Genomic DNA, 122,762 nt, shown 5'->3' with positions numbered 1-122,762 from the left:
TCCGCAGCGGAATTTAAGTGAAATTCCGCCACGTGTGAACCCAGCCTTTCCCCGAAAGTAAGACAGTGTCTTACTTTCTTTTTATCCCCAAAAGCCCCACTATGTCTTACTTTCGGGGTATGTCTTATATTGGAAAAAAATTGTCTATTTTTTTTTTTTTTTTTTTTCACAAACTTTATTTAACTGTTTTACATTTTTTTTTTTAGTCCCACCAGGGGACTTCACTATGCGATGTGCCGATCGCATATATAATGCTTTTATATACTTAGTATACCGAAGCATTATTGCCTGTCAGTGTAAAACTGACAGGCAACCTATTAGGTCATGCCTCCGGCATCGCCTAACAGGCAGATGCTGAAGGCAGACCTGGGGGTCTTTGTTAGACCCCCGGCTGTCATGGAAACCCGACGGCGACCCGCGATTTGTTTGCGGGGGCGCCGATCGGGTGACAGAGGGAGCTCCCCCCTCTGTCAAACACATTAAATGCCGCTGTCACTATTGACAGCGGCATTTAATGGGTTAAACTGCCGGAATCGGCGCACGCTTCGATTCCGGCAGTTGCAGCAGGAGCCAGGCTGTGTATAACAGCCGTGCTCCTGCCGCTGATCGCGTGGGTACAGTCTCAGTACCCGCGCCATCACAGGACGGATATATCCGTCCTCCTGCGCGAACTAGCAGCTGCTGAGGACGGATATATCCGTCCTTCGGCGTTAAGGCGGCATTGACAAGTGCAGGGGACGGCGCGGTGACGTATGGAGAGGGGGGCGGCGCGGAAGTGGGCAGGAGGCGGCAATACCCCCGTGTTTCCCCGAAAGTAAGACATATGTCTTACTTTCGGGGTACGGCTTATATTAGCCGACCCCCCTGAAACCCCCGATACGTCTTACAATCGGGGGTGTCTTACTATCGGGGAAACACGGTAGAATATATTTTAGGCAGCATGCCAGGTTTGAAGAGGTGTTGAGGTGCCAAAACAGTAGAAATCCCCAAAAAGTGACCCCATTTCGGAAACTACACCCCTCAAGGAATTAATTTATGGTTGTTTTTACCATTTTGACCTCATAGTTTTTACACAGCACGTATTTGAATTGGGCTGTGAAATTAAAAAAATTAAATTTTTGCCAATAAGATGCCATTTTTCATCAAAATGTCTTATTTTCACAGGGAACAACATACCCCATTTTGTTGCCCAATTTCTCCTGAGTGCAGCAATACCCCATTTGTAGCGATAAACTGCAGTTTGGGCCTATGGGAGGGCTCAGAAAGAAAGGAGCGCTATTTGTTCTTTGGCGTCCAAATTTTGCTGGATTGGTTTTCGGGTGTCATGTCGCATTTGCAGAGCCCCAAAGGTATCAAAGCAATAGAAATCCACCAGAAGTGACTCCATTTTGGAAACTACACCCCTCAATGAATTGATTTATTGGTGTTGTGACCATTTTGACCCCATAGTTTCTTCACAGAACTTATTTGAATTGGGCTGGGAATTAAAAAAATAATAATTTTTTCCAATATGTAGTTTTGGCTGAAAATGTCTTATTTTCACAAGAAATAAAATACCCCATTTTGTTGCTTAATTTGTCCTTAGTGCGGCAATACCTCATTTGTGGTGATAAACTGCCGTTTGGGCCCATGGGAGGGCTCCGAAGGAAAGGACCACCATTTGGCCTACTGGGGATTTTCTGGTGCGAAGTCATGTATGCAGAAGCCCCTGAGGTACCAGTACAGTTGAAACCCCCAAGAAGTGACCCCATTTTAAAAAACTACACCCTTAAGGCATTCATCTAGAAGTGTAGTGAGCATTTTGACCGGGGCCATACACCCCATAAACTGTCATGTGTGTTCTCCTGGGTACGGCAATGCCCTCAATGTGGCTGTTATCAGCTGCCTGGGCACGCAGCAGGGCTCAGAAGGGAAAAACGAGGGGGGATAAGCTGTGCGGAGCGCATCAGGGTAAGTAAAACTGGGGTAGATTAAAAATCAAGGGATGTATGATAAATTTTAAAACACTCTTTCATACAGAGCCCTGGTTTTTCGGGACACGTGTCACATTGATATATTGTGTCCTCCCTTATCCCCCTCTTTTAGCAGACTTTGCACCTCTTTTGACTTTTTCCCTTCTTGCCAGTTTGGGGAACTTCTCCTGGAAAGTGTTGCCCTGGTACGATGTATGTGGCCTCGCTTCCTCACCTGGAGGAGCCCCTGACGTCACTGTCCATATATGCCACACAGCACCCCTCCTTGGTAGTGCCACACAGCCCTCCTCCCTATAGGTAGCAAATTTGGGGCTCCGTCTAGGAGTGGAATCCCCAGTCAGAGTGTTGCCGACGCTCTTGAAGGGGGTTTTCGATGTGTGGCAGCGGAATCCCTAACCGGAGCGTCAACAACACTCCTAGAGGGTGCCCCAAAGGCGCTACCTACAGGGAGGAGGGCTGTGTGGCACTACTAGGGAGGGGGGATTCTGCTCCTTTGGCAACGCTCTGGCCGGGGATTCCAGTTCTGGAGGAGCCATGATGGCAGCGTCATCAGCCAACGGCCGAGTGGGCCCCCCCCCCAAGGGTAGTGGGCCCTGGCACATGCCCGGGTTTGCCCTGTGCTGCCACCGGCCCCGCATGATGCAAGTGTCCAGGTGCTGCAGAACAAGATCAGCTGAGTAAATGACTTAAATCAGAGGCATCAGTGTTCTAATGAACTATAAGGAACCATATATCTACATGGATTTAATTATGGTTTGAATCAGTTAACACCTTCGCAACATTCACATGTACAGCGTATGTGCGCCGTCATAATATGGCACAGGCTCAGGAGCCAACACCGGAATACAAAGGCCAGGATCAGCGACCTGTAATCCTGGCTATTACAACCCCTCACATTCAGCAGTCAATAGAAAGCCTCTAGGTCTAGTACATAAGTATTGCATTGTATTGCATGAGCGATCTAACGATAATAAAATCTCCTAGACTAAGACAAAAAGAAAGGAAAGAATTATTAATTATAAAAAAAAGTAAAAGTTAACAGAATTATGGCCTGTCCCTCAAAGGTCGTCACCAAAGACCTTTGGGGGGCCTTTTTTTTATACCATGTTTTTCCACTTTGCACAGCAGCCCCAGTTACGGGGGAAATCAGCTGTCTTAGGCCTCGTTTACACAAGCGTGTGCGTTTTGCGCAGGCAAAAAACGCTGTGTTTTGCGTGCGCAAAAGGCACTTAACAGCTCCGTGTGTCATCACCATATGATGCGCGGCTGCGTGATTTTCGCGCAGCCGCCATCATTATGACACTCCGTTTGGATGTTTGTAAACAGAAAAGCACGTGGTGCTTTTCTGTTTTCATTCATCCTTTTCACTGCGGTTGCGCGAATCACGCTGTTCACACGGAAGTGCTTCCGTGTGAAATGCGTGGTTTTCACGCACTCATTGACTTCAATGGGTGCGTGATGCGCGAACAGCGCACAAATATAGAACATGTCGTGGGTTTTTTTTTTTGCAACGGACTCACGTTGCACAAAATTCACGGACTCAGACTATTATAGGTCCGTACGACACGCGTGAAAATCACGCGCGTCGCACGGACGAATAACACGCTTGTGTAAACAAGCCCTTAGGGCTTATTTACACGAACGTGTAATACGTCCGTGCAACGCGCGGGATTTTCACGCGTCTAATACGGACCTATGTTAGTCTATGGGGCCGTTCAGACAGTCCATGATTTTCACGCAGCATATGTCCGCTACGTGAAACGCACGACATGTCCTATATTTATGCGTTGTTCACGCATCACGCACCCATTGAAGAATGTGTACGTGAAAATCACGCGCAGTACACGGAAGCACTTCAGCAACAGCAGTCAAAACTATAAATGAAAACAGTTTACAAACATACAGTGTCATAATGATGGCGGCTGCGTGAAAATCACGCAGCCACGCATCATATGGTGATGACACACGGAGCTGTTAAGTACCTTTTGCTCGCGCAAAAAGCCGCGTTTTTTGTGCACGCAGTACGCACACGCTCGTGTAAATCCAGCCTTATAGTGACTATTGTCACTAATAGGGCTGTGCTGAGGCTTGTTATACCCAGCAACAGCCTGCCACAAACGGCATCACGGAGATCATGTGACCAGTCACATGATCACCGCGACCAATAGAGGCAGCGGCGCTATATGTGTCTATTCTATACACAGCTTATTGAACTATGTGTAGGAGCGATCAGAGAAGACAGAAGCAGCACAAGCTGCTTCTGCACTGCATGCTGCCAGCCCTGCTCATTTTCTCTCAGTGACGGCTGACAGCAGTCTCCTGATTGGCAGCTACTGAGACAAAAAGGTACCTTTAAAATGCACTCCCCTATATCGCTCTGTCAGGTCAGTGGTAAAGTATGGAGCGGGCTCACCCCGCTTGTTTAACCTCTTATGTGCCGTGGTCAATAGAAACCGCGGCATCTAAGCAGTTAAAACTGTTGGGTAGCCCTCTCTGACATCCCATCAACCCCCCCCCCCCCCCCAAGCGATGTGATAGCGGGGTGCTGATGATTGTCGTAGCAGCCTGGGGCCTAGGGAAGGTCCTCTGGCCTGTAATCTTTGTGCTCTTATTAAAAAAGGAGCCTATAAAAACTACGTTAGACTGCAATACATTAGTACTGCAGTATATCCTGCAAAAGTCCCCTGGGGGAATAAAAAAAGTAAACTACAGTTGAAGAATATATATATTGCACTATATATATATATATATATATATATATATATATATATATATATATATATATAGTTTTTCTTTAATTTATAGTCTATGTTGAATTAAGTTTTCAGTCACATTCAGAGCTCTAACTTTTTTTATTTGTCCGTCGACATAGCTGTATAAGGCTGCGTTCACATCTGCGTTGTGGTATCCGTTCTAGCGTATCCGTCAGAGGTCCACAAGAACGGAAGTTAACATTTCCGCCAAAACACCCATTGATTTCAACGGGTTTCATTTTTGCATCACTTGTGCTCAGTTAGGCTCCGTTCCATCAGGTTTCCGTTTTTTTGACAGAAGAAATACCGTAGTCTACTGCGCTATTGTTTCCGTAAAAAATAACAAAAACCTGATGGAAAGGTGCTTTCCAATTTTATTTTTTTTAACCCCTTCCCTCTTTGGCCACTTTTGACCTTCCTGACAGAGCCTCATTTTTCAAATCTGACATGTGTCACTTTATGTGGTAATAACTCCGGAATGCTTTTACATATCCAAGCGATTCTGAGATTGTTTTCTCGTGACACATTGGACTTTATGTTACTGGCAAAATTTGCCCGATACATACAGTATTTAATTGTGAAAAACACCAAAACTGAGCGAAAAATTGCAACAATTAGCATTTTTCTCAATTTAAATGTATCTGCTTGTAAGACAGGCAGTTATAACACACAAAAATGTTGCTAACTAACATCCCCCATATGTCTACTTTAGATTGGCATAGTTTTTTGAACATCATTTTATTTTTCTAGGACGTTACAAGGCTTAGAACTTTAGCAGCAATTTCTCACATTTTCAAGAAAATTTCAAAATGCTATTTTTACAGGGGCCAGTTCAGTTGTGAAGTGGCTTTGAGGTCCTTAGATATTAGAAACCCCCAATAAGTCACCCCATTTTTAAAACTGCACCCCTCAAAGTATTCAAAACAGCATTTAAAAAGTTTCTTAACTCTTTAGACATTGTGCAGGAATTAAGGCAAAGTAGAGGTGAAATTTACAAAGTTCATTATTTTTTTACAGAAATTCATTTTGAATCCATTTTTTCCTACCACAGAAGGTTTTACCCAAGAAATGCAACTCAATATTTATTGCCCAGGTTCTGCAGTTTTAGGAATTATCCCACATGTGGCCCTAGTGTGCTACTGGACTGAAGCACCGGCCTCAGAGCAAAGGAGCACCTGGTGGATTTTGGGCCTCCTTTTTATTAGAATATATTTTAGGCACCATGTCAGCATTGAACAGGTCTTGTGGAATTAGAACAGTAGCAACCCCCCAAAAGAGACCCCATTTGGGAAACTACACCCCTCGAGGAACTTATTTAGGGGTGTAGCAAGCATTTTGACCCCCCAGTTTTTTTGCAAAAATTTTTGAAACTAGGCCATGAAAATGAAAATCTAAATTTTTTCAAATAAAATGTAGGTTTAGCTAATTTTTTTTTCATTTCCACAAGGACTAAAGGAGAAAAAGCACCATAAAATTTGTAAAGCAATTTCTACCGAGTAAAACAATACCCCACATGTGGTAATAAACGGTTGTTTGGACACACGGCACGGCTTAGAATGGAAAGAGCGCCATTTGGCTCTTGGAGCTCAAATTTAGCAGGAATGGTTTGCGGAGGCCATGTCGCATTTGCAAAGCTCCTGAGGGGACAAAACAGTGGAAACCCCCAACAAGTGACCCCATTTTGGAAACTACACCCCATGAGGAAATTATCTAGGGGTATAGTGAGCAGTTTCACCCCACAGATGTTTTACAGAACTTATTGGAAGTAGGCCGTAAAAATGAAATTCTACATTTTTTCACAGGAAATTATAGGTATATGTATTTTTTTTTTTCATTTCAATAAGGACTGAAGGAGAAAAAGCACCATAACATTTGTAAAGCAACTTCTCCCGAGTAAAACAATACCCCACATGTGGTCACAAACATCTGTTTGGACACACGGTAGGGCTCAGAATGGAACTAGCACCATTTGGATTTTGGAATGGTTTCTGGGCGCCATGTCACATTTGCTGAGCCCCTGTAGTACTAGTACAGTGGAAACACCCCAAAAGTGACTCCATTTGGAAAACTTCAGCCCCTGAGGAATCATCTAGGGGTATAGTGAAAATTTTGATCCCAAAGGTTTTTTGCTGAATTAATTAGAATTAAGCCATGAAAATGAAAAATAATTATTTTTTTTCCAACAAGATGTAGTTTTAGATCAAGCGGTATTTATCTTTTGGAGCGTAGATTTTGCTGGAATGGTTTGCGGACGCCATGTTGCATTTGCAAAACCACTGATGTACCAAACAAAAGTGACCCCGTTTTAGAAACTACACCCCTAAAGGCATTTATCAAGGGGTGTAGTGAGAATTTAGACTCCACAGGTGTTTTTCAGAAATGAATACGCAGTGGATGGTGCAAAGTGAAAATTGCAATTTCTCCACTGATCTGCCCATTCACCGCACAATATGTTGTGCCCCTAGAGAATCTTACCCCATAAATTGTTAAGCGGGTTCTCCCGGGTATGGTAATGCCTTACTTGTGGACATAAATTGCTGTTTGGGCACACTGTAGGGCTAAGAAGGGAAAGACCGCCATTTTGAGCATGGATTTTGCTTGGTAATAGTTCTGTTTGGGGTTTTGCTGGTATTTCCGTTTATAATGTGGGGGCATATGTATCAGGGTATATGTAATCTGTGCGGAGTATATCAGGGTATATGTAATCTGTGCGGAGTATATCAGGGGTATATGTAATCTGTGCGGAGTATATCAGGGGTATATGTAATCTGTGCGGAGTACATCAGGGGTATATGTAATCTGTGCGGAGTATATCAGGGGTATATGTAATCTGTGCGGAGTATATCAGGGGTATATGTAATCTGTGCGGAGTATATCAGGGGTATATGTAATCTGTGCGGAGTATATCAGGGGTATATGTAATCTGTGCGGAGTATATCAGGGGTATATGTAATCTGTGCGGAGTATATCAGGGTATATGTAATCTGTGCGGAGTATATCAGGGTATATGTAATCTGTGCGGAGTACATCAGGGTATATGTAATCTGTGCGGAGTACATCAGGGCATAATAAGAGGGTATAATAATAGGGTAAATAATACAATTATCCATAGACGTGTGTTACGCTGTGAAGCGATCCGTTATGCACAGGCCGGTGTCGCACTGATAAACGGTTTTCTTTCTTATCCCCCTTTTGTAACGCTCTGCACCTTTTGGGGACTTTTTCTCCTTCGTAGTTTGGGAAATATTGCTGGGAAAGTGTTGCGCTGGTATAATACGGGCACCCTCGCTTCCAGCGGATGTGCTATGTCCATTCCCTTTCCTAGTTCCTAAATACTAGGGCCCTGAAACTGAAGGAATGTTCCCCTCCGGCCTGGGGATTGAGATGTTTTTTCATCACCGCATTACTAGTGCCATAACTTTTTTGTTTTTCAGTTGATTGAGCGGTGTGCGGGCTTGTGTTTTGCGAGACAGGCTGTAGATTTTATTGGTACCATTTTAGAACACATACGACTTTTTGATCACATTTTATTTCATTTTTTGGTAAAGGAAATTACCAAAAACAAGCAATTCTGGAATAGTTTTTTATTGGTTTTTTTTTCGGTATCCACAGTGCGCCCTAAATTACATGTTAGCTTTATTCTGCGGGTCAATACGATTACGGCGATACCAAATTTATATCGTTTTTTTTATGTATTGCAGCTTTTGCATAATAAAATCACTTTTTTTATAAAATCATTTGTTTTCTGTGTCGCCATATTCTAAGACCCATAACTTTTTTATTTTTGCGTGCACAAAGCGGTGTCAGGGATTATTTTTTTGCGGGACGGATTGCCGTTTTTATTAGTACTATTTTGGAGTAAATGTGACTTTTTGATCACTTTTTATAGCATTTTTTGGAAGATGTGACCTAAAAACAAAGATTCTGATGTTGTTTTTCATGTTTGTTTTTTTTACGACGTTCACCGTGCGGGATAAATTACATAATAGTTTTGCCGTTTGGGTCGTTACGGACGCGGCGATACCAATTATGTATAGTTTTTTTAATTTTTACGGTTTTTCCCTTAATAAAAGACTTACTATGGGAAAAAAGTCATCTTTATTTTTATTTGAAATGTGTGTGTTTTTATTGTTTTACATTTTTATTAACTTTTTTTACTTGTCCCACTAGGGGACATGAGGGCCTGATGCCCCAATCGCTACTCTAATACACTGCACTACATACGTAGTGCAGTGTATTAGCACTGTCAGTTATACACTGGCAGCAAGCCTATGAGGAGACGCCGCGATTGCGTTACTGGGTCTATTGATCTATTGAGCGCAGTATCTGAGGGGTTAATCTGCCGGATCGGAGAATAGCTCCGGGCCTGGCAGTTACAGGAGGGCGCCAGCTGTATAATACAGCTGTCACCCCGCGGTGATGCTGCCGGCTCTGCTCCTGAGCCCGCACCATCACTGCGCCGTAACTGTACTGCACTTTGCGGGAACACCTTCCCGGCAGTGCCGTATATATACGGCGGATGTCGGGAAGGGGTTAATATTGAAGTCAATGAACGACAGATATAACATGATATGCCAACCGTTTGTATCCGTTATGCATTACGTTAACGGATCAGTTTTTTTTTTTTTTTGTGCACATGAACAGACTAAAAATGAAAGCAAGAAAGATACAAAGATAAAAACAGTGTATGATGATCAGGCCTAATTCACACAAACGTGTCCGTTTTGCACGCGCAAGAAACGCGTTTTTCCTGCGTTGCAGTTCTATGTGACATCGGTGTATGGTGCGTGTCTGTTTTTTTTTATGCGCGTATGTCATCAGTATGTCACGCGTATCACGTCAGCAAAATAAGCTGAAGGTGTTTTTCTATTTTTCGTAATTTCTTTAGCATCTGTTGAGTGAATCACGCACAGCACACGGACGTGTGTCCGTGATTTTCAAGCACCCATTGACTTCAATGGGTGCGTGATGCGCGAAAAACGAACAAGTATAGGACATGCAGTAACTTTCGCGCAGCGGACAGTGTCCGCTGCATGAAAAACACTGTCTGAATGGCCCCATTGACTTGCATAGGTCCATGCAACGCGTGTCATTTTCACGCGCGTATCACGGACGTGAAATACGCTCGTGTAAATAAGGCCGAAATTGAAAGAAAAGTCAGGATTTTTTTTTACCTTCTGTTGCATTCAGTCTGTCCGTTTTTTTTTTTATTATTATTATTTCAACGTATCCGCTAAAACAGATGCCACAACGCAGATGTGAACGAAGTCTAAGGTTTTGTTTTTTGCAGGACAAGTTGTATTTGTTAATAGCACCATTTTGGGGTGCATAGTTTTATTGAATAACTTTTTATTTACTTTTTTGGTGGGGTAGTGTAAAAAAAAAAACCCGGAAATTTCAACAATCTTTTTTGCGTCTTAATTTTACGTAGTTTACCGTGTGGTATAAATAACATAACTTTATTCAGCGGGTCGTTACGACTGTGGCGACACTATATTTATATAGGTTTGTTTACGTTTTACTACTTTTACACAGTAAACACTTTTTTTTCTTCAAAATCATTTTTTTTGTGTCGCAATATTTTAGGAGTCATAACTTTATTTTTCTGCTGATGCAGCTGTGAGGGTTTTTTTTGCAGGACACCTTGTAGTTATTGGTACCATTTTGGAGTACATGCCACTTTTTGATCAATCTTTATCAAATTTTTTTGAAGGTAGGATGAACAGAACACAGCAATTCTGCCATTGTTTGTTATTTATTTTTGAATCGTTCACCGTGCCGGTTTAAATGTAATTGTTTTATAATTGGGGTTATTATGGACGCATCGATACCAAATACGTGTCACTTTTTACTTATTTTCACAATAAAGTATTTCGTAAGGGATGTAATATTACCACTTTACAAAGCATTAGTGAGGCCCCATCTAGAATATGCAGTTCAGTTCTGGGCTCCAGTTCATAGAAAGGATGCCCTAGAGTTGGAAAAAATACAAAGAAGAGCAACGAAGCTAATAAGGGGCATGAAGAATGTAAGTTATGAGGAAAGATTAAAAGAACTAAACCTATTTAGCCTTGAGAAAAGATGACTAAGGGGGGACATGATTAACTTATATAAGTATATTAATGGCACATACAAAAAATATGGTGAACTCCTGTTCCTTGTAAAAACCCCTCAAAAAACAAGGGGGCACTCCCTCCGTCTGGAGAAAAAAAGGTTCAATCTGCAGAGGCGACAAGGCTTCTTTACTGTGAGAACTGTGAATCTATGGAATAGCCTACCGCAGGAGCTGGTCACAGCAGGGACAGTAGATGGCTTTAATAAAGGGTTAGATAATTTCCTAGAACAAAAAAATATTAGCTCCTATGTGTAGAAATTTTTCCTTCCCTTTTCCCGTCCCTTGGTTGAACTTGATGGACATGTCTTTTTTCAGCCGTACTAACTATGTAAGGGGAAAAAGTGGGCTCTTAATATTTTTTTTTTGCTTGACACTATTAGTTCAAACTTGCTTTTCTTTTTTTAGTCCCACTAGGGGACTTTACTGTGTGATCTTTTGATCGCTTTTATAATGCACTGCAATACTCCTGTATTGCATTGTATTATTGCCTGTCAGTGTAAAACTGACAGGCATCTGTTAGGCAATTGCATCGTGGGATGCCAGTGGGGTGAGAGAGGGAGCCCCCAGCCTCTAAAACCACTCAGATGCAGCGCTTGTTATTGCGCGCCGCATCTGAGGGGGTTAAATATGATGGGAGACCACCGCCAGGGTTTCAGGAGCTCGCCGCCCGATGCGGGACTAATTCATCTGAAGTGTCAGCGCTTCAGAACTACCCCGAACGGCCGTTGTAAAAAGGCTATACGGCGGTCATTAAGGGGATAGATAGAGATAGATAGATAGATAGATATCTATGTAATTTGACTTTAACGGATAAGGTCAAAACCTTGATTCTTGCATGAAGATAGTTTTCACTAGTGCATAATAATGTAAAGGAGATGTTTGGTATTCGATAAAAGGGACTATGGTTTCCAGAAAGACCATGGGTTCTGACTGGTATTGTAGGTCTTGACTGCGTAATGTGAACATATAAGGCTTCATTCACATCTACGTCAAGGCTCTGTTCCGACTGAGCTTCCCGTCGAAAACGGAGACCTGACTGACACAAACTGAAACCAAAGGCTTCCGTTTCCATCACCATTGTTTTCAATGTTGACTGATCCAGTGCCAATGATTTCAGTTTGTCTCCATTGTGCAAGGGTTCCGTCATTCTGAAATCAATGGTGGCTGAAACAGAAGCCTTTGGTTTCAGTTTGTGTCAGTCAGGGCTCTGCTCCAGATGTGAACATAGCCTAAGAGATAACATACATAGATTTACATCAGTTAAATAAACAGCTGTATTAAAATTGTAAAAGTTAAGGGGGAAAAAAATGATCATAAAACAAGGAGTAGTTCTATCCACTATATTCTTATCAGAAGGAAATGCAGTTCAACAAGCATTATTTTCACAAGGCAGAGCATATTCATTCACCCATTTGGTTTCAACAAGCATAGACTGAGTTCACACAGAGATTTTTTGCAGGCAGATTTTGAGCTGCCTGCACGCCATTTGCCACATTTTTTGCTCGCGCCCATTGAGCGCCATGGGCAAAAATGCCGCAAAATACACTTTCTCTGCCTCCCTCTGTCAATGGGAGGTCAGGGGCGTAAACGCCCGAAGATGGGGATTGTCACTTTTTCCCATGAACGTTTTTACCGCTCGCGAGGGAAAAACGCATTAGCCTCCCATTGAAATCAATGGGAGACATTTTCGGCCATTTTTTGGCACGGTTGCCGCGTAAAAAAAAACCTCAGTGTGAACTGGGCCATACAGAGCGGATCTGCTGATAAATGTGTGACCTTATATAATTACAACCCACCCCCAATAAAATAATATTTTTGCAATATTTAAGCATTTTTCCATTTCAGATAAATAAATGAATTAATAAACAGCTACATTTTCTACAATGAAGTAGAAAGAGAATACATATCTTTGAACAAAAAACACAAAAAACAAATTAACTATGTTCTGTACAAGAGCATAAACTTATTTTCATTGCCCTATGTAAGTGTTTAAATGGATTGTATGAGAGGAAAAAATAAAAGTATGGTGTTTTTTTTCTTGTTTCTAATAGTGTCTCGTGTCCATAGAAGGTCTCTGGTACTGCAGCCTAACCCCACTCACCTAAATGGAGCTAAGCAGCAATATCAGACACAGCTTATGGCCCCATTTCAATAAATAACACAGATGTTACTCTGAAATCTTGTACATCCCCTTTAAAGAGACTGTCACCACATTATAAGTGCCCTATCTCCTATATAAGGAGATGGGCGCTGTAATGTAGGTGACAGTAATGCTTTTTATTTAGAAAAACGATCTATTTTAAACCACTTTATTAGCGATTTTTAGCTTTATGCTAATGAGTTTCTTAATGCCCAACTGGGCGTGTTTTTACTTTTGACCAAGTGGGCGTTGTACAGGGGAGTGCATGACGCTGACCAATCAGTGACCAATCAGCGTCCTACACTCCTCTCCATTAATTTACACAGCAGCATCGCGTTCTTACTAGAACACAATGTGCAGCCACATACACAGACATTAACGTTAATCAAGTGTCCTGATAATGAATATACATTACCTCCAGCCAGAACGTCATATGTATTCAGAATCCTGACACTTCTGAATCTTTTCTGTGAGATTCCAGCAAGCCACGCGTAATCTCGCGAGATTACGATGTAAACGAGATTTCGTTTCCCTTGCTGGAATCTCACAGAAAAGATTCAGAAGTGTCAGAATTCTGAATACATATGACGTTCTGGCTGGAGGTAATGTATATTCATTATCAGGACACTTGATTAACGTTAATGTCTGTGTATGTGGCTGCACATTGTGTTCTAGTAAGAACGCGATGCTGCTGTGTAAATTAATGGAGAGAAGTGTATGACACTGATTGGTCAGCGTCATACACTCCTCTGTACGACGCCCACTTGGTCGAACGTAAAAAACACGCCCACTTGGGCATTAAGAAACTCATTAGCATAAAGCTAAAAATCGCTAATAAAGTGGTTTAAAATAGATTGTTTTTCTAAATAAAAGCACTGCTGTCACCTACATTATAGCGCTGATCTTCTTATATAGGAGATAGGGCACTTATAATGTGGTGACAGAGCCTCTTTAAGCACGCAAGGATAAAAGAGGAGAACAGGGAATCAGGGCAAATTACACACCATAAAGTATCTAAGGACCCTTCACAGGGGTGGGTGTATGTATGAGAACTAAAACAAGACACAAGCTCTTATATTTTATTCAAATCAAACGGACATAAACATAAAACCTTTGGTGAGAGGCCAATAAGTGTCCGAGCTCACACGTTTGATTAGATCTACTATAAAAAGGAAACAAAAATATTTTAAATTTATGTTTAACGGCCAGTAGCAAACGGAAAGGCTTTTGGCTTTTGAAATCAATGCTCAGTTTGGTGGCACCAGTCTTTTAGACTTATAATGGAGTCCTTCCCTGTTCATAACTTGTACTGCCATTATTATTTGAAGCCACCAGTGTAGGCTGGGCTCTGAGCATACACATGCAGGACCTGCTGGGGGAGGGGAAAAAACACAGGTTCCAACCATAAAATGGGTACACTTTTTCTTCTGTAATTAAAGGGGTTTTCCAGGCCCAGAAAATTATACATAAATTATTTTTATTCAAAAGCTAAATAACTTTCTTACATAGATTTTGCTTCCCAATAAGATCATCTCTCACTCACCTGTTGCTGGAAGTTCCTTAGCTTGTGTTGATGTGTCGTCTTAGTCCCTCGGACTGAGCACTGCTCCTTCTGTGATGACAGGTCACTGGCTTCTCCCATCTCCGTCTCCCTGTGCAGCGGGGCGCTTGCAAAGGGAGCAGCAGATAGGACAAGCCCATGTGTACGTTGATGTGTCCTCACAGAAGAGAGAAGTAGCACTGCCCACAGTGCTGAGAGTCTAAGACAACACGTCAACACAAGTTGAGGAACTATCGAGGTTCCGGCAATGGGAATATAATATAATCTCACAAAAGTGCTGCATGGGAAGAAAGATGTATATTGGTAAATTATTCGTTTTTGGATGAAAAATTTATTTATGTATAATTTTCTGTGCCTGGAAAATGCCTTTAAAAGATTATTTTTTAAATCACACACTCAATCACACAATATGATGCAGAAGGGAAAAAAATGCGCCTCTGTTGAAAGAGGGCACTTTGCCAGAGCTCAAGCACACATGATTAAACTGGTCCAATAAAATGTTGATCCGTTTAGTTCTGGGATGAATACAATGGGATAAAGAGTCAGGAGTTTGATCATAGAGATGTAACAAGTCACATCCAGAGTACATTACACTCCATCACATCCTCTCTCCCTCCAACTGTTGTGCACAGTATGAAAAACCCTGGAAACAATTTAAAGAGTCTTTAAAGTTTTTTTGTTGTTGTTTCTCCTTGTTTCAATTGTAAGGATTCAAGAAAACTGTAATAAGAAAGGGGGGGGGGGTGTAGCTAGATGAAAGAGAAGGAGCTGTATCCCTGGATGTAGAGTCAGGATGATGAAGGTGGTTGTATGACTTATTATCCCACCACAGTCCACACCACAATGCTGGTGTCATCCAGGACAGACTGAAGCTCACTTTCAAATTTTCTGGATCTTCTCCCCGACCACAACAGGGTTTTCTTTCCTGATCTTCTCAGCTGCATCAGCTTTATAGTCATAGGAGCAACTGTGCATGTCGGAGTATCGATGTGTCCCACAGAATATATTCCCACATCGACAGTCAAAGCCTGGCAAAAAAAATGGACATATTAATAACTAGGAGTGTCACGATACCAGAATTTGTACGTCGATACTGATACTTCATTTAGTATTGCGATTTCGATACCAACTCGATACTTTGCCAACAGTAATAAAAAAAAAGTTCTTCCGTTTTCTGATGTGAGGCGCGTGGTGTGATGACTTTTTTTTTTTTTAAACTCAGTTTATTGAAGGAGACATATAAACACATTAACACAGTAAACTGCTGGACCCCCGCGCAGCGGACATGTCCAGAATATATGCATATAAAGAAACTGTTTAGTGTTACATTAAGTACATAACAAGATTCATAGCGAGGTGTGATGACTTTTGAATGTGCCTCACATTAATAGTAATTAATCCTATCATGTGTCTCAGTCATAATGGGTTAATGTGTGAGGTACCTAATGCGTACACATCATAAATGATGCAAAAAAATTGTTGTGCAGGTTATTACGGCCGCACCAATACTGAATGTGTATATTTTATGTATTGAGAATTATTTTAATGTTTACTGTAAAAAAAAAAGTTGTGTGTATTATTTTTAAATGTAACATTACTTTGTTTTTACTTAATTTTTAAACTTTAATGTATTGACATATATCTATATTACAGTACATTAGCCGGTGTACGGATAGTACACAGGCAGTTGTTAGGACATACCGAAATATGCCCTAACAACAATAAATATGGTAGGACAGCCCTGGGGTCCTTCAATGGACCCTGGGCTGTCTGTCCATATATGGTATGTCCCTCAATCGCGTCACAGGGATTCCTGTGACGCGATCCAAGGGGCATCCCCCCTTCTCACTTCCTCTTGAATGCTGCAGTCAGCTTTGATGGCAGCATTCAGGGGAATAGCGGCGGAGATGAGAGATTTCTCTGATCTCCGCCGTTATAGACCGGGGCTGCGGCTGTTCAAATACAGTCATTGCCCCGCTCCTGACAGGAAGTGCGCGCGCGGTCAGCCTGAGGTGACGCGGCCGGCGCTGCAGAAATGAGCGGCGGTTCAGGCACTGAAGACAGAACATGGGGGTGTTTTGTAGTGCGCCCGCTATGTTCTGTCATCAGTGCCGCCGCTCATTGGTGCAGCGCCGGCAGCATCGCATCATCCTGACCGCGCGCGCTTGTCAGGAGCGCGGCAATGACTGTATCACACAGCCGCAGCCTCGCTCTCATACATTCATGTGTTACTATACTTAGCTGTGCGGCTGCGCAGCCAAGTATCGAAATACAAGAAATAGCAGTATCGAACCGTTTGGGGATGCACAGTATCAAAGTTTCGATGCATCCCTATTAATAACAACTGACAATGACTTTATAACAATATACGTGATGAAAACCACTAATACAACCACAATTTTGCTTGTGTATGAAAGTGAAAAGCCTGGACAAGACCTGCAGTACTAGTTTGGAACTAAAATGTCTTCCAAGTACCTTTCCAAACTACTTATTCAGCTACACACCGAGAAGCCAAAAACTCCCGTTGTTACACATTCAGCCTGGGACAACAAGTTGACAGTGTTTAACCCCTTCCCTCTTTAGCCACTTTTGACCTTCCTGACAGAGCCTCATTTTTCAAATCTGACATGTGTCACTTTATGTGGTAATAACGTCGAAATGCTTTCACCTATCCAAGCGATTCTGAGATTGTTTTCTCGTGACACATTGGACTTTAAGATAGTGGTAAAATTTGGTCGATACATTCAGTATTTAATTGTGAAAAACACGAAAATATAGTGAAAAATTGCAAAAATTAGCATTTTTCTCAATTTAAATGTATCTGCTTGTAAGACAGGCAGTTATACCACACAAAATTGTTGCTAATTAACATCCCCCATATGTCTACTTTAGATTGGCATCGTTTTTTGAACATCCTTTTATTTTTCTATGACCTCACAAGGCTTAGAACTTTAGCAGCAATTTCTCACATTTTCAAGAAAATTTCAAAAGGCTATTTTTACAGGGGCCAGTTCAGTTGTGAAGTGGTTTTGAGGGCCTTATATATTAGAAACCCCCAAAAAGTCACCCCATTTTAAAAACTTCACCCCTCAAAGTATTCAAAACAGCATTTAGAAAATGTGTTAACCCTTTACACATTTCACAGGAATTAAAGCAAAGTAGAGGTGAAATTTACAAATTTCATATTTTTTTGCAGAAATAAATTTTTAATACAATTTTTTTTATAACACAGAAGGTTTTACCAGAGAAATGCAACTCAATATTTGTTGCCCAGTTTCTGCAGTTTTAGGAAATATCCCACATGTGGCCGTAGCGTGCTACTGGACTGAAGCACCGACCTCAGAAGCAAAGGAGCACCTAGAAGATTTTTGGGCCTTATTTTTGTTAGAATATATTTTAGGCACCATGTCAGGTTTGAAGGGCTCTTGCGGTGCCAAAACTGTGAAAATCCCCCAAAAGTGACCCCATCTGGGAAACTAGACACCTCAAGGAAATTATCTAGGGGTGTAGTGAGCATTTTGACCGCACAGGTTTTTTACAGAAATTATTGGAAGTAGGCCGTGAAAATTAAAATCAACATTTCTTCAAAGAAAATGTAGGTTTAGCGATTTTTTTTCTCATTTCCACAAGGACTAAAGGAGAAAAAGCACCGCAAAATTTGTAAAGCAATTTCTCCCAAGTAAAACAGTACCCGACATGTGGTAATAAATGGATATTTGGACACACGGCAGGGCTTAGAAGGGAAAGAGCGCCATTTGGCTTTTGGAGTCCACATTTAGCAGGAATGGTTTGCGGAGGCCATGTCACATTTACGAAGCCCCTGAGGGGACTAAACAGTGGAAACCCCCAACAAGTGACCCCATTTTGGAGACTACACCCATTGAGGAAATTATCTAGGGGTATAGTGAGCGATTTGACCCCACAGTTTTTTTGCAGAAATTATTGGAAGTAGGCCCTGAAAATAATAATCTACATTTTTTCAAAAAAAATCTAGGTTTAGCTAATTTTTTCTCATTTCCAGAAGGACTGAAGGAGAAAAAGCTCCACAACATTTGTAAAGCAATTTCTCCCGAGTAAAACAATACCCCACATGTGGTAATAAACGGCTGTTTGGAGACACGGCTTGGCTTAGAAGGGAAAGAGCACTATTTGGCTTTTTGAGATCACATTTAGCAGGAATGGTTTGCGGAGGCCAGGTCACATTTGCAAAGCCCCTGACGGGACAAAACAATGAAAACGCCCAAAAAGGGACTCCATTTAGGAAACTACACCTCTTGAGGAATTCATCTAGGGGTGTAGTAAGCATTTTGACCCCACAGATGTTTCATAGAATTTATTAGAATTAGGCAGTGAAAATAAAAACAGTCCTTTTTCTTCAATAAGACGTAGCTTTAGCGCAATTTTTTTCATTTTCTCAACAAATAAAGGAAAAAAAGAACCCAAAATTTGTAAAGCAATTTCTCCCGAGTACGGCAATACCCCACACGTGGTCATAAACTGCTGTTTGGGCAAACGGCAGGGCTCAGAAGGAAAGGACCGCCATTTGGAGTGCAGATGTTGCTGGATTGGTTTCTGGGCGCCTGTGGGCCCAAAACAGTGGAAACCCCCCAGAAGTGACCCCATTTTGGAAACGACACCCCTCAATGCATTTACCAAGGGGTGTAGTAAGCATTTTAACCCTGCAGGTGTTTTGTAGAAATTAGTGTTCACTCGATGTTGCAGAGTGAAAATGGGATTTTCTTCCATAGATATGCCAATATGTGGTGCCCGGCTTGTGCCACCATAACAAGACAGCCCTCTAATTATTATGCGGGGTTTCCCGGTTTTAGAAACACCCTACATGTGGCCCTAATCTTTTGCCTGGATATATGACAGGGCTCAGGAGTGAAGAGTACCATGCGGAGTGGAGGCCTAATTTGGCGATTTACAAAGTATTGGTTCACAACTGCAGAGGCTCAGATGTGAAATAATAAAAAGAAACCCCTGAGAAGTGACCCCATTATGGAAACTGCACCCCTCAAGGCATTTATTAAGAGGTGTAGTGAGCATTTTCACCCCACAGGTCTTTTCCATAAATGAATGCACTGCGGATGGTGCAAATTAAAAATGTATATTTTTCCCTAGATATGCCATTCAGTGGCAAATATGTCATGCCAAGCTTATGCCATTGGAGACACACACCCCAAAAATTGCTAAAAGGGTTCTCCCGGGTATGACGATGCCATATATGTTGAAGGAAACTGCTGTTTGGGCACGCTGTAGGGTTCAGAGCCGAGGGAGCACCATTTGGCTTTTGGAGAGCGGATTTTGCTTGGTACTAAATTTGTTTGAGTATTGCTGGTGTTTTATAATGTGGGGGTACATGTAAGTGGGGCGGAGTATATAAGGGGCATAGTCAGGTGGTATGAAAAAAATAAAATAATCCATAGATGTGTGTTACGCTGTGAAGCAATCCTTTCCGCACAGGCCAGTGTCGCACTGATAAATGGTGTCATTTCTTATCCCCCTTTTGGTCCACACTCTGCACCTTTGTAGTTTGAGGAATTTTGCTAGGAAGTGTTGTCCTGGTATAATACGGGCACCGTCGCTTCCAGCGGATATGTTTGGGCCCTCCCTTTCCTGGTTCCCTAATTTTAGGTCCTTGATAAATCGCCTCTTCAAACTGAAGAAATGTTCCCCTCGGGCACAACTGCATATTTTTTTATTTCCTGACTTATTGGAGCCATAACTAATTTTATTTTTCATAGACGTAGCGGTATGAGGGCTGGTTTGTTGCGGGATGAGCTGTAGTTATTATTGGTACCATTTTGGGGTACATGCGACTTTTTGATCACCTTTTATCCTATTTTTTGGGATGCCAGGTAAACAAAAAAATGCAATTCTGGCACAGCTTTTTTCGTTTTTTTTTATACAGCGTTCACCATGCGTTATAAATTACATGTTAACTTTATTCTGCGGGTCAGTACTATTCCGGCGATACCAAATTTATAGCACTTTTTTATGTTTTACAACTTTTTTCACAATAAAATTACTTTTGTAAAAAGAATGTATTTTTTCTGTCGCCATGTTGTGAGAACGATAACTTTTTAATTTTTTTGTCGACGGAGTTGTATGAGGGCTTGTTTTTTGCGGGACGAGCTATAGTTTTTATTGGTACCATTTTTGGATACGCGCGACTTTTTGATCACTTTTTATTCTAATATTTGTAGGGCAAAGTGACTAAAAAACAAACTCTGGTAACGTTTTTTACGGTTTTTTTTACGCTGTTCACCGCGTGCAATAAATAATACAATATTTTGATACCTCAGGTCGTTTACGGTCGTGGCGATACCAAATACATATGGTTTATTATTATTTTTCAATAATAAAGGACTTGATAAGAGTAAAAGGGGGATTGTGTTTTATTTGATTACTTGAAACTTTTATTGTTTTCAAACTTTTATTTTTTGCACTTTTTTTTGACACTTTTTTATACTTTTTTGACACTTTTCTTCAAGTCCCACTAGGGGACTTGAAGGTCCAACGGTCAGATTTTTTTTTTTCTAATACATTGCACTACCTATGTAGTGCAATGTATTAGATCTGTCAGTCATTCACTGACAGCAAGCCGATTAGACTTCGCCTCCCGGCGGGGCCTAAATCGGCTTCCGTAATGGCAGAGCAGGAGACCATTGTGTCTCCTGTTGCCATAACAGCAGTCGCCAGTCCCGATTGCCTGTCAGGGCTGGCGATCTGCTAGTAACCGCTACGATGCAGCAATCGCTTTCGATTGCTGCATCGAAGGGGTTAATGGCAGGGATCGGAGCTAGCTCCGGTTCCTGCCGTTACAGGTGGATGTCAGCTGTACAGTACAGCTGACTTCCACCGCTGATGACGCCGGATCAGCTCCTGACCCGGCGCCATCTTGCCGGCAGCTACGGAAGCCGATCAGGCTCCGCCGCCGGGCGGATCTTGACCGGCTTCGGTGCTAGGCAGACCGGGGGGCCAGTATTAGGCCTCCGGTTGCCATTGCAGCCACCGGAACCCCGGCAATTTCATTGCTGGGGCTCCGATGAGCTGCAAACACCTTAAGTGCAGCGATCGCGTTTGAGCGCTGCACTTAAGGGGTTAATGGCGGGGATCGAAGCTAATTTCGGTCCCCGCCGTTACTGTCGGATGTCAGCTGTAAGATACAGCTGAGATCCGGTGATGATGGCACCGACTCAGCTTTTGAGCCGGTGCCAAACATTTGACGTACATCTACGGCATTTTGCGGGAAGTCAATGCTTTCCATGACGTACATGTACGTCAAATGTCGGGAAGGGGTTAAAGGGAAACATAATTTGACGTTTCCCATCTGATCTGTTCCATTAAAGGAACATGTGACTGCTGCAACCAATCACTGGCCGCAGCAATGAAGTCAGCTGCGTCAACATGTCGCTGCTGCCGCAGCCTGTCGTTACTACTTGTTGTTATTTTATATCCTTGTAAGACATTTTTTTTAAATTAATGGGGTTAGACAACTCCTTGACTATAAATTATAACCGCTTTCTTCTTCTGGAATATCATACTTTTGCTGTCCAAATGGGGTCTGTCTATTTTGTACTATAAATATGGCTGGTGTAATTGTTGCTATGTTCACAATGACATTACATTTTGATGGTCAGAATTGGGTAGCCTGCTGCACTTTTCCGCCCACCTGATTGACCTATTATGCCAATGGGATCCACTAGGATTTGTTGCCAAATTAATCGATCATGGATCTCATGAAAAAGCAGAACCTCTGACAGTGTGAAAGAGCCTCTTCTCTGAAAACTTAATGTCAGTCAGCATATAGCTGAGCAACAACATTTCTGATCATACATAATATAGAGTTCAATATATATACAGACCTGTGAGTCCAACTTTTTTGCGGCACATGTGGCAACGGTTTGTCTTCTTGACTTTGGCCTCTTGGGGGGAGCGCTCTTGTTCTTCCGAAGAATTCTGTGCACTATCTGATGCTGCAGCTACGGAAAAAAATATTGTAATTACGCAATACGACTCCTTATCGGGTCTCTGCCCTGTACGAGGATAAAATCCCACCAAAGCAAATAATGACTTACCATTAGCACTGTCTAACTTCTGTTCTGTTTCATTATGCTTTCTCTTCCCCCTTCTCGAGCCTTCTTGCAACACACTCTGCTGAACTCCCCCCTTTTCTATGCTTGAAAAACTGAAACCCTTCTCTGAGAGTCTGCAATCTGGAATATCCAATAGCAACACCTTCCATAGCTCGTTTTAAGTAAATCCCCCAGTTTTCTATCAAACACTGTACCCAATTTTCATAGATCACACTTCTAAAAATCCTTTCTCCCTCAATACTGACTGACAAGTCAGATACGCCAAAAAATTTGTGTAACAAAATTAAACTGCTGTCTATTTAACATCATTGCACATATGCTTCAAAAGACCTCGGACTACCTTTAGGATTACCCTATTTTTGGAAACATGCAGTTGCAGTGTTAAATGCATTGATGAAGCTGAACATATATCAACATGAAAATAGTTTATTATTATCAGTAATATATTGCAGCTTTATCAGGGATAATGTTCAGGGGCATGAGTACAAACACTACAAGATAGCGATTTACTTAGGGCAATGTTAACTCCGTTGTTGCACACCATATATGCTGCACATACAAGGTCCCTAGTATTCATTGTGTGCCCACAGAGGACACAAAACATTCGCCACAGAAAAAAATACCAATACAGGACTAACCTTGTGCCTCTTTCGATTCAGCAGTTCTGTCATCTGTGGTTTCAACTTGCAAAGAGGAGTCTGACTCTGGTTGGGGAAGAGAACTGGTAGACAGAGAAAAGAATGATAAGAAGAAATGATTCAAAAAACAAAAAAACACAGGCGACCAACTGAGTATCTACAGATTCAAAGAACAAAGGAGGGTGACTGCAACCAGAGCTACAGTGTACCAATATATTCCATTTAAATGGTCATAGTTGGCAAAGATTTTTCGTTTATTAGTTACTTCTTTTCCTGGAATTAACAAGATCTTTACTCTAAAGTTATGAACTCAAAACCTGGACCTAGAGCCTGAGACATGAAATCTGGAACAATCCCAGGTGATCTACTTAAAAGGGGTCATCAAGTGATAAACAATTGATGGCCTATCCTTTGCGCTTGGATTTCATTCTATTCTCCTTTTCCTCTATCATAGTCTATATTTCACTAGCTGGCATTTCATTCCATCCACCCGCCCTCACCCCACACCCTGTCTCCCAATTTACACATTCTCTGCCTCTCATCAGTCACCGGCAATTTTCAGTCCGCCGGCCCCAGACTATATCCCGCTGCATGCAACAGCCCCGCAGTCACTTTGAACCCGCTTCCGCTGATGTTTCCCGTATTCAAGGGTTTCAGTGATAACATATTGCACCCGAATATCCTACACAATGGGGATACTCATTCATTCTGCTCTGGGCTCCGTGCGGGTACATTTCATTACTCATACATAGAATCAAACTAAATGTGCTTGCCCGTTTTTACATATTTTATCCTTGTATGCATTTATTTACATATTTGTATCACTGCATCTTGCATTCCAAATAGTTGTGTATCTATTTATTTATTTCATCACTGTCAACATGGAGGTTTGTTTACATCCTTGACCCATGTTACTTTGTGCCAATGTCTAGCCGCTGCCAGTGGCTCATTCTGCATTGGTTACAAGTACCGTCACTCAGACTTTCTCCGACCCCTATGACATTATTTTCAAGTGAATTTTGGCGGGTTTTTTCATCCTGTTCCTAATTGTTTGGTGCTATATTTAAGCTGCTGTTTTTTTTAACTGTATATTGGCCTGACGTAGGTGCCAGACTGGCATTGAAACGCGTTGCCATTGTTTTAAGAGGCTAATAAAATACCTCCCCTACCTACTGTGTATCACTGTTGATTTATGTATCAATGGTATGTCGGGAGCGCTGGTATTTCCTCTGTTTTTTTTTCCTTTCTACTGATATCCTCAGGTTAGGCCATCAAGATCTGAACAGTCGGGGTCCGACTGTGAAAACGGTGCTACAAGTGTGTCGGCGTTTCACAGAACAGAGCAGTGACAGGAATGAATGAAAAGTAGAGCGAGGTATGCGGCCCCTTCATAACAGCTGGTCGGCGGGAGTGCTGAGACTCGGACCCCCACCGATCAGATATGGATAGCCTTTTGAGAATAAGCCTCAATTTTTTAGCACTGGGAAACCCTTTTATTATCAAGTTCACAAGGATAAAAAGACAGAGCAAGAAACTGAAAGCAAGAGTTGATCTATAATTGGATGTCCGGTATCCTGTGTTTCACTGAGGACAGCCTATTTTAAAGGGGGAAGACACTGCTTGTGGATATATAGTTTGACAGCTGTCAATTGCTGTTATTTACAATTAAATATTTAATCATATCATGGAAAACTAGAAATCCTTTTCCGTCTCTATCCTACGTTGCTCTCAGAGTAGCATGGGAGACCTGAGAGCCGCTTTAAGGCACTTATACTAAACTTAAAGAAAATATCTACCTTTTAAATAAATTCTACAATAAAAGAAACGAAGTTGAGTAACAGAAAATAGTTTTGCTTTACTGTATTTGTATCAATTTTAAGCAGCTTCATGTTGTGTTCACCATTCATATACATAGCTTTTAACATGCGTTCAAACTTCTGCTGCTTTCCTTTCAGGTAACCAAACAGTTTAGTCATACTCCGCTCTCAGACTTAAAGCGTACCCATCGTTATCATTTTTTGCATAAATCAGTACTTTGTAATACAACTTGTTGGGGAAAGCGGCATCTTTCTCACCTTCCAGCAGCCTGTAGTTCCCCTTTCCCTGCCTGCAGGCTCTCTGTAAATGTTCAGAAACCTCCTCAGTCACCAAAAAAAAAAAATCGGTCTAGAATAATACAGTAAATAGAAGACATGGAGGAGGGGGATGCAGCTGCAGTACCACTCCCTCAGTGTGCGAGAAACTGCATGTTTTTAGAGGGGAGGGGGGAGCAAAAATAGTGAAGACATCTGATAGGCTCAGAGCACACAGCACAGCTATTATATCAAAACATGAAGAGCACGCCCAACCAGCAAGCATGGAGAGAGACAATATGCATTTACAGATACCAGCAGATGGAAGGAAACATACAGGTTATACACAACATTTCTGACTGCACTAATACACAGCTACCTAATGAGAGATTTGTGATTTATTTTTGTAACGATAGGTCCGCTTTAACTCCTAGGCTGTAGATACCATGCTTGGCATGATGTCTGAGCACCTTGCCCCCTTCTCCTCTAAGGAGAAATGCTCTTGCAGTGCTCTTCTGCGATTCCACCAGCTGTGCCAGTCAACATCTTTAGATACTGCCTCTTCTAAGAAGCATCAACCTGGAAAACCAGGAAAGTACAGTCACCTACCTGGGATACAGGTTTTTCACTCAGCACTAGTATCTGAGTAAATGGGGGCTTTGTTTGACTTTCAGACTTGGTCACAGTGTAGAACCGCACACAATCTATCCTGGAAATTTACTTACTTGGCTTGTGTCTGTGGATCCACAGATTCTGCTGGTTCATCCACCTTGGAATGGACTACATGTTGTGGAGTGGAAGCCTCCACCCCACTTCCCACTGACAACACTGCAGAAGAGAGAAATTATTTTTTTTACCGATAGTCCAATATACTATACAGGCAGAACAAGTTATTATAAGATTAGTTCACACAGTGTTACCTGGAGGACTATTCCTCCCAGTGCCGCTGTTGTTCTGTCGCTGTAGATATTCTTTATAGCAGACGGAGCAGAGTCCATTGGTACGTGGGTTACCATAGAAGCCACAACCATTAGAACAAAGTAGAGGCGCTTGGTTATGGTTTGTCTCTTGCGCCATGTTCATCTACCATGAAGCTGAAAAATTGAACAAAGGCTGCTGTTAGTATGCGGGAAATAGGCCTGAACCATGGTGATTTATGGAAGCAATAGCTTGCCAGACAGACCGCAACGTACATGTTCTGCTTTCCGTTTGGAAATAGGGCGAGAACTGGTTACTCACTTACTTAAAATTGCTGTGAAAGAGTATTTGTTTCCCTTAAATAGTCCATTTATTACTGCACAGAAGGCAGATATACACAACCTGCTTCTAAGTACTTTGCTATTAGTCCAAGCCATCATTAAAGAGGCTCTGTCACCACATTATAAGTGGCCTATCTTCTACATAATATGATCGGCGCTGTAATGTAGATTACAGCAGTGGTTTTTTTATTTAGAAAAACGATCATTTTTGACGGAGTTATGACCTATATTAGCTTTATGCTAATGAGTTTCTCAATGGATAACAGGGCGTGTTTTACTATATGGCCAAGTGGGCGTTGTACAGAGGAGTGTATGACGCTGACCAATCAGCGTCATACACTTCTCTCCATTGATTTATACAGCACATAGCGATATAGCTATATCACTATCTGCAGCCACATACACACACTATAACGTTACTGCAGTGTCCCGACTATGAATATACATTACCTCCAGCCAGGACGTCATGTGTATTCAGAATCCTGACACTTCGCTAACACAATCCCGACACAACAGCACAGCAAGCGTAATCTCGTTTGAAATTAGTTTACAGCGTAATCACGCGAGATTACGCTTGCTGTGCTGTAGTGTCGGGACTGTGTTAGCGAAGTGTCAGGATTCTGAATAGACATCACGTCCTGGCTGGAAGGAATGTCTATTCACTGTCAGAACACTGCAGTAACGTTATAGTGTGTTTATGTGGCTGCATGAAGCGATATAGCTATATCGCTATGTGCTGTGTAAATGAATGGAGAGAAGAGTATGACGCTGATTGGTCACTTATTGGTCAGCGTCATACACTCCTCTGTACAACGCCCACTTGGTCTAAAGTAAAACACGCCCAGTTGTCCATTAAGAAACTCATTAGCATAAAGCTAATATAGATCATAACTCAGTCAAAAATTATCGTTTTTCTAAATAAAAAAACACTGCTGTAATCTACATTACATCGCCAATCACATCATGTACAATTTAGGGCACTTATGTGGTGACAGAGCCTCTTTAAGAGTAAGACACTGCCAAAATATCTAAGTGACAAGTCACGGTGTATTATGGTAATTGATATTGCACTTAACATGACGTCTACATACTTAAGATGTTTTCATTGATTAACAGTTTAGGGAAGATTACCAGGGCACACTTATAGAGTCATGCATGAAAAAAAGTGCAAAGAATATACAGTGCCTCGACTAAAGGTCAATAGCTATCCTTCATGGGGGAAAAACATCCCGCAATTGCCAGGGAAGAGCCAGGTTAAGAAAACCTTGGCATGCCCTAGAAACCACATGGCTCTGTACCACATTATGTGGGATTACTTTAAATTCTACTTACTATACACTAAAGCCTCATGCACGCGACCGTAGCCATGTGCACAGCCGTGATTTTCGGGTTAGCCTAGGGCGGAGAGTCACACGCAAGACGCCCACAAATCGCGGGCCGTGCACATGGCCGCGGCCATAATTTGCCATCAGCAGGGACCGCAGAACAAGGCCGTAATAAGACTTGCCCATAGGAATGAATGGGGCCGCAATTCTCCCGTGGATTTCCGGGGGAATTGCGGCCGCAAAGGCACGTTCGTGTGCATGGGGCCTAAGGCTGCATTCACACGACAAGGAAAAAAAATGGCCATTTAAAAAGGGATCAACGGTCAGCATTTCATGGCCGTTTTGCATCAGTGTGTCTCCAAATCTTCATCTATTAACCAGTCCGTCTGTCCGTTTTTAATAGCCATTTGACATCTGTTTTGAATCAGTTTTTCATATCTGTTAAAAAAAAAAAAACTGATAAATTTCATGTCAGGCTTTTCTTGTCCCAGCCCCCTGAAAACACCCAAAGGAAGGTCACATGTAGACACTATTTTCTCTGGACCTATTTCTACAGACCCCCTGGAGAGGACGCCACGCAGACCCCCTGGAGAGGACGCCACACAGACCCCCTGGAGAGGACGCCACACAGGCCCGATGTACATGATGCCACACAGACCCCCCCCTTCAAGGAATTTTTAGGGACCGTCTCTGTAAATTCCGGACAGTCGCGGAAAATTCACTACAGTTGACCACTACGTACAATGCCCCCTGTACTAGTGCCACACTACTCTTGTAGTGAGCGCAGCAATACACTACATTTAACTTTCGGCTGCCCTTCATAGTCACTGATGCAGCGCAGTCTCTAGTCTTCTTCAGGTGTGGTCTCTCGTCTGCCATCGCGACGCCTTCGCAGAACCCGTGAAGACGAGAGACCACACCTGAAGACAGTGCTAAATCGGTGAGTATGCCGCCGATAGCCAGCAAGTAGTCGTTCCCTTGCCAATCCCCACGTCACAGATCTGTTTTTAACAGTTGTTACATGTATTGACAGCCGTTAAAAACTTATCAATTGACTTCTATGGGGGCCGTCTGGCCGTGAAAACGGCCAAAAATAGGACATGTCCCATTTTTTTGACGGCCAATATTGACGGGCCGTTAAACGGCTGTGTGAATACACCCATAGAACATTATTGCTCTGTAAACGGCAGCATAACAGCCGTCAAACGGCCGTTTTTAACTGTCGTGTGAATATAGCCTAAGTATTCTACAGATTACAGGAGTTTATGGACCCACATTAGACTTCCGCGTTACTCTGAATACAGAGGCACAGGTTTGTTTTTCTCACTGATTCATACGGAATTAGAGAGATAAAAAAAACTTTTTATCACATATCATATTACAGAAACATTGATTTTAGGGACAGCACAACATGGAGACACCATACGGACTCCACGTGCTGCCTTACAGACTTTACCGGGCAAATGAGACCTCAAGCCAGATTCACACCTCTGTAATTCCAGTCTGTGCCAGAGCAGTATATTTTGAATCAAATCCTTTCCAGTTTTCAGAACTCTTGCACCATCCCGGTTGTCAGTCTTTTCCCTTAGGTGTTAATCCACACAAACAAATGTAAGAAGACACAGGCTACATGTGAGCTCTAAGCCACACATCCTGCAATAAGGAGTTTCCATGGACACAGAAGCATCATAGAGATTCAAATGCAAAACAATAGAATCCTGGACAGGAGACGGAACCTGGGAAGCAACTTTATGGGGAAGGGGCTCAAACAAAACATACTTATTATACTGGAGGGAAAACAGGGCAGACGTCCTGAAACACTGGTGTATCTTATGCCAGTCTAAGTAAGGCCTTATTCACACAAACGTATTTTACGTCCGTGATACGAGCATGAAAATCACGCGTGTCGCACAGACCTATGTTAGTCAATGGGGCCGTTCAGACATTCCGTGATTTTTATGCGGCGTGTGTCCGCTGCGTAAAACTCACGACATGTCCTATACGTGGCCGTTTTTCGCACATCACGCACCCATTGAAGTCAATGGGTGCGTGATAATCGCGCACGGCACACGGAAGCACTTGTGTGTCGCGCGTGATTCGAGCAACAGTAGATAAAGAAATGAAGGAAAAAATAAAAGAACTTCCTTCATTTCTTTTTCTAAACTTCAAAACCGCGTGTTATAAGCATGGCATATGCGTGAAAATCACGCAGTCAACTCTGATGACGCACGGAAGTGCATCGGGCGCAAAACGCTGCGTTTTTTGCGCAGGCAAAACGCACACGCTCGTGTTAATCCGGCCTAAAGTTGATTATGGGAGTGATATGCGCCACACATTTTGAACTGTCTAATAGGAAAAAAAAAATCTGCACCTGCTACAAGTAGCTGTAGATTTGTGACTAAACTTGTGCCATTTCTTTTCTAATAGGGCCGATGCAGCGAGCGCCGATCAGAAAGACCGCAAGTTCATCGGCGCTCGTTTGCTCTGGTCGTTACTCTGATCGCTCGTCCCCATACATTATCATCATGTCGGCAGCGCGTCTCCCTGTTTACACAGAGATGTGCTGCCGACAACGATAATATTTTACTTTTTTAAAACCCCCTTTATTCAGATGCCCACACGCGGTCTGTGCTATACGGACCTTGTGTTGGCCTTATTTTCTGGGCCGACCACAGATCAGGGACCTGGGCTCCTAGCACCATAGTTCTCTATGCTGCTAGGACTCCCTACCTCTCCGCGGGAATACTGTCCCATACTGTAATCATGTTTTCAGTATCCCCGCGGCCTAAAACTGTCTTCTTGGGGACCACTCCCACTTTTCAAATTTAGCGAATGACGAGAAGTCACAAATTCTATGCAAATTCGTCACGTGTCCACTTGCAAATTTTTTTTCGCCATTTACAACTAAATCTGGCGCAAACTACATGATAAATATGGGCCAATATGTATATTATGATCCATTTATTTACCTCTACATTTTAAGCAAGCACAACAAAAAACAGCAATTCACAATCAGCAGGTTACACAACACTGGAAAAGACAGAGAACATTCCCTCTATTCCTATGAAAAGTCCCGATAATCACAAACCTCCCTACTCCAATATAGTAACACCATTAGATCTACTCCAATATAGTAACGCCATTAGATCTACTCCAATATAGTAACGCCATTAGATCTACTCCAATATAGTAACGCCATTAGATCTACTCCAATATAGTAACACCATTAGGCAGTATTCCTCAATCTTGCCGCTTATGACATACACAAGAGGAATCACTAAGTTCTTTATCATCGCCACTTATGATTCCTTAAAGGATATGTACACCTTTGTAAGAATATATTTTTATTAAATGAATGTATTTCGTGTTTTTATGCCACTTTTATGATCACTTCTTTTTACGATACAGCTTCTAGGTATCCTGTATACATAGAAGTTTTATCGTTCTGTCTGAGCCGTGTCCGTCCGTTCAGCTGAGAGCGGGTCAGGCTAAAAACGATCACATCTAAGTTCATACATTAGATGTGATCATTACTAGCGGGATCACGCGTCACCCGCTCTCAACTTTACTGACGGACACGGCTCAGATGGAATGATACAGTTTCTAAGTATACAGAATACATTGAAGCTGTATCTTAAAGTGTAGCTAAACGTTTGACAAACTTCTGAGTCATAGTGACATATCAGGAGTTTGGATTGGTGGGGATCCGAGCACGGAGACCCCCACCAATTGCTAGAACGAAGCAGCTGAAGAACTCGTGTGAGCGCTCAGCCGCTTCGTGTCTGTTCGGCTTTTTCCGGAAAGCCGATGTATCGGAGTACGGGCTCTTAGACTTTCTATTGAGTCCACACACACGATACATTTATTTCCGGAAAAAGCCAAACAGACACGAAGCAGTTGAGCACTCGCACGAGTGCTTCAGCTGCTTCGTTCTAGCAATTGGTGGGGGTCTCCGTGCTCGGTACCCCCACCAATACAAACTTCTGACATGTCACTGTGACATGTCAGAGGTTTGTCAAACGTTTAGCTACACTGCAAAAAGTTAAAAAAAAAAAAATGTTCATAAGTGATTTTAAAAGTTGAATACAACACTAAATACATTCATTTAATAAAAGCTGTACCTAGCCTTTAAACCTCTTATTGTATGTGCCAACCGGCAGCACAGATTTATACAGAAAGAGAAAATTCCTATAGAAAAGAGGGATGATCAGTAGAAACACAAATAAAATACTGCTGAGTTAGGTTAGAGAATGTTCAAAAAAAAATAAATAGTAAAACAAAGTGTTGTGGATTTTCAGGTTGTCATTAGAAAGCTTTTGTGACACTTTCAGGTTTAGATCAGACACGTGTCACCCATAAGTCACCTGTCAGTGTCTCTGCGGGGCGCAGGGATGACAGAGGCAGAGATTGTGTACACAGCTGTTTCTAGGCTTCTCACTGCTACAATTCATGTCCTCCAACTCAGCTAGAAAACCCAAAAGATTCAAATATAAAAACTGTTGCAAGGGGCAACGGCATAATTTTTTTTGCCATTATCTACTTTTTTTTTTATTCTGTCTTGCTATATTGTTCAAACTCTGTGATCCCTTTAAGATGGCCATAAAATGACCCATATAATAATAATGGTCAATGTGTGGTATGACTGGATGTGGCTGACTAAAATCCCTAGAAGGAGCCTTTAGTTTTTTTATTATCCCAAAAACTCAAAATAAAAATTGTCCTTACCTATACGGTGTTAACATTGCCGTATGTAAACATATGGGCTTCAGGGACGCTCTGCCCTAGTGATGTCACATCTAGGTGGCAATCCTGCATCTGCCCATGCCCGCTGCCGTACCAGGTTTCACGTGAACGTCACTAGGACGGATGTCACTGCATCCATATTGTTTACACAAGGCTAAGCCTTACGTGTGTAGAGAAAAGGTTAGAATTTCAATGCCATGTATATGGATTTATGTTTACGTCTCAAAAAATGGCAGACAAGGAAACCCCCTCTAAACTGTGACACATTTAATTCTTCATGTTTGTGGGAAGTGTCATAGTCCCTGTATCTGCGTACAGGGACCATGTTGTTATTGTTGTTGTTGTTACTACTAGTCCACCATAATTAGGGGGTGTATGAGACGTCCATACACAATAACATGGCCCTGCCACACCTAGGGGCACAATATAGGGCACAATGCTGGAAATAGGCAGTGGTCGTGCAGGCACTCACCTCACACACAGGCAGGGGTCAGGGTATGGGGGGAGACCCCTGGGTAAACAGTGCCCAGAGAAAGCCTTATCAATGTGACCGGAGTCGAACCCACTCGAGGCCTATAGCAGAGAACGACACGACCCCTGCGCCCCTGTATTCCCGCCTCCGTAGCTCCAGTTGCCGGCTCTTAATGTTTGTCGTCGGTTTGATTCCCGTTTGGTATGACAATTAACAAGACTAGGTTACGGTGAAAGCGCTACCGGTGTCAGTCACTTCCTTCTTTCACACTTCCGGTTTTCCTCCCACTTCCGGTGATGGTAAGTCGCTAGATCCTTCCCTCTGTGGGTGTTTCTCATTTTTGGATGGCCAATAGCTCGTGACGTCGTGTGACTGCATGACGTCATCAAGGTGTCGCATCGTTGTGTATGCTTTGCTTCCTTCAGGCTTGTACTGAAGTGTTCTGTAGTTCATAAGCTGTTTGTTAAACTACAACTCCCAGCATGCTCTGACAGACGAGGTCATGTAGTTACACAACAGCTGGAGAGCCGTAGCCTGTCACCCTTCCCCAGTCATATGCCTGGACACGATTGTTGATTATGGTCGTGAGCACATAGGGTCACCACCAGTCAGTGACCAGTTAGCAGAGACAACCTGGCAGCCGTGGGAGGAGCTCAATAAATAGGACAGAAACTTTTTTTTCCCTTTATGCCAAGATGGCGTCGATACAAGCCGCTAAGAGGGCGCTCAGGGCTCAGTTGAAGCAAAGAATAGCTGTCTTAAGCGACCTAGAGAAGCTTCAGCAGTCCCAGGCAGTGACTCAGAAGGTGTGTGCGCCAATCGTTGGGATGGTAGTCGTATCGGAGAGCATTTTGTTATGTGAGGGTTACACGTCTTATATGGAGGCAACAAGCGGGTTAAATGTGTTCTAATGGTCTTGTCAATAAAGTTTATTGAAGAAAGCACAGTATTAGAAGTAGCGCGAGGTGAAAGAGGAGTTGCCTGTAGCAGCCAATCAGATACCAGCTCTCATTTCTTAACCTAATTGGTTGCTATGGGAAACGTCTTCAATTTTACAATGCACTAGTTTTGCTAAATCTTCTCCATATATGGGCAAAATGTAAATATAATACATACTCATTGGATCTGTGTAGGGTGTTAGAAATTGGCACATGTAAAGTACATTACATGGGAGCAAATAGAATAGAATAACAAAGCAGAACTGCCAGCAAGCAAATGTTATAAAATAAAAACAAACAACACATTACTTGACTGTTGAATTCCCTACCACTCCAGTGTTGACGCTTCGGTAGTCCCCCACCGGTCTTCGTTCGCTTTCCGGGAGAGATGACATGCAGTACCAGCAGGTGACCACCGCAGCCAATCGCTGGCCTCGATGGTGATGCTAGTTAGTATGGCACATGACCACTGAGACCAATGATTGGCTGCAGAGGTCACGAGCTGGCGCGGCATGTCATTTCCATTGGAAACTAAACAGAGTGGTGGGTCATCTCTGGAGCATAAATGCAGAAACTAATGAGGATTTAGCAGGTAAATATTGTTGTTTTATTTGTTTGTTTTTTATAATATAACATTTGCTGCTGCCAGTTAAATTATTATATTTTTTTATTACTTTAAGAAATTATTCACACCTGATATATAGGAAGCACTGCGTGGCTGGCGCTGTTATGGGAGGCATTGTGGGTATGTGTGAGCTCTGTTTTATTAAAGGTACCACCAGGCAATGGTCTATTCACACGGTGCAGTCACTTTGATGTTTATTACTCTTAGGCAGGTAATTCTGCAGGTAAAATTCGCACTTAATAGTGCGTTTCTTAATGTGTTTTTGGGTGTGTATTTTACAATTTGGGTGAAACAGGTGTAGATTACATACTGCATATTTTGGTTTCTTAAATACACTTGTCAGATACAATTCTGAAATGGAAACGCTACATAAATTGACATGCTGCGGATCTAAAGATTTACGTGCAGAAAAATTCTTCAACGTGTAGATGAGATTACTTGGAATCTCATTTACTTTGCTGGTACTGTATTACGCTGCAGGTTTGCAGCAGGAAAATATGCGCATCAAAGCCACATGTAATACATGCATTGTTCATGTGGCCTTACTGTGTTACATAGTTGATGAGGTTGAAAGAAGTCACAGGTCCATCAAGTCCAGCCCATAATCCCACAGCGTCTGTTATGCCTAGTGCAGGCCTGATGTGGAGGTGCGTGACCGGTATTCTCTCTTTGTTCTTCTTTGTATCAGGCCCCCCATTAGGCATAACACAATGCATTAGCTTCAGCCACAGTGCTCCCTTTAAAAGGGGTATTTGCGTCTGAGACATTTATGGCATATCCAGAAGGTTCCATCTCTGAGACCCCCATTTATCTATAGAATGGGGTTTCCTTGAACCCCTGTTCAGCATTCCAGGGAGGAGGAGATGAGGCGGCTTCGCATGCATACACTCTCTCCATTGTAGTTTATGAGCATTGTGAAACGTCCAGCTGTTTCCATGTTTTTCCATGCAGTAGTACAGCGATTATATAGAGTACAGCGGGGCCGGTCACATGACGAAGAGTCGCGTCGTCATGAAGAAAGACTGTGCAACTAGAGTACCGGTCCCCCGCCAGTGCTATAAAAATCTATTAAAATCTCATAATCAGCGTGACGAGGGACCGGAATGCATATTAGCGAGTTTACTCACATACTGCAATGACTACACTGTTACTAATTTTCGGTCCCAACATAACCCCTTTAACTAACATACATTTGGTAGGAAAGCAAGAAGAAGGGGACACATGGATGAGACTATGACTGTTGAATGGAAACATATAGGACCCACAGGAAACCATAGGGATTTTTTTATGAAGACATTGTGACACAACAATATTTTCAATTGGAATCCTTAAAAAATAAAATGCTCTTGTGTCTATATATTACTGTTACATACTTGTTCTGATGCCCCCTGGTGTTCTTTTAATCCTCTCTCAGAACATAAAACCTTTTTAGCCATTTTTTTATTAATTGTATGTAATTGGTGATTATACATTTTTTTTCTTATTTACATTTATTAAACATCTTCCATCGTTTCTGAGATGCAACTTCTATGTATTTTCTATACTTAGAAGCTGCATCAAGCGCTGTCAGTCGAGCCGTCAGTTTAGATGTGATCAATATTATGGCGATCCTGTGTGTTAGAGACACACAGGACGTGTTCTCAGCCAAGCCTTCAGTTCACTTCACTGACGGATTCGGCTGCTAGCCAACGCTACAGCTTCTATGTATAGAGGATACATTGAAGCTGCATCCCAAAAACAATAGAACATTTTTTATAAATATAGTCTAGAAAATTGCTTACATTCGCCAATTACATACATTTAATAAAAAAAAGGCTACAAAGGTTTTCATATACTTTAATGCTACATTAGAGTTGGTCAATGGAGCTATTCAAATGGCTATTTTTTTTATTTGGCAATATTTCTGTATGACATTGCTCTGAAAGTTTTATTTTTTTTACATTTAGGACAAAAGTATTGTATAAAGATTGGAATATGGTATTAGGTTTTATACTTTTTACGAGTAAGGTGTAGGTACATAACTTCTCATGATGAAATATTCTTACAGTTACTCTCTCACCACCGATACCAAACAGCTCAGCGCATTGCTGTATTTCTGAATATGCCCGATGAGGTTCAGACTGGAGACATCATACGTGATATTTTCCATCAAGACAAATTGTGTTTCATTCCACGTTACCAGCCTCGCAGTTCACATATGGATATGGTGAGACTCAGTTCAATGGAGGAAATCAACCTGTTACCAGTAACCTCGTGGAATATACGCCAACCCGGAGAGAAAGACTGCAGAGAAGAGGCATTGGCTACTGGTGAGAAAGCCGCTGCATGGTTTTATTCTGTCAATCTTCTTCTTAGTTAACATTTGTTTCATAGTGATCCACTCTTTCATCATTTTATACAATAAATTGCAATTATGCCATAGTGGAGAAAAGCCAAGCTCATGTTTTTTTTCAATTGGCTGGGATTTGTCGCCTTATAGGTGAAAAAAAAGGCAGATGGGAGAACGGATTCCTTTGAATGAAAACGGGACCTTAATGGAGTTTTCAGAGATATAAAAAAAAAAGTGTCTTCACTCTTGTCCATGGACTGTCTGCCTATATCATTCAAATCAATGGGACTGAGTTGCAATACCAGGCACAGCCCATGAACAAGAATGGCGCAGTTTCTGGAGGCAACCCCTTATCCTGGGCAACCCCTTTAAAGAGTCTTACAACAGACAGACTTCTCTCATTGTAGGAGTTTGTGGAAATGCTAGTTTCTGCCAAAGTTATTAGTGCTGATCCAGATTTTTGTGCTGGTACTCGTAGTTGGAACTATTACTCCCTCATTACGAGCAGACTCTAGGTTGGTAGAGGCATCTATCTCATGTACATGCAAACTTTCTGGCTACAGTGACAGATAAGAGATTATTAGCAACTCCAATAGTACTATTAGTTTGAAGCAACCTATCTGTCCAGCTGTTGCAAAACTATAACTCCCATTATGTAGGTTATGCTGTGAGTTGTAGTTTTGCAACAGCTGGAAAGCCATACATTCAATACCAATGGCGACAAATATTACGTTTATGCAACTTTTATTAGTTAGCCACTAGTTTTATTATAAGATCAGCAGCAAGCTACAGGGTAACCTACCATTTCTCTCTGTTGTCCCATCTACAACCACATACGGTTTTGTCCTTTGGCCATTATACCTATTGTTAATCTGGATAGGTTTACTGGTGCAATTACGTTTTTTATATTTTTTTTAATGAGGTTTTAATGGTAAGTAACATTGCACAACAAAACGGTTACAATGTATCACCAGCCTTAAAGCGATGCTCCATTTTAGGACAAAATTATAAATGTGACGGGGTATTTGGAGTGATATTACCTGATCCTCCAGTTGTGCCGCTGCCGTGGATCTGCCGTTTTAGGGCCCCCTCTGTGTTGTCTCAAAATGGCCACAGCGCTTCTCAGACTGAGTATAAGACAATTCCTCTGATCACATGAGCAGCTTTGGCCAATCCGAGAACAGTAGGAATGTCTCCGACTCATAGTCTAAGGCGGGATTCACACGACCGGGTCGTTCCCGAGCCGAGTGTCGGCCGGTAAAATCGGCCATTTTGCCTGGCCGGTTTGCATTAAGTTTTGCATCCGTGCCGGGCCGGGCAGATCCGGACAGTGACATCAGCGGCAACTCCTGAAGGGGAATCCCCATGTGTTCGGGGATTCCGCTTCAGGAGTTTTCCCTGATGTCACTGCCCAGATATGGACAGAGACATCAAGCGCTCTGTCCAGGAGCGGAATCCCCGAAAACACAGGGATTCCGCTCCTTCAAGGAGCTAAAGTGCGGCTAGCACATAGCAGAGCGGGGAGATACCTCCCCGCTCTGCTATGGTGGCGTCGCTACAGTAGTAGTAGCAGCCGCAGCAGCTGTTAGCGGCGCCATCGAAGGTGTCGCCGGGCCAGGGTGCTTTTCAAGCAGGGGAAGGGAGCCAGCGCAGCGCTCCCTTCCACCTGCTGTACACCCCGGCCCTGCCACACAGTGTACAGCGATGCCATTCGTCAGAATGGCATCAACTCCTCCTCCTCACATGCACTCTGTGCTGTGAGGAGGAGACAGAGCGCAAGCTCCGGAAAACCCGGCCATCACTCGGGACACATCCCGGTGATGGCCGTGTAATACCCGGCCCCATAGACTTCTATGGGGGCCGGGTACCCGGGCGAAGATAGAGCATGTCCTATTTTTTGACGGCCGGTTTTCCCGGCCGTCAAAAAATCGGTCGTGTGAATAGCCCCATTAGGGGTCTATTATTCCTAAGGCAGCCGGGTGCCGGCCGATTTATGAACGGCCGGCACCCGGCCGGGAAACCCTGCCGTGTGAATGAGGCCTAAGAAGCTCTGCAGCCATTTTGGGACTTCACAGAGGGGACCTTAAAACAGCGGATCCACGGCAGAGGGGCATAACTAGAGGGCACCAGGTAATATTACTCCATATACCTCATCATATTTAAAATGTTGTCCCAGGACCGAAGGGTCGCTTTAAATCTTTTTTAAAATGTACAGCAACTACTTATATACAACCAAATTATTACAGGAGGACTGGATCTTGTGCTTGTACCAGGACTTGGATTTGACAAGGAAGGTCATCGTTTGGGGAGGGGTAAAGGATATTATGACACTTTCTTAGAGCGCTACAGTCGTCATCTTTCTGCCAAGCCATTTACCATCGCATTGACATTTCAGGAACAGATTTGCGACTCCATCCCTGTAACGGAAAACGATTTTGAGATCGACGAAATTATCTGTGCTGGAGATTCTTAAGAAATGACTTAACAACATTCTTTGCCGCAAGTTGATAATTTTAACTTTTTCTATTTTTCCGATCTTAACAGTGTCTTGGATCTTTCATTCCTCTTCATTTCACCCACTATCAAAATAAAGCTGTGGTCCATATTATCTAAAATCCTCATTGGTCTTATCTCTATATGTGTAAAAATTAACTTCTCTTGTCTTATGTGTATGTTTCATGTTCTTTATGCACGGCCAAACGACTAGACCAATCTGCACCAAATTTGGCACAGAAGTAATTCACGCGCTTCCAAAGGTTTTAGAGGATTCAGCTCTCTAGGACCTACCGTCTCGACATGTTCAGAAAAGCAAATATGGCACCACTGGCTTCCACATCAAGGACCTTCATCCATATCACATCAGATGACCTGTATTAACCAATAGAAGCTCACAGGTCCTTAATTCTTAGCTTCACTCACATACACACAGTTTAAGACCAGGTTTCCAGAACAACCCAGCCATTTTTCTTTACTCGACGTGTTACTCGCTGTAAACAAACTGCACCTATAATGGATTCGAGCATTCTCATAAATTTAACCCTTTTCAGACAAGTCATGCCTCCAAAAAGGAACCCTACACTTGGACTTTATTGGATATGTCGGCTTCATATCAGTAGGAAATGAAGTTTTTAACCAAACATATGTACATCTGGTGTCCGGGAAGGTTTTCATAAATGTCTAAACCTTGCTGTTCTTCTCTGTTATCAGCCATTATCATGATCCAATACTATAAAAGCGAATACATACATTTGCTTTTATAGTAAAGATGTTTTTATCTGGCAGTATCAGGTAGTGCACTTTACAAGATAATCCTAGATGGGAAGGTACAGGGGAGCGGTTACCCATAGCAACCAATCAGATTACTGATGGCCCAGAGGAAAGCTGCATTACTAGCTGCAGAGACTCCCCTTCCCAACTGCAAGCTGATAAAATGCATCATACTGCTGCTTGAGCTGCTGAAACTCCTCAGCAAACTCAGGCTTTCTCAGCAACATATCAGACAGGTGGCTCCCAGAAGCGCAGAGACCCCTGCACGAACCCAGGCCAGTCAGCAAGATGATAGAGTGCATCATGTTCAGCGTACTAATGAGTGGGCTTTCGTGCATGATGCTGTTTTCAATTATGATCCAACCATAGTCTATGGCCAACTAGTAATAAAACTGCCAATGTTGTTAATCAACAGATTCTGTCACAATCTTATGACTCCATTTCCTACCAGTTTAGCTGTTAAGTATTTAGGAAGTTAAAATTGAAATATACAGTGTGTAACTGCCGGGGTATATGGGGCTGCTAGCGATTTCTCCGTAAACCAAGAAAATACGAGGCCATGGATTAGCCTCTTGGGCACCCTTGGAACAAATTCAATGAACACACAAACAGACAGATCGACACGTTATACCTGGGCAGCGCCGGGTACTTTTTCTAGTCTTTTATAATATATGGTTGAAAGAAAAAATTTGAACTCTTTGCTTCTGCATGAATAGCTCAGAAAGTGTGATGTCATATGAATAAAATACATTTAAATAAAGAATTTCAGAGGGATTGTCCAAGATTCAAACAAATCCCCTAAATATGTGAGACCTATGTAGGCAAGAAAAAAAAAAATCTGTAAGATACTTATTAAAATTCTACTCTAGTGACCGTCAAAGTGGTATATGGACTAGACCTCAGTGACGTTTAGGTGATTTCAGCTCTCTGAATTAGAGTTTGAGGGGTGCCTGGGGTCGCTCAGTGAGTGGATTGTTTTTCCAAGTGTATCTGTTAGCTGGTGTCTGTCCGACGAGTCTTAGAATTTACTAAAGAGAACCTTTCAGGATGAGAGAGCGTGCACTTTTAGGCAAGAGGCGGGGTGGCATCATCACATCGCCGCTGGCCTGTGACTGGCACACTTATAAAAGCTATTTCTGTGTGCAGTGATAATACTAAGAAGCAACCCCCCTCATGAATAGTAGGTTTGAGAGTGGCTGTTCATCAGTACATTGCACCTGAGCAATCTCCCTCTATGTATCATTGTGGTTTGTCTGCATCCTGTTGGGAAGTGGTGTGCGTACCTGCCCTTGTGAGTAAGTATGGCCTGTTCAGTGATTTTAAATTAATATAGCTCATTTTTGTGATTTGGCCTGAACTATCAATAAAACTGATTCAGCAGTCGCATTCAGCATTTAGAGCATCAAACCAGGGGAGGGAAGCGGCGGCCATAATACAGAGGTAAGATGGGACAATCCCTTTTAATTCACAAATGTTTTTTTTTTATGTCTGTGTAGAATCCTATTCTAATCCGGCTGCCATACCGTCTGTACACTGACCCTATAATAGTAAATGGTCTATTAATTTTAAGCACGGGCACACGCTTACTCGTATGCTGCAAAAATCAAAATGCAGTATGCATTATCGGATGCCCATTTGTGGCAGAGAAATCCCAATAGAAGTCAATGAAGACCCAGACTAATTGTATTTGGTCTATAGATCTAGAAAAAGTTTTCGTATTGACTATGTATTAGATCCATAATACTGATGGGATAATAGAGGAAAACAGATCCAACATGGATACAACACGGATTTAAATGGCCTTAATACGGAAACGCTTACAGAACTCTATGCGGATGAAAGTATGACCATTTACAACTATATTTTTATTGGATGTAATACAGCCATTCTTTTTTACGGTCGTGTGTATAAGGCCTTACAAGTTCAGGAATGTCACATGGTATATCACATGACCACAGAGGTGTAACATGAAGCTCCAGGGCTCCAATGCAAAATCTGCAACCTGGCCTTCTACCTACCATGTGCCATTTCTAATAGTGATGTCTTCATATGTGGCAGAGGTGACTTTGGGTACCCTCAGACGCGAGAGACCAGGTACAGCTGCTAACTCTGCACCTCTTATAGCTACTACCCTGCATGATCCTGATGATCCTTTTCGGAGATTATAATTAGCTCATGTGATGTCAGCGATCATTAAAAATACCATGTGACCCCCACAGAAGCAGAACGTTCTGTTTAATTGTACATTTTAAGTTTGTTCCCTACAGAGGTTGTGTTCAAGGGTTTGTTCTGCAATTGCATTTTTGTCCGTTGGCACGTGCCGTACACAGCAGATATTGGAGGAAGCGACAGGGACCACCATCTGGGGAAGAGAGATTGAGTATATTACCAACTTTTTAATTTTTTTTATTAATGTGCTACTATTTTTTTTTTTGTCATCTCAGAACATGAATTTGACAAGGGGGGACCAAACTTGGTCTGGTGAACTCATGACAACACTAAAGGGTCCTTTACGTATTCCAGTCTTCATTAGGAAGCCAATTAACAATCCCCTATGCCCAAACTCATTAAAAACATAAGATGGACAGTTACATCATACCAAATATGTTTACGTAGGCAGACCAACTATGTATCAATTTTGACCAGTTTCCATCTTTTGATCAATTTGTGCATTTACAATGGGAAGTTATTGGGCTGATCACTCGGAAATGTTGGAAGCGTAATGATAATAGTTATGTGTAAACTGAGTTTACGGGTGCAGTCACACATGGCAGATTTTTATTTGAATGGGGTTGTTTCTGCACGTTATAATCAGATGAATAGAACTGATTTTAAGTCGCAGATATTTCTGCAACAAAATCTGCTGCGTGTTACTGCACCCTAAGGCCAGGTACCCATGGGTTGACTACGCTGCGTAAAAACTGCGCAGTGTATCCGACCTGGAACCCGCATCACCTTCAGTCCGAAAACTCGCAGCACATTGTGGTGTGGTTTTTCAGACGGAATTTACGTTGCAGAAAGCAGCAACATAAATTTACATGCTGCGGAATTAAATTCCGCACCGCAGGTCAATTTATTAACGTTTACGCTGTGGGTTTTTTCCGCAGCATAGGCATGAGATTTTCTAAATCTCATCCACTTTGCTGCTACTGTACATGCTGCAGAATTTATTCATACAATTCAGTTGCGGAAATTCCGCAGCATTTACACTACGTGGGAACCCGGCCTAATGCTGAGTTCACATGCTGCAGATTTGATGCAGGGTTCACCCTTTGCATCGCAAAGAGTAAAATCTCGGTTGAAAATCTGCTACAAAGCAGCAACATGTGAACTCAGCCTAAGGCTGGGTTCACGCACCCTATTTACGGACGTAATTCGGGCGTTTTAACCTCGAATTACGTCCGAAAATACGGCTCCAATGCGCCGGCAAACATCTGCCCATTCATTTGAATGGGCTTTACGATGTTCTGTGCCGACGGTCATTTTTTTTACGCGCCGCTGTCAAGAGACGGCGGGGAAAAAAGACGCCCGCGTCAAAGAAGTGCCTGTCACTTCTTGGGACGTAATTGGAGCCGTTTTCCATTGACTCAAATTCACTGTATAACTGATACAACAAAATTGTGCTCCCACAATATAGGAAATTTTTATGGATTCACTGAAGTGATATATGAGTAAAATATAACTTTATTTAGATAACTCTCTAAAAACAGGGGTACAATCACCACCGTGACAAAAGCCCCACCGTGTGTATTAAAAACGTATTAAACAGTAACTACTGAGTCCTGATACCATTGCGAACCCTCTATGACTCAGTATGTTATGAAAGATATCAAACCAGAATCAGCATATAACCATGGGCATAACAGTAGTATAAACCTTGAAACACACTAGAGCCCGCGATAACCGCACCTGAAACTCCTAGTGCTAAAGGATACAAAAAATCACACTGTCCCCAATGCTACAATTCCTCACTAACACGACCCTACGCGTTTCTTGTACTTATCATCAGGGGTCTGTGCTTGGTCACTCTGACCGGGATGCCAGCGATATTAATTCAACAGCAGGTATTCTGCTGTACACCACGGAAGCATGCTCGCATTGATATCAGCGGCCTTTCCATTGACGCTATAGAAAAACAGCTCCAATTACGTCCGTAATGGACGCTGCGAAAAACGCCTGCACTTGCCTTTACGTCTGAAATGCCGGAGCTGTTTTCTCCTGAGAACAGCTCCGTAATTTCAGGCGTATCGGACGTGCACGTGTGAACATACCCTAACTGTTCTGTTAAGTCCAGGTACATAGTCTTCATCCAAATCACTATTCACATCAATGTTTAATGCATATATACACACACATTACTGCCACTATTCAAGTCATTTAGGGTAAAGATTACATATATTTAACTAAAGACCCATGCACACACAGAACCTGTATAGCAGTGCATAGAGGCCATACATCTCCCTAGTATGGAGCTGCACGGCCTCCATGTGCTTCTAGAGGAAAACTCCTCCAAACATACAAATCCAATGGAGCATGCCGCAAATTTAGGATTTGTCGGATTTCCGACAGAAGAAGAAACTCCATGTGTGTCCGCATGAAATCAGAGGCACAGTAGACGCCTCTATGGGAGCTGTATTGTGGCTCCATACAAAACTGAGCCAGAATGCGACCGTGCGCATGAGGCCTAATAGAGGAGCCTGCCTAATAGAGGAGCCTGCTTACCTGTACAAGAGCTGGAGACTGCTTCATGCATGAATTTCTACAGCAACCAGTGAATCACCGCCTTTCTACTACTGAAGCTCGGTATGTGTCTGACTTGATGGAGTTGATGCGCTACTGGAATTATGCTTCTGCTGTCAGCTCACTGGCAGGAACTTGGCACCAGCTGGAAAGGTCGCTCTATGCCCTGTTGTGCAACAGCATATTACAACAGGGCGTAAGGTTATGCTACGAGATCACTCATGACTACACCAAGCTTACTAAATTTGCTGCACACTTTAGTGACACCTTTTTTTGCAATCTACAGCATAGGGGCAGATTTACAAAGTCTGGCGTTCAATACGCCAATCTTAGGCCCTGTTCACACAGAGTTTTTTGCCGCGGAACAAAACGGAAAAAAATGATTCCCACTGATTTCAATGGGAGGTGGAGGCGTTTTTTTACCGCAAGCAAAAAAAAATGCTCGCGGGAAAAAGAAGCGACATGCCCTATGTTGAGGCGTTTTCCACCTCAAAAACCCCATTGAAATCAATGGGAGACGGAAATAAACACATTTTTTGACGCGTTTTTCGGCAAAAAAACGCTCGTGGATATTACATCTTTCTGTTGAAAAGATAGCTAAAAAAAAAGCAGCAAAAAAACGCGTGTGGTGCAAAACCACTTGAAAAAAACCGTTGCTGATTTTTCCAGGCAGAATTTTCTGACTGCAGAAAAACTCTGTGTAAACATACTCTTTCTATAAAGCTCACAGGATTAAGATGCGGCTAATTTATTTAAAAGCGCACACCTCTTAATAAATGTGTAGCATCTTCAGCTGTCCACGCGCCAGAAAGAGAAATCTATGCCACAAGCTGGCGTAGAATTGCCCTATAATTTACGCTAGTTTCTGGCTTAAGTTTAGTAAATGCATTGGCCCATGGGTGGCCCTGCAACCTCCTACTACGCCCCATCCACTTTTTTTTTTCAACTTTGATGCATTTACAAGTTTTCTATGCCAGAAAACGGCCGTACAACATTTAGAAAGCATTAGCAACAGAAGCATTACCATTGAAATCAATGGTAATACAAACTAAAGCTGTGGTTTCCGTTTGCCTTTCCGTTGATGGGTTCTTCCATTGGAAAGCTCAGAGGGAACCGAACACTGATGTGAACACACCCTAAGGCCTCATGCACACGACCGTAAAAACTCCCGTTATTACGGGTCGTAATTACGACCCGTAATAACGGGCTCATAGACTTCTATTGGCTACGGGTACCTTCCCGTTTTCTTAAGGGAAGGTGCCCGTGCCGTTGAAAAAGATAGAACATGTCCTATTTCAGGCCGTAATAACGGCACGGACAGTCCATAGAAGTCTATGGAGCTCCCGTAATGACGGGTGGCTACATGTGTGCACCCGTCATTACGGCAGCGTTGCTAAGCGACGTCAGTAAATAGTCACTGTCCAGGGAGCTGAAAGAGTTAACTGATCAGCAGTAACTCTTTCAGCACCCTGGACAGTGACTACCGATCAGAATAAAGAGCAACCTGTAAAAAATAAAAATAAAAGACGTTCATACTTACCGAGAACTTCCTGCTTCCTCCAGTCCGGTCTCCCGGCCGTTGCCTTGGTGACGCGTCCCTCTCGACATCCGGCCCGACGTCCTGGCCGTCCCTGGATGACGTTTCAGCCCATGTGACCGCTGCAGCCAATCACAGGTCAAACACAGGCTGCAGCGGTCACATGGACTGCCGCGTCATCCAGGGATGTCGGGCTGGATGTGAAGAGAGGGACGCGTCACCAAGACAACGGCCGGGTAACTATGAATTTCTTTAACTTTTATTACAGAAAGGGCTGTCCCTTCTCTCTATCCTGCACTGATAGAGAGAAGGGGCTGCCGATTAGTGCAGTGCTATTTTGCCGCCAAAAACGTGCCCGTAAATACGGGTGGAATACGGGTGACACAGGACCCATATTTACGGGCACGGGTCCGTAAATACTGGTGCAAAACGGGTCGAATACGCGTGACACCGGACCCATATTTACGCCAGTATTTACGGGAGGGAAAAAATACGGTCGTGTGCATGAGGCCTGTTCACACAGAGTTTTTTGCAGGCGGAAAATTCCTCCTGCAAAAACTGCTCCAGACGGTTTTTGCACAGTGGTTTGACAAAAACTCATCAAAACACTAGTCGGGGCGTTTTTTTCCTCTTTCTGACTGATTGAAATGGGGTTTTGGAGGCGGAAACCGCCTCAAGATGGGTCATGACGCTTCTTTTTACTGCGACGCGGTTTTTTTACTCCAACTCCCATTGAAATCAATGAGAGGCATTTTCAGGCGGTTTTTGAGGAGTTTTGCGGCGCGGTTTCCGCGTAAAAAAACTCAGTGTGAACAGGGCCTAAGATCGCCTAAAAATGGATCAGATTACAGCTTGCTGCTTAAACAAGTATTGAAAACTTTTTAATAATATTACAGTATATCACAATTTGCCATGTACTGTAACCGCGAGCTGGCATTGCTGAGGTCATCACCTGTAGAAATCGCTTTGAAGAACACCGTGTTCCTAGTGTGTGCCATATTTGCTTTTTAATACTTCCCCACCATACAATTACTTTGCATATATTAGAATGATATAATTACTAGCTGAACAACAAAAACCACAGTACAGTAATTGGAAGGCAGATGTATGAACTAATGGAGAATTATGTGGAGGAGGGTCCTGGTCCCATTTCAATTATTTATGCATCTGGGGCATTTTGGTTTATGGTTTTCTTTGAAGTTTTGTTAATGTTTGTAAATTTCCCATTTCAGATTCCCTTGTGATTTGTCCTGAACAGCTTCAGAATATGCACTCCCCCTACAATCCTTTGTTGCAGGGATAAAATAAATCCTATTTATTATTTCAGTATGACCAGGATTCTTGTTTTTAACAGAAAACATATATTCTTTCTAATTACTAAAGTAGCGACTTTATTTTTTTGGCTTGAAAAGAGGTTTATAAGTGCTTATGTATCCGTCTTGTAGTATGTTCCTCTCAGATAGTAGCATAACCCTAGTGCGAAACGATCTGCCATTCAGGGTATGTTCAGACAGCTTATTATTTCGGAGTATAAAATGCTTGTATCACGCTCCATAATACACCTAATACATAATACACCTAATACATAATACAAATACGCCTGCAAACAGTTTCCCATTGATTTCAACGGGAAATACACTGTTGTTCATATGAACAAACGCCTCGTAAAAATGTGCATCGTAAAAAGAAGTGGCATGTCATTTCTCCAGGTGTTTTTGGAGTTGATATTTTATTGACGCTACAAAAAACGGCACGAGTTACAAACACCAAAAGCACTTTGAAAATCATCTCCAAAAATGGCTGGATTCAGAGACTTCTTTCTCTTGAAATCAGCCTTGTATTTTTCAATACGTGTGAACATACCCTCATACTTATATATGGGACCATATGTGCAACCTTGACTAGAATGTTGCAGGCCGGATTACGTGAAGCGATGATGAGTTGTACGGACCACCCGGCTATCCAAAAAACTACATCTGCTACTAAATGACTCATTGTGGGTTTGCACCAGGAAATGTTTGTGACTTATATGCCAAACGTGCCCATGCGGACCCAAAATATGCCAAATACGTGGCTTTTTACATAAGTTCAAGGGGAATGTGTCGACATAGCTTTTTTCAACCGTATTTTGAGGCATTTTTTGTATTGTCAATGGAAAATCAGCTCCAAAAACGCCTCAAGAAGTCACATGCTACTTCCTTTTACAAGGCGTTTTTTCAATTCAGCAGCAAAAATACGCATCATGTGAACAGCACAATGTATTTCCCATTGAAATCAATGGGAACCTGTTTGCAGGCATATTTTAAGTGTATTCTTGAGCATAATACGAGCCTTTTACGCTCAAAAATACGCCTGAAAATAAGCTGTGTGAACACACCCTTACATGCGTAGAGGGGCTATGTAACCGGTGTATACATCCTGCGATTTTTGTTAACATAAACTTAAGTCCTTGCATTCCACAGATGTCCATTGAATTTAATTGCTCTTTTACTGTTAAAATTGCACGTATGTACAACAAAACCAATAAAAATAAAGTTTTAAAGAAAATATTTTAATTGATGTCGTGTAATGTTTTATTTTCTCTGCAAGAGAAATGATCAGACACCGAGCAGCTCCCCTGACAATAACCGCTAATCTAGAGGGGAAGGATCCCACTTCTATCTCCAGACGGAACTGCCTGATTAAAAAAGGGTTATCCAAAGTGGCAAATATACCGATAAATAATGTAAGAATGAGTAGACAAACCCTTTAATTATTTATTGATGTGCAATATAAGAAAATATTACAAAAAGTGACACATAGGGCTTGAGTTATCAGTACAATCTAGAACTCTGGCATGGAGACAAAAGGTCTTCTGCCGGTAACCCCTATGCCCCTTTCAAAACTGGCATATTTTAATTAGATATCAATAAACGTGACAGAAAATCTGTGTTCTATATTGGAACTGGCAACCATCTTTCATCTTTCACTGGGAGCAGCAATGGTGATGCGTATCATTACTTGACACCTGTGAGGACGCCCCCATAGCAAAGTTTATAATAGTGCCTCTTGCTGGTGCTGTTTAACACCATCACAACCCTGACCAGGAGGACTTGGTGCTGATTGGCCCCACACGCCCAATTTTCTTTCCATGATCCTTGGGTTTATTCCCACGTCTTTGCGTCCATTGAAGGACCTGTGGAGAGGGGATCTCGGCACAGGTTGTCACCACCCGTTAAGAAAAAAAATCGATGCAACCAACCTGGACTGGGCCCAATAGCTACTGCATGAGCTGCCTCTATGGTACGTATGCCCTTGTCACGGAGCTTGAAATATGTTTTACATAGGATTGAAGGTATTTTTGTGCTGCCTGTAGTTTCGTGTCATTTTTTATGAAGATACACAAGACACAAATGCATATAAAGTCCATTTCAAATATTTTTAATGAAATAATACCTCTCCTTGTACATTCTTGTACACATTTCAATCTTTATAAAGATTAGCATACAAAGTCCTTGTTAAATTTGCTGATGAATACAAATATCGCTTTCAAATTCTTCATGGATAGACCACAAAGATCTCTTACGCCAGTTTTATATAGCCTACCAGTGATGTCTGGCCTAGAGGACATGGTCCTTTAAGAATAATCATGTCTCAGTATATAATATAGAATTCATGCTAATAATAGTATTGAGTACAATGCATATTCTTATACATTCACATTATACAATATATATATATCTATATAATAGTCAACATTTCTAACTCTTGGAAATAATTTGACCTTTTTAGTTGCAGATTTTTAGGAGTAAGAAAATAGCTTGCCCTTTTAATACAGGTAAGATGCTATGCTGCTTTTTTGTATTATAAGGAGAGAAATATTCAACCTTAAACTCTTATGCATAACCAACTGGAAATCACACTCCAGATATTAGAAAGACGTCTTCTTTCTTTCCAGAAACAGTGTCACTCTTATCCATGGATTTATGTCTGGTATTGCAACTTATCCCCAATCAAGTGAATGTGGGCTGAGCTGCAATACCAGACACAGCCCATTGACAAGTGTGGCGCTGTTTCTAGGTGGAAAAAAAATACCCTTTTTATTTTACCCCTTTGAGAACCAGTTATTGACTTTAAGAGAGTCTGAGGTTTACATATTAACGGAAAAAGAAGGATATTAGGATATATCCCCAGTAAAAATCTCAATTTTGTACATTACAGTTTTGAAGACACATTCTTTCTCTGTCATCGCTGAATAACAATCATGCTTATCTTAACTAGACTTGTTTCAAACCAGGGAGCGGCAAACATTAACATTGAGTCTATAGAGCCATATGCAGATATTAAGAGTTCATTGAGGGTGTCACATGTTGCTCTTTATGGGTCTTAACTTCTCTGACCGAGACGAATTATTCTAATATTCAAATAAAAAAATACATGTAATGCTAAAAGCAAGAATTGCTGTCAATGTATCGAAGAAAGGCACGAAAGATGGAATGATTGTGTATTGCTGTTCAAATGAAGCTGCATCATCTCTTTGGCTGTTCACCTCGTCCTCTCTAAACGTCTTGTTCCTTTTCTCCCGTATACAGATAAATACTAAATTCACATATTTGAGGTCTGTACAAGCGTGTCAGCTTGATGTGTTATCTTTATTTATGTATGTGATGAATATCCAAGAGGATTTCTCTGGAGGGAGGAGGATTTGTAGTCTCGATAATCCATTTACATATGTTGCAAGAGGTACATGCCATACTGTAATTCCTACTCCATTATCTGAGCTCATAGAAAATGCTAGCATCCTATGTTTGTAATTTGCACATTGTGGGTGTCTCATATATATGTATATATATACACATATATGTATATATATATACACATATATGTTCTGTATTTCTCAGTGTCTACTTATTCATTTTACTGCCATAGGGATTTATGTGTATCAGTAACTATTATTACCCATTCCTGGGCACTATACACAGGATACGTAGGGAGTGCAAGTTGAGCAGTCTGTCTGTTTCTGCAGATTAGGATTTCATGGTGCAAATAGGTACCACAATCACTAGGATTACCGTACAGGCAGCTGCGGTGATGAGTGCCGCCATCTTACAGACCTTGGCTCGCCGGAACTCTGCTTCCTTCCTTTTCAACAGAGAGTCATAGCCTGGAGTGTAGATGTCTTCCATCCAAAACTCCAGGTTATTTGGGTTCAGGGATTCCTGAGTCTGAAAAAAACAAAGTAGACCAAAATAATTGCATATTGTAGAAGCACAGATCTTTTAACTCATTGTATGCTGAACTCTGCCTGGCCAGTAGGAGGCTTTAGGATATACTAGTCCTTCTCAATGAATTAGAATATCATCAAAAAGTTAATTTATTTCAGTAATTAAATTCAAAAAGTGAAACTCCTATATTATATAGATTCATTACACACAGAGTGATCAATTTCCAGCATTTTTTTCTTTTAATATTGATGATTATGGTAACAGTTAATGAAAACCCCAAATTTAGTGTCTCAGAGAATTAGAATATTATATAAGCCCAATTTCAAAAATGATTTTTAATACCGAAATGTTGGCCTACTGAATAGTATGTTCAGTATATGCACTCAATACTTGGTCGGGGCTCCTTTTGCATGAATTACTTCATCAATGCGGCGTGGCATGGAGGTGATCTGTGTGTGGCACTGCTGAGGTGTTATCAATGCGGCGTGGCATGGAGGCGATCAGCCTGTGGCACTGCTGAGGTGTTATCAATGCGGCGTGGCATGGAGGCGATCAGCCTGTGGCACTGCTGAGGTGTTATGGAAGCCCAGGTTGCGTTGATAGCAGCCTTCAGCTCGTCTGCATTGTTGTGTCTGGTGTGTCTCATCTTCCTCTTGACAATACCCCATAGATTCTCTATAGGGTTTAGGTCAGGTGAGTTTGCTGGCCAATCAAGCACAGCGATACTGTGGTTATTAAACCAGGTATTGGTACTTTTGGCAGTGTGGGCAGGTGCCAAGTCCTGCTGGAAAATGAAACCAGCATCTCCATAAAGCATAAAGCTTGTCAGCAGAGGGAAGCATGAAGTGCTCGAAAATTTCCTGGTAGACGCTGCGTTGGCTCTCGACTTAATATAACACAGTGGACCAACAGTGTTACTCAGTGTCCAAAGTCCTGTTTTCAGATGAAAGTAAATTTTGCATTTCATTTGGAAATCTCGGTCCCAGAGTCTGGAGGAAGAGTGGAGAGGCGTCAATCCAAGTTGCTTGCGGTCCAGTGTGAAGTTTCCACAGTCAGTGATGGTTTGGGGAGCCATGTCATCTGCTGGTGTTGGTCCACTGTGTTATATCAAGTCCAGAGTCAACGCAGCCGTCTAGCAGGACATTTTCGAGCACTTCGTGCTTCCCTCTGCTGACAAGCTTTATGCTTTATGGAGATGCTGATTTCATTTTCCAGCAGGACTTGGCACCTGCCCACACTGCCAAAAGTACCAATACCTGGTGTAATAACCACAGTATCGCTGCGCTTGATTGGCCAGCAAACTCGCCTGACCTAAACCCCATAGAGAATCTATGGAGTACTGTCAAGAGGAAGATGAGAGACACCAGACCCAACAATGCATACGAGTTGAAGGCCGCTATCAAAGCAACCTGGGCTTCCATAACACCTCAGCAGTGCCACAGTCTGATCGCCTCCATGCCACGTCGCATTGATAACACCTCAGCAGTGCCACAAGCTGATCGCCACCATGCCACGCCGCATTGATAACACCTCGGCAGTGCCACAGGCTGATCACCTCCATGCCACGCCGCATTGATGAAGTAATTCATGCAAAAGGAGCCCCGACCAAGTATTGAGGGCATATACTGTACATACTTTTCAGTAGGACAACATTTCAGTATTAAAAATCACTTTTGAAATTGTACTTATATAATATTCTAATTTTCTGAGACACAAAATTTGGGGCATTAAAAGAAATAAATGCTGGAAATAGATAACTCTGTGTGTAATGAATCTATGAGTTTCACTTTTTGAATTTAATTACTGAAATAAATTAACTTTTTGATGATATTCTAATTCATTGAGAAGGACTAGTATACAACCATTTTCTGTTATATATGGTATTCTGATTATAAATTGATTTACAATCTGTGTCTAGATTTTCTTTTACCCGTAAAAGTAAAATTTTCAGAAGCTTTTTGAAACCGAACTTTCCGTACACTAGCATATAAACGTAGTCCCTTTACAACATTCTTTTATTGTCCTGCATCCAGTAACACTTGTGTATTTTTTAGTTGGTCCTACAGCTATAATGCCTTGTAAGGTTCATCCGTGTGATAATACATATTAGTGATAAAAATACACATTTTGTTTTTGGAATTCCTTCAAGTCATTTATATTGTGATTTCTATAAATAAAACTTATTCATTTCAGAATGTAAAGTTGTTATTGAACTTTCTAGTATTTTGTTGACAGTAAATCAATAAATTTTTGTTGTATATTCAGATGCTGAAAACCCATACAGACTCCACCTTTGGGGTATACATTCGCCATATCTGCCAGAAATGCTCCCGTTTTTTTTCACTGAATGTATCCATGTCATGCCCATGGCCGCGGGCTGCCAGGTTTGCTTACCTCCTGATGGTTGCAGCCATGGATCAGTGAGCGCTGGTCCCCATCTTCTCCTCAGGAGACGCCAGCGCTCACTACCGCTTTGCTCTGCTGTGTCCCATAGAGTCTGACTATCCTCCAGAAATATCCGGCTGAGGGTGCCATCTTACAAGTTTGCTCCCAGGTTCCTTGGACCCTTCGAGATCTTGCAACAGATCAACCCGGTCTCCTACAAGCTTCGGCTGCCTCCTACCCTCAAGATCCCCAACTCCTTCCATGTTTCCCTTCTGAAGCCTGTGGTCTTGAACCGCTACTACAAGATTTCTACTCCTGCAGTGGCTCCCAGTGGTCATCAGGTCCTTTTGAGGTTAAGGAGATTCTGTACACCAAAAGAGTGGGTGGAAAAACCTTTTATTTGGTGGATTGGAGGAGGTTTGGTCCTGAAGAGAGGTCCTGGGAGCCAGAAGAGAACCTCAATGCTCCTATCCTCCTGAAGAAGTTTCTCTCTCGCTCTGGCCCCAAGAGGAGGAGGCATAAGAGGGGGGATACTGTCATGCCCATGCACGCCGGCTGCCAGGTTTGCTTACCCCCTGACGGCCGCAGCCATGGATCAGTGACTGCTGGTCCCCATCTTAGGAGACGCCAGCGCTCACTTCCTCTTTGCTTTGCTGTGTCCTGTAGGGTCTGTCTATCCTCCAGAAATATCCGGCTGAGGGTGCCATCTTACAAGTTTGCTCCCAGGTTCCTCGGACCCGTCGAGATCTTGCAACAGATCAACCCGGTCTCCTACAAGCTTCGGCTGCCTCCTGCCTTCAAGATCCCCAACTCCTTCCATGTCTCCCTTCTGAAGCCTGTGGTCTTGAACCGCTACTCCAAGATTTCTACTCCTGCAGTGGCTCCCAGCGGTTCATCAGATCCTTTTGAGGTTAAGGAGATTCTGTACACCAAAAGAGTGGGTGGAAAAACCTTTTATTTGGTGGATTGGAGGAGGTTTGGTCCTGAAGAGAGGTCCTGGGGGCCAGTAGAGAACCTCAATGCTCCAACCCTCCTGAAGAAGTTTCTCTCTCGCTCTGGCCCCAAGAGGAGGGGGGATACTGTAATGACCGCGGGCCGCCAGGTTTCCTTACCTCCTGACGGCTACAGCCATGGATCAGTGAGCGCTGGTACCCAACTCCTCAGGAGATGCCAGCGCTCACTGCCACTTCGCTCTGCTGTGTCCCGTAGGGTGTGCGCGTACGCTCGTACCTGCTCTTAAAGGGCGTGCACACCTGAATTAAAGACCAAATTAGCCCATGAGCACTCTTACCTATAAGAAGGGCTCTGCCCCTTCCTACATTGCCTGAGCGTTGTTGTCGTTACCCTAGTTTCTCTCTACAAATAATCTCCTAAGTGTCTTCCAGTTCCCAGTGTTTCCCGTTCCTGCTACCTGTAACCTGTATCCCGTGGTATCCTGGTCCATATTGTGCAAGTGCCGTATTGAGTTGGAGTTGTGCTGCGCTGTGTTCCACGCCTGTCCTGTTGCACCATGCCTGGTGCCTGCCTGCTGCCTAGTCCCATCCGAGCCTGTCTTGCTACTGTCTGAAGCTACCACAGGTACACCTATACGAACTATAGACTTTCACCGGTGTCCTGTTGGCTAGCTGCCATACCGTTGAGGAGATACAGCACAGTGGGTTCACGCACCCGACGTAACCATCCATAGGCCTAACGTATTCCAAAAGAATGTCCTTAGCACTGACATACTTTTTTTTTTCTCCAGTCTAGGAAGTCCTCGGTACTGTAAACAGCTTATACTTCTGGCTGATACATTTTATCTACAGATACATTGTAGCAAATCATCAGGACAGGAAAGAGATTTCTGCTGCTAAAGTATTTCGCTCAAAGGCCTCATGCACACGTCAGTATTCTGGTCAGTATTTTGCTACATTATTTGGAACCAAAACCAGGAGTGGCACACAAACAGAGAAAACCTATAATGGAAAGATTTGCACCTCTTCCGTGTTTTTCACACACTCCTTTTTTTGGCTTCCAAATACTGAAGCAAAATACTGAACGTGTGCATGAGGCCTAAAGCCCCATTCACATCACGTTTTTGCTCTGGGGAAAGCTCCTGAAGTACATGCTAAACATGTCCACTGGGATCCACTAGCCTGACGTAGACCCAAACAGTGTCCTTTTGAAGTATGGAATAGCGCAGTAGAAAAGAAGGAATGTATTACAAAAAGTTTGCTCACCACGTTTCCAAAGCGTTTCCAAGGACCCTAGTGGTCTGAAACGCGTAAGCGTGGTCCCAGGATCTTTGTTTTAAACTTTTGTTTTAAGATGACCAAATAAACCATTTAACTTTTACCGAGTGCTGGATACATCTTTCATTGTTTACCTCCAATAGCGCAGTAGACTACGCTATTCCATACAATGGCATCCTGCAAAAAAAGTATACCATGCTGTATGCATTTTTTTAACATGGGTACCTAGGGCACTGTATAGCATATGTCAATGGCATCTGTTTAATGTATACTTCATGAGCTTTAATGAGATACGTTAAATGGATACCATAATAGTCTATGGGTGATGGATGCCTGCGACGGATGCCTTACAGTGGCTATAATGCTATCCATTTAACGTATACGTCATAAACAGGACCAGTAGTGTTAATGACGTATCCGTTTAAAGTGTACCACTTTAGTATATGGGTGACGGATGCCACTGTTAGTCATCCACCACAGCCCACATCTAGCGTACATGTCGGAAGCTTTTTCAAGCGTATAACCTTAGGCCCCATGCAATTGCACACGGCCATAAAAATTGTCCGTAATTGTGAACCGCAGTTACGGTCTGAAATTACGGACCCATTCACTTCTATTGTCCACGGTCACCTTCCCGTTTGTTTACGGGAAGGTGTCTGGGTCGTAGAAGTGTACCGCAAAAGATAGGACATGTCCTATCTTTTGCTTTTTACTTTGTATGGGAGCACGGCCGAAAATGCGGGCGGCTGGCAATCGCGGGCCGTGATTACCAGCACGGCCGTGTGCATGAGACTTTAATGTACGCCAAAAAATGTGATGTGAACATAGCCTAACATAGGATTGCTTAAATTAAATAAACTGTAGTTCTTAGCTGTGAGCAGAACTAGGTCTTTACATTTTTATTAGTCCTGATAATGATAATCCACTGACAGCAAATAAAAATATTGAAACAATACATAATTAAAACACAAAATATATTAGAAAGTTGCAGAACTTCAATAGTAAAACAATAAAAAGAATAGTGATTAGTATACATGAGAATAGTGTATGTATTACATTTTACCTGGAGATCCAGTGCTGTCAGACGCCCTTTTTCTCCTGAGTTATGTGCATATTCTTCTATAGTCCATGACGGTTGGGTTCGTTTTACCTCTGCCATTTCTGTTAGGCGCATGTCTGTGTAAATGGGGTTGCTCTTCATGTGAGACTTCAGAGATGCTGGATAAGGGTGAGGGCTGAACACTTGTTCCACCATATATGAATCCCTGCCTGGTTTTGGCATCCTGTGCAAATGAGGTATTTCATGCTGGCGATCCACCTAAAGCATATGACAGGATAGCGATACATTATATTTATATTTATTGTCTGTTGCTTATATAGTACAGAGATTGTTTTCATCCATATCCACCCCTGACCCTAGTGAGTTTCTACACTAGGGCCAATATTATAGGAAGCCTATGAACCCTTCAGTATGGGGTTGTTGTTTTTTTTTGGACAGTGGGACCAGAAAACCCAGAGGAAACTCACACAATCACCTGTGAGAACATACAAACTCCAAGCAGGTGATGTTCTCGGTTGGATTTGAACCCAGGACCCCAATGCTGCAAGGTTAACAGTGCTAACCACTATTTTACTACCTGTTTTTCACTGAAGAAGACATTAAATAATTTTTTTGAGTTTCTACTTTTATATTAGTTCTTTTACCTCTTTTGATTTGCGGTGCCAGTCTTTACTTGATCCTCCTTTATCCTTTTTTTCTTCCTCAGATATACTAAGCTGTTTGGGGAATCCCCAAGGTCTGCATTCATGATGGGAGTTTCCAGGTTTAGACTCAGTGGTAGTAATATCTTCAGTTAATGATCGGACTGACCTTTGTGAGAATAGATTTTTTTTCATGGCTTTAACTCTGAGACTTTCCGTGGTAGCATTAGTGATGTCTGGACAACAACAGTCCGGCTTATCCACGTTCCCATTGTGGGATGAGTTTTGATCATGGAATGAACTTGGTGAAGATCTTGTATTGGAAATGGCATCACTATGAGGTTGACTATCAACGTCTAACTTTGCATTCTCTGGGGGCTGTATTCTTTCATCTAGCTTATTTAGCTTGGCCAACACTTGAGATACCTCATCACGTACACCAGAAAGTGACTCTAACTTCTTCTCAATCTCTCCGATTCTTCTGACTAACTTTCTGACACTACTTTTTAATTCTTCTTCTTCCAAGGTCTCACTCCGTGGGCCCTTGGTTGGTTTGTTGCCTGCTCTATTTGATGCATGCTCTGGAGAACTTTCGTTGTCTGCTCGTGGAATTTGAGATAAGGAACCACTGCTATTGTAGCAGGATGATTGAGGGATGCCAGAAGATCCACAAAGGCTCATATCATCTAGGAATCTGAATATGTCACTAATGTCATCACTAATGATTTCAGAGTCTGCCTCAGACTGGTTACGAGCTCTGCTCTCTATATAACGGCTGCAGAGGGAAGGGATGTTTGATTCTTTTCCCTTTTTTGCATCGGTTTGCTCTGTCTGTGTACCAACACTTTCGGTCTTTTCTACACTGAATTGACTGGATGGAGTTTTTGTGCCCTTGTCTCTGAATCTCCTTAAGGCCTCTTGTTTCTCAACATCTTGAGGCTCACAAAATGTATTTCCATTAGTCTTCAATGCTAAATCAGGTAAGTAAGAATGATGTCGCTCTGGTACCGAAACAAAATTTGCCGTCGTTAAGCTAGTGCTTGGGTAGCACATAGCTTCCTCTTTTCTGTTAAAAAAGGAGCGTTCAAAATCAGGTACCTCTTCAGTGTTTAGACTCCAGCTTTTCACAGGCTTTCCTATTAGGTGTTTGGGCTTGTTAGTAAACCTTTTTTGATCATGCAGTCCTGAACCAGTTGTTGGACCAAAGTATGTGGAAGCCTGAAGATCATCTAAGCTTTCATGTTTTGCCCTTCGAAAGTCCTCTGAAGAGGAGTATGCTGTATTTAGATAGTGAGAGCTGTATGGCATCTCAAAACTGTGATTGAAAAAAACTGTCTTGGGACTTATTTTCCCTTCATTCTTTTTCATTGTTAAATTAGGTGACACTCTAACTAAGTTATGGAAATCATCCTTAAAAATATTTCTTCTCTGTCCACTGGACGCCTGAAGTCTGAAAGGCTCTTCACTGGGGGTAGGTGGCAGTGATTCTGGCTCAGATAATGGCTGACTGGGGAAATAGGTGCTTTGCATTTCACAGGATTGTGGTGTTACCATAGAGTACGAGTCCAAGGCTTGTAATCTCTCCATGGAAGATGCCCGCTCTTTTCCTTCTTGCTTAACTCCTAGGAGGAAATTTGGCTCTGGGAGAAATGTATGACATCCTTCACACTCTTCTTTGTGGCAGCTGGAGGACCTGGTGATGGAATAGCTCCGGTTGGTATCCCGTTTCTGTGCTTCTTTATGTGGAGCTATATCATTGCCACTGTAAACGTCTGTGTCGGATTCTATGCCCTCTTTTTGCTGAGACTGCTGTTGAATGGGCAGCTTTTCTTTGGCAGCCCCATCATGCATTTGTATCAAATTAAATATAGTGACTATATCAGCAGCTGCTATAATTTTTTTGGATTGTTGATTCTCTGCGGCATTTCTCATCTTGTCTCGGAACAGACTTGCTGGAAAGCTGGGATCTTGACAGGCAGTGTAGTAGAGGAGACTGCGCAGCTTTGCAAGTTCAGGTAGTTCATATCGGGAACATAAAGATTTACAGAGGTCTTGGTAAGAAACTGAATTTTGTTTTGAGTCTAAATCTTCAAGAATCTTCACAAGAAGATAGGAAGAGTCCTGGGCATCACTCATGGTGACAAGTTTCTATATTCCTACAAAGGATAAAACAAATAACATTATTTTTCACTTAGCAGCTGTGCAAAATTATTTTAAAATCTAAATCCACCCAAAACCGGAAATTTCAGGTGTTTCTGCCTTTAATCTCACACCAGCCTAGTCACACTCACAGTAATCCAGGGAGGTTTATGGGGCTATTTACCTGGGTTCTCACGCTAAACAACTGTAAGTTGTTATCTGCCTGTCTTCCTGAAGAACTAACATAATGGGAACAAGGGGGTTTAATTTGTTTCCCCAACTAGCAAAAAAGTATCTCTGAGTGACCAAACAAAAATAATTTGACTCATTGAACTTACATAGCCACTTTTTTGTTGATGATGAAAACTCACTGTTGACCACCTTGGCACCTCTATGTCAGTTCTGCAGACATAACAAGGGCTCAAAGGTGTTAATATCTTGGATATGCATATAGGTCTTGAATATCTTGGCCATATTTAGGTTAAAATGCCAATACTGCAACAATACAATGATAATATCACAATATAAAATCTAAATTTGAAAATATTGCATACATGATGATTGCCTGTGTCATATATTTTACACTTTCCTGTGCTAGTACATATGCTGCTTTATATAAATCCAACAAGAACAACATTATCAACAGTTAGCACTAAGGCCTTGGGCACAACACTGTATTATCCATGTGGTACACATCCGTAATACGTCTCCCATAGCCTATTATGGACTTATTCTCTACTTTCATGTTACCGTGATGATCTTATTATGCATGGAGGCACACAGAGGTTTTTTTTTCTCATGGATCTATACAGAACCTATAAGAAAAAAATGGTGGCATTCTCTATCTCATGCCGTATTACGGAAGTATGCAAAGCGTTGCTTCTAAGGGAGAATAATGTGCCTCACCGAAGCTTCATTCGGTGGCACTGTACAGGGTCCATGCATTTGGTATTGCCCTTAAGACTATCAACATTATTAACATGTGGGACTTCTGAAAAATGTTTCCATTGTCGAGAAACCCCCAACTCCAATTACTACCTTGGTGTAAGGGTGAGTAAAGTATTCTAGAATTCTTACCCAGCACTTTATTTTGAGATTTGTCAACAACTTTCTATATTAAATAAAATCTTGAAATCTTGAAGTTTTCACTCTGGCCACTGGGCATCACATTAAATTGACACTTCCTGTTCTGTAGAGATCACTTCTCAGCAGTCATCTCATTATTATTCACAGGCAGGATTACAATGAAATGTAACCCATATGGTATGTATAGATGTCACTGATCCCACTATTGACAATGGGCGTAGAACACAGCTCACCTCCCCCTCCCTGTCTTTGCACAGTAACTTCTGCACATATTACAGAGCATGGGCACAACAGTTTCCTATATAAGGCTACATTCACACGAGCGTATCAGATTCACACGCGTAAAAAACGCGCTTGAATCTGGTCCGTTATGCGTCAGTGTGCTTTGCGAGTGGCATGTGTTATTGACGCACTCGCAAAGCACATCTTTTTTTATTTATTATTATTTTCAATTGAATTGATGCGTAAATCATATAAAGAACACGGATGTGTATCCGTGTGCTGTGCATGGTTTTCACGCACCCATTGACTTCAATAGGCGATATGTGGGTGAAAAACGCACCAATATAGGACATGCAGTGAGTTTTACGCAACGGACACACGCTGCGTGAAAACTCCTGTATGTGTGAACGGCCCCATTGAAATCAAGTGCTGCTCGTGATTTCCCTGCGCAGCACACGGACGTTATTCACGCTCGTCTGAATGAGCCCTAAGTCAATAGGTTGTTTTCTAAATGAGGTTGCTTATGTCCATGTGGCTGCTAAATATCTGACAGATCTGCTTTAAAAGTATAAAACAAAAGACCATTGAAGAGATACTGGATGAATTATAAATTTCACACGTCCTCTATGTACTAGCACTATCCACTTTAATTTCACTCCCTCATTTTTTCAATTCATAAAGCTTCCAGTTTTGTAGTTTTGATTACATTTAACACTTCTTTCATCTCATAGAGATATAAATAGTAGAACCACATAGCAACTCAAAATTGCTACACAATCTACGTTACTAATACTCAAGACATGTGAAGGGAATGTATCACCTACTGTATATGTTTTTTGCTAATTAAAACCGAATACTAAAACATTTTTTTTCTAATCTCCCTGACTCATAGTTATCAGTCCTGTATTTTCATGAAACGAGTGCCCCGCCTACCATCACCTGCCCCCACCCCCTCACAGTGATTGACGGCTGACTGCTCTAAACATAGCGACCCATCAATCACTGCCGAGAAGGGTGTGGGAGCGCTCTCCTCATGAATACATTAGACTCATAGCGGTGAGTCTGCCAAATTCTTTGATGGCTCCTATGGCTAATAGAAGAACGGAGCTGTCACTAATATGCTGCCCTTACCTAGGGCAGCATAATCAGCTGACAGAACCGCCCGCACTAAAGCAAATCTCCGAACTGCTGTTCACAGCTCAGAGCAGCAGCTAAAATGATATGGTTGCTGCTATAATCCTGTACAAAAAATATAATAAAATATATATAATCAGAAAAAAAACTGATTATTAAAAAAAATTCTGATTATGTTTTAGTATTTGGGTTTAAATGTTAAAAAAAATCTATAGGTGTATTACTAACTAGCGTAGCAATATTGAGTTGCTATGTGGATCTACTATTTATATCTCTTGTTATCTCTTCGAGTTGAAAGAAGTGTTATATGTAATCAAAACTGGAAGCCGGATTAATTGAAGGAGTGAGGGAACAAGATTAAAATGGATAGTTCTAATACATAGAGGACATGTGGAATTCATGGTTGATCCAGATTCCCTCCTATGGTTTTGCTGTTTAATACTTTTATATTGTGTAATAAATTCATATGTACTTTGGCTATTTCTCAAAAGAATTGTTCCATAATCTCAGCCTGCATTGTTCTTCCTCGGGGCATATTCATTATGAAGATCTCAGACCAGGATTGAAATGGGTTGTATGTTTTAAACTTTGTTTATAAAAAAACAAAAAAGAAGACATGTTCTGACAAATTTGGGTAACGTGAATATATATGTATACATATGTGGATTACCAGCAACGCTAATTTCGAGGAGCATTTTTTTTACTTTTCTTCACACTTATTATGAAAGGCAGAAATGTACTGTACACAATTTAACATATTACTTAACCCCTATGCTCTATGGCATCATTATACTTTTTCACATACAACTCTTTAGGCAACCATTTGTTATTTGCGGTATCAGGACTTCTGTACAGAGGGGAGACTTAATCTAATCTCTATTATCTAAGAGATGTCTTCTTTTTTAGCAGCACTTTATGTTATTTTTTATTTTTGTCCCATGTACAGTATACTGGTATACTTGTATGTTAGCATATTGCGCCTATGCACAGGTAGCTCTTTGGGCATACCACTGAGCCCCAATGTTTTTTTTAGATAGTGGGGTGGAGTTGTGTTTTTTTTTTTTTGCTATGCGGCCAAGAATCACACGGCAAAACTGCACTGCAAATTTAACCGTTATTAAATTTACTTCTATTAAAAATTGTACTTTGTTTTCCGATACAGCCTCTACAGTATGTAACCTCCATATATATATAAAATGTATTGGTCTCTCACCTGATTCTGTCAGTTTATCTGAACCGACGGCTCGACTGAGAGCGGGTTCTGTGTGTGTCTAACACACGGGACCACCATAATATCGATTACATCTAAGTTCATCAACTTAGAGGTGATCGATAGAGACACACAGGAACCATTGTCGCCGAGCTCTCAGTTCAATTCACTGACGGAAACGTCTTCTAGTGAATGATACAGCTGGTATGTATAGAGGATACACAGAAGCTGTTTCAGAAAAACGAAGCAAGATTTTTTAATAAAAGTTAATTTAAAAAATGCTTATAAGCACCTAAAACATTGATTTAATATCATTTAAAAAAAAAAAAAAAAAAAAAAAAAAAAAATCTTTGAAAGGTGTACATAGTATTTAAAGTTGATTTCCATACTCCACTTTTACAGAAGCCCTTTTGTATCAGTATTGTGTGGCAGGTACCACAAAAAATCTTTGGAGATGTTTGGGGTTTATAATCATTGCAGATTTAATGGAAATTAGACTTCTAAGGTGGCTTATATACATAGGAGCCGATCTGAACAAGTAAAATGTAATCTGTGAGTGAGGGTCCGACCGTAGGTGGATTTCAGGCTAATACAGGCCACTGAGTAGTTCTCTAAGAATCATCAAATCCCTTCAGTAACAAGATAGAGCTGAATGCTGTATTACAAACAGGCCAATAATATAAAGTATCAGCCGGTGTCGGGGCAATAGTCGATAAGATGGAGTAAATACAGTGTGTTGTTCTCTTTAAAACATCTATTTTATAGGTCGTAGCTTCTGCAAATTGGAAATTCCTCTGAGGTAACCTTCCCAGAGCATTAGTATCCACCCAATTTAGCACAACTGCTTTCTCCGCTTCCAGCTACATCGACTTAATTGATTTTGACACGTATGCTCCCAGCTAGACTGGGAAAGGCATTGATAAGCATTTGGTTCCTCAACATATTCTAAATATAAAGCATGTGAATACATCTGCCCAGTTACATAGAATTTGATGGCAGAAACGTACCTACATGTCCATCCAGTCTGCCCTTTTTGTTCTAATACATGGGCCAGTTCTTTGGTCAAAATGCATCAGCCTCAAGTCCAAACCATAAGGCTGGATTCACCCGAACGTTGCGAACCTTGGACGTGAAAAACAGCCGTTTTTCACGTCCGAGGTGCATCCGTGCTGTAGGCTGCGTGTCGCGTTATCACGCATCCCCCATAGACTAGGGTCTATGGAGGGATGCGTGAAGCGCAAAGAAATAGGACATGTCCTATTTTCTCACAGACCCTTCACACGCTCCGTGTGAACGAACCCATTGAATTATATAGGTCCGTGTGACGGCCGTTGTTAGGCCTTATTCACATGAACGTGTAATACGTCAGTGTGACAGCCGTTGAAACAACAGTAATCACACGGACCTCTATAATTCAATTGGGCCGTTCACATTGCCGTTGTTTCAACAGAGCGTGTGAAGGGTCCATGACAAAATAGTACATGTCCTATTTCTTTGCGCTTCACGCATCCCTCCATAGACTGTTATCTCTGGGGGATGCATGATAACGCGACCCGCAGCGTACAGCACAGATGCACCTCGGACTTGAAAAACTGCAGTTTTTCACGTCTGAGTTTCGCAACGTTTGTGTGTATCCGGCGTTAGTCAAAGAAAATTTTCTAGACTGGACACAATTGTCGTAAACTCTTAGGGTATGTTCACACGGCCTATTTACGGACGTAATTCGGGCGTTTTTGCCCCGAATTACGTCTGAAAATAGTGCCTCAATAGCGCTGACAAACATCTGCCCATTGAAAGCAATGGGCAGACGTTTGTCTGTTCACACGAGGCGTATATTTACGCGCCGATGTCAAATGACGGCGCGTAAATAGACGCCCACGTCAAAGAAGTGACCTGTCACTTCTTTGGCCGTAATTGGAGCCGTTATTCATTGACTCCAATGAATAGCAGGGCTAATTACGCCCGTAATGGACGCGGCGTTCAAGCGCCTGCACATGCCGGTACGGCTGAAATTACGGGGATGTTTTCAGGCTGAAACATCCCCGTAATTTCAGCCGTAACGGACGCCCTCGTGTGAACATACCCTTAAGCTGACCATGCACTTGAGATAAAAGTTGGCAGAATCCAAATATTTCGGCTTCTGGTTGCAAACAAGAATTCTTACAGTAAGGTTGAGAATATATCAGGGAATAGTTTGCAGCAGCTCCTTTATCTGTTTTTATTAGATTTGTTCCTTTTAGCCGCGGGATCCATCTAGTAGTAACAGGGCTCAATTTCACAGTAAGGCATGGCCAGGAACACATGAAAAAAAAAAAAAAAACTATTCACAGAGCTCCACTTAAAAAAATTAAAGGCATTTTCCCATTTGAAAAACCTATGGCATATCGCTAAGCTTTGCAGAGCTGCTGCCCCTTTACTCTGAGAATCGATAGGGGTCTTGGCAGTCAGAACCTTGCCAATCAGGAAGCGATGGCATATCCTGGGAAAATCTTTTTAAATTCAAATCTTCCTTTTCAATATAAGAGGATCCTGCAGACAATGGAATATACAGTACCATGTAACCCCTAAATTGACATACTGGGACTCCTGATGTATATAGGATGCAACACGTTTTTTAGACAGCGCTCATTGAATGATGGGTACAATGCGATCAAGGAGGCAGAAACAATCAAAACCTGCCTCTGCGTCTTCTCTGAGAAGTTGGGCGTCCAGGGGCAGAGCATCCCAATATTTTAAAGTCTTGTTGTAAGGAGAAGATATGTAATATTTTATTTCTGATTTTTTTATTTTTTTTTACATTTCTCAGACTCTTCCTTCCTTGTTGTCCATTAATTCAATTACCTGCCACATATTTTCCGAATCTGATCATTATTAACATGTTAAGTCATTTTTGTCCTTTAGGATGCAGCATGAGTAGAATAGATTCTTTACAGTAAGAATTCACATGTAGCATAAATACTGCAGATTTTGTGCAACGGATTTAGTTGCGGAGAATGCACAGCCTAATACAGTAGCAGCAGAGTGGATGAGATTTGAACAAATCTCATCCACACGCTGCGTAAATGATTAGCGGAACAAACGTTCAGAAATTGACCTGCGGTGATTTTTTTAAAAATTCGCAGCATGTCAATTTTATTTGCGTAATCGCTGCTTTTTTGTTGCTGATTTTCCACATCGAATTCAATGGGGAGGTGAAACTTGCAACAAATAGCAGATATTGCAATTTTTGCGGCGAAAAAGCTGCGTTTCCACTGCAAAAAATCGCAGCTCTAAAAAAATCTTATACTTATCCAGAACTCTGTGCTTCTTCGTTCAGGACGGCCTCCTGGGATGACATTTCATACCATGTGACCATTGCAGCCAATCAAAGGCTCCAGAGGTCACATGGGATGAAACGTCATCCCAGGAGGCCGGGCTGCAGGATGGCATAAGGGCGCATCTCCATGGCTAGCGGTAAGGGCGGATTTACACGAACGCGATATACGTCCGTGCCACCCGCGTGTTTTTCACGCGTGTCGCACGGACCTATGCAAGTCTATGGGGCAGGGCCGACTGTCCGTGATTTTTGCGCAGCGTGAGTCCGCTGCGTAAAACTCACGACAGGTCCTATGTTTCTGCGTTTTTCGCGCATCACGCACCCATTGAAGTCAATGGGTGCGTGAAAATCACGCGCACCACACGGAAGCACATCCGTGGGACGCGCGTTATTCGCGCGACAGCAGTCAAAAGTATGTTTGCAAACAGAAAAGCACCACGTGCTTTTCTGTTTACAAACATCCAAACGGAGTGTCATAATGATGGCGGCTGCGCGGAAATCACGCAGCCGCGCATCCTATGTGATGACTCACGGAGCTGTTAAGTGCCTTTTGCGCACGCAAAATGCTGCATTTTTTGCATGCGCAAAAACGCACACGCTCGTGTAAATCCCCCCTTAGTATGACACTTTTTTACATGCAGTTTTCCGCAGCGGACATTCGGTCTGTAAAACTAGACCACAATTTAGTGTGGTTTTTTAGAATTCCCTGCGGCGACCAGGGCAGATACAGTGTGCTTTTACGCAGCGTATCTGCCCTGTGTGAACATAGCCTAACTGTCAAACATTTCTTATTCACGCTGCCGCTCTGCCTGTTCAAATTGGATGCTCTATAAATTTCATTTTTCCACCTGCAGAGAAGTTTATGACAGGTTGAAGATTCCACCTCTCTCAATTTTTAAATTGTGTGGTGCTGCATGGTTTGCAACCCCCCTCCCCACATCTCCTGTAGCCCTGTTCCATGCATAATAAATATTTCTTCATACCTGAGTGAAGGAGGGGAAGGAATTTTCAGTTATCGGTAAGGGTATGTTCACATGCTTAACAAAAAACGTCTGAAATACGGAGCTGTTTTCAAGGGAAAGCAGCTCATGATTTTCAGAAGTTTTTTAAGACACTCGCGATTTTCGCTGCGTTTCTTACGCCCGTTTTTGGAGCTGTTTTCTATAGAGTCTATGAAAAACGGCTCCAAAAACGGCTGAAGAAGTGACAGGCACTTCTTTTTCGCGGCTGTTTTTTTACACGGCCGTTTTTCAAAACAGCTGCGTAAAAGAACGGCCCGTCTGCTTCCGATTTTTCAGCCGTTTTTCGGCCGTTTACGGCCCGAAAAACGGACGAAAATAGGCCGTGTGAACATACCCTAAGAGATTTACTTCAAGACACGGTTAAAACTTTGCAATTTGGGTTCTGTGTTTTATAGAGTAGGTTTTTTGTTTGTTTTTAAGCCAAAGCAAGGGTGGAGCTAAGAGCAGAGTGATACCAGTGTAAATTCAGCCTAAGGGCTTGATCAGACGAACATTGTATACATCCGTGGGATTGCCGTTAAAACAACGGCCATCACACTTATGCATGTATTTCAATGAGGCCATTCACACGGTCGTTGTTTCAACAGACTGTGTGAAGGGTCCTTTGAAAATTCAATATGTCCTATTTTCTTCAGTTTTCACGGATCCCTCCATAGACTCAAGTCTATAGGGATCCGTGAAAACGGGACCTGCACGGGGGCAACATGGACGTGAAAAACTGACGTTTTTCACCCACGTTCATCTGAATAAACCCTAAGGGACATGAGATATTTTTCTCAGGATTTTGCCACGGGTTTTGGCAGAATTTTTGTTTAAAAAAAAAAGTTTTATTTTTGCAGAGATTAGAAAAAAAATCGACAGAACTCCAAGAAATATGTCATGTAAATATACACTTTGATGTACAATGCGTTATCACATGCAGAGCCTGGCAGCAAAAGAAGAAATCTTATCTCTTCCAAGTTCTCACTAAACTGTATCCGTCCCAAAGGGGTTAATCCTGATGTATAAGTCAATTTTTAACAATTGCTGCCACTGGGGAATGCAAACTCCGTGTACTGACACATACGGACATTGCCTACTGTTACTTGTCATTTCAAACTACAAGATCCCAGTGTCTCACAGCTGACAGGTGACACTAAGGAAAGAAGAGCAGCTTGCTGCAGTCATATAAATAACATCAATATGAAGGAGCAGACTTAGAATCAGCTGTATATTCCCTATGACATTTTCAGTGCTCACATTTTAATTGTCAATACTATTAGTCGCATTGCAGTATGAGATATTTCTGTGACTTTTTCAGAAACACGACAGTCTATTTGTAGAAACTTTTAGCACTTTAGCAATGCAGAACACAACACATTTGCAATAAGGCAATGCAGAAAACAAGACGCTGTTTATGCAGGTTGCTCTTTACACTGAGTTATTAGAAGTTTATTTTCTGTGAACCCTGCAGAACTATCTGGATTTTAACAGTGGTTCACTAAACGTACACGCACAGGAACATTTTAGGGCTCCGTACATCCTCCGATTTTAGGGCTCCGTACATCCTCCGATTTTAGGGCTCCGTACATCCTCAGATTCTAGGTCTCCGTACATCCTCCGTGTTGTACTAAGCCGTAACACAGAACCAATACAAGTGTTAGGGCCATACTGTCTCTCTGTATGCCTCTGATCTCATACTGAGGTATACAGAATGCTTTTCTGTAAGATTTAGTTATTTCCCACTGTTTACATACCGTCAACATATTCCGTAGCACTATTTATTTTTTTGATCCAATCCCAGCTTTGGCTAATGAAAAAAAGGCACCTAACTTTCCTAGACCCCTAAACTGCAAATCTGCCTTGTTATGCAGTAATACAGGGGTGGACAACTATCACCAATATTAGAATCACAGATTCGCCTTTCAACAGTCTGGAAAAGCTGGATGACCACGGTAATATAAACTGTAGCGTTCCCATATGCGTTCTCACTCAGCTTTCTCAATAGCAGATCTAATAATAAAAATGGCTGACAACTTATATTTACTGGTGGTGATATATGTGAACCTTTAGTTTAATGGATGATCACTTTTTCATTGAGTCTATAGGTCGCCTAGAAGTTTTATGTGAATGAAACAGACAAAAGTTCACTAGAAAAAGACACAACTCTGGATGATGATATGATTCATGGCACAGTCATAAAACCATTTGTAATAATGTTAATAATCTTGACCTGCCTAAGTAGAGTCGTGTGTTAATGAACCTTCCCTTACCCATCTTATCCCTCCACCCCCACCTTTAGGAAAGACACGTGACACCGAGGTTGGATGTGAAATGGCCACAGCAGCCGTTTATTAATTTCACAATTTTATAAAAACAATTTAAATCCGAAACATTCGGATAACTAGTTAGGAATCCACCAGAGAATTCCTCCTAATAATTCACATGACCCAACATGGGTCAGAATCGTAAATAACAATTTTAACGTTAACATTAACCCGAGCAGAGGTAGTCCTTGAAGCCCTTTCAGATATTCCTTTTTTAAGAACACACCGAGTTAGCCATCTGCAAACCAGTAATTACCTCCAGCCGTAAACCAGCTCGGAAGCACCGTTCACCTCTGCAGATGGCTCCAACCACTAGAAGTCCACTTCAAAGGGATAACACCCGATGAAGCCCTCAAGTGATATACCGACCACTAGAAGTCCACTTCAAAGGGATAACACCCGATGAAGCCTTCAAGTGATATACCTTCCACCAGAAGACCACTTCAAAGGGATAACACCCGATGAAGTCTTCAACCATGTACCTTTTTTGGGGGACGCATACCCCCGATGCGACCCCCCCACCATTTTGTACTGACTGGCCTCAAGGACTCCCCCCGCCAGCTGCCATGACAACAGAACCTACTCCGGAAAAAGGAAAAAACATGTTAAATAAGCACACAAATCAAAGACAACACTCATAAACGGACGTACATAAAGACCCACAGGGGTAACAAACCAAGGGCGGGAGGGTGGGAGCTTGTCTCTCCCTGTGTTACTCCTCCCGCTGCTTCCGGCTCAATGCCGCAAACAGCGGGAAGCTCAGCAACGGCCCCCTGACTCCTCCTTGTCCCTCCTCCACCTCCTCCTAACTCTCCCTCCAACTCTCCCTTACCTATTAACCCCTTTCCTACCAGTGAGGTCATGGAGGCTTCCCCTTAAGCCCTGCAGGCTGCGTCCAGCCTCTTCTTGACCTGCCTAAGTAGAGTCGTGTGTTAATGAACCTTCCCTTACCCATCTTATCCCTCCACCCCCACCTTTAGGAAAGACACGTGACACCGAGGTTGGATGTGAAATGGCCACAGCAGCCGTTTATTAATTTCACAGTTTTATAAAAACAATTTAAATCCGAAACATTCGGATAACTAGTTAGGAATCCACCAGAGAATTCCTCCTAATAATTCACATGACCCAACATGGGTCAGAATCGTAAATAACAATTTTAACGTTAACATTAACCCGAGCAGAGGAAGTCCTTGAAGCCCTTTCAGATATTCCTTTTTTAAGAACACACCGAGTTAGCCATCTGCAAACCACCAATTACCTCCAGCCGTAAACCAGCTCGGAAGCACCGTTCACCTCTGCAGATGGCTCCAACCACTAGAAGTCCACTTCAAAGGGATAACACCCGATGAAGCCCTCAAGTGATATACCGACCACTAGAAGTCCACTTCAAAGGGATAACACCCGATGAAGCCTTCAAGTGATATACCTTCCACCAGAAGACCACTTCAAAGGGATAACACCCGATGAAGTCTTCAACCATGTACCTTTTTTGGGGGACGCATACCCCCGATGCGACCCCCCCACCATTTTGTACTGACTGGCCTCAAGGACTCCCCCCGCCACAGCGAAACAGGCCTTGACCACCTTAAGCCTGTGAGTTCCGCCACACCACCACCGCCCTTTCTATTCCTTCTGCTATCGCCAAGCTCCAAAGATCAATGCCAACCTCGGTCAGATGAACCCCATCACTCCTCCAGAAGTTCCCCACTCCTGACTCCAAATCCCTGTACCGCACGCAAATGCCCCCGTTTTTTGCTACAAAACGGGACACCGCCCGATTAACTTTAATGCGAGCCTTATTGACTCTCTCCACTGACCTAGCCAACCGCCAATGTTTCCTCGGGACTATGTCCGACCACACTATTACCAACTTGGGATAAGAAACCCACAAACACAACATATCGTGTTTGATATCCCGCACCAACTCACGAAAGGGGCGGACTCCTAAGTCATTCCCACCCACGTGCAACACTAAGACCTCCGGAACCCTATCAAGCCGGGCATATGTCTGGAATTCTGCCAACACCCTGCTCCATGACATACCTCTAAATCCCAGCCAATGCACAACCGCATCCTGTCGCGGAATGCGCAACTGGCGACCGTCCGGGCGGACGTCCGCCCTCAAAGCCCCCCAGTGCACGTACGAATGACCCAGCAACCACACCAAACACGGAGGCGAATCTGAAACGGAAAAAACAATTAGACACCGCCATACAAAACATTTCATAAGCGTTAACCACAACCTCATAACAAATGGGGGCGGACATAGGACTTAAATCTGTTGGACTCCCAACGACCAATGCGCCGCACCCCTTCATCATCCAACCCCCAGCGCCCCGCTTCAGTTGCTGCGCCAATCCTGAAGGAATGAGATGAATATGAGCCCGCCGCGACACCAACCGCCGTCAGACATTTCTTAAATACAGCTCCAAACTGAAACCTGGACAAAAACGACCCGTCCACATGACGTAACAAAGGCAAATCTGGGGACCCCGCTTGCGGCTTAAAACCCTGCATGCACTCTACTGGGCACATAACCGACCCCGGGAGGGCGAACAAAACTATCAGCTTACCCTTCCCTAATTGGTCTGTTTTTGACCGACGCAACCATACCTCCAGCCGATCTGCGAATAAGCTCACTTCCCCAGATCTCAGCCCCCCTGCCTGTTTGGTACTTGGCGACACCAACTCACCTATCCTAAATGCCCCAAAGAACGCTAACGAAAAAGCTAACCGAAACAAATCCATTTCGCCTGAAGAACGACAGACCGATGCTAACGAACCGCCCAACGAGCTAAGCAAAGCAAACGACACGGGCCTTCTACTATCCGCCTCCACTCTACCTCGGCGCAACCCCTTCAAAGCCTGTGACACCAGAAAGTCCTTAGATACATCCTGAAAGCCTCGCCACTTAAAACCAAACGCCACCGCAGATATGAAACGGTTCACCTTTGCCACTGAAAACCCCGCCTCCCAGGCGTCCCCTAACCAGTACAAAAGTGCCACCAACCTGTCTCTATCCGTATTGACGTCACCCAACTCTCTTACCCACTCCTCCCACTGCCTCCAACAAGCAGAATAAGCACTCCACGTCGTGCGCGCCAAAGACCTTTGTACCAGTTGTTCTACGGGACCGAGACCAGATCCCAAAGATGTTCCGGACAAGCCAAACCGAGACGTTCCGCTCCCGGTGCCAATTGCCGAAACCGGTCCCACTGCGAGCGAGAAAGAGCGTCAGCGATACAATTCCGTACTCCCGGCACATGAACCGCCACCACCCACGCGTTCAACGACAAATACACCAACACTAAATGTCGCAACAATTGAACTACCGGAGGAGAGGACGCCGTGATGTTATTAATGGCCAGCACCACCCCCATGTTGTCGCAGTAAAAACGAACCTTCTTATCCCTGAGCCTGTCCCCCCAAATGGTCGCCGCCACCACGATGGGGAACAGCTCGAGCAGGGCCAGATTCCGCGTGAGTCCACTGGACACCCAACTAGCCGGCCATTGACCTGCGCACCACGGACCTCCCCCGTAAGCTACAAAACCGCCCGCCCCAGCCGCATCCGTAAAAATATTCAAATCACTCGTATCCTGCGCTGGGGCCATCCACAGCGAGCGACCATTGTACTGGCCCAAGAAGTCATCCCAAACCTGAAGATCAGCTCGATGCTCCTCCTTGAGCCGCACAAAATGATGCGGCGCACGCACTCCCGCCGTTGCCGCCGCCAACCGTCTACCAAACACCCTCCCCATTGGCATAATCCGGCAGGCGAAATTCAACTTCCCCAGCAGCGACTGAAGCTCCCGCAGCGTCATTTTCTTCAGTCTACAAGCCCGCCGTACCTCCAGCCTCAAAGCACCCAGCTTATCCGCAGGGAGACGACACTCCATTGCCACCGAATCTATTTCAATTCCCAAAAAACAAATCGTCCCTACCGGGCCCTCCGTTTTTTCTGGCGCCAAAGGGATCCCAAAATCCCTCGCCACCTTCTGTAGCGCATAAAGCAAATTACCGCAAACCGGCGAACCCCCCGGGCCAACGCACAAGAAATCATCTAAGTAATGGATCAACGAGTCGACCCCGGATACTCCCCTCGTTACCCATTCCACGAAGCTACTAAACGCCTCGAAGTATGCACAAGAAAGGGAACACCCCATCGGAAGGCACCGATCCACGTAAAAAGCCCCATTCCAAAAACAACCCAACAGCCGTTGGCTCTCTGGATGAACTGGCAACAACCTGAACGCCGCCTCGATGTCGGTTTTTGCTAGCAGCGCGCCTGGACCCGCAGCCCGCACTAAACCCACCGCCTTATCGAATGAGGTATAGACTACGGAGCACAACTCGTGATCAATCCCGTCATTTACCGACGAACCCTTGGGATACGATAAATGTTGAATTAAACGAAATTTTCCGGGCTCGCGCTTAGGAACAATGCCCAACGAGGACACAACTAAATCTTTTACTGGCGAATCAACAAAAGGCCCCGACATGCGACCCAACGAAACTTCTTTTAACAATTTTTCCGACACGACCTTGGCATGCAAGTAAGCCGATTTTAAACCGCGTAACCGGAACCTCATAAGGAGGCGGAGGAATAACAAAACCAACACAAAACCCCTCGTAAAGCAACTTAGCCGCCGCCCTATCCGGATACTCATTTAGATAAGGGGCCATCTTTTCCACCCTCACCGGTGACACCCCCTTGACCAGCCGCGGAGGACTGGTTCCCTGACCTCTTTTTTCGCATACATTTTGCCGCCCCGTGTGATGCACCATTACACTCGGAACACACGTGCTTGAACTTGCACGTGGCCCCGAACTTACACTGGCCTTCATTAAATTGCCAGCAAAACCCCGCCTTTCCCCCGCCGCCTTGTCCAACCTGACTAGACTGGCCTCCTTGGCCGGCGCTCCCGGGAAAGGACTGCCTAACCGGAGCCGTAACCCGTAACCAGAGAGCAATATCCTTCTGGTCCCACCGAATCGCCGGCCGAACCGCTTTCCGCTGACGGAATTGCTCATCGTATCGCAGCCACGCCTGACCCCCATACGCCCTATGAGCTTCCCCAATGGCATCAAAATAACAAAACAACGCCGAACAATTTTCCGGCACCTTTTCCCCTATCACACTGGCTAATATGGCGAACGCCTGTGACCAATTAACGAACGTCTGCGGGATAAGCCTATACCGCCGCCGTTCCTCCTCGTCCTTTTTACTCTCGTCCCGCTTGCTCTTATCCAAATTAAATTTAGCGAGCGGCAAGAGAGAAAAAATCTCAACATATTCGTCCTTCCAGATCCACTCACGCACCTCCTGCTTTAAATGCGCCCCCAACGGACCTTCGAAACAAACATACACCTCCCCACGAGCACGATCATCAATACGCACCCGATCGCCATCTTTTTGTGCCTCGGTCTGTACCGACACCGCGATCGCCTCTCTAACCGCCGTCACGGGCCGCGCCTGTAACAATCCCACGTCCCTGGGGCCTTCCCAAACTACCGCCGGGGACACTTCCGTGACTACCGGCGCCGCCGCCCTATCTAGGCGCCCGACCAGCTCTCTCAAGCAACCCACTAAATCTGCCAGACCCGCGCCATCGCGCCCGCCCGCGCCACTACCGGCCACCGATGCGACGCTAGCAGCCCCCCCGCCTACACCCGACATAAAAATCGCTGGATATGACAATGATGGAGTTATACACTCACCGGGCTGCACAGGCGCTGTGTTCCCGTCATCCGGACAATCCTGACCTCGACGATACGCGTCCAGTTCACCTTCCTCCAGCTCTTCTCTCGCAGACGACTGGCCATCCCACCGACATCTTCGGAACGGAGATGATGAAGTGCTGACCGATGGGCCGGCAACCTGCCGCCCGACCGCTGGAACCCAGACTTCTGACCGGACCTGTTGCCTCGACGTCGCTGTAGATCTAGGCGTCCGTCTTGATGATCCTGAAGAAGCCTGCCCCCTGGCCGGAACATCACCAGGCGGGGCGGCCGTACCTTGTCCTCCGAATCTTCCATCCGATGGGGGAGGGGTGACAGGGAGCCCGGCCTGCGACTCCCTGCTTACCGCCGGACCCCGTTGCGGCTTGGGATTCCTGCCAGGACGCAGGGCCTGGGAAGGGGCGGTCCTCCCAGCTGCCTGGCCTGCAGCGTCCGAGATCGGGCTCCCTCTGCGACGCCGTGTCCGCGGGACTGCCTCAGGACTGAGGCGCTCTGGAGGTCGGGACCGCCGGGAGGGACGGGTCGACCCGGCCTGAGTCGCCGTCACCCCCGGCAACGCTCTCAGCCTGCTCCGAGCAGGAGCGGTTGTTGCCGACTCCCCCCCCGCCGCCATAGTAATGCTAGTAAGGGGGCCGGGGGAGGGGAGCCTGTCCCCTGCAACAGACCCCGAACGCCGGGCCTGACGTGGCGAAACGGCGTCCGGGATCCTAGTTAATGCAGCCACGGTCTCCTCCAGCCATCCGGGACCGTGGTGCACAGCAGCGGCACGCAGCCGCTCTAATAATACAGCCTCCGACATTGTGAGTAGCGCGGGCAACGGGGAGCTTGTCTCTCCCTGTGTTACTCCTCCCGCTGCTTCCGGCTCAATGCCGCAAACAGCGGGAAGCTCAGCAACGGCCCCCTGACTCCTCCTTGTCCCTCCTCCACCTCCTCCTAACTCTCCCTCCAACTCTCCCTTACCTATTAACCCCTTTCCTACCAGTGAGGTCATGGAGGCTTCCCCTTAAGCCCTGCAGGCTGCGTCCAGCCTCTTCTATATTTATATAGCACCGACATATTTTGGAGAGCTTTACAATTGAGGAGGTGACAAACTAGTTAAAAAGCAAGTAATAAAAAAATAAAATAAACAATGAGACAAACGAAGAGAGGTCCCTGCCCATTGGAGTTTACATGAGGAGTGGAACATCACGTACAAGGTGCTAATTTTGTCAAAAAGAACAGCCTCTCGTGTTGACGCAATACAGTCATAAAGTGCAGGTTGATGCAAGGGTAGCTAGTTGGGGACAGGGTGGAGATATCTGTGACCAGGTCAGATTGCGTATGGGCCATGGACTATGATTATGTGACATAGACTCCTTGAAGAAATTAGTTTCGAAGCACGCGTAAAACATGGAATTTAGGAGCAAGTTTGATGGCCCCAGGCAGGGAGTTCCACAGAATGGGTGAAGCACGGGAGAGGTCCTGCAGGCAGGTGTGAGAGGATGTAATATGGGAGAATGAGAGTCGTAAGCTGAACGCAGAGTACAAGAGATGAGATAGATATTTGGTAATGAGAGAGGAAATATATGAAATGTTTCCAAGTGGTGGAAACGTTCAAATCTTCATTGAATAAGCTTTACAAGTCAGCTCTTTACCATCATCTCCTCTGGATTGTAAATGAGAAATGCTTCTTGGTGCTGTATTCAATACTAAAGTCATGCCTGAATGTGCTCTGGATGCAGGTCCTGTTTTTTATTTCTGTTGATTACATGGTTAACCTATCTGTATGTTTTTGGATTGTAGGATGATATCGGAGTACCCATAGGAAACCCACGCAAACACAGGGAGAACATACAAACTCCATCTTGTTCTTGTTTGAATTTAAATCCAGGACCGAAAGGATACAGTGTTACCCACTAAGCCATCGTTCTGCCCTTTACCGCTGAGGCCAGGAATAACATAGTTGAAAATTGAACAAACAATTCAATTGTGCCCACAATTTTTTTTGTACATTTTTAGAAACAACAATAACAATTTTTATAATACAATTTTTATGAAATGCCATCACGGTAAGGGTATGTTCACACGAGGGCGTCCGTACCGGCTGAAATTACGGGGATGTTTCAGCCTGAAAACATCCCCGTAATTTCAGCCGTACCGGCATGTGCAGGCGCTTGAACGCTGCGTCCATTACGGCCGTAATTAGCGCTGCTATTCATTGGAGTCAATGAATAACGGCTCCAATTACGGCCAAAGAAGTGACAGGTCACTTCTTTGACGCGGGCGTCTATTTACGCGCCGTCATTTGACAGCGGCGCGTAAATATACGCCTCGTTTGAACAGACAAACGTCTGCCCATTGCTTTCAATGGGCAGATGTTTGTCAGCGCTATTGAGGCGCTATTTTCAGACGTAATTCGGGGCAAAAACGCCTGAATTACGTCCGTAAATAGGCCGTGTGAACATACCCTAAGGAAATAACATTTTGCACTGCTCTGTAGAAATAAGTGTTGACAGGTCATTGTAGGATGTCAGACTAAGAACAAAACGACTAAACTCCATCAAAGGGACTTGCAGCTGTTTTAAGTTATAACCCAGAATGACGGAATGAATTTGACTGGCTGCACAGAAGAAGAATGTTTTCCTACATGTCACCTGCCATCTCACTGGGACTATAATCACAAGTGCTGCAGGTACCTGTCAGGAAACACGACTTGTAATGTCAGCTGAAATTGAGAGGCGCTGAGTTTATAAATGCCAATATGAAACAGTAAGAACAGTTTTTCGTATGGTTTGGGGGTTAAGACGATTGGTGATATTACAGTTCATCAAATACAAAGAATCATATTCTAGTGTTTGGTGGGTTTACATTCTGTGAGCATTAGAAATAAGTGATATTTAAAAGAGGTGCCTATAGAACTGGCATAAAGGGTGGTAAACGGGCAGTGCAGAAAAGGCCCAGCAGCTGCAGGCTACCCATCTAAAGCTGTCATTTTCAAATCCCCAATTAACCCCTTAAATGTTCTCTAAATTTTTAACAAACTCTACGTAAATAAATAGTACAAGCAAAACATTGTAATATACCTTATTAGAGTGGAGAAAAATGCCTTTTTCTCTACTTATCAGGCTCCCCCTCCAACTGTTCACTTACTCTGAATTTACTGCTAAATGCATCTCCCCAAGAGGTGACGGACTATTAGCCCACTGAGGGATCAAGTTACAGCTGCCCATAGAAGTCTATGGAGAGGGCAGAGGGGGAGGAGGAGGCAGGAGCTGAGGAGGAGAGAGGCAGAGAGACACACGCTGCTGAAACTTCCTAGTAAGTGTTATATCTCACTCCAGTGCTGGATTCACAGCTACACTGCTTATTACTGTTGTATGATGTCATCCATGTTGCTGCTGCTTCTGAGGGTGTGCTAAAATTAAATTGAGAAGCAGGATGATAGCAATTAGGCTCCACCCATTAGCTCAGGGAAAAATGAGAATTAGAGATAGAGCCTGCATAGGGGATAACTGCAAAAAAAAAAATTTGACCAGAAGTAGTGTTATTCCTCTTGTAGACACATATGACAGTTTACTCTGAAAAGTCACCTAAAAGGTTAGGTACACTTTAAGGAGACATCCATTCAGAAAGCAGTGTAAATTTTATGTTTTTGCTAAGCTACATTCTGAGAGCCATAACTTTTTTTTGATGATGTAGCAGTGGGAAGTCATTGTATGTTACAGAGTAGTCGCCTCTCTGCGCGTGATGGCATGGGCACAACCACTGTGTCCCCTGGATCACAGAGCCGTAAATGTACAGTGTTGTGCACTAAGTACTGGCTGCACTTACGGTGAGTGGCGCCAAACGGTTAAGGACCTTTATTTATTAGCCAAAGTTGAGAGCAGCTACAAAGAACATTTCTCGTTCTGAAGGACCTGACATTTCGATGCATTACATAGTTAGCCCATTAATTTAAATAGGAAATGTGTAATTCTTCACTTCCCCTGTGGTAGCACTGCAGGAAAATTGAACACTTGCAGAGTGCAGCTGATAGTTGGGGGTCCCAGCGGACACTTTAGGTTTAAAAAAGACAATCTTTTTATTGCTATCAGTATATTAAATAAGATTTAAACTTTTTTTTTATTAAGCTTTAACTTCAGTCACGAAAGTGAAAAACATATTAACTTTGTAACATAAGCTTTATTTATATGGTGCTTCACTTTCCAGCTTTCCCAATGCAGTCAGAAAAGTAAAAATGGAATTCTGGTTGCTATGGCTACGTCCAGGGACATATGCATATATTTTCTGTTAAAGTGTTTCCATCATTGTACAATTTATTATATACCCTATTAATAGTTAGCTCTGTGTATAGAATTTGGTTTATTTATTCTACGTGTAAGCTCTTTCAGGAACTCTGTTCATCGCCTTATCATATATTATTATTATAATATTATTATTACAGGCATACCTATGCATGCTGAAGTTGGCACTGGCGTAGAAATTGGCTCCTGCCATGCAGAGTGGCACCATTTGCTTGTTGTAAACATGTTTTGCTCCTATTTGTACTCTCTTATAACAGAAACCCAATAAAATTTAATTTGAATAGGGCTGGTTTCCCAACAAACAAGAGGTACATGATTATTTGAAGGACACTGTTCAATAAAGAGGTTCAGTTCTAGATAAAAAATGTTAATATCTGATAAAATGTACAATGCTAGCACTTTTGATACACAGATACATGTAAAAACAGAACTAACAAAAAGTTACACCCATACTGCTCAGTCGGTATGCCAGTCTTCATGAACATCCACCTGTCTGTACCCATCTTTTTGGCTACATATATGTGTACCTATTCTTCTATGGAGGTGGTCGAGAATTGTTATTACAATTATTTATTAAATCAGACATGCCAGGAGAGCTGACCGGTCCCTTAATCAAAAAGTTAAATCATTCGATAGTGTGCAAATGACATTCTTATAGAAGTTGTTGAATATTTATTGGCGAAGTCAGGCCAGTCAGGGTTTCTTATATTACTTTTGGTAGTTAGGTCTGCTTAAGCCTCAAACCTATTTCCAAAGAAATAAAAATGGAAAAATATTCTTTATACATATAGATAAAGTAGCACAGGTGTTTTTTGCCTGGTATGCAGTAGCTAATCCATAGGTGTATAACTATTGCTATAATTAAAATCTATGTAAACCTTCAAAAGCAATTTTTTTTAAATAAATAGGTCAATCAGTGTGTTTTGTGCAACTTTAGAATTACTTTATTTTTAATTATTTTTAACTTTTTGAGATACAGCTGCTTTGTATTCTGTATACAGAGCAGCTGTATAGTGCACTAATACCTGAATCCATCAGATTCGTGGGACTGACTGGTTCACTGTCAGCGGGTCAGCAGGTCTCTGACCTGTAATCGATGACATCTAAGTTATGAACTTAGATGTAATCAGTAACAGCTCGATCCTGCGTGTCAGAGACTTGCAGGACTCACACACTGAAACCGTTAGTCCCTCGAATGTGACGGATTCAGGTATTAGCGCTCTATGCAAGCTGCTCTGCATACAGAATACAGAGCAGCTGTATCTCAAAAAGTAAAAATTTATTTTTAAGAAAAGCTAATTATAAAGTGGCACAAAACACACTGACTGACGTTTTTATTAAAAAATTTTATAATAATAATAATCTATTTCAAAGGTTACATAGCCTTTATGCCATAGAAACTGATCTTCAATTCCTCTGCAGACAACAGTGGGGGAAATATATTAAGACTGGCATGTTAAACGTCAGTCTTAAGCTAATTTACATTGGCGGAAAATGTGCCAAATATATTGAGAGGGGCACACCTCTTAATATATTTGGCACATCCTTGGCTGTCCGTGTGACAGAAATGCATATCTAACGCCAGTTTCAGGAGTAAATTATGAAAAATCTGTTGCTCTGGTGGAGGCCGCACCTCCTTTGCTAAACCCCGGCCCCTTTCCCGCCACTTTTGTATAGTGGCAACAAACGTAAAAAGTTGCAAGCTTTAGCCCAGCGATGGCGAGGGCTATTCCCTATTCCCTCCTCTATTAAACATAAAGGTATTTGAAAATAAGTTTCCAGAACCAGACAACCCCTTTAATATGGGCAACATGGTCAGTCTGTCCACATACAACAGTTCTGGTTGTTGAATATTTATGTTTTCAAGATTATCTTAGTTCTTGATGGTTTTTTTCTTTCAAGAATTTTTAGCTAAGCTCATTAACATTACATGTACAACACCTAGTAATAATTTAAAGATCTCATCTAATATGTTCCGGTATGAGAAGAAAATTATGTATGTGGAGACCCGTGGTGCAGAACGCTCATGGTGGCCTTTAGGATGTTAATAACTGTTCAGTTTATTAAGCAGAAGTTAATTATACCGGTCTGGGGGCAATGAGCACATAACCTGTCTGACATCTTCAGATTTAATAAGTGTATCAATAACACGAAAGTTTCATATTACAGTCATCAGCAGAGACCATGCGTATATAACTTGAGCAAAAAAAAAAAAAAATCTCATGAATTCATCTCTCACTAGTTATTTTTTGCCATCTAAGTCTTCCTAGTTGTGCTTCTAAGTTGTGCATGCAAGATAAATATAATTCTAATAGCATTTCTATTACATGATCCATAAGTGCACTTACATCCTGTGTACAGAACATGTATTGTTGGTACACACACTGAATCTGGCATTAGTTCTCAACTTTTCTTATTTCAGATGCCGTCTGGTTATTCTACATTTCAGATATGTTAAATAATTAGCATGATTGAAAATCAATGAAGATTTATTCAACTTAATAGCAAAATAAAATCATTGTTTGTACTGGAAAAAAAATTGAAATAGAAAAGCTGTATTATGAAATAATTTTATGACCTCCACCCCCTAAAAAAACTATTTGGGGCAGATTTATTAGGACTAGCGTTTTATACACCTGTCTTAGCTTAAAGCCCGCTGGCAAGATGCAAAAAAATTATTAAAAGGCAGACGCCACTCAATAAATTTGTTGCATCTTTGGCTGTCCGTGCGTAATCTATGCCGGCTGCGAGCAAGTGTAGATTTCTACAGTGATTTACGCCAGTTTCTGGTGTAAACTATAGTCAATCTGTCAGGCAGCGGATGACCCCACCCCCTCCGCTAAGCCCTGCTCACATTTTTTATCGTGAGCAATGAAAAATGACAAATTTGCCAATTATATAGCAAATTTGGTGTAAAGCCTTTCATAAATTTCTCCCTCGACAAATCAATAATCAACCTTGGCACACTAATCTGATAATCTGATGAAAAAATTGGAGGCAAGCTTCAAGGGTTGCAGAGCGACATTGGAAGAAAACCAACCCCAGGGAAGTCTATGCAACATACAAAGAAATACTTCTCAACTTCAAATCCACACTCACTTCTGCTAAACAAGACTATTTCTGTAGAATCATATCTTCTCTGTTCCACAATCCCAAATTATTATTTAACACTTTTGACTCTCTACTCCATCCGCCAGTGACCCCTTCCTTATCTCTGATCTCAGCTGAGGACTTTGCCACGTATTTCTAACAGAAGATCAACACTATTAGAAACAGCTTCAATCTTCAGTCCCCGCATTACCTCTATACAATTGCTCAGTGCTCTTCCTCTAACCTGCTTTTCCACCTTCGCTGATGAAAATCTCCTCTTTTCCCTCTACACAACCCCTACTCTATTACAAAACACCAGTGATTGTCTGTCCGCTGTCTCTAACATCAGGTCCTCTCTCTGAAACTGACTCTTTCTAAAACTGAGTTCCTTGTGCTTCCACCATCTACTTACCTACCTAAACCTAATGTCTCCATCTCGTGGCACTACCATAACTCATTGGCAGCACGCCAGCTGTCTTGGGGTTATCTTGGACTCTTGATCTTTCCTTTACTCCTTATATTCAACCGCTTACACGCTCCTGTAACCTCCACTTCAAAAACATCTCCAGAATCCACCCTTTTCTTATTGTGGATACAGCCAAAACTCCCATTGTCACTCTGATTGACTCTGGTCTTGACTACTGTAACTCATTACTTATCGCTCTTCCCCTCACTAAACTCTCCTCTCTCCAATCTACCCTGAATGCAGCAGCCAGGCTCATCTTTCTGACCAACCGCTACACCAACACATCTACCCTGTGCCAGTCACTGCACTGGTTGCCCATTCACTTTAGAATACAACTTATTATTCTTACCCACAAAGCTCTCCACAATGTTCCACTTCCTTACATCTCTTCCCTCATCCCTGTCTACCACCCTACCTGCGCTCTAGGTTCTGCCAATGACCTTAAATTAAAATCCTCCATAATCGGATTCTCCCACTCCCGTCTCCAAGATTTTTCTCATGCTGCACCAGTTCTCTGGAATGCACTACGCCAGACAATCAGATTAATCCCCAACATCCACAGTTTTAAGCGTGCCGTGAAAACACATCTTTTTAGATAGGCCTATAACATTAAAATACTCTGGGTAATTCTTTTGAATGCAAATACCCCTGACACAACCAGGGTTGAATCAAATAAACAATACACAATAATCACCTGCAGTATCCAGAAAATGATATCTAGGTGGCCTGGTACACATAAATAGTGTGGTTTCTAAGCAACAGATATTGCATAAAATAATCACAATACTGACACTTCATAACCCTCCCAATGCGTTTACCCAACCTAGTTGGTTCATCAGGGGACAATACTGGACAATTTGTGTGTAATTGGAGACCTATAATGGTTTAGATAAATATATAATAAATATTTACTTGCATCGGCACATTTGTGCCAGATTACAACTCACGACTCCTGGGAGTAAAGATGACAATTGGTTGAGGAATGAACAGGTGGATGAGGATGATCCATTTTACAAAAAATTTAAGCTGTAGCTGGAGGCTTGGCATTCCACATGGTCTGCGATGAGACCAAGCCTCCCCAGGTAGTCATCACAGACCATTGTTTAAAATGGATCATCTTCATCCACGTGTTCCTTCCTCAACCAATCGTTATCTTTACTCCCAGGAGTCGTTATCCCACTTGATACCCAACCTTACTATAGCCCAGCCCTAACCCATCTTTTCAGCCTATCACTAACTATTGGAATCCTCCCATCTTCATTTAAGTATGTTTATATCACACCCATCCTCAAGAAGCCATTAACCAATCCTCTCTGTCCAGCTATCACCCCATCTCGCTACTTCCAATTGTCTGAAAACTCCTTGAGCAACATCCTTACCTTGAACTGTCCTCCCACCTCTCATCCAACTCTCTATTTGACTACCTACAATCTGTCTTTCAATTCCAGCATTCTACTGTGAGTTTATATAATCTGTGATTTTGCGTAGTCTTCATGGCTGAGCTGTTGTTTCTCCTAGTCACTTCCACTTCACAATAATAGCACTTACAGTTGACCGGGGAAGACGTAGCAGATCAGAAATTTCACGATCTGACTTGTGACAAAGGTGGCATCCTAAGAGAGTGTAATGTTTAAAGTGAGTGAGCTCTTCAGTACGACACATAATACTACCAGTGTTTGATACCTGATACCAATAAATAGGAAATAGGAGGGGTGTCCACATAACTTTGGCCATATAGCTGTGTGTCATAGATATATATATATATATATATATATATATATATATATATATATATATATATATATATATATATATATATATAAAATTAGCTATACATATTTTCTTTTGTGACACTGTATTAGGGAAAAACTTTGCTTGAGATAGAAACATTTGGAGACACTTGTGTACATAGAAAAAAGGGAGGCCCCATAGTGAAGATCAAATTGGGCTCTCCATTATGTAGCCAAGTTTTGCCAACCAGAGCAGAAGGGCCTAGTGTTTGTATGCCTTAGATGCCCTTTCCATAACCCTTGGGTCAATTTCCCACCCTTAGTCTGCTCACAATTTAGTACTTGTCATCCAATATCTTGGTACCCATAGCAGCTGCCTCTCCGCTACATATGCCTTTATATGGAGCTAAAACATTGCTGTGTTAGGGTGAAGAACATATCTTTCAGTTATCTGGGTAGGTGGACCTATTCAAGTGAAGCTACACTTTATACTGATTCATAGAGCGGCTAGAACATAGCATCCAAACAGGAGAAAAATACTCAGTTTATAATCGTTCAGTGAGAACACACTAAGGGTGCGTTCACACTAATGTCTTTATTTAGATGTGTGAACCTGTAAGTTTCTAGGTGCAGCATGCATAGGACAATTGATGCATTTTTCTTTTTTTTTTTATAGTCTGTACTCCATAGAGAAAATACCTTTTCTGGAGAGATATATAAGCTTTTCACTATCTTTTTCTGCACAGCAGAGCTCCACAGCATAAATAGTGCCTGATTATCGCACTAATGCCTTTATGTTAGATCACAGGGCGATATCATTTATAATGTGGGTTCAGTGAGTATTTTACTTATCAGAAAGCTAACCTGCAAGAGGCGCAGTTGTGACACCCACCTTAAAAAACATTGGCGTCTACACAGATTGAATCCACCTCCACCACTCGCCTTAGAAACTGTGCACCCCAATGAGGAAAACTGATAGAAAGTTGTGGTGTGAGAAGTGATCTCAAGTCAAAACTCCCATCCATGACTTCCATTCTTCCTTTTTTTTCCACTGATTCACAGAATATTTAAGTATCATAGAATAAACATAAGCATTATAATCCAATCTAGTAAATTTTCTCTTTTAAATGCCTATTGGTTCAGAATAGGCTTATAATTCTAGTCTCATTCTATCTAGGGAAAGATATCTTCTCTGCATAATACCATAAAGTACAGTGGCTGCAGTTATTAGAGGTGATCCATCCATATGGTATATCTTTACAGAACTAATTTACTGTGGCATAACATACAGAAAGGGTGATAAACATTCATGTCAAAGGATGTGTTAAATTGTCTGCATGTGGAATTATGTTCATCATGACTATATATTTGTAATGTTTAAATGCTTATCGTGCCTCACCACATTTGAAAAAAAAAATGAGAGCAAGAATAGCAACTAGAATAAAAAGTGCAGAGAAGATTTCTGGAAGTACTGGCTAAGCTCCAATTCTTGCTCCGGAGGATGTCCAGTGCCTGAGCCATTACATCATTTTATTGGCACCAGCTCCAGACCCGTAGACAAAGCAGTGTACTCACCGATACTGTACATAAACCAAGAAAATTAATCATGTCACTCTTCAAACTATAAGAAGTTATCTTGTATTCCAAGAGATAATCCCAAATAATCTAAAATTTAGGAGTCTGGCACCAGAAATTTGCCTATCAAACCAGCAGCACAGTGATATAGTGTAGCCTCACATGAATCTAATGCTTTTTTCATTTTTCAGCTGAGTAGCTCCAATGCTGTGAAAATCACTTAATTCCCTATATGCAGATGAGCTTTTTGGAGCAACCATCGTTTCTCCAAACTCATCTATCTTCTATCCCCAGTCCGACCTTCCCTCCCTCCCTTCCTTCTTTGATTGACAGGGCCAGGCAGTGTAGAAGACATGATCACGCCTGGCCCCGTATCCTTCATGAGCGCTCCCAGGTATAGTGTGACGTAATGGGCGCATGCCCAGTACAACTGATTAGACCGGTGATGTACTGTGCATGCCCTGCTTCGGAAGCAGAAGCGCGGGTGTGCTCATGTAGAATACGGGGCCAGGTGTGATCACTACATGACCCTGTCAATCAAAGGAGAAAGGGAGGGAGGGTCAGACTGGGGATAAAACGTAGATGAGTTTGGAGCAACGGTAACGTCCTCATTGCTCCAAAAAGCTCATTTTCATATAAGGAATAAAGTGATTATCACTGCAATGGAGCCACTTAGCTGAAAAATGAAAAAAGTGTAAGATTCAGGTGAGGCTATACTATATTACTATGTAGCTGGTTTGATAGGCAAATTTCTGGTAACAGACTCCCTTTAATGTAAGCATCATATTGAAAGATGACCCAATAACCCCACGCTAGTCTTCAAGTAAACAGGCCAGTGATCAGTCGACGAACAAGCAAACGTTTGCTCGTCGGCTGATTTTATCTTTTAAGCTGCCCTCAAAATCATCGTTGTCGGCAGCACATCTCCCCGTGTAAACAGTTGATGTGCTGCCAACATTATGTAAACTGTATGAAGACCGAACAATTGTATTACTGATCATTTGTCCCCATACACTTTACATTGGCCCACGTAAAGAGACGTTAATTGAGCGCCAATCGTCCTGTAATTATCGGCGATCCGCGCTTGTTATGGGCACATGTCTGCCCCTGTAAACCCAGCTTTAATGTTTACTAATTACTATACTACAACTCCGTCTTTACACAAATTTCTTTGTGATTAGATTTATGCTTTTCAGAAAGGTAAGGCCTCATGCTCCATGCAGAGCCGTGTGTAGGAGGCTGGACGGTGGCACACGGTGTCCCATATGGCACTGTTCCATGGAGCCGCAGGGTCTCTGTGTTCCTACATACCAGGCTCCGTTGGTTACCATTTGTACAGAGCTATTCTCCCCTAGAATTCTGACTTGTAAACTCAGAATTCCAACTTTTTATCTCAGAATTGTGTTTCCTTTCTTCCCCCATTAAACTCTTATATATATATTGCTTGCAAATGGCGAGATTAAAAAGTAAACAAAGCCAATATAAAAATCGATGCGTGTATTAAACCCCAATAAAATCTGAAATATTGTAAATTGTAGGTAGAAAAGTTAATTTCGCATAGACTAAATCCACATCATGGGTCCGCTTATGGAGTGTGAAAGACATTTGCTATGTGGGTTTTAACTGAAGCAAGGCCTCCCACCACTAAGGTATCAGCCTGGAATGTGGGATAACCTTACAAAATCACAAACCATCTGAGAAAGGGGAACAACATTCTCCTAGCTTGGATGGAAGACGTGACCAGGCTAGGAGTAATTTCCGTTTAAACTCTGCTGAATAGGATAATGGTCTTAAATTTTGGTAACAATAGAAATATAATATTTAGGAGAGTTGGTTCAAGGTGGTTCAGCTCATGCAGTGTGAATGAAACCCACACTCTAGTTCCCTCTAGGTAATAGCTGATTTGAAAATATATGTCTGGTACAGAGTTGCTACCCATCTCTAATAATGTACCTCAATAAAGGAGTTGTAGAGGAAACAGTTCTGCATTATAATGGGTAATCCATTATGGTATAATGGAGAGTGATGCACATACGAGGTTGTCTCATCCCCTCCTCTCCTCCTGTTGCATCTGGGTTCTGCCTAATTCTAAAGAACAATGAAGGACGAGACACCCCCATACTTTGATTAACGGAGTTCCCAGTTTTGGGAGATATTCCATAAATTTTGACTGTGGGAATACCTCTTTAATCAGGGGCGTAACTAGGAAAGACTGGGCCCCATAGCAAACTTTTGACTGGGGCCCCCCCTCCCCTGGGTGTCACACAACCCCCCGCCCCTTGTAGATAGTGCCTTTTTTACAGCCCCCCTGTAGATAACGCCATACAGCCCCCCCTCTGTAGATAGCGCCATACATCCCCCTGTAGAGAACGCCATACAGCCCCCCTGTAGATAACGCCATACAGCCCCCCTGTAGATAACGCCATACAGCCCCCCTGCAGAGAACGCCATACAGCCCCCCCTGTAGAGAACACCATACAGCCCCCCCTGTAGGGAACGCCATACAGCCCCCCCCTGTAGAGAACGCCATACATCCCCCTGTAGAGAATGCCATACAGTCCCCCTGTAGATAACGCCATACAGCCCCCCTGTAGATAACGCCATACAGCCCCCCTGCAGAGAACGCCATACAGCCCCCCCTGTAGAGAACACCATACAGCCCCCCCTGTAGGGAACGCCATACAGCCCCCCCTGTAGAGAACGCCATAGAGCCCCCCTGTAGGGAACGCCATACAGCCCCCCCTGTAGAGAACGCCATACAGCCCCCCCTGTAGGGAACGCCATACAGCTCCCCCCTGTAGGGAACGCCATACAGCCACCCCCCTGTAGGGAACGCCATACAGCGTTCCCCCCCCCCGTAGGGAACGCCATACAGCGTCCCCCCTCCCAAAAAAATGCGACCTACAGTGTGTCCTACAGAATACATGTATCCCCTCTCCACAGGATCTCCACAGGATAGGGGATACATGAGTGATCGCTGGCAGCGATAGGGCGAACCGGGGACTGAAAGTCCACTGAAGTTCTCCATGACTAACCTCTGACTTCCGGCATCTGCGCAGCTCAATAAAAATGAAAGGAGCGCTGGTCACGCATGCGCACAAGCACGACCGGCGCTCCATTCATTTCTACGGAGCTGCCGACACAGACCCCGGAAGTCTGAGGTTTGTGATGCAGAACTTCAGGGAACTTTCAGTCCCCCGTTCTCCCTATCGCTGCCAGCGATCACACATGTATCCCCTGTCCTGTGGAGATCCTGTGGAGAGGGGATACATGTCTTTTGCGCCTTCAGGACCAGACACCGTTTAGCCATTTTTAGCACGTGTTAGTTAAATGGCTATAACTTTTTTATTTGTTGGGCTAACGACGTGATTTTTTGCGACGTTTTTTCCGTAGACAATGCAGGTTTCATTTTTTATCGTTTTTATACACACCTTTTTTGCTATTTTAGAATTTTTATTCATAAAGTTTGAAAATAATATTAAAAAAATAAGCTTTTTTACATTTCAGCTATTTTTTTTTTGGTAATAACATAGTTTTACCCTAAAATAGACCTTTTATTTGTGATTGTCATTGTCTACCGTAAATTTTTATATATTACATGTCTATATTAGGGTAATTGGGTCAGCGTTAGCGTTACAACACTGATTGGCGGGGGGAAGGTTTTTTTTTTGGGGTGGGTATTTTATGTGTATTTATTATTTAATTTTTTTTGGCACTTTACTTTATTATTTTTTTATTACTATGGTCTGTCCCCCAAAGGTCAAAAAAGACCTTTGGGGAACTTTATATATTTTTTTCTTTCTTTTACACCATGCTTTTCCACAGTAACTGGAGCTGCACAGCAGCCCCAGTTACAGGGGAAATCAGCCCTCTCATAGTGACGATTGTCACTAATAGGGCTTTGCTGGGTCTAGTAAGACCAAGCAGCAGTCTGTTAGTAACGGCACCCGGCGATCATGTGACCAGTCACATGATCACCGGGAGGAATAGAGACAGAGCCGCTGCTGCTGTCTCTATTCCTGTACACAGCGCGCATTCAGCGCTGTGTACAAGTGATCAGAGAAGACAGAAGCAGCGAAAGCTGCTTCTATCCTCTCCTCAGGGTCCCCGGCAGTCACTGACAGCCGGAGACCCGACATTCAGCTGCCCGATCGCGCGGGCAGCAAGTTAAAACCCGAGCCGTAGAAAGTCTATGGCTCGGGTTTTAAGGACCCTGACCGCTGGCCGTAAAAATGCCGTAAAAATACAGCCAGCGGTCGGGAACCAGTTAATGGCAGAGCGGGGAGATACCTCCCTGCTCTGCCGTAGTGTTCAGTGGCGTCCCGCTGTAGCAGCCATAGCGGCTGATAGCAGAGCCTCCGGCCATGGTGGGGGCCCGTGCTGGCGGGCGACACTGGCCCCGTGGCAGCCGCTACTGCTGCTACGGCGGTAGTTACGTCACTGTCTTTAATAAGTGCTGTTACTGACTAAGAAGCCGTGGGTCCCCAAAGTCCATAAACCTGAATTGTCAGTCCATCCCTTGTCTAACAGTTGAAGTTAGTGATTTTGTTTTCCATTGTTTTCCATTGTCTTCCCTGAGGTCACCTTAGGACACCTGTGTTACGGTTTTGACAGTTGTACCGCCCCAGTTTTGTTTGACAGTGCTGCTTAAATTTACATTATATTGTTATCTAGGTCACTTAAACACAGCCTAGTGTCTTATCATCTAAGAATGTAACCGTCATCGGGTCAATTATCGGGCAAACGAATGTTCACAGTACGCTCGTTCATTTGCTGATTGTATCGTTTATGCAGCCGAAAATATTATCGTTGTCGGCAGCACATATCCCTGTGTAATCAGGGAGACGTTCTGCCGACATTATCGAAATGTATTGGGATGAGCGTTCATAGTAATCAGTGCTCGTCCCCATACTAGCTCCTTGTGGAAGGAGGAAACGAGCGCCGACCAACGATCTGTCTTGTTAATCAGCGTTCATTTACAAAGCCCACGTTGGGCCGTGTAAGGGTACCCTAAGTCATGCGCTCTCCAATGGTTTTTAAGACTACGTGTACTGATAAAATAGGAGTCCTACCGGTAGAGTATTTCTGTCTGTGAAAACTGTGAAAAATACAGGTTTAAGATGAGAAAATAAGAGTCGTACTCCACAGGCAGGCTTCTACACAATCATTGCTCTGCTTGAAAGGATTTTTACTGAGCTGACTTCTAAACAGTTCAGCTGCCCCAGTAATGCAATTTTGATATTGACATACCTGCATCTAATCAAGTGAACTTCAAGACGTCTTCAGGGATATCCTCAACATTTGGCCTTTTGCGGGGCTTTGATGACGTGAGCTGAGCACACAGTTCTGAACTGTTCACTAAATTGGCTACTTAAAATTCTTTATACACATCGACCTTGAAGGGATTTATATCCAGTAAAAGATCCAAGGATTGTTGTGTAATCAGATTTTAATAAAACATGCAAAAAGAACGGCAGGCAATTAACCTTATCTTGCGTCTATGTGTGTAGACATGGGGCTGCATTGTATGAGAGTTGATATTGAACATGACAATCTTTATTGCATTCATTAGATAACCTTTATATTTTGTCACAACATTCTTGTTGGTTTGGTGACCTGTGAACAGGAATGGCTGGTACAGAATTAAAATGGCTCGTTCTGCTTAACATTAAAACAATCATTTATGCATTTCAAGAATGTTTGTAGAAACAGACTTTGAAAACATGGATATTAGACTATGAATACTGGTTTGTTGGCACCTTTTATGGTGTTTTACCATGTTTGTTATTTTATTGCTTTAAGGGATTGTCTCGCAACAACCCCTATAGTACAAATAGGAAACAACACAGCATTTTACATCCAAAGATAGTGGCTAGGCCATAGCCCCATCAAAAAATCCACATAAAAGAAGCAGAATAACATACATCAAATACCAGCCAGTACAGACAGCGATGTTCCGCTGAAGTCTTTCTCATGATAAGGCAATCCCTGTCCGAATTACCTAAAAGGGCATATGGACATCATAGAGGGAGGACCCCCTCTATAAGCCAGAATGGAGAGCCACTAATAAACAGCTGATCTCATACTGGTGGACTCCTATTGCCCATGTATTACAGCAGCTTGCCCCAGAAAATTCAGCTGTTTGCAGAGGGGTGTGAGGAGTCAAACCGGTGGCGATCAACTGATTGACTTGACGTCTTTAATCCGACAAGAGGTTGTCTTTGTGAGACAACCTTTTTAAGATAAATTCTATGAATATGATGAATAGTCAGTTTTTGCTCATGTTATGGCAGATCTTTTTCTCCTCTAAAACGTTCTTATGTGGGGTCCTGTGTACTGTTTGAAATGTCTTCGTGTTTCCTCTACCTTCCTGCTCCCACCATTACATAATATTTCATTGGAGTTTGTTTTCTTCTCTGCAACTAAACAGGCAGGTCATGATACGTGTCACATGCTGCCTAAAGACGGTCATACACCATAAACACTAAAACGTACAGTTTTCTATTGAAATAATGGGGGTGATTTACTAAGCAAAATGCACCAGAACTCTGGCTCAAATTGCGCCACAAAACTGGCGTACATGCATTATTATAGGGCCGATTTACTGAAATATTTTTTTTTTTTTAGAATGAAGGTCGCAGGAGTAAGATGCAGCTAATTTATTGAGAGGTGCACGCCTGTTAATACATTTGTCACATTTTCTGCTGTTCGTGCACCGGAAAGGGAAATCTAGCTGGCATAGAAGTCCCCTAAAATTTATGCCAGCTTTTGGCTTAAATTATAGTAAATGTTTCGGGTTGTGGATGGCCCCATCCCTTCCGTGAGCGGCATTAATGCATTACATGCTTTTCTACACCAGAAAACTTGCCCAAACATTTAATTATTTGCCCTAACGCGTTTTAGACTATTTTAACACCTCACTAGACAGCCTTGAAAAGTGTCTAACAAAGGAGTTGTGGCTAAGAGTTGTACAATACACCAAATGTATTAAAGGTGTACGCCGTAAGCCAGTGATGAGGTGTGGTAAGGAAGAGAAAAGTGTCATATGTGTTTTATATGTCTAGCAAGATTTGCCAAATTCCGCCACTGTGATAAATTTGTCACAGTTTCTGCCGGTTTGGCCTAGTTTTATCCTGTCTAACTTTAAGACCGTGTTAATATATCTCCCACAGTGTATTTTGTTTATTTCTACTTTATTTTTTATTTTGTTATAACTTTTTTTATTTTTGTCCCTTTAATGCAAGCCTTGGGCCAGAGTTGTGGGACGTTTCCCGTGTCTGGTAGACTTAGGGATAAAATAACCTGTCAGGGTAATTGCATATTAATTATAAGAGCAGAAATGAATATATTGGTTATAGTGAGAAGCCAAAGTTAATATACATTTCTCCAGTCTTTAAATCCTTGACTTCAACACAGCTCTTATGTATGCACTATTCATAGAAGCTGCGTAGTCCTGCAGTATGCTGAATCTGTCAGTCTGCTGGACCATCGGCTCGGCCGACAGCGGCTCCTGTGTGCCTCTAACACACAGAATAACCGTAATACCGATCACATCTAACTTCATGAACTTGGATGTGATCGGTATTACGGTTATCCTGTGTGGTATTAGGGTTATCCTTTGTGTGTCATAGTTACTAGTTAATTAGTTAATAGTTATTGGTAAAAACATTTTTAAACACATTTTATAATAATAAAATAAAGGCTACAAAGCGTTACATAGCCTTTTTATGTCAATATCTAACCTCCAATGGCATCTTGTAGTATTATATGAGCCCATGTGGATTTTAATTCTAATATAATGCAAATTTCTAGCCTTCAAAAATTCATCACCCTGGGATTCCCAAGAACAAAAGTTCAATTAGTTTCAAAGGGCTTACTTTACTAGGAACTAAAATTTACTGCATTTTACAAAGCCTCTTATGACCTTGTTTTTTATGAAGTTGGAAATCTTGCAAACTTAGAGAACACATATGCAGGCGAAGGGCCCTCTCACACGGTCCGACGTGGGCCATGTAAATGAGCGCCGATCAATGAGAAAGCTAATATTTTAGGCTGCATAAACGATAAGATCAGCCGATGAACAAGTGTTTGCTCGTTCATCAGCTGATCGTTGCGCTGTTTACACAGGGCAATGATCGGGAACCTGATAATTGGCCTGTGTAAAAGGGCCTTAATATCTCACTAACATTTCTACCTCTCTGTGTTGCGGTTGAAGCGTGTGATTTCCGTCCATGAAGAGGAAAACAGCGTAGCTTGCTGAGCTATCCTGTTTCCATAAGTCCCATAGAACTAAATGGTAGTTACGGAAACAGTGTACCTTGCGTGCCACGCTGCATCCGTAACTGCTATTCATTACTATGGGACTTACGGAAACAGCGTAGTACTTTCTTCTTCATGGTTGGAACTCACACGCTTCAGTCGCAACACAGAGAGGTAGAATGGGGTTTAGGGGGCCCCGTTCTAGAGATAGGTGCGTGTCCCAGTGGTGGGACCCGCATCTATCTGACATTTATGACATTGTGTGGATATGTCATAAATGTCACTTATGGGAAGACCCCTTTAAAGGAGTCTTCCGAGATTATTCTTGTCCATGGGCTATTGCAACACATGCTCATTGAAATTAATGGGTCTAAGCTGCAATACTAAGTACGGTTTTGGGTAAAATAAAAAAAACATTTTACATTTTGGAGGACCACTTTAAAACTAGTTCAGAGATATTTCTGATCGCTCATTGTACCTTTCCAGAGGCACTTAAAACTCCTGGAACCCAAAGCAAAATCTATAACAGGGCCCCCCTCCCACCTACTATATATCATTTTATAATACTAGTGTCTTCTTATGTGGCTGTGGGGCTTTTGAGCCACCTCCGGCTCTAAGGCCCGGGTGTGACTGTTACCGCTGCACCCCCTTTAGCTATGCCCCTGTAATTTCCCCTACATATCCTGATTCTCTTCTGGTCTTCAGGTTGGGAAAAAGGAAATATAACAGTGCCAACATAATGTATTTGGAGAGCAGGTTTTCTGAAGGATGGACAATTGTGCAATGTATACTGCTTACGGGGACCTCACAGAACAAGATCAGGTCAACAGATGAGATTTATTTCAATCTGTTCATTTTATCACAGACAGAAACCATCATTGAAATGCTTTTATTTTTTCCTTTAAATCCAATGTGATTTTTCTATGCATTGTAAAGTTTTATAACAAATTTCTGCAAGAGCTTCAAAAACATCAGTTTGTCTTTGCAGTGAAATCTTGCAGCAGAAAGTAACAATGTAACGCAAGAATAAGCCACATTACAGCAGGAGAATCTGCAAGTATTTGCATAAAGCAGAATTCTTGTCATGAAATGATGCGTTTTTACTACACATAGCCTTCTTCTATATATAAATTTTATTTACTCCACACAATATGGAGTTTCTTCCCGATTATAGTCATTTTCTAGGTCATTGTCTGGTAAGACCCTATTCCTCCCTTTTCCTCCCTTATTGCTTGGAAGATGAAGAAACTGGCTAAAATGCCAATGGTTGCCTATGGGGAGTATATGGTAAAAATTGCACTGGACGAGGCAGTAGATTGCTATACACCTGCGGAGAATAGAGCTGTGCAACAATCTACGTGGGATGCTTAATATCGGCATATAGTTTTTTTTTAAAGGGAACCCATCACGTTGAAAATGGAGTACCATTTATGTGCAGCATATTATAGAGCAAGAAGAAGTGAACAGATTGATATATAGTTTTGTGGGAAAAGATAAAATGGAGTTTATTGATCTAAATCTCTGTTCCTTCTGGGCTTAGGAGTCCTGTGGGAGTTCTCACTCAAGGACTGACAGCTTTACCTGCTTGGGTTTGTAGTGAGAAACCACCAGAGTGGGAGCACATACTGTATGTAGCACAGCTAAGTTTGTCATTTAACACAACTAAACGTGATATGAGGTGTTGTTACCTGTGCTTTTACATAGTACTCCCATCTTATTCCCATCTCAAGAATTGACTCCCACCTCTGACACCCTTACCTATCGGGCAAGCATTAAGTGGCTTCCAGATTGTCGCGCCAACTGCCATGGAGAGGTCACATACTCAATGGGGAGAGCCGGCACAAGTGCAGCCATCTCTTTATTGAAGCCGATGCATTTAACGGCCACTTTGCACAAGAAAATGTCTCCCAATCATCCTCCATCTGCCTGCTATTGTATAGTAACTACAAGCTGCTATGTTACATTTTTTTCATTGTTTTTTTTTAAAACCATTTACAAAAAGAGAGGCTGGATAATCTACTAACAAGTATATTGAAAGAAGTATCATGGCAAATCGGACAACTTTTAGTGTATTTTGACTTTTCTGGCTAGGTGTGGACTCATCTTTCATGTGCCTGCATTGAACATAGCTACTTCTGCTACACTTACAATATGAATTGAGATATAAAAATTTGACTGTAATAATTGCAACCCCAAAGCACAGAGCAAAAGAAGAGATTGTTTGTAATTGTTGATGACAGTAGTATTTATAAAAAACTAAAATGATAAAATGTACCACTAACTCTAAATTACAAATCTGATAAAAGAAAAACACGCTAAATACCAATATCATTCACATAAATGTATGTGAAGCTTACAATAGACGTAAAGATTATCACTGATGATACAACCTCAAGATTGTTAACAATAATCGCGAACGTCTATGATACTAAGGCTTCATTCACATCTGCGTTGGGATCCCGTTCTGATGTCCTGTCGGAGCTTTCCTTCAGAACGGGACCATTGGTTTCAATGGTGATGGATCCAGTGCCCATGGTTTCCGTTTGTATCTGTTGTGCACCAGACTCGTAGATTTGCCAAAAGCAATGGCGTAGTCGACTACACTATTGATTCCGTCAAAAGAACGGAACCCGTTCACAACGGTGACAAACGGAAACCATTAGCAAAGTCTCCGTCACCATTGTGTTCACACTGGCGTTCAGACTTTGATTTCTTACAGATCCTTCTATAACAGGTTGAAACGAAGTCTCCAGAATCCTTATAGATCCTATTGACTTTATTGGTGTTGTTCAGGTTTCCAAGTGTTTTACTGGGTAAAATAGCACAGCAGACTACACTATTTGGCCCGTCAAACCTGACAAGCTGGAACCTAACTGAAGTCACCAGACTTCACGCACAAAAATTCCATTGATATCAACGAGGACATTAATGGGAACATTTCTCTACATTTTATTATGTAAACATTATAGTAAAGATAGACATAGAGAAAACCGCCAATGTGAACATTACTAGTACAGTGGTGCAGAGTATAAAATTTCACTGTATTGCTACATATGGTTTCAAATAATGTTTGCAGTGGTGTTAGATCTAGAAATAAATCATTCCCTGGAAAAGCTGGCTTGCAGAATTTGACAATGCATAGTAGTTATATCTTCTGCACAGGTTTTCTAATTCTTTTTCTTCTCTGCTCTGCTAATCTTTTGATGGGTAAATGGAGGAGAGATGGATAATCACATTGAGAACATTTGATCATAATAGAGAAAATGCCATTGGAATGCAAAAACACTTTTAGGATCTATTTACACACAGCGAAATTGTGACAAGATGCTGTTTTTGCAAAATCGCAACACAATGGAAGCATTTCACCGTAACCGCGGAAATAAACCACTATCTGACCGCACCATGTGAATAGACCCTTACCAAAGCCAATGAATGAGCAAACCTGAGGGAAAGTAGAGCATGACTCGTGGCCTACATTCCCTAGTCCTTCTTCCGCTTTGGTAATATAACCATGATCATTCAACATACCGTACAATTTAGTGTTATCTATATATATTCTTCTCTCCTATTATTATCATCCTCCCATCCCATGAAGTGATGGTATATTGCTAAGATATGCCATTACTGTCTGATCGGCAGGGGTCTGACCGCTCTCGTTTAGCGCTGCGGTCCCTTAACAGTTTTTCCCTGAATAGCGGTGCTCCCTATGCCAATGCTGTGGCACATTCATTCTCAAGATCAGTGGGGGTACCAGAGGTCATTCCGCCAACCAATCAGAAAGTCATGGCATAAACCAGCGATGTGAAAATATGAAACTTGATCTAAGTGGATTCTAGCTAAAGGTTTTGACTGCTTTAAACCATTTGAGCTACTGGAAGAGGTCCTTTATGTCTTTGGAGGACTATAAGTGAAGTACTGAAAATTTGCCTTGCCTGCTTTTTACTAATGGATGATTTTCCAGAGCCGAATTGATGCATATAAGACAAAAGAGTCTGAAATACATATCTATATTTCAGCCTTCATTGTCTTAAATGTGGCAAATATAAATCACACCAGTCTTTGTGGCAGTAACTTTAACAATTTACATAGGAATCCAATTTACGTATCAGTAATTTTAAGTAGTGTGATAAGAAATTGGACTACCTAGCGAAAAACCATGCAAACCGAGTGGGGTGGAAAAACGTACAAATTCAATGAAGGCGTTTCCCTAATCAGATTGAAACTCAGGACTCTTGTAGATTGTAAGCCCTCATGGGCAGGGTCCTTTCTTCTTCTGTACCAGTCTGTTATAAAGCCCATGTTTATTGTACTTGTTGCTTTTGTTGTCTCATGCCATGTTATTAAACGCTTCTGTATTTCATATATACAGCGCCCTGAATTTAATGGCACTTTAAAATAAATAATAATAATACAGTACATATTCAATTATAAAAAATAGCAGCATTGTAATCATATCCTAAGACCTTCAGTATTACATACAATTAAGCATAGGTAATAAAAATCATAAACCAACAACCACATGAGCACAAAATGATATGGCCCTATACAAAGGCTCAATAAAGTAAAAAACAACTAAAATAAAAACTTGGATTAACACCAGCAGTGACAATAACAACCAGGGAACTATTGTTACTTTTGGTATGGATGCTGATTTTTAGACCAAGTCCACACACTGTGATTGCATTGCGGTTTCCCAATTTTTGTTTTTAGCGACAAATAATGGACCTCCAACAGAAAAATAAAGGAAAGCCGCAACACAGATACAGTGTGTGAACCCAGCCCTGGACACCTTTTTTTATTATTTTGCCACAATGTTTTTAAACTTAGCCCAATACACATTAAACCTTAACCTTGAGTCAATGCCTTAGTCAAAGCTCCACGTTAGATTGTAATGTTGATTTTGCAAAAAACTTAAAGCCAATGGTTTTTGATTCAATATAGCAGTATACTCTCATTACTCTTCTGTGGTAGGGATCAGACACCCATTTCTAATGTATTTGAACTTGTATTGCACAAAAATGACAATGACCCCGAATGCACAAACTAAAGCCCCATGAGTTCCTAATGACCTTCCTCATGCCCAATTTAAGTGCCACTGGGATGGGAAGAAAAAAGATAACTGATAATGAATAGACCCCCAAGTGTTTCCTCCTGCTGATCTGCTGATCTTCACCCCCAACCCCCTGGGACTGGCAGCTTTTCCTCCTTTGGCCTTTTCCCTGATCTCTCGCCACTTACCTGTAGCTCAGTACTGGACGCAGATTAGGCAAGAACTGGTAGGTTGTTTTTGTTTGTGAGCAGTGACACAAAGTGAATGTTGTATAGGTGTGCAGTGTAAATATAGATATGTGTACGGTGCAGAATACCAAAACTATAGTGCAAATATCAAGATCTCAGATTTTATGTGTTGCATGTGTCATTGCAATTGGTTCCTGCTCTGTATGGACAATTCACAGCTCACTGGCGTTTTATTTTAACTCTGCTCAGTTTGGCTGTGTCATAATATTTGCAACGTGTGCGTTAATGTGATCTTTCCTGCAGCGAGATTTCCTATGTGTGGTGTTATAGGTAAACAGTGATATGTGCGTGTCAGCGACAATAGCTAAATCTATTTTTTTTTTAATTGACTATAAATAAGTGTAAAAAAATATGTGTCTGATGGTTCATGCTTTATTGGTATATGTCTATATAAAATCACAGTGCAGACATATAACTGGTGTATGTTCTTCGAAATGTAGATAAATGATGATATCGCGCTTAGTCCCGTCTTAGGATGTGCTCCTTGAGTAACACAGACTGTTGTGTGAGTGTATGTGTGTCGGATTTATTAGTGGATGTCTTGTTTCTGAGAGAAGCAGTGTTGTGTCTGGTGGTATGTGTGTGTGGATGCTGGCACTGGTGCTGCTGTCATGCATGTCTCTTCTATGTGGTCCAGCTTTCGGGCTTAGACATCCTCAGTCCAGGGAGCAATGTCTTTTCCTCACATCCTCATCTGCACGAATGAAGGAAGGTGTCCAGCAGACACAAAGCTGAGCTTTGCAGACCCCCAGCCCAATGCTGCACAATTGACTGCTGCAGAAGTCCTTGCTGCTCATTCTGCCAGGCATCCAGCAGCACCCGGCTGCACTGCTTTCCGTTCACACCATCCCCCTTTCTCCCATTCCATTTTTACATGGGTCCTGCAGTCTGATTTGTTGCTCTTCTTTATCTCCCCTTCTCGTTCTAACCTTCCACCTCCCACAATTTCATACCCCTCCTGTTTATCATCTCAGACTGAATTTTAAGGGACACCCATATAATATCCTAAGACTCTGAATGAAGGTCTCTGTTATGGTCCCTCCTTTTTTTTCCCCCTGAAAGGGAGGAGGAAAAGTGTATCCCTCATGGCTCATGAGATAGATTGCTGATGCCATGTACCTGTGCCTTATATGTGACACGAGCATGCAGGGTCTCATCTATCGCAGCTTACTGCAGTGTGAGAAGAATTAAATAGTGTATAGACAGAATAGGGTAAGGACAACCCTCAGCCTGTAATGATGGGACTATAGGTTCTCCCGTGTGCGATGCTCTATGTGCATCTCATACATTGCATTCAATTAGCATTAATTAGGAGCTTCCTGGCCGTCGTTGACTTGCTGGTCAGGTTTGCAGAAAGAGAACATACATACCCCTGATGATTCTTTACTTGGATGTAGGAAGCGGGGATGAATAAGAATAACCCCCCATCGGTTATGTTCTTAACCCTATCAAATGGATAGAATCAATTCTTCAAATACAGTTTTACGACCATAAACAAATAAGGGGGGCCATGTGCTAATTAACTTAATTTAACACTGGCAAACCTTGAACTGCTCGAGAACCCGGATATATTGTGTGGTTGGTTTGGGAATGTTCTGCATGTCGTTTAGTGAATGCTGCCTGTTTTTCCCAGGCGCAATGCAATAAAAAAACATTTTACATTTTTATGGCCAATATTTTGGCCTTGGGGTTCTTGTCCCAATTTCTAAGCTACAAAGACACACTGGTGGGGGGGGGGGTGTACATTAATATTGTTTGTAAGAATTAGAGCATTGTTGAAAACTATGGGAAACATTTAGCATTGGGGTCATACGAATCATGAATTTAGGAGTTGGCAAAAATGGTTCAAATTGGAGCACACATGGCATGATACGTTTGGCGCAACTCATTACGCATGTTAGACACTTTTCTCTTCCTTTTACCACCTCGTGGCTGGTATACAAATGCACCAAAATGTTAAGAAATTTGGCAAAGGTGTGTCCCCTTTCAGCCACCCACCGGTAGACATAAAAAGCTTCAAAACACATATATTTAGAAAACGCAGCGTACTCCATTTTTTTGTGATATAATCTCCCTCTATGACTTACAAAAATACCAGAAATCCAACGGAAACCTGACAGGTCCCATTACAAGTCAATGGAGTCATCAGGGTTGGCTAGTATATCCATTTGCAAATGGATCCGGCATAATTATTATGGCCCTTTATAAATGTGAAATTAAATTGTGACATCTAGATATTAATGTACATCGTTGTGTATTAAAAGCCATCATATTTTCTTACAGTTGTACCTATATAAATGCATACTTATGCAAAACCATGTTTACAAAGGTGTATGTACTGTGGAGTTAAGCCCTGTGGCTACTATGGGTTTCATCGGCTACCGACCCAAACTCAGGTTGGCCAAATCCCCTTCCTCAATGGTAGCGTCAACCTGTGCTCAATGTGGTTCCCTTTTACATGTTATAGATGTGAGGGGGCAAACAAGCACTGGCCCCCCATATCTAAGAGTGAGAGGATGTGATTGTATGAAATAACATTGGTGGGGAGTCATTTTGATCCTTGCTGTTTTTCAGGGGTGCTCCTTACTTATAGGTGATAACATTACATCAAACAGCACTATTCGCTGACTGCATGGGGAAGCGTTTTGTCATATACAGTCTATCCCTGCTCTTTTCCGTGTCCAATTTGGGGAGCTGTGGGGTTGCCAATTCACTTTTGGTCTCATGCAGCAAAAATCTGAGAAGTCCCTCTGCTGTTATCCTCTCCCTATATTCTGTGTACTCTTTTCAGGCTGCTATACTATCATATAAATGGCTATCTATGCTCAATACAGATTTGTGTAAATTCGTTACTGTATATAGAGTCATTTATTTTCTATTAAAACCCTTATGTGGGCTACTTGACTGTCTCAGGCATTGGCATAGCTATAGGCATAGCTATAGAGCAGGGGCAAGCATACCATTCGTGCAACCTGTGCAGCTGTACAGGGGCCCACTAGGTAGGGGGCCCACTGCCACCTTAAAATAAGCTTTATTCTGCCTATTGGATTGCATATCTGGACTGAGCTATTGACAATGAATTATTGATGAATTGTTAAAAAGACAAAACGGCAGCGTGTTCTTTGGTGAGCTAATGGAGAGTAAAGGGGCCCACATACTGTTTTAGCACGGGGGCAGTAAAGGTTTCATTCGCCCCTGGGCCTTAATGCCCACGGAGGGCACAAAGGCCCCACCTGCCATACGACAGAACAGCATTTGTTTAAAGGACCAGTGTAGAGGTGTGATATTATATTATAACTACAAAATTATATAATAACTGTAGAAATGTCTATCTTAATATGTGAATGAGTACTTTTAGAGTGTATATAGATCCTACACAAAGTAAAGACATTGCATACAGCGGCATGTGCCAGCTGAGGGAGCCCTGGTACAGATTGTCTACCAGGGCCCTGAATCTTTAAGCCATTTGGTCTCAGGATTGGACTAAAACTATAAAAACTCATTGAAGATTTGTATGCGTGGAAAAGTTTGATATTTGAGTTTTTTACCCTAAAATCGAGGAATTAATTGCCTGAGTTGTCTTATCATGCAGGGGTGCTATGGTGCCAGGGCTCAACAGGCCGAAGCCCTGGCACTTTTTTTGGGGCTGTTAGGGCGCTATTAACCCTTTCCCTGCCAAGGACGTAGCATACATCCTGGCAGGGAAGCACTTCAATAGCCGAGTCTTATGTCACGTTCTAAAAAAAATTATTCAGTCATTTATAGTTATATCTGTTCCTGGGAATACTCGGAGGCAGCCTATGTGGCTGCGAATATTACTTGCAGAGGGTTTGCTTTTGAACATCAACCATTTTGATATCCTATATCGCTGTATAACTAGGTAAATTTGTTGTTTGGGGATCTGAGAAATCTTTATTGCATCACCAGGTGCGATCTTATCACTAGATGCTGAGAAAGTACAAAAATAAATTTTTTCTTAGTGCATTTAGTGTTCTCTACACCCACCCAAATGGCAGGATATTATATAATACAAGGCAGGTTTTCCCGATACAACCAGTGACTTTTAATTTGGCAATTGAACCTTTAGCCTCAGCACTGCAAAATAATCATTAAATAACTGGCAAATTTGTGGGGAACAGCGAGTATACAACTACAAGGTATGCCGGTGATGTGGTTGTCTCAGTTACTAACTTAAAGACGTTGGTATCTGAGGTTATGTTACTATTGAAACATTCTTGACAGTCTGTAGGTTGAATCTAAATAATTGTCAGTTTCTACCCATAAATATGATAAAATACTGTATATGCAAAATAACAGGGTCAAATTATATTTTATTTGGGCAGATAAGGGATTGTAATAGCAAGGAATATGTGTAAACTGTATGGATAAAAGTATTGGGACACCTACAGGAGTTTTAAGACACCCCATTCTAAATCCATGGGCATTAATATAGAGTTGGTCTCCTCTTTTCAGCTAAAACCGCTCCCACTCTTCTGGGAAGACTTTTTACAAGATTTTGGAGTGTGTCTGTGGGAAGAGCATTTGTGAGTTCAGACACTGATGTTGGATGAGAGGCCTGGCTCACAATCTCCATTCTAGTTCAGCGCAAAGGTGCTGAATGGGGTTAAGGTCAGGGCTCTGTGCGAGCCAATCAAGTTCTTCCACACCAAACTCACCCAACCTCCAACCATGCCTTTATGAACCTTGCTTTCTTTATTGGCACACAGTCATGCTGGAACAGAAAAGGGCCTTCCCAAAATTGTTCCCACAAAGTTGGAAGCATACAATTGCCCAAAATGTCTTGATAATTGAAATCATTAAAATTTCTCTTCACTAGAACTAAGGGGTCTAGGCCAACCCCTGAAAAATAACCCCATGGCACTATCCCTCCTCCACCAAACTTTACAGTTGGCACAATGCAGTCAGGCAGATAATGTTCTCCTGGCATTCACCAAACCCAGACTTGTTGTCACGGCGCGGGGTGTGGACCCACTGGGCCGTACCTCGTAGCGGAAAGGCAGCTGGCCAAACAGGTACAATACAATGTCTATAGTCCAGAAAGCGTACCTGAGGCAATGTACACAGCAGCGATTCAGGCTTAAAGGCATGGTGTCGCCCCAAAAACATGTTTTTTTTAAAAAATGTAAACATTTAGTGTGTGGGTGATTAAACATTGTTCAAATTTTTTTTATTTTTTTCGCGAGTCAGGAAATATTATAAATTTTTTCAAATTTATAATACTACCCATTTTTGGTCACTAGATGGAGCTGTTTGGAGCTAGTTCCCAAAATTGCAGCATTGCAACATTGGGTTAAAAGCTATCGCTCTAGTGAGCTCTCAGCATCCCCCCCTCCTTTATCCTGGCTAGTGCCGGGATAAACGAGGGGTTTGAAAGGTTTAACCTCCTACACTGTGTGTCGCCATTTTTTGAGGTAACCCACAGTGTAGTAGGTTTACATGCAGTAGTAAACACACACAAACACTAACATACATTGAAATCGCTTACCTGCTCCTGCCGCCGCGGCCCGTCCGCTCCCTTTGCTGCCGCTGTTCCATGTGCACTTGTCCGGAAGCCGCGACCGGAAGTAGTAATATTACTGTCCAGCCGCGACTTCCGGTCCACAGGAAAATGGCGCCGGACGGCGCCAATTTCGAATAGGACTGTGTGGGAGCGGCGCATGCGCAGTTCCCACACAGACGCCGTACACGGCAGTCAATGGGACGGGAGCCGTTCGCAGTCCCTATGGGACTGTGGCTGCCGTATTCCATGTCTGTGTGTGTCGTTAATCGACACACACAGAAATGGAACAAAAAATGGCAGCCCCCATAGGGAAGAAAAAGTGTGAAAATAAGAAACAGTAAAACACAAACACACAAATGTAAATAAACGTTTATATTAAGGCACTAACATCTTTAACATATAAACAAATTATTTGTGATGACACTGTTCCTTTAAGATGAGGCTCCGGCAGCAAACAGACACCCGGCGGGTGTGACACAGTAGATGCAGCAAAAGACACAACTCGACTTCAACTGTAGATGGCACAGAAGCACGGTAGCATGGGATACAGGGTACAGACAGCAGGAACGGGTAACACTGGGAGCTGGAAAACACTAGGAGACCATTTGCAAGACAAACTTTAGGTAACATAACAACGCTCAAGCAATGATCAAGAGGGCAGAGCCCTTTTTATAGTCCAGCAGCATTCTGGGCTAATTGCAGATTCTCTGCAACTGGACGCGCACTAGCCCTTTAAGGCCGTGCATGTGCGGGTGCGCACGCCCTGCGGGAGACAGTTTCTGAACCAGTAAGTGAGTGCCGGCGTCTCTCAGGAGGGAGATGCTGCCGAGAACTCACACGTCCATGGCCGCGGCCAACAGAGGGTGTCAGAACGACGGTCCGCGGCCATAGACGTTACAGTATCCCCCCTATTATGCCCCCTCTTCTTGGGACCAGAGCGGGAGAGAAACTTCTTCATGAGGACAGGGGCATCAATGTTCTCCTCTGGCTCCCAAGACCTCTCCTCTGGACCAAATCCCCTCCAATCCGCAAAATAAAACGTCCTTCCTCCCACTTTCTTGGTGGCCTGGATTCCCTCACTTCGAAAGTCCCTGACGAACCGCCAGGAGCCACTGCGGAACTAGGAGTCCTGGAGTAGTGGTTCAGGATCATGGGCTTCAGCAGGGAGACATGGAAGGAGTTAGGGATCTTGAGGGTAGGAGGCAGCCGAAGCTTGTAAAACACGGGATTGATCTGAGATCTGTGACAAAATCCATTGCAATATGTCGCAAGGGTGCATCAGGCACAGGTGGTGGTTGTAGCAGGTCAGCTGGTCTGGAGTGGGTAACTTTATTTGCTGCGCATACCGTACAGGAGGAGACAAAGTCCATGGCATCTTTGGGCAGCGTGGGCCACCAGAACTGACCGGCAATTAGGTCTCAGGTCTTACGGGCACTCGCGTGACCTGCCAGCTTGGAACTGTGACCCCAGCAAAGGATTCTTCCTCTGTCTGCCAGATGTACAAAAGTCCTTCCCGGAGGAATATCTCTAACTAGCAGAAGGTTGACAAAGAAGATGCAGGAAGGGTCAATAATATTCTGTGGGGACTCCACAGAGTCCTCTGTCTCAAATGACCTAGACAATGCATCGGCCCTCACATTCTTGTCGGCAGGTCAGTAGTGGAGCTCAAACTGGAACCGAGCAAAGAACAGCGACCACCTGGCTTGATGAGGCTTCAGCCGTTGAGCCGTCTGAAGATAGGTCAGGTTCTTGTGGTTTGTGAAGACCAGGATAGGATGAGGTGCGCCTTATAGTAGGTGTCTCCACTCCTGCAGGGCCAGCTTGATGGCCAGTAACTCCCGATCCACAATCGAGTAGTTGCGCTCTGTGGGAGAAAAAATCTTGGAGTAGTAGCCACATACCACAGTCTTGCCTTTCGAACCTCTCTGGAACAAAAGTGCGCCAGCACCAACAGAGGAGGCATCCAACGAAAACTGTAGGGATACATCAGGATGATGAAGAATAGAGGCTGACGTAAAGGCCTTTTTTAAGGTTTTAAATGCGACTTCCGCCTCTGGAATCCATACCTTGGCATTCATACCCTTTTAAGTGAGGGTGGAGATGGGGGCTGTCAAGGAAGAGAAGTTGGGAATGAACAGTCTGTAGAAGTTGGCGAATCCCAGGAAACGTTGTATGGCCCTTAAGCCTTGGGGACGTGGCCATTCCAGGACAGCCTTGACCTTTTCAGGGTCCATCTTGAGACCCTGATCAGAGATGATATAGCCCAGGAAGGGTAGAGACTTCTCTTGGAACACGCACCTCTCAAACTTGGCGTAAAGATGATTCTCCCTTAATCAAAGCAACACCTGGCAGACATGGCCCTGATGAGTCACAAGATCTGGGGAAAACATCAAGATATCATTGAGATACACCACAACACAGACATAGAGGAGATCACAAAAAATGTCATTCACAAATTACACGCGCCGAAGGGAATGACCAAATATTCGTAGTGTCCATCACGTGTGTTAAATGCAGTCTTCCACTCGCCACCCTGATGGATCCGGATTAGATTGTAAGCCCCCTGCAGGTCAGGCCTGGAAATTTTTTTTGCCTCCCGTATACGATCAAAGAGTTCCGAAATCAACGGCAAAGGGTACCTGTTCTTCAACGTGATCTGGTTGAGGCCTCGGTAGTCAATGCAGGGTCGAAGGGATCCATCCTCCTTTTTGACAAAAAAAAAAACCCGGCTGCGGCCGGGTATGAAGACTTTTGTATGAAGCCCCTCTCCAGATTCTCCTTAATGTAGTCTGACATAGACTCGGTCTCTGGCAAGGAGAGAGGGTATACTCAGGTCTGAACCTAGCCCCTTTGCTGCCTGAGGCGAACTATAGAAAGGCGCCCCCCCCCCCCACAAAGGATGAGGTGTGCCTTATAGTAGGTATCTCCACTCCTGCAGGGCCAGTTTGATGGCCAGTAACTCCCGATCCCCAATCGAGTAGTTGCGCTCTATGGGAGAAAAAAGCTTGGAGTAGTAGCCACATACCACAGTCTTGCCTTTCGAACCTCTATGGAACAAAAGTGTGCCAGCACCAACAGAGGAGGCATCCAATGAAAACTGTAGGGATACATCAGGATGATGAAGAATAGAGGCTGACGTAAAGGCCTTTTTGAAGGTTTTGAATGCGGCTTCTGCTTCTGGAGTCCACACCTTGGCGTTCATGTCCTTTTTGGTGAGGGTAGAGATGGGAGCTGTCAATGAAGAGAAGTTGGGAATGAACAGCCGGTAGAAGTTGGCGAATCCCAGGAAGCGTTGTATGGCCATTAAGCCTTGAGGGCATGGCCATTCCAGGACAGCCTTTACCATCTCAGTGTTTCCATTTTGAGGCCCTGATCGGAGATGATATAGCCAAGGAAGGGTAGAGACTTTCTTTCAAACACGCACTTCTCCAGCTTGGCATAAAGATGATTCTCCCTTAATCGAAGCAAAATTCTGGCGAACATGTCTCTGATGAGTTACTGGATCTGGGGAAAAAATCAAAATGTCATCGAGATACACCACAACACAGACAGAGGAGATCACGAAAAATGTAATTGACAAATTCTTGAAACACCCCAGGGCCGTTACACTGGCATAACCAGGTATTCGTAGTGCCCATCACATGTATTAAATGCAGTCTTCCACTCGTCACCCTGACGAAACCGGATTAGATTGTAGGCCCCCCGCAGGTCTAGTTTAGAAAAAATTTTGCCCCTGGTATGCGATCAAACAGTTCAGAGATCAAAGGCAATGGGTATCTGTTCTTCACTGTGATCTGGTTAAGACCCTGGTAGCCAATGCAGGGTCAAAAGGATCCATCTTTTTTCTTGACAAAGAAAAACCCGGCTCCGGCCGGGGATGAGGATTTACGTATGAAGCCCCCTCAAGATTCTCCTTAATGTAGGCTGACATTGACTGGGTTTAAGGTAAGGAGAAAGGGTATACTCTACCGCGAGGAGGTGACAAATCAGGAACCAAGTCAATAGGACAATCATACGCTCGATGTGGTGGCAGCGTCTCAGCTTCCTTCTTGTCGAAGACATCTGAGAACAGAGAGTAACAAGGAGGCAACCCTGCCAATTACTGATGTGAAGGAGCCTGAGGAGGATGGATATTCCCCAGACAGCGGTTGAGACACTTGGGACCCCACAGGAGAACCTCTCCGGACTTCCAATCCAGGACTGGGGCGTGTAGACAGTAGCGGTGATTCAGGCTTAAGATGAGGCTCCGGCAGCAGACAGACACCCGGCGGGTGTGACACAGTAGATGCAGAGGAAGACACAACTCGACTTCAACTCTAGGCGGCACAGAGGCACGGTAGCACGGGAAACAGGGTACAGGTAGCAGGAACGGGAAACACTGGAAACTGGAAAACACTAGGAGACCATTTGCAAGACAAACTTTAGGTAACACAACAACGCTCAGGCAATGATCAAGAGGGCAGAGCCCTTTTTATAGTCCAGCAGCATTCTGGGCTAATTGCAGATTCTCTGCAACTGGACGTGCACTGGCCCTTTAAGGCTGTGCACGCGTGCCCTGCGGGAGACAGTCTCTGAATCAGGAAGTGAGTGCCGGCGTTTCTCAGGAGGGAGATGCTGCCGAGAACTCACACGTCCATGGCCGCGGCCGTCAGAGGGTGTCAGAACAACCGCGGCCATAGACGTTACACTTGTCCATCAAACTGCCAGATAGATAAGTGTGATTTGTCACTCCACAGAACACGTTTGCACTGCTCCAGAGTCCAGTGGCACTATGCTTTACACCACTCCATCCGACGTTTGGCATTGTGCTTGGCAATGTTAGACTTGCATGCGGCTGCTCAGCCATGGAAACCCATGCCATGAAGCTACAAGCGCACAGTTTTTATGCGGATGTTAATGTCAAAGGTGGTTTCAAACTCTGCAATTGAGTCAGCACTCGGCGACCGCTCTGTAACTTTACGTGTAACTTCATGGCTGAGTTGCTGTGGTTCCACTTTGCAGTAGTTCCACTGAGTTGCTGAGCTTCCACTTTGCAGTAATAACAGTCACAGTTGATCGTGGAATATCTAGGAGGGAAGAAATTTCACGAACTGACTTGTTCCTATTACAGTAGCACTCTGGAATTCAGTGAGCTCTTTAGAATGACCCATTCTTTCACTAATGTTTATAAAGACGACTGCATGGCTAGCTGCTTGATTTTAGACAACTGTGGCAATGGCATTGAATGAAACACCTGAATTTAATGATCAAGTGGTGTGGCCCAATACTTTTGTCCATTTAGTGGATTTTCTAACATCAATACTAAAATTATTAAAACTAATCAAAAAGCTGTCTTGGATGCCATCTCCGTAGAGCTGAATAAATGGTACCGGATCAATCTCTATTAGTTTGTCGGGTTTAAATCAATCACAATGTGTATTCTTCCCAAGATTCTTTATGTCTTTTGATGTTTTCCCTATTACCTGTCAAGAAAATTCACAGAAAATTGTCAAACTTTGGTTTTGAAATTTAATTAAGGGGAAAGATAATCCTAGAATAGCTAATGCTATCATGTATCAAATGCTAAGAAATTGGGGTATGAGTGTGCCATATTTGTCGACAAATTTTCTTAGCTTTTGTCATGACTTTTTTCTTTGGCATGTGAAAATTTGAATAAATAAATATATATACATATATATAAACTAGGTATACATTATTTTCACACAATGGTTTAACCATGGGTTCCACAGAGGCATATGAAACTAATGCTGATTTATAGACAATCAGTGCCCAGAGTGTTAGTATAAATGGATCTTGACATGTACAAGGTACCTCATTGTACAGAGTGTTTTTCATGCAATAGTGAGTGATTGCATGATCAGGTACAGAGGAGAGGGAAGGGAATGAGTCAGAAATTCAGGAGTAGATAAGGTAGATATAAGAAGCACATGTGAATGACCCCTTACAGTAAAGGGTATGGCCTTGTTCATACGTTGCACAACTTCTACAAAATCGCGGCACAAACATCCGATATTGCAAAAGACATGGCAAGAAAAAGACAAATTGACCGGGCATGTCAAAATAGCAATACTCAAAGCCTAGAGAAAAGGAATAAACAACATAGTGTTATAAAGAGGTGAGGGTTTCTATCAGATGGAACCTAGGGGGCAAAGGTTTAGTAGGTCACTCTGCTAGATCCCAAATAGCAGTGATCTGCAGCTGAGGTATCACTTCTCTATACAGGCATGTTTCTGATAATACTACTAACTTTACAACACCAATATCACCCATGTAAGGAGTAATTGCCCCTTAAGGGTATGTCCACACACAGCGTTAACAATGCACAATTTGCGTACAGATTTTCTGTACGGAAATTCCTTAGCGTCTTACAGAAGCCGCAATGTGGATGAGACAAACAAATCTTATCCACATGCTTCAGAAAAAAACTTCCAGAAAACAAGTGCAGAAATTGACCTGTAATGCGGATTTTTAATTTGCAGCATGTAAATTTCTCTTTTGAAAATGCTGCAGAATTTCCACATGAAAATTCCAGAGGCAAATTCTGCAGTGTTTACGCTGTGTGTGGACGTACCCTGGTACAGTCACGAACGGCAGATTTTGTTGCAGAAATTTCTTCATCTGAATGTAGTTTCTGCAGCAGGTGCATGGATTTTTGTAAGTCCCATTCAGGCTTTATTCAGACGAACGTAAAATACGCGCGTGCAACGTGCGTGATTTTAACGCGCGTTGCCCGGACCTATATTAGTCTATGGGGCCGTGCAGACATGTGCGTGGTTTTTGCGCAGCGTTGCTCCGTTGCCAAAAAGGCACGACATGTCCGTTGATTCAGCGTTTTCAACGCATCACGCACCCATTGAAGTCAATGGGTGCGTGAAAACAACGCAGGGCACACGGAAGCACCTCCGTACGCACAGCGTTTTTCATGCAACACTTGTTAAGTCTATGTAAATGAGTTGAGCAGACTAGACAAAACAACTACAAACCAGGAAGTGGCTTTTCACTTTCTGAGCACATGCGCACAGTTTAAACTGACATCTGCAGGAATAGTAGTTTTTTAACCTGTAAAACCACCCAAAAACATCAAACACGGGCCAAAGTGTGAGGTAACGTGAAATCTTGATGCGAACATGTGCTCACAGCAAGCAGGTGTTGGAGAAGGTGTCTTTTTGTAGGCTGCCCTCTCCATTACTCTACCCTCCGTTGTTTTGACGCGCATAAAAAACGCATGCCATACGCGCGTTAAATACGCTATCACGCTGCCCAAACGGATGCCACACGCAACTCCAACGCAACCGAAACGGCGCATTTTTCACGCGCGCAAAAAACGCAACGTTCGTGTGAATCCAGCCTCAGATGAATAGAACTAATTTTCAGTTGTAGAAATGTCTGCTATGAAATCTGCCACATGTGAATCCACCCTTCACCTCTTCAGGACCAAGCTGAGTTTGGCCCCATTTTTTCAAATCTGACATGTGTCACTTTATGTGGTAATAACTCCGGAATGCTTTTACCTATCCAAGCGATTATGAGATTGTTTTCTCATGACATATTGTACTTTATGTTAGTGGAAAAATTTGGTCTATAAATTCATTGCTTATTTGTGAAAAACACCAAAATGTAGAGAAAATTGTAAGAAAATAATGATTTTTCACATTTTTATTGTATCTGCTTGTAAAATAGATAGTAATACCACACAAAATAGTTACTAATTAACATATCCCATATGTCTATTTTATGTTTGCATCGTTTTTTGAACATCATTTTATTTTTCTAAGACGTTACACGTCTTTCAAAATGTCAAAAGGCTATATTTCAGGGACAAATTCAGTTCTGAAGTGGTTTTGAGTGGTTTTGAGGGTTTTCAGCCGCAACACAGAGTGGTAAAACAGCGTTTAGGGGGCCCCGTTCTAGAGATACTGTAGGTGCGGGTCCCAGAGGTGGGACCTGCATCTATCTGACATTTATGACATATCCTGTGAATATTCCAAGAAAAGTAGTAGGACAACAGCACACGTCTCCAGATCTTCAAATTGGTTTTATTGTCAAAACATCAACGGCAAACAGGCAACGTTTCGACCCATAGTGAGTGTAGGGTCTTTTTCAAGCCTAACATTATGTCTAAAAACATCATCCTTAAATAGGTAAAAGTCACATGATACATTTCAACCTGTGAAAATCGTGATCTGTGTCTCCCAGGTGAATTATACAGTACATTAGTTCAATTGACATCAATCGACTTGTTATATAAAAAATGTGTACAAAAACGACATACAATACATCTTCAATAAACCAGTTGATATATATATATATCAGTCATTGTTCTGCCAGACGAAAAAGAAGAGAAGTTCACCACACTACAGCTCCCAGCACCGATCATAGGATACCATTGCGCATGCTCTACAATCCGTGAATCGCCGAGGCACAGTCGAAGCAGCGAGTTGAGTGTCATCCACTTGCAACTGAACAAATCGGCAAAGACTGCTAATCAGGTACGTATGAAAGCCATATTATAATCGATCCCGCATCTTGTGGCTCAAGTATGTTAAATACATTATAAATGTCATTATCAGAGACGCCGTAACTATGCAACCATAATCCACTGTGTTGGTAGGGATGCCATCACTATGCAACAAAAGGTCACATGTTCCTAAATATCCGATGGGTAAATGGGAAAAAAGGCACCACCCCATATCTATATGTGTGGACTAATATACAGCAAACAGAAAAACGGACATGGAGGCAGCACTTCCAAAACTAAGAAAACCTTTAATCACCCATGCAACGTTTCAATCCCTCAGAACCTTTCTCAAGCTGCGATAGGCTCTCCCACTCCTCAGCCTACCAGTCTGAGTGGTAGCAGATCGAGTCACTCTAGCAGACCTAGGAACAGATGCAGGCTGATTAACCACGGGTGTCAACACAGAAGCTGTGTCAGGCAAATCCTTCACAGTACCCCCCCTTTTATAAGGGGGCCACTGGACCCTTCCTAGGTTGACCTGGCTTGTTGGGGAACTGAAGATGGAACTTCCTGAGTAATAGCCCGGCGTGAACATCCCGGGCGGGTAGCCAAGTCCTCTCCTCAGGCCCATAGCCTCTCCAATGGACCAGGTACTGCAGGGAGCCTTGGACCATCCTGCTGTCCACAATCTTGGCCACCTCGAATTCTACCCCTTCAGGGGTAAGAACAGGGACCGGAGGTTTCCTCAAGGTAGCCAAGGACTGGGAGCAGCGTTTCAGGAGGGAGGCATGGAACACGTTGTGTATTTGAGAAGACGGGGGTAACTCCAGCCGGAAGGAGACAGGGTTAATGACCTCAATGACCTTGTACAGCCCTATATAACGGGGAGCACATTTTTTGGACGGAACTTTAAGGCGCACATTTTTTGAAGACAGCCACACCCGATCCCTGACCACAAACAAGGGGTTAGCAGAACGTCTTTTATCTGCCTGAGTCTTTTGTATGCTCTTGGACGCATCTAGGTTCTTCTGAACCTGGGCCCAGACTGTGCACAGTTCCCAATGAACGACATCTACCTCGGGATTGTTGGAACCACCAGGACAAACATTAAATCCAAAATTAAATCCAAAATTACAGAAAAAGGGGAAGACCCCTGACGAGTTACTGACCTGGTTATTAAGGGAAAATTCAGCGAGGGAAATGAAGGAGACCCAATCATATTGACAGTCAGAGATAAAACACCTTAAATATTGTTCTAGAGACTGATTAGTCCTCTCAGTTTGGCCATTAGTTTCAGGATGGAAGGCAGAGGAGAAGGACAGATCAATCTCCAACTTCTTACAGAAAGCCCTCCAAAACAATGAAACAAACTGTACCCCTCTGTCAGAAACAATATTGAAAGGAAACTCATGGAGACACAGGATGTGTTTGACAAACAAGGTAACTAACGTCTTGGCATTGGGTAGCTTCTTGAGGGGCACAAAGTGGCACATCTTACTGAAGCGGTCTACTACAACCCACACCACCATCTTGGCTTGGGATGGAGGCAGATCGGTGATAAAATCCATGGAGATATGGGTCCAAGGTCTCTGGGGAATGGGCAAAGAACATAGTAAGCCCGCTGGTCGGGACCTGGGAGTCTTGGACCTAGCACAAATTACACAAGCGGCGACGTAGGCCCTAACTTCTTTAAGCAACTCAGGCCACCAATAGGTTCTAGAAATGAGGTGCTTGGTACCCAGGTTGCCTGGATGGCCAGATAGTGCAGAGTCATGTTTCTCCCTGAGTACCCTTAGCCGGAATTGCAGGGGAACAAACAGCTTGTTCTCAGGAAGGTTCTCGGGAGCTGAACCTTGATCAGCCGCAATTTCGGAGACTAAGTCAGAATCAATAGAGGATATGATTATACCTGGGGGCAAAACACAAGCAGGATCCTCCTCCGGAGGAGGGCTGGCCATGAAGCTACGCGACAGCGCATCAGCTTTAATATTTTTAGACCCAGCCCTATAGGTGACCACAAAGTTGAATCTAGTAAAAAAACAACGCCCAACGAGCTTGTCTCGGGTTTAACCTCCGGGCAGATTCTAGAAAAACCTGATTCTTGTGGTCGATAAGGACCATTACCTGGTGCCTAGACCCCTCCAGGAAGTGGCGCCACTCTTCAAATGCCCATTTAATGGCTAAGAGTTCGCGGTTGCCCACATCATAGTTACTCTCAGTGAGCGAGAACTTCCTGGAGAAGTAGGCACAGGGACGGAGATGAGTGAGAGACCTAGTACTCTGGGACAAGACAGCACCCACTCCCACCTCGGAGGCGTCAACCTCCATGATGAATGGCTCCATCTGGTTAGGCTGAATCAGCACTGGGACAGATATAAAGCACCTCTTACGGTTCTCAAATGCCTGGACCTCCTCCGGAGGCCAGTGGAGGAGATCGGCACCTTTGCAAGTAAGGTCCGTTAGCGTTGACCGAGAAGTTAGCAATAAATCTCCTATAATAATTAGCAAACCCCAGGAAGCACTGTAAAGCTTTCAGGGAAGCAGGTCGGACCCATTTAGCCACAGCCTGAACCTTGGCAGGGTCCATGCGGAATTCGTTAGGAGTGAGGATTTGACCCAAAAATTGTATCTCCTGCACCCCAATCACACACTTTTAGCAAAGAGTTTGTTTTCCCGAAGGGCCTGGAGCACCTTCCTGACATGCTCAATGTGGGAGGACCAGTCCTTGGAAAACACAAGTATATCATCAAGGTACACTACAAGAAATACCTCCAGGTAGTCTCTTAAAATCTCATTTATGAAATTCTGGAAGACCGCGGGAGCATTACATAACCCAAAGGGTATGACGAGGTATTCGAAATGATCTTCGGGCATGTTAAACGCAGTTTTCCACTCATCCCCTTCTCTGATTCGGATAAGGTTGTAAGCCCCCCGAAGATCAAACTTAGAGAACCACTGGGACCCCTGAACCTGATTGAAGAGATCAGGAATCAGAGGAAGGGGATATTGGTTCCTTACAGTGACCTTATTCAAGTTTCGGTAATCGATGCACGGCCTAAGACCACCACCCTACTTCCCTACGAAGAAGAAGTCAGCACCTACCGGAGAAGTAGAGGGACGAATGTAACCCTTGGCCAGGCTTTCCTGGATATATTCTCTTATGGCTTCACGTTCGGGACAAGAGAGATTAAATATCCTACCTTTAAGGAGCTTAGCTCCTGGTACCAAATCGATAGCGCAATCATACTCTCTATGAGGAGGTAACTCTTCGGAAGCTTTTTTAGAAAAAACATCAGCGAAATCTTGAATAAACTCAGGTAGAGTGTTCACCTCCTCAGCGAGAGAAACCAAATTAATAGAAAAACAGGACGTCATGCATTCATTACCCCATTTAGTAAGATCCCCGGTATTCCAGTTAAACGTGGGATTATGCATCTGTAACCAAGGAAGGCCTAAAACCAAATCGGACGATAATCCCTGCATCGGCAACACCGAAAACTGCTCCGAATGAATGGAGCCCACAATGAGTTCAAAAACAGGGGTATGCTGCGTAAAATAACCATTAGCAAGTGGGGTGGAGTCGATACCCACTACTGGGACAGGTTTAGGCAAATCAATCAATGGCATGGCTAGAGACATAGCAAATTCCACAGACATAATATTAGCAGAAGACCCTGAATCCACGAAGGCACTGCCGGTGGCAGACCTACCGTAAAAAGAGACCTGAAAGGGAAGCAAGATCTTATTTGGTTTCATGTATACGGGAAATACCTGTGCGCTCAAGTGACCTCCCCGATGGTCACCTAGGCGCGGAAGTTTTCCGGCTGCTTATTCTTACGTCTAGGACAGTTGTTCACTTGATGCTTGCCATCCCTACAGTAGAAGCAGAGACCATTCTTCCTGTGGAACTCTCTACGTTGTTGGGTAGACACGGAGGCCCGAGTTGCATTGGTTCATCAGAGTTTTTCGTGGAAGAACGAAGCAACGGAGCCTCGGGGGCCATCATAGGGGAGCCAGAGGAGAATGCACAAAAACGTTCAAGTCGTCGTTCCCTGAGACGTCGGTCAAGACGTACCGCTAAAGCCATAACCTGATCTAGAGAGTCAGAAGAGGGATAACTAACTAACAGGTCTTTCAGAGCGTTCCACAGACCCAATCTAAACTGGCACCTCAACGCGCGGTCATTCCACCGAGAAGCTACACACCACTTCCTAAAGTCAGAACAGTACTCCTCAAGGGGTCTCTTACCCTGACGTAAGGTCACCAGCTGACTCTCGGCAAAGGCAGTCTTGTGAGTCTCGTCATAGATGAGTCCGAGAGCCGAAAAAAAAAGGTCAACAGAAGAGAGTTCAGGGGCGTCATGGGCCAAGGAGAAGGCCCATTCCTGGGGGCCGTCCTGGAGATGCAGAGCAGGAGAATAGTCAGTCAAGCCAGGGCCAGGGATTAATGGCAGGGATCAGAGCTAGCTCCGGTTCCTGCCATTACAGGTGGATGTCAGCTGTAACATACAGCTGACTTCCACCGCTGATGACGCCGGATCAGCTCCTGAGCCGGCGCCATCTTGCCGGCGGCTACGGAATCCGATCAGGCTCCGCGCCGGGCGGATCTTGACCAACTTCCGTTCTAGGCAGACCGGGAGGCCAGTATTAGGCCTCCGGTTGCCATTGCATCCACCGGAACCCCGGCAATTTCATTGCTGGGGTTCCGATGAGCTGCAAACACCTTAAATGTACGTTTGAACGCTGCATTGAAGGGGTTAATGGCGGGGATCGAATCTAATTTTGGTCCCCGCCATTACAGCCGGATGTCAGCTGTAAGATACCGCTGAGATCCGGCGATGATGGCACTGACTCAGCTTCTGAGCCGGTGCAAAGCATTTGGCGTAAGTATACAGCATTTTGCGGGAAGCACTCGCGTTCCATGTCGTATACTTACGACAAATGTCGGGAAGGGGTTAATGTAATAATTGGTTGCACCAAAATAATGGCAACTAAACGCTTCCTATATTTGCATATATTACATGAACTTCTTGTTGCGGGTCCTGACCCAACATCTCCATTTGGTTCAAGTGAAGACTTTTCCTAGGCCTGTTCAAACCTTAAATTTTGTCCTTCTTGAGCCATTAATGTAGATTTACTTTTGTATTTTGAATCATTGTCTGGCCGCATGACCTAATTATTACAGATAGATGACTGAACTCAATTTTTTGTCACAGTGCAGAATTTATGGTTCCTTTATCAATGACAAGTGCTGTAGGTTCTGATACAGCAGAGCATCTCCACACCATCATACTACCACCACCATGTTTGTCTGTTTATATGATGTTATTACTATAGAGCGGGAAATATTCAGGAACATATGCCAAAAATATGACCGAACAGGCATGTTATTTCTATGAAGTAAGGAAGATAATGTTATAATATAATACCTGTGGTAGTGCATTGTTAACACCATCAAGAGCAGTGCACATATAATAGAATCTGTTACAGTTACATAGTTACATAGGCCTCTAGGTCAGGCGCGGTATATGTCAGCTTAAAAAAGTATACATTTCTATAAAATTAAGCAAACACCAGATTGACAGCGAGAGAGTCAGTATTGAGCTCACCAGCACCAGAGGACACCGCCATAATGGGGTGTGGGTTCTTTATTTGTATTATTTGCTAATATTTTCATTACTCACCATATTTTATTATTTTGAGTTGACATTTTGGGGCCTTTAGAGCCAAGTACTGCCAATATAACTTACAATATTTTCAACTTTCATAATGGTCATTCCAGAACAAATGTATGCTGTAACTTGAGGAAGAGTGGTACTTTCACTACTGCTAATGCTATTATGTCCGTACTGCAGCTGGTGCTAGTATGTATGCATTACATTTCATGTTATATTTACACTATGGATATCATGTTATATTTGCACTATGGATATAATATATGTATTATGTACAACTGATACTATTTATGCAGATTTATGCTGCTGCTATTCTATACACACTGTACGATATTTAGGCCTTGCTACTGGGGTCCTATAAGACCCTAGTGAATTCTCTGTATAAATTAGTCCCCCTGCCAGGTCATTTTCTATCGACTCCAATGGAAACTACTTTGAAGATATGGCAGAGTTCCCTAGTTCTGTTCCGTACTGAAGAGGTGACTTGGTCACCTGCAACACCGCTACGGTATAATCCACTTTTGCCACATGTACAAAGGCCTTCTGGCCCTGGTGAATGGGCAGCCCTGGCTGTCCTAACTTTGGTGGATGTGGTTGTAGGGGATATGGTAAATGCTTCACACTAATTAGTTCTAAACATCAGGTTCCGCCCACATGAGATTCCGATATTTTCAACTTAGACATGTGCTTTGGTCGCAATTTTCAATCCTTTGGAGGATTGGGTAACACAGGACACACTGCTTAAACCCCCTGTCACTGTTTTAAAAACAAATACTAAGTGTTTCATCTAATAAGTTTGTCTCAGCTTTGGACCAGTCATCCCAGACTCTCCCTTCCATACCCGCTAAGATCACAAGGAGTTATTGGATTTTTTAACTGGCCCTTTGATATCAGCCAGGGATCGCCTTATTCCGAACAAATTCTTTTGTCAAAATTACTACATTCCTGCTAAATTGTTTGGAATGGGAAGACTAGCATCCCCCTACATGTCCTCGTTGTTGTGGGGCAGATGGCTCCTTTTTGCATATGTTTTGGGACTTTCCGGTGATCCCTGGTTTTTGGGCAGAAGTCATGGAATATATCGAGCTTAAAGTGGGCCTCCCGAGAGTAATGCACTCTAGGCTCTGTGTAACGTCCACAGCCACGGACCGTCGTGGTTCCCCCCCCCCACCCGACGACCTTGGCAATGGACAAGTGAGTGCCGGGCATCATCTCCCACCCGAGAGACGCCAGCACTCATTTCCACATCGCCGCACTAGATCCCGTAGGCTGCGCACGTGCGCTCGCGCCCGGCCTTAAAGGCCCAGTGCACACACATGAGGAAAATCTGGAACTAGCCCATGATCACCCTGGACTATAAAAAGAGCTCTGCCCTTTCAATCATTGCCAGAGCATTGTTGTGTTTACCCATGTTAGTCTTAGCAAATGGTCCCTTAGTGTTAACCTGTTCACGTTGTTCCCGTGCCCTGCTACCTGTATCCTGTATCCCGCGCTATATCTGTTCCTGTGCCTTAACCTGTTGGAGTCGTGTTGTGCCACCGGTCACGCTTGCTGTTATACACCACGTCTTGTGTCTACAAGTTCATCTGTGTCGAGCCTCAATTACTGTCTGGACTATTAAAGGTACTATTGTACTAGGACTGTTTTTTGGCCAGCTGCTACACCGCTACGGCGGTACGGCCTAGTATGTCCACATACCCACTCTGCTTGCTTCTGCTAGTTAAGGAGCTTGTACACACTGTGGCATCCATGTCACTTATGATACTACTTTTGTTCTATGCTAAAAAAAACTATTCTCACACACTGCAAGCTTCCCAAGGCTCCTACGCTACGGGCATGGATCGTCATGGTTAATACGAATCTCTCTCTTCTTAAGCTTACATATGAACGTAGAGAATTCCCAGTCAAATTTACAAAAAAATGGCAGCCTTGAATAGCTAGCCCACATACTAGCCATTCTATTCGAATGGTCTTGTCATTATTTTCTTTGCTAACGACTACCTCTGTGTCTCCGGGTCCTCTCAATACTCCACTGGTACTGCTTTTTAGACTGCATTATTTTAATTACCTCCTTTTTTTTTTCCCATATGTAATGAAGAGCTGTGTTTCAGGTTTTTG

General features: G+C 43.0%; 3 protein-coding genes and 1 long non-coding RNA gene across 10 annotated transcripts; 1 reads left to right on the top strand and 3 right to left on the bottom strand.

Annotated features, from left to right (window-relative positions):
- Nucleotides 1–14,046: 14,046 nt before the first annotated feature.
- On the bottom strand, nucleotides 14,047–34,502 carry ZFAND6 (zinc finger AN1-type containing 6). 5 transcript variants are annotated; one of them, XM_075858441.1, is made up of 7 exons: nucleotides 34,421–34,502; nucleotides 26,275–26,448; nucleotides 26,080–26,182; nucleotides 23,283–23,365; nucleotides 22,627–22,764; nucleotides 22,414–22,530; nucleotides 14,047–15,570 (listed from the first exon to the last, which is right to left on the bottom strand). In XM_075858441.1, the coding sequence occupies exons 2-7, from the start codon at nucleotides 26,435–26,437 to the stop codon at nucleotides 15,422–15,424; spliced, it is 753 nt and encodes a 250-aa protein (XP_075714556.1). In that variant the 5' UTR covers nucleotides 26,438–26,448; nucleotides 34,421–34,502; the 3' UTR covers nucleotides 14,047–15,421. The 5 variants fall into 5 exon arrangements, with proteins under 5 accessions (XP_075714556.1, XP_075714553.1, XP_075714555.1 ...); XM_075858438.1 differs by lacking the exon at nucleotides 34,421–34,502 and adding an exon at nucleotides 33,154–34,053; XM_075858440.1 differs by lacking the exon at nucleotides 34,421–34,502 and adding an exon at nucleotides 29,395–29,551.
- MTHFS (methenyltetrahydrofolate synthetase) lies at nucleotides 33,156–39,660 on the top strand. Of its 3 annotated transcripts, none has more exons than XM_075858444.1 (3): nucleotides 33,156–33,452; nucleotides 36,764–37,025; nucleotides 39,292–39,660. In XM_075858444.1, exons 1-3 carry the CDS (start codon nucleotides 33,450–33,452, stop codon nucleotides 39,516–39,518), a joined length of 492 nt encoding a protein of 163 aa, XP_075714559.1. In that variant the 5' UTR covers nucleotides 33,156–33,449; the 3' UTR covers nucleotides 39,519–39,660. The 3 variants fall into 3 exon arrangements, with proteins under 3 accessions (XP_075714559.1, XP_075714558.1, XP_075714560.1); XM_075858443.1 differs by lacking the exon at nucleotides 33,156–33,452 and adding an exon at nucleotides 33,500–33,959; XM_075858445.1 differs by lacking the exon at nucleotides 33,156–33,452 and adding an exon at nucleotides 34,589–34,683.
- A 2,870-nt stretch (nucleotides 39,661–42,530) lies between these two features.
- LOC142748198 (uncharacterized) lies at nucleotides 42,531–46,707 on the bottom strand. The gene is made up of 3 exons (XR_012882175.1): nucleotides 46,593–46,707; nucleotides 45,035–45,218; nucleotides 42,531–42,674 (listed from the first exon to the last, which is right to left on the bottom strand). It is a non-coding gene; the product is annotated as an uncharacterized LOC142748198 (long non-coding RNA).
- A 3,273-nt stretch (nucleotides 46,708–49,980) lies between these two features.
- MINAR1 (membrane integral NOTCH2 associated receptor 1) lies at nucleotides 49,981–102,007 on the bottom strand. The gene is made up of 4 exons (XM_075858437.1): nucleotides 100,932–102,007; nucleotides 58,114–60,266; nucleotides 57,473–57,727; nucleotides 49,981–51,793 (listed from the first exon to the last, which is right to left on the bottom strand). The coding sequence occupies exons 2-4, from the start codon at nucleotides 60,244–60,246 to the stop codon at nucleotides 51,596–51,598; spliced, it is 2,586 nt and encodes an 861-aa protein (XP_075714552.1). The 5' UTR covers nucleotides 60,247–60,266; nucleotides 100,932–102,007; the 3' UTR covers nucleotides 49,981–51,595.
- Between the last annotated feature and the right edge of the window lie 20,755 nt (nucleotides 102,008–122,762).

Source organism: Rhinoderma darwinii, chromosome 3 (assembly GCF_050947455.1).
Source record: "Rhinoderma darwinii isolate aRhiDar2 chromosome 3, aRhiDar2.hap1, whole genome shotgun sequence".
NCBI lineage: Eukaryota > Metazoa > Chordata > Amphibia > Anura > Rhinodermatidae > Rhinoderma > Rhinoderma darwinii.
Note: the sequence above shows the minus strand (reverse complement) of the source record. Positions and strands in the feature narration are given on the sequence as shown.

What these genes read in the sequence shown, in the direction of transcription:
- MTHFS (XM_075858443.1), top strand. Translation starts at nt 33,849, where the DNA reads ATGGCGTCGATACAAGCCGCTAAGAGGGCGCTCAGGGCTCAGTTGAAG. An exon ending in CCCAGGCAGTGACTCAGAAG is followed by an intron (nt 33,960 to 36,763) that starts GTGTGTGCGCCA and finishes ATATTCTTACAG; the next exon opens with TTACTCTCTCACCACCGATA. An exon ending in AGAAGAGGCATTGGCTACTG is followed by an intron (nt 37,026 to 39,291) that starts GTGAGAAAGCCG and finishes AAATTATTACAG; the next exon opens with GAGGACTGGATCTTGTGCTT.
- ZFAND6 (XM_075858441.1), bottom strand. Translation starts at nt 26,437, where the DNA reads ATGAACATGGCGCAAGAGACAAACCATAACCAAGCGCCTCTACTTTGT. An exon ending in GATCCACAGACACAAGCCAA is followed by an intron (nt 23,366 to 26,079) that starts GTAAGTAAATTT and finishes TCTGTCTACCAG; the next exon opens with TTCTCTTCCCCAACCAGAGT. An exon ending in TGAATCGAAAGAGGCACAAG is followed by an intron (nt 22,765 to 23,282) that starts GTTAGTCCTGTA and finishes TGGATATTCCAG; the next exon opens with ATTGCAGACTCTCAGAGAAG.
- MINAR1 (XM_075858437.1), bottom strand. Translation starts at nt 60,246, where the DNA reads ATGAGTGATGCCCAGGACTCTTCCTATCTTCTTGTGAAGATTCTTGAA. An exon ending in GGCACCGCAAATCAAAAGAG is followed by an intron (nt 57,728 to 58,113) that starts GTAAAAGAACTA and finishes CATATGCTTTAG; the next exon opens with GTGGATCGCCAGCATGAAAT. An exon ending in TGACAGCACTGGATCTCCAG is followed by an intron (nt 51,794 to 57,472) that starts GTAAAATGTAAT and finishes TGTTTTTTTCAG; the next exon opens with ACTCAGGAATCCCTGAACCC.